Here is a 123,392-nt window from a genome sequence, read left to right as displayed (position 1 = left end):
TTGGCATATTCAGTGAACCTAGACAACATTTTTAATATTCATTGAACCTAGACAACATTTTTAATATTCATTGAATGAGGACATATTGCTTCTTTGCAGTAAACCCTTCCACCTCCTTTCCTATGTTTTCCTACATTAGAAAAATATTATAAATATTTAATTTGAAGTGCAAGAGATTAAATAAGGAGTGCTAATAATATTAGCTAATTTTAAGATTTGAAATATATATCATTAAGGAAGATGAACAAAGAACAAGAAGAAAAAGGGCCATCTACACTCCCTAATGAGGAGATAATTGTTTCTTTCTTTTCCCTCCCCGGCCTGCTCCCCATGCAATTTTTTGCTTGATGAAAAGGGAAAAATAGGGTAGTCATTTTATACCAGTAATGTTCTAGATACTAAAATAATTCTTAAAAAAATTATGATCCGGCAGTGTTTTATTTTCTTGATTATATTTCAACTTACTTCGGACTTTATTTTTTATTTTTTTATATTAGTAAGATTAGTCTCATTCCATTGAGATATACCTCATATACAATCCCATGTATTTTAATTAATTAACTACTTGAGATTTGAATTCAAAATTTACAATGACAAAAGAAAATTAAGTGTCATCTACAAAATTAAATAGTCGTTGACACTAATATATAGTTGACGGTATATATTTCTATTTAGTGTTGGATGCGGAAATCTCCAATTTCGAGCTCTAAATTCCAATCAAACAAAAATTGAGCTCTAAATGATTCTTTGCATCATCATGGGTGAAAAGAACCAATAAGAGAAAGAAAAATGAGGACACATGAGTAGAAAACGAGACAATTAGTATTGTGGGGTTAGAAATTAAAATGCAAAAAGATGACTAAGGGAAAGATTATCGGTTTGGCAAGTGGGCATCTGTTTGACTTCTATAATGATGGGCCATGCATGTTCAATATAAGACTCATTCCATCCTCATTTATTTGTTTAACCAGTGATAGTGACATATATATATCCTAGAAGTTGCTATTTTAAGCCACACTAGATCTGGTTGTTGGTCCCCAAAATGGACAATTTTTTTCTTTGTTTTTTTTTTTTTTTTTCTTAATCCTTCATTTACTAGGTAAGTAGTCTAATCACGTGTGAATTTCATTACAGGAAGGAAAAAAAAAAAGTGGAATTGTGCCGGCATATTCTGATATTCAGCTAAGAAAAATGGGAATATGCCGGCATATGCAAAGGCGCACTTCTCTTTAGTCTTTATTTATTTTTCTTTACTCTATATTCAAATTAGATATAAATTATAATCATGACACTCAAAGTGAGTTTGTTTTGGTTAAGCCCAGTAGAAGGAGACAGTCATGAATATGGCCCATGTTGGGGTGGGTCCAAAATTTCTTTGGGGAGTAGGCGTCTAATGTAAACATATCAAGGTGGAGAGATAAGAATCATAAGATTAAAATAGTAAGAATACAAACCTACAGCCTGACTCCATTGAATAATCATATTCAAGTACTATATAATCGACATACTTTTTTATTTATTTTTATATTTTGAAAATAATATATAATAGACATGCTGACATGCATATAGAGAATAATTCCTCTAAGGAGAGGATATCTTCATTTGAAGAAACGTAATGACAACATTGTGGCGCCTTTGTTGTAATTTAATCTATAATTTGAACCGTTCATTTTATGTTGAGAGCATTTTATATTGAAAATGTGAAGTTTTGCATAATTAATTATAAGGTTTTAAATTTTATACTTATTGTTAATTAATTTTTGGTTGAATGCTATAATTAATTTCATTATAATACGTATCAAAGCAAGTAATACACATGTTAGGCCCAAATACAATACATATCTCTAATCCACATATAAGGGACATTAATAATTGATTGTTTGATACTCTAATTTCTTCAATTTATCAACAAGAATCGTTTTTGTAAAAATTCAACAAAATCTAAGACTGTTTAGTCATGTTTATTGGTTAAATTTGTTTAATACTTTTGTGGTTGCAACCACGAAAACCTTCACAATTTAGAAATTACATTTTTATATTTTTTGCATGTCTTATACTATAGAGCTAAATGTTCAATTTTAAATAATAAAATAAATAGAAGTCTCTAAACCCGTGTGCTTGAAGCCAAGACCATCTAGTGAAAACTTATGTTTATAACTTAATTTTAGTCATTAGATTACATAAAGAGACAGTTGATATGCATGCATCTTGCCAATCCTACTCATTGTGCATCTCAACCATCCATATATGCATGATGCATGTTTTATATGCGAGGATGGTCAACTACATATTATTAAGTATTTGAATTAGCTACATATATACCATAAAATAAGAGAGGAAATATAGGCTTGGTACCTATAAGGCTATAAGCTTCAAGTGGGAATTAATTTGTTTTGGGCAATTCTACCCCCACTTCGATATATATAGGCATTTTGCACTTCTTTTGTGAGTGTTTTAAAAGTGATAATACATTGATTTTGGAGTAAAGTGAGAGTGAGACTAGTAGTGTTCAATATATGTTTTGGGTCCTTCATATTCTTCATTTGACTGATATTTTACTTTGTTTGAAGTAATTTTCTAGTGGATTAATGGCCAACGTACTTGCATTCCGATAAATCGATAATCAAAAGAACATTAATTAGTTTCCATTTCAAAATAATCTCCCAAATAATCATGGTCATATCCTCACTTTGAATGATTTGTGAGACTAGCGCATATATATCGAACACCAAGCCTTGTCTCCAGGAAAAAACGAAAAACAAAACAAAGAGCATATATCGGATTAGTTAATGAGCTTCTTAAATCTTAATGAAAGTTACAAAAATTAAAGGGTTGGCATATTCAGTGAACCTAGACAACATTTTTAATATTCATTGAATGCATGAGGACGTATTGCTTCTTTGCAGTAAACCCTTCCACCACCTTTCCTATGTTTTCGTTGTTTATATATTAGCATTTCATTAGAGAAATATTTAATTTGAAGTGCAAGAGATTAAATCAGGAGTGCTAATAATATTAGCTAATTTTAAAATTTGAAATATATATCATTAAGGAAGATGAACAAAGAACAAGAAGAAAAAGGGCCATACACTCCCTAATGAGGAGATGATTGTTTCTTTCTTTTCCCTCCCCCATGCAATTTTTTGCCTGATGAAAAGGGAAAAATAGGGTAGTCATTTTATACCAGTAATGTTCTAGATACTAAAATAATTCTTAAAAAAATTATGATCCGGCAGTGTTTGATTTTCTTGATTATATTTCAACTTACTTCGGACTTCAAATATTTTTTTTTTTTAATATTAGTAAGAATATGTCAATGTTATACGTCATTGACCAATTGTGCAATTGTGATTTGTGCTATGTGACCTATGGACCTGGATCCTCGGCTAAATTGTTTGGTACCAAACTTTTAATCTAGACCCTTCAATTTTCTTTTATGGATGAGATCTTGTCACGTCTACAAAATTTTCAACTTTCATGTAAATAATATTAAAAAATTAAGAAAAAAAGAAAAAGAAAACCCCATCAGCTCAGCCCACGCCACCCCCTCCCCTCCTTCCCTCCCGCCATGCCACTTCATCATCGCCGTCTAGCCATCGGCTGTACAGGCCTCCATCATCATCGCCTAGAAAATCATCCTCCAGCTAGGACTGTGGAGGAGAGAGAGAAGGGAAGAGAGAGAAAGAAAGGGGAGTAGGTGGCGAGGGTGATCAGAGTGAAGGAGGAGGCGTGGGTGGGGTGGACAATGGGTTTTTTTTTCTAATTGTTTTATTATTATTTAGAGGAAAAAAGAAAATTTTGTTAAGTGACAAATTCTCAGCTATGAAAGAAAATTAATGGTTTGGATTAAAACACCTACTACCAAAAGACTAGTAGAGGATCCAGGTCAATGACCTACTAATATATATATATATATATATACAGTCTCATTCCGTTGAGATATACTTTATTTATGATGAGGTATGGCTTGTGAGATTTACTCTGCATTGTAATTCAATGATCGAAGTCGTCTATTTTCTAAATCTTTATACAAGGATCGTCATTGCAAAAAAATTAGACAAATCGAAAATCATTTAACCATTTGATTAAAGAGCTGTCATTTTAAGTGTTTATGAATTCACTATGTTCGTCTATTTATTATATCACAATTAGATGTCTTAATGAATTCTGATTTACCTAATTTTTTGCAAAGATGATTTTTGTATAGAAACTTATAAATTAGACGGCTACTATCATCAAATTACAATGCGAATCAAGTTCCACAAGCCATACCCTGTCATGTTTAAGATAAGTCACATTCCATTGAGGTATACCTCATATACAATCTATTTGAGATTTGAATTCAAAATTTACAATGACAAAAGAAAATTCTACAAAATTAAATAGTTGTTGACAGTTTGACACTAATATATGGTTGACTGTATATATTTCTATTTAGTGTTGGATGCGGAAATCTCCAATTTCGAGCTCTAAATTCCAATCAAACAAAAATTGAGCTTCAAATGATTCTTTGCATGATCATCGGTGAAAATAACAAATAAGAGAAAGAAAAATGAGGACACATGGGTAGAAAACGAGACAATTAGTATTGTGGGGTTAGAAATTAAAATGCAAAAAGATGATTAAGGGAAAGATTATCGGTTTGGCAAGTGGGAATTTTTTTGACTTCTATAATGATGAGCCATGCCTGTTCAATCAATATAAGACTCATTCCATCCTCATTTATTTGTTCAACCAGTAACAGTGACTTATATATATATATAGATATATATATACAGTCTCTTTCTGTTGAGGTATACTTCAACTTATTTATGTTGAGGTATACCATGTTGGGGCCCACACGAGTCGTTTTGTGTCGATCTGAACCGTTCAATTTTTACATCTCCATAGATAGATCATCCTTGCAAAAAATTAGCCAAATTGAAAATCATTTGCCTATCTAACTTTGATCAAATAAATGGACGAACCAAATATTTTCGATGAAACTGTCCATTTGTTTTATCAAAGTTAGATAGGCAAATGATTTCCGATTTTGCTAATTTTTTGCAAGGATGATTTATCAATGAAGATGTAAAAATTGAACGGTTCGGATCAACACAAAACGACTCATGTGGACCCCAACAAGGTTATACCTCAGCATAAATAAGTTAATGTATACCTCAACAGAAGGAGTCTGTATATATATATATATCCTAGAAATTGCCATTTTAAGCCACACTAGATCTGGTTGTTGGTCCCCAAAATGGACAATTTTTTTCTTTGTTTTTTTTTTTTCTTAATCCTTCATTTACTAGGTAAGTAGTCTAATCACATGTGAATTTCATTACAGGAAGGAAAAACAAAAGTGGAATTGTGCCGGCATATTCTGATATTCAGCTAAGGAAAATGGGAATATGCCGGCATATGCAAAGGCGCACTACTCTTTATTTATTTTTTTTTTACTCTATATTCAAATTAGATATAAATTATAGGAGGATTATTCAGACCACCCAAAAGGACCGAGTTGACCACCCTCTCATTTCTTTGTCCATTTTTCCTATTTTGCCCCTGCATTAAAAAAAATAATTTTTCCAATTTGGCCGGCCACTCATCCCCACCGCCGGCGTGACCCCACCCCGATCTCCTTTCTCTCTGCCTCACTCCCTCTCTCTCTCTTCCCTCTCTTTGCCTTCCTCCCTTTCTTTGCCTCCCTCCTTTACCGGACCACCATGGGTGGCCGGCACAACCCCATAGACCTCCAGATTGGGGGTTGCGCCGGCCACCCATGGTGGTCCGATGAGGGAGGCAGAGAGAGGGAGGAAGGCAGAGAGATGGAAGAGAGAGAGAGAGAAGGGAGATTGGGGGTGGGGTCGCGCCGGCGATGGGGAGGGCTGGGGTCAACCGGCGGTGGGATGGGTGGCCAGCCAAATCTGGAAAAATGAGTTTTTTTTTTTTGTAATTCAGGGGCAAAATAAGAAAAAAGAGGCAAACAAATGAGAGGGTAGTCAACTCGGTTCTTTTGTTGGTCTGAATAGTCCCCCCTAAATTATAATCATGACACTAAAAGTGAGTTTGTTGGGGTTAAGCCCAGTAGAAGGAGACAGTCATGAATATGCCCATGTTGTGCCTTAAATAGTCTAGTGTTGCACTTTTGGCACAAGTTCATTTGGAACCCAAAATTTTGATATGTGCACTCAAGCATTAGTGCATTTTTTGGACCCAAAAAAAAAAAATTACTGATTTTTAAAAGATATTGTACCAAAAAAGAAAAAAGCATGAAGGGAAGTGTTTTTCCTTCATATTAATTTTACATGGTTAGATAGCCTTCAATTTCAAAAAGAGAAGAACTTACCTGCAACAGCAGGGATGCCACCTGCTATCCCCTCCCCCCTTCTCTTTCTATCTCTCTCATTCTCTTTCTCTCTTCCTCTCTCTCTAATTGTGATAACACCTGTCTATAACATAGACAGGTAAGTTATTCTCTTTCAAAAACGATAACATTCATGTACTTTCAGTGAGTGCTTGCTGACATGTCTAAACCTAGCAGATCAATCAGTTTTATTCTAGCCATGTGACCAAACATGTGAAAAGCTAGACAGTGTCACTTTCTGCGGCTACCCATCACTAGAGGTATCAAACCTTAGCTCTTTGGGATATACGGTCATATACCCTTTGAAAAGAGTCCACAAAAAAAACCTGAATATTCTAAAAAGTAATAGAAAAGTAGGTGAAACTGTGAAACTGTGAAACAAATTTAATTAAAATCATCAATGTAATACAGTTTCCAACCAATCCAAAATAATTACAGGAATTACAGAGTACAAATAACAGATTTGGAGTAGAATCATGCACCCCAACTTGCTAACTCTAACCAGCAGTCCATAGTAGTATAGTACAGTTGAATTTTTACATAATCATACAAACAATAAACTCACAAGCATACTGCATACATACACATAAAAGAATCTAAGTGGCAGATTACTCCATTACTTCTGCATTATTTTCTGCATCCACCATATCTTCATCGTCACTCTCATACTCACCTTCTAGAAGCCACCGTTCAAGCTCATCCATCTCATCATAGTCATGCATGTAGAAATCATCCGCACTATCCCATTGCTCAGCTCCCAGCTCCTCACCATGGCACGACAAGTGCAAGAACGGTCTACTCCGGGCTAGAGCATCTACCATGTCTCTATTTACACTACCCGTAACTCCCAGCCATCTCAACCTTGGAAAATATGGCTTCTTCAACCACCGGAATGAAAGCTGAGTAATGCCACCACAATTAAACAGATCCAACAGCCGCAAGCTGTTACCATGCCACCTCTCCTCATCAACCTGCATTGAGGCTAATGCCATTACTGAAGTGTCACCTATGAGTGGGCATTGTCGCATTCGTAGTTCAAATAGTGGAATCCTGTTTTTTGCCAGTAATAAAATTCCATTGTCGGAGAGATTAGGAAGATTTGATAGGTCCAGTTCTTGCAACTCCAATTTAGAAGAGCCATCAAACAGAGCAGAGATGCATTTATCCGTAAGTCTCTTGCACCCTCTAAGAGACAATGAAATCAGTGAACTTATAACCCTTGGTCTTAAATATGATAATCCCACATCGCTTATATCAGAGCCATCCAATAATAAAGTCTTCAATTTAGGAAGAGTGCTTATGGCTTGGATGGCTTCATCCCCGAGGTTTCTGCAATCTCTCAAATCAAGAACCTTTAGATCCTTGTTAGAAGCCAAACTAGTGACTGCATGGTTGGTTAAAAGAGTACACCGTCTCAAGCTAACGTGTGTCAAAGAAAGGGAAGTCGCAGAAATGTCATGAAAAACCAGATCGGTTAACTGACTCCCATGAGACACCCTAAGCTTGTATAACTTGGAGCAAGAATGCAAGATCGTTTTGAAACCTGTGTCAGTAACACGACAGAAGCCACCAAGAAATATGCTTTCCATGTTTTCGCACTTGTCAGCCAATAAGAGGAGCCCAAGATCATTTACTCTTTTAAAATAGGTGAAGAGAAACTCCTGGCTCCGGACTAATGAGAGATGCTTCAATTTCCCATGCTGATTAATCTGTTGAAGACCGGAATTTGTAAGGTCAAGCGTCGGTCTTGGTTCAGCTAGGGGTGCATCTCGAAGATCCAAATGGGTCAGGGACATAAGACCTTTAGAAATCGTTCCAACCATAGCATCAGTTATATAGTCGACCGAAAGGCACAACTTATGAATGTTTGGCAGTATGGAAGGTTGAATATGATTTGGTGACTGATGGAATCCAAAATTTGGGCTAAGAAGTTCAGTCACCATTTCTGATGAAATGTAGCCAATCTCGAGAGAAGTGAGTTTCTCTGAAGCCAAAGCCCAAACTCGAGCAAAGTCATGATGAATAGAAAATGAGACATCAAACATCAGGATCAGTGCCTACCAAAATAACACATCGAAAATTTATGATATCCCGCAAATATGGTACACAGGTACATAGTAATAAAGAAAACATATATTAAGCATATAATGTTAAGATGCACAAAAGATTGTTACCTCATTGGTTCTAGGGAAACTTAAGCATACCAACCATTCAGTTATTCATCTAGATGACTAAGGAGGAACCTAACCATATTAACAAACTCAAACACTTTGACAACCCCATTAGACTTATCCAAAAACTGAATCTTGAAGATAAACTTACCCTCTTAGCTATTTTTATAATAGAAAGATTTAAACTTCACCTTTCATTTAATGGGTTACCAAAACAACCAACCAATGCCAAGTTATTTGAATTAAATCTGTGTTATTAAACATTTTCTTTATCATCATTCATTCAATTGAGCCTTACTTCTAAGTGAGTGCAACCACTGAGCAACTCCTCCAAATCAGAAATATGAAATGCCCGCCCTCTTTTTTCGGCCACTGACCCCAAGCAGAGAGACCTGAAGGCAATTATATAACCCAGAAGAAGCCAACAACAACAGAATTTTTCACCTTTTTTCACAACCATAAATATTACAGCAGCAGCAGAAGAAGCAAAACCAACCTTAGATCCTTGCACCGGCCTCCGATCTCCGAGAGCAGTCTGCCGCTAAAATCGGCGCAATTGAGCATGCAGAGCTCGCGCAGCGAAGGCTGAAGGAGTATTTGGATGGCCGAATCATCGAGCCGGCCGCAGTTCACCTTCATGCTCCTCAGCCACGGGTTCGGCGGCAACAGAGGCCTCAGCAACTCCATGGAAGGCGCAATTTCCTGAAGCCAAAAAGCAAACATTTTTCAGAAACAGAAAAAAAAAAAAAAAAAAAAAAAAAACCAATTTTTAAATTCTTGTTTTTGAAAAGCAAAATTGAAAATTGAAATATAAATTACGTACGAGGAGGTGGAAGGAGGGGATGAAAGAGAGCATGTGAGAAGCGCAAGCCTTGAAGGCGGTGCAGGTGGAGGCGACGGAGCAGATGGAGGCCACGTCGAGCTTCGTCAGGATCGAGCCCAGTAGAGCCGCGGGCAGCTGATCCAGGCTCTCCTCCGTTACGCTACTGCTGCTTTCGCTCGTCGTCCCCGCCATTTTTCTCGGTCGTCGTCTCCTTCTTCTTCGTGAATGTTTATGGACTAAAGGATCTGGTTATCAACAACGCTGCAACTGCAAGTTTGCATCTGACGTCGTTCCAACGAACGATGTTAGATTAGATCAACAATCCGCACGAGGCAATAATGCTGGGTTTGACTTTCGGGTGTTTGCTAGCCCACAAGCCCAGAACGGCTCCAAAAGCCCACAGTCCAAACCCTCTATCTTGGGAAACGACGCCATTTTTAGTGTCGTAGGATTAACATTTTTCATTAAGCTACTTAACTCATTACTAACTTCACATTCCGAGAAGTAAATGTTAGAGGAACTAAATTTTCCCACCAAAATAAGTGTGATAAATTGATAATTAATGTGTTTTGTTACAACAATTATTAGAGTAATTCTACAATATAATATTTAGAGTTAATTACACTTACACCCCCTGAGGTTTATCGTCTTTTCACATATACCTCCTGAGGTTTCAATAATTACATATACACCCCTTGAGGTTTCAAAACTGTTGCATATAACCCCCTATAGTGAGATGAAAAATGATGATAAATTATGCAAAAAAACATGGTAAGGGGATTAAATAACCTGATAAGATTACTGAAAGTGTAAGGTCCAACCTCAATACAAATATTTTTTATTTATTTTTTTATTTTTTTTCTCTTGTAGGGGGTTATATGCAATAGTTTTAAAACCTCAGGAGGTGTATGTGTAATTATTAAAACCCTAGGGGGAGTATGTGAAAAGACGATAAACCTCAGCGGGTGTAAGTGTAATTAACTCATAATATTTATTAATTATATATCTAATCTCTCACAAAAGTGAGACCCACACCACAACTGCTAATATAAAATCTTAAACTAATAAAATTCCTAAAATATACTTAAACTCACTATAAAAAATCTTAATCAACTCTACAAATATTAAGGTTGAAGTAGAAAATAAAAGAAAAAAAAAATTGATCGGAAACTATAACTACACGTGTAGCTATAGTTGTTGACTAATCAATACCTACACCAAGCTCTCGACAATCTAAAATCCGCTAAAGTATGCGCCAGACACGTGCATAAATTGTTTTTATTATTACACAATTTATTAGTAGTTCCTATCCTTGTAGCCTTGTAGGTAATAAATTAAAATTTGCATCATTTTGAGTGCTCTTAAATCCTTAAAAGTAATAAATTATTTAATTTTCACAACCGTTTAACCTCATATTCTTCTCTTTAACACACCAAACCTAGCATCTTCTCTGCTGTACAGAGTGTCTTAATTTTTTGGGCATGTGCTGTTAATAATGTCTAGTCTTCTTCGTTTCAAGATGGCGGTGGTTGTATCCTTGGCTGGTTTGCTTTGAAGATGGTAAACTTCTATGTTATGAATTAAATGCAATGAGAATAATAATCTTTAAAAGCAAAGCTAAGAGAGATAGAGATAAATTAGATGATTAATCTTGAGATAAATTTGATGATTAATCTAAAGATAAATTAGATGATCAATGACAGAAGCTAGAGAGCTAAGGTTATTATACCCAATAAATTTTCGAGAGCTAGAGATGAATTACATTGGATGATTAATGTTGTTGCAAACATTCTACTATATATATGCTGCATTTGAAACTTCTATATTATCATCTAATACCATACATATATTTAATGGAACCTCATCAATGTCGGACCCAAGTTTGTCACCCTCTCTTTACCGGCCAATTTCCTCTTTAATTTCCACCAATTTCTCAATTTCATGTACAATTCTTACATATTTATTATTGTTGAAGTTTGCTTTCCACTGGGGTGGATGAAAACTGAAACCAAAAAATAAATTTAAATACAATAAAAAAAGGGAAAAGTTTTTAAAAAAGATTTAAACTTTGACCATTGTGTCAATTCAAGATGCGTACTATGAGTTGTATTAATATGCTCAATGAACTTTAATTTTGAAGCAAATTTGCCTCTTCCGTTAGTCCAATTACATTTTTTGTCCAAAAAATGCCACATACGTGAAGTGGTTTGATTTCTATGTTCTTGTATTACAAGTAGAATGATAAATTTATCCTTAAAAAGTGATCACGTGTGTGACATATAATCACTTTTGGACGAAATCTACAAACCAAGTTGACGAAAGTGGCATATTGGCATCGAAAGTAAAGTTGAAGGGTTTGTATTGGTACAACTCATAGTTCATATCCTGAAATGATACAGAAGTCAAGTTTAAGTCTTTTTTGAAAAATTTTCCCTAAAAAAAATGACTAGATGCAAAATCTTAAATTTTGATCAAATCAAATGGTGAATTCTAAGAAGATATAAAGAAAATGAAAATGCCAAAAGTATGCATGCCATCTTCATTGAAAAAACATGTCATTCAGGTACATATATGCTTATCGAATGATCATCAAATTAGTGAAACTCATGCATGACTTAATGAAGATGGCATGCATAATTTTATAGTGTGTTTAATTATGTTGTAAGGGTTTTATTGGTTTAAGGTTTAAATTATATAATGGGATCTACAGGCAGATTGTGAGATGCAGGTTGTGAGGGAAGTCTTATGTTTCATACAGAGAAGTCGTACGTGATAGTTCACACAACAGATGGATCACATGATTTACATGTCAGTCTTAATAAGAGATGTAATGAACAATACTATTTACAAATTAATAGTTTCATTACTAGTATAGTTGTATATGATCATAAAATGCAGTCACTACTAACCTTGCTAGAATGCTATTTGGAAAGGAATGCTAATGCAAGATTGATACACAATATAAAAGAGCTTATACAAGTAGACACAAAGCACAAAACCATATCAAGGTAATGATATATATATATATATATATATATATATATCATTAACTTGAATCACTATTCAGTAACAGTAAAACCTCTATCAACAGCATAATCCACAAAGCTATAAAGTGGAACCACACTCTCACCATACTTCTCAAACCCATCTAATTCCTGCTTAGCTTGGGCTCTAAGCTGCTCTGCTACCTCCATAGCCTTTTCAACCCCATACACTCTCACATAGCTCTTCCCCTTCTCCTTCCTCTCACTCTCATTCTCATCCCCACCATTCATTTTCTCTTCCAAAATGTCATCAACCACTTGATACAGAACCCCAACAGCTCTCCCATACCTCCTCAGTCTATCAATCTCATCATCTTCAGCACCAGCCAGCAGTCCTCCACAGACGGCAGAGCACTCACCCATTTCCCCGAACTTCTTTTCCTGCACAAATTCGACCGCGTTGGGCCCGCCCTCGAGGTCCAGGAACTGCCCGGCAGCCATGCCGGTGGACCCAACAGTCCGGGCAATCTCTGTGATCACACGTAAAAGGTGAGGCTCAGGGACGAGGTTGGAAGGCGTGTTTGACACAAGGTGCTGGAATCCCAAGGGGAAAAGAGCGTCCCCAGCGAGAATTGCCATGTCGTCGCCGTAGATTGTGTGGTTTGAGGGCTGGCCTCGTCGTTTAGGGTCGTCATCCATGCAGGGAAGGTCATCGTGTATGAGTGAAGCTGCATGTACCTGTCAAAGTGTCAATGTCATTCAAAGAAAAAGAAAGCACCATCCTTTATCAAGATTCCCAGGACAAATTTAGCAAAAAAGCAGCTAATAAGCAAAGGACAATGCTTCCCTCAGTTCAGGGTTTGAAGCAGCTAATAAGCAGCTAAACCCAAACAGGGTTTGAAGCAAGATTCCAAGTTAAACCAAGCAAAAATGCAGCTAATAAACAGAACCCACACGTTTTAAGCAAGATTCCAAGTAAAATTAAGCAACAATGCAGCTAATAAGCAGAACCCAAACAGGGTTTTGAGCAGAGATTTCACATGGACATTCTTCAAAAAGCTTAAAATTAAAATATTCTAGGAACCCAAACAGGGTTCTAAGCAAGAATCCAACTGATGCAAGAATATTCATTCAAATTCAGTATAAATAATTTCTGTAAAAGAAAAAATGACTCCGAAGCTGAATAAAGCGAAAAGAGCAAGAACGAACCATTTCTAGGGCACAGGCGGTGGGGAAGGCGGCGAGGCGGTTGCCGCCGAAGAGCTCACAGGCGGCGACGCACATGACCGGCGAGGCCCGCTTGGCGCCTTCGGCGAGCACCGAGTATCGCATGGCTTCGTAGATCTGCTCCGGGTACCGAACCGGGATCGCTTCGTTCAGCTTCTGATTGATGTCCACGATCAGTGTCGTCCAGTAGGTTTTCAAATCGAACTGGGTCGACTGTGATCGGGTAGAAATGGAAGGTACTGATGAGGCCGAGGAACATCGGATTGGGAAAGTGAGCTTTTTGGGGAGGTAGAGATGGGCTGGAGATGATAACATTGAGAAAGCCATTTCGTTGTCTCAAGCTGAGAAGCTCTCAGTTGGGCTTTGATGGTGGAGACTGGTAGTGGAAGAGGGGATGAGATTTTGGAGAAAATGGGATTTGGTGGGTGAGGAACTAGTGTTATATGGTGGTCCAACAACTTTGCCTCGTTATGATTGGCTCTTACTAATACGTTGTGTCCAAAATACCCAAAAAATTTATAAAACTTGTCAAAAGATGAACTTTGAGAGAGAAATTTAATCCTTTTTGAGTAGTTCTCCAACCCTTCTTGAGACATGTTCGTATCCTGTCAAGTAATGCTTAAGAAGAATTTGAGGGATATTTGAGAGGAGCTCGAGAATTGTTTTAGGGCATCCCTAGTTGCTAGTTGGGCTGGTTTGATGTCTTTATACGAATTAAAAGTTTTTGATCCCCTTGACTTTGTTCTTGATCCAATGTGGAGATAAAATATGTTTGTGATACCCTTATGACTCATTTAGTAATAACTAATTTATGGGGCGGTTGCAGCATCACAGGCAAGACTATAACAAATTTGCGTATTTGGAGTTACAGAAGTGTGGCTAGGGTACATATTGTGTTGTTTGGACGCAGTAGTATCTAGAATATTTAAGTTTAATTAAAAAATAATAAAAAATTAAAAAATTTTAATTGATGCGGCAGCTCCACCTCACATAGTCACATGCCACGTTAGATGGTACCCTTAATATTACTTTTTCTAAAATTTTAAAAGAACATGCTAAATATTTTTGTTTGAAATAAAATAAAGCTGCTATATGCATACTATTTTTCCTCTCGTTACATACCCCTTCAACTAATTGGTGAAATTACAAATGTCACATAATATGAAATGATCAAGAAGGAAAAACAAAAAAAAACAAAAACAAAACAAAATACATAAGAAAAACTAGAAACCAAGCCTGTACCACCTGCCACCAACCTTGTTGACGGCGGTCGGATCCCACACCGCCACCGACTAGTCCTTCTCCTCCTCCCTCTCTCTCACATTCTTTCTTTATCTCTTTTTCTCTTTTTCTCTCTTTCCTTACTCCTCTTTCACTCTCTTTGCACTCCTTCTATTGGCTTCCCTTTCCGTCTGAATAGGGGTGATGCAAAGAGAGTGAGGGAGGAGGAAGGGAAGAGAGAAAAGAACGAGAAAGAGAATAAGGAAAAATAGAGTTGCATGAGATGTGTTAGTTGGTGAGTTTGACCGTCGATGATGAGGACGGTGGCGGGGTGGATGGAGGCCAACCTTTGCTGAGATTCGATATTGGTTTCAGCTCATTTTTTTCTTCTTTTTTCTTTGTTTGTTTTTTCACTTTAAAATTATATCTTTTTTTATAAGTGGGGACATCTTAAAAGATGTGAAGGCATGTAGAGAGAAATTATTTTAAAATTAAAATAACATGAGTGTGTGCATATAGCAGCCGTCAAATAAAGTGCCATAGTTTTCAAAATTCCCCAAATACCCTCAGTCAAATCATCTATTTACCATAATTACCCATTTAAACGACTCCGACCTCCCCCATTTCCTCTCTCTACTCTCTCCCTCCGATCTCTGTTTCCTCCAAACCAATGGCGTCCGTACGCTTCCGTACACTCCTCCTGGTCTCGGCGATCCTGAGGGTGGTTCTGATCGTCTACGGAGAGTGGCAGGATACCCACATGGAGGTTCGGTACACAGACATCGATTACATGGTCTTCTCCGACGCAGCTTCTCTAATGGCGTCTGGTAAGTCCCCATTTCAACGATCCACTTACAGGTACTCTCCTCTGCTCGCGTTTCTGCTCATACCAAATTCCATTCTTCATCGCTCCTGGGGCAAATTCATCTTCTCAGCTGCAGGTACATCAGTTTTTGCTTCATTTCAGTGTCAAGCTCGTTTCTTTTTTTGTGCCTAAATTCCAGTAACAATGTAACATATGCTTTTGTATGATTCCAATTTTGTAGATTTGCTTGTGGGTTTGTTTATACGTACCATATTGAAGCTTCGTGGGGTGCCTGAGAATTTATCTACTCTTTCTGTGATCGTTTGGCTGTTCAATCCATTTACCTTTACCATTGGGACTCGTGGGAACTGTGAGCCAATTGTTTGTGCTTTGGTTCTTTGGGTCTTCATTTGCCTCATGAACGGTGTAAGTTTCTTTCTTGTATTATGTTTTTGTTGGGTATTAAACGCATCCCAAAAAATCACTACTGCTACTACTACATTGGACACACACAAGCCTCATTTACACTACTTAAGCTATTTGCTTTCAGTCATTAAATGAATCATATCTTCGGATTGTCCTAATATGGATACATTTTATTGCTTTTTACGAAACTGCAATTTGTGTAGAGTTATAAAGATTGTTTAAGGTTCTTTTTATCTAGTGAGAGTTATCTGTTGTGTTATGTAACAAACTAACATTACACTTCTTACTTTTGCATTTTCTGTAATGATGGACGACATCTGATCCTCTCTGAGTTTGTTCTATTTTGAGTTCACCATGCTAGACATCCACAACCATGGCATTGTCTTTGAATTTTTATCTTTTAAATAATGAATTATAATTTCTATATTCGCCATGTTCTTCCTATTAACAAAACAAATTCCTTTTACATTTAGTGAGTATTATCCTTCTGTGGAAATCCAAGTGGGTATAGCATTCCACTCTAAGTAGTGGCACTCAAATTATGTCTTAGCAACGGTTGTTATGCCTTCCACCCATATGTGTGATGTGTCTAACACTATATGATTTCTCTTCATAACAGGACATGTGTTACAAGCTGCATTTTGGTATGGGCTCGTTGTCCACTTTAGAATCTACCCCATCATCTATGCACTCCCTATTCTTCTGATTCTTGATCCACATGTGTTTCGAACTGGTCGGAAGCCTAGGCTGCAATATTGGGATCGTCAACAAGAACCACCTCAAAGCAATTCTGTTACAGGACTTGCTCGTCTTTGTCCATGGCTTATTTTGAAAAGTGCATTAACACGAGAGAGGATACTTTTTTCCTTGATATCTGGGGCAGTATTCTTCCTTTTTACTGGTTTATTCTATCATCTATATGAGTGGGATTTCCTGTACGAGGCACTGCTGTATCATCTTACCCGTACTGATCCAAGGCACAATTTTTCTATTTATTTCTATCACATCTACCTTCAGTACCATCGTCAACTCTCGGTATTGGAGAAGCTCATCTCATTTTTGCCTCAGCTGATAGTTCAGCTTGTCCTTATTTTGAGTTTTGCACAAGACCTTCCATTCTGCTGCTTAGTGCAGACGGTGGCATTTGTGGCATTCAACAAGGTATTTCTCTTCATTACTTATTTGTCTTCTATAAATTTCCGGCTTAAGTAAATGAAATGTTAAGTATCAACATTTTACTTGGGCCTTGTGCTCCATGGAATTTTCAATGTTGGGTTCTTTGTGATTATACTCAATGAAAAGCTCTGCTTCAATTTAGTACTGTTAAGTGGCTTCTGACAAAATATTACATTAGTGAGGGAACTTAATATCGTCTTTCCCATTGTCGACAGGTAATGACTGCACAGTACTTTGTGTGGTTCTTTTGTCTCCTGCCTCTGGCACTCGCTTGGAGCAATATGAAGCTTAAATGGAAGGGCCTATCTTGCATAACATTGTGGGTAGGTGGTCAACTTCATTGGTTGCTGTGGGGTTATATGCTCGAGTTCAAGGGAAAGAATGTCTTTCTTCAACTGTGGATGGCAAGCATTTTATTCTTAGCTGCAAACACATATGTTTTGGTCTCACTCATCCACCATCACAGGTTTTCTCCGGTTTTCACACGGTTGGAGAAAACTCTATAGGATGTGAAGAAAGTTCAGTGATAGAATTTAAGTAGATTGATGGGGGAGGTCCTGTATAAGTTGAATTTTGGAGGTCCTGTTTTTTCCTACTGTTTTTGGCAATTAGATATGCACATATTGGCTGTTTGTGTATGACGTGCTTCTCTCTCTCTTTTATTTTTTTATTTATTTTTTTCAGTTTTTGTTGCCTCTGGTAATTTCAAAACATCTAATTAAAACAAGTTTAGGCCATTAAACAGGGCGTAACTTGATTATCAGTGGTTTTTTTTCTAATAATGAATAACATATATTAGTGAGTTTTACGAAGCTGGTATTTTGACTTTAAACAGTAATCATCCATCTTAAAATATAGAGATAAGTGTCACGCTCTTTCAATTTGTTGTGTAGACTATTAATTTGAAAAATTAAGGTACTTAATTTTTTCAAATTTAAAAAAATTATGTCAATTAAGATCCAATGCACTTAAACTTTGGATAATAAACAAGCAAATTTACAAAATGACCTCAATTAACAAAATTAAAAAAAATCCCTTATAAAGAGCAAAATAACATTTACCCCTAAAATATATTACGTACATAAAATTGTTGGAGAAATAAATCAAAAGTACTAAAATTTAGACTTAAAGTTGTAGGGCTTGACCCCGAAGGGAGCCCTTCCAGAAATTCTCGAGGGCCGTAGGCTGAACCCAGGCCCAAGAGGGGGTTTGGAAATAGTTTTCAACCAGCAATAGACGCGCCTCGGTTAGAACCTCATTAGCTGCGTCATTGCCCCAAGCGCAAAGATGCTTTGTATTGTGGGTTTTAGCTCCTTTTTATACTACTAGAGCCACTCACCCTTTCCCACTCAAAACCGATGTGGGACTCTGACTTCTTTCTTCCACAATTGTCAGTTAGCCATCCAAAGCAAAAACCATAACAATTACAAAGACCAGCGGGTAACACAAATTCAAGACTAAGAATTTACATATCCTTAACTTTTGGTTTGGTCTATATATTAAGGAAAAGTCTGAATAACAAATTGGCAGTGTCAAGAACATAAATATCCCCATTCCTTCTTCCAAGGTCCTTTTCTTTGCCTGTGTTAGTACTGTTGCGGCCATCATCACTATCATGTCTAGCAGCATCAATCTCACATCTCTAACTTCTCTTCGCTTTCATCATCTTCTTCTTCATCTATAACAGCTTCTATGATTATCACCACCAAACATTAGGATGATGATTAGGATGCAATGTTAGGGGATTGTATTTAATAACAAACATTAGTAGGTCATATAATGTGACAGACTGACGGTTGATCATAATAATTAATATCATAAGTATACTTTAACTAATGTGATCAGGAAATATGCTCCCTACAATATTTCTCATAATTAGGATGTAAAGTTCCTTGAGTAAGAAGCTAGCAATCTCAAGTAGCTAGGGAGGAGGCACTATGGGCCCAAGGGGAACATGTGCTCTCGCACATATTTTTAACAATTATTAAAAATGTATTCAATCCGCCTTGACTGTCTTGTTCCTTCTCTCATTTTTTTTCCCTCTCCTTCTCTCTTCAACTCCAACTCTTCTTTATGAACTATTTTGTATCATTTTTATTAATTTTTGTAGGGAGCTATAATATGGTTGTAGATAGTTCGGCCAACTTGGGCTTTGCTAGTTGGGTCAATCCGCTACCATTACTTTTGCATTATGGTTTCTTGTTCCTTTTGGCGTAGTGATAAAAAAATGTTGCCTCTCTAAAATTACTCATTTATCTCATGGAATTATTCGATCAATTCAGCCTTTCCCACTAAAATCCGATGTGGGACTTACAACTTCTCTTACAATCGCATTCCTCATCACTTAGCCAAACAAAGACTAGAAAGCAAGTAATTAAGACCATAACAATCACAAACACCTGCTGGTAACTTGACTACAATACAATAATAAGACACAAATTTAAGACTTCAAATCCCACATGATCCTTAACTTTGTTTTGTAAATTTAAGGAAAAGCTTGAATAACAGATTGGACAGCATGAATGGGTGTGACAGTGTGTCGGCTAAAGCCAGCCTCCCCAAGAACATGTTCCCATTCCTTCAAGGTCCTCTCTTTGCCTGTGTTAGTGTGGGCCATCATCACCATGTCCAGCATCAATCTCACATCTGTTAGTTTGTCTTCTTTCTCATCTTCATCTTCTTTTTCATCAATGACAGCTTCTATGATTATCACCTTCCCTTTGTCCTCAGGAATGGCTTCCCTGCACTTCTTCAGAATTTGGATGCACTCATCATCTCCCCAATCATGAAGAACCCACTGCAATTCACCAAACACAAAATCAGATTGAGTACCCTTTATGATCATAACCTGTCCTGTTGACCAGCACATATAACTTAGTAGAAAGATATAAGAGAACCATAAATGAAAAATATTGCACACTTGTTGCTATTCTAGCTAGTTTTGTTAGCCTGATGTACATTAATTGTTAGCCCATTGCTTAATAACTTAAGTTTTTCATGACCATATCAATTTATCAGAGTTTTGGTTGTAGGAGGTTCTAGGTTTGAAATGTCTCATTTCAATTCCCAACTTTTTCGTTGGTTTGCAAGGTGCAGAGTAGGTGGGGTGAATCTATATGTTTATATTTGTTACATCTATCTGCCTCTACACATGCATGATAAGATAGTACGTGATCTATAAAAGATATATTTTGGTTAGCTACCTTGATATACATTGTTGGCCTATTCTCTAACAGTCTTTGAATTCAATGAATGTCTAACAAGTTTAAGCCTTCTTGATTACCTTTTATATATAATCAACTTTGTGCATAGTGACCATTTAATTTCCAAGCCAAACTATATACTAACCATGAGAATTGCAGCATCAGCCTTTGGAACACAATCAAACATGTCACCTCCAACATTCTCAACTTTGTCACACTCCCCAGCAACACGCACAACATGAGGAAGATCAAAGTTGATGCCTCGAATCCAAGGACAAGCCTCAACCAACAACCGCAAAGTAGTCCCATCCCCCCCACCCACATCTACAATACTCCCAACCCCATCAAACAGATCCGGACAACTCTCAATGACTGCAGGCACTGCCACCTTTGCATCACAAGCCATTGCCTCATTGATGAGCTGGCTGTGAGCAGGATTGGCCGCCGCGTAGCTCCACACATCCTCCCCATGTACCGCCTCAAATGCCGGATTGCTAGTACCCCGAATCCGGGCACTTAGGCCGTGCCATGGTGCCAGCATTACCGGACTACTCTCCAGCAAAATTAAGGCAGCCATGCTGTTTTGTCCGGTTTTCATTAGCCTGCGGGACAACGGTGTTTGTGCATAGGCTTTGGGGCCTAATGGGGTTGTGGGTTGCTCTTTGAATATTTGGTGGTGGACTAGGAACCTCAGGATGCGGTAGAGAGGAGAAGGAGCACACCTTAGAGTGGAGGACAGCTCTGAGAGTGTCATGGGGCTTCCATGGCTTTCAATGGCATCGGCTATTCCAAGCTCAATGGCACATTTTACCACTGCCATTTTGGTAAACCCAAACACATATTTCCACACATCCACTTTGGCTTGTTCATCTTCTTCAACTTCTCTTGTGTTTAACTCTCTTTGTGTACTATCTTCCATCTCTCTCTCTCTCTCTCTCTCTCTCTCTCTCTCTCTCTCTCTCTCTCTCTCTCTCTCTGTTGTGTATGTGTGTCTCCCTTAGTGTCTTAGCTAGCAACTATATAATTGACAGAATTATGTTTCTGGTCCTACAATTTGGACTCGATTTCAGCTTGATACACGTGGTTTTTTTTTTGGCCATGATACACGTGGTTTAATTTTTGCAAATCACATTCTTTGTATAATTTATTAGCAATTACAATTGAATTAAAAAGTCATGCTTCTGTCGAATTAGTTGACAAAAAAAAATACACTAATCACGTGAATGGTTACTAAAGTTATTAAAATTCTCCAAATTTCTAATAAAATGACTATGATAACATTTGATGTGATGCACATATATGCGACAATTTCGCAAATTAATTTGAGAAAAATGTTATTTTGAACTCAATATATTACAATCATTAATAAACTATAAAATGCGATTGCTAAATTTAAAATTACATGGCCGAATGTGATTTAGCCAATGTAATTTGTGAAAGAGATGGAAGCTGAAGCTTTGGTTACATGAAGGAAATGTGTAAGTGCCTTTTAGGTAATCTAACATTTTCATTGGGATTTCGAATAGATTCAACTACTCAATTTTTAATATTTATTTCCTTGGTATACCCCAAGACAATCCTTGGTGCTATTAGTTGGAAGGACTTTGTCTTATATACGTTCTGTCTTCAATAAAGCATTTGATATAGCAGTGGACAAATGTGGAAAGTAGTTAGATACAGCATTAAACTGATCAATAAGATAATTGTTTGCTTTGTTGAGGGAGATGCTGTTTTTGGAAGTAGTAGGATGGTAAGAAGAAGGAAGACTGCGTCTATTGTACGTGTAAGGTACATATAAATCAAAGCTTAATTAAGATGCATAAGATACATATAAATGAATAAGGCTTAATTATGCTTGACTTTCAAATTATGTCTCGTGCCTTACTTTGAATTTTGATACTTATTTTGACTCACTTTATTCTTAAATTATTCTATGTATTTTAAATGATGTCATTCCATAAACTCTATTATATTTTCCGTTAGCCAAATTAACATGGTGCATACATGACAAAAAATTTTATCAACACCACATCAATTTGGTTAACATAATGAAACAATTTAAAACACAAAGCCTCATTAGAGAGTAAAATGAGTCAAAATAAAGGGGCATAGTTCAATTCAAAGGGATACGTACATTACCACATCAATCCAAATTGAGGATTCCAGACTTTATTTGATTAATATAAACCAATAATAAATTTGCAGTTCAAGAAGTCGGTCAAATGTTACTAAGCATGGTAAAAATGAAAACCATTTGGACTAATATTTGTAGGGCTATACCCCAAAGGAAGCCCTTCCAGAAATTCTCAGAGGCCAAGGCAGAACCCGGGCCTAAGAGGGGGTTTGGAAATAGTTTTCAACCAGCAATAGACGCGCCTCGGTTAGAACCTCACTAGCTGCGTCATTGCCCCAAGCGCAAAGATAGATTCTCCCAACGGTTAGCTTTTCTTATATATGTAACCAAATGTCTGAGCCTCATTCACAAAACCGATATGGGACTAATTAATCTTGTTCTGCTATCTTGGTCAAATTCAGATCTCACAAAAATTTGTTGTGACTTGTGAGGATAGCTTTTACCGACAACAACCAGCTATGAAACATTAATGTATGTTTGGCATTGCTAGCAATCCAATATTTTAATATTGTTACTTATCAGTAGCTCTATTATACAACCATATATATACAAGGACTGCTATGGTGCACATGTAATGCTGGCAACAATAATACAAAGAAAATACTACAATAACACTACACTTGCAACCAAGATGTGCATAGAAATTACAAGAACAATAATACTACACATATATGAGCTCATTGTCCATCCAAGATCTACATATATAGAGACAAATAACTCCAATGTTAATTGTTGGAAGCAGAATCGGCTATTTGATTCATATGAGTATATGAGGGATTAAGTTATGTATGCTTGGTTTGGGTTCAAGGTTAACCTGAACTGATATGGATGTCAAAGCTTCCATCCATGCATTAACTCTGCCTATGAGTGTATGATTGCCTGTAAAAGATATCCATTTAGGCTTCTCCAACCCTACCTTAAACAATCAATACGTATGCAAACTATGCCTTAACTCTGATGAAAATTACCATTATGTTTTTTAGTTTTGGCGTAATTAACAAGGAAAACCCCACTTTCATTCCTCCATATACAAGGTTCAAGTTTTGTAAATTCGAGTGTTTCTACGGTCTATGAGGGTGAATCAAGGATGGTCATCCCTCCACATAAAAGGTTCAAGTTTAAATCTGAATCTTGTAAAATTCAAGTGCGAATGGTAAAATCCAAGTCTCAGACGATCATCCCTATTAATCTCTCAAAGATCAAAGGCTAGATTTAGGCTTAAGATAAAACCCGAATCTTATAAATTCAAGTATTTTTATGCCTATGTAGGAGAATCAAGAACAACTTTTCATTAGTGATAAAAACAGTGATTAGTGATAATTAAATTGCCATCATGTTTCTAAAATTTGGACTTGGAATTGTAGAGCTTAACCCCAAAGGGAGCCCTTCCAGAAATTCTCGAAGGCCATAGGCTGAACCCAGGCCTTGGAGGGGGTTTGGAAATAGTTTTCAACCAGCAATAGACGCGCCTCGGTTAGAACCTCATTAGCTGCGTCATTGCCCCAAGCGCAAAGATGCTTTCTATTCCTCTTCGGCTCTTCTTTTATAGTCAATTGCTACAACTTAGTCTTGTCTTTCTTCCGATGTGGGATACTCCTACACTTTCTTTCTCTCATAGAGGAAAAACAAGGATATTGCAATCTATTCCATCAAAAGTCAAAACTCATACTCTTTGATTTCCTTATCTTTTTAGTTTATTCAGTGATATAACTATAGCTAAAACAGGCAGCAATTTTCAAAACATGAAGCAAATCAAATAGAATCATAACCTCTCCAAAGAATTAGCATATGTCATTTTGAAAGGAAAACACTATCCTTTAGTTCAAAAGAGACTTAAAATTTATTGAGAAGAAGAATGAGAGTTGAATTCTTATAATAGATTGAAGTAATTACAATGTTGAAGTAATTATTTTGCTATTGAAGATATTGGTAATGATGTCAAACGCCATTCTTTAACAAAATGGAAAGGAGGAATAGAAATATCACCACACAATCTAATATTTGTCTTTACGAGTACTGTAATATTCAACATGAATCTTGTCAAACAAACATAAAAAAAAAAAAAAAAAATAGAAGGCTTTGGTGGAGAGCTTGTAACTCCAATGACAGTGAGCATTAACTTTCATTGGCCTCTTTTGTAACAAGAAAAACTTTCATGGGATGGTACTATATGTTCAATATGAGAGAAATAGACACAAAAACTATATAAAATCATCCCATAAAAGTTTTTACCTTTTAAAACTCCAGTGATAGTTATTAAAAGATCGAGCTACTAGTGTTCTGATTGGGCTTCGATCTTCTGATTGCTTTAATTACTCACAACTCACTAGAGAGTGGGCAAAGAGAAATCAAATCACCATCTCTCGACATGGGACTTTGTTGGGTTTAAATTGAATCAAACTACAAGGAGCGTTCAACTCCTCTGCAATCAACTTCAATTGGTGTGCAGTCTCAATTTAATGTAAAAAAGTAATTCTGTTGAATTTTTATTATGTACACAAGTTACAAAAGTTAGATCAGTCGTTCACATGTTACGAAAATTGTTCAGCTATGCAAACTCTCTCTCTCTCTCTCTCTCTCTCTCTCATATTCACACGTGTATGCATGCACACACATGCTCACAACAGATTGTTCTTAAAGGACGACTTTAGCTTCTCCACAGCAGCTAACAGTGAAGAATTTCTTTCACAAGCTTCAGTTAGTAACTCAAGCCTCTTCTCAATGGCATTTCCCATTGGAGCTCCATCCTTTTGCTTGGTTATTTGTGATGTAGATGGCTTGTTGTACTGAATAAGATTCAACATCATTGCCTGCAATTACATACCACATTTGCATTAGATTCTCTCTCAAATGTTGCTATATGGATATCAGTAATGCTACACTTACCACATTTTTATACCACAATTTCATACTATCTTACATGGCATTCATACATTGGACACTACAAATTAAAAAATAAAACCTAAAAAAGAAAAAGAAAATACCCTTCCAATAAAGTAATGACACATCAGGTGGGATACAAATGTGAGAAAAAAAATGTGGGACAACTAGCATTATTGATATGGATATAAGAGGAAAATGTAAGAAAAGGCAGTTGTGATATTAATAGTTGTAAGGTAAATGAGTATTTCCACAGTATGAACAAATCTAACTTCAACAAACAAATTGATCATAGTACTTGATCAGCAATATACTGTATTTTCCCTTTCTCTATGACTGTATTCATTGTATATTACGGTTCCTAACTTCTACAATTTCAACATAGGAGTTGTCTACATGTACAGGTGCTTCAGTTTGCAGAAATCCAAGCAATACAATGACGTCATTAGGAGGCATATCTCGTATGAAATACATTTATCGTTTCACCCACTCACTAGATATGATATACATGAAGAATTTAACAACCTTAAAATTTTTTACATACCTCATGCTGTTGCTTCAGGGAGAAGTCTCGCAAAAGAGACCTAGAAAGCTTATTCCGGAGCGATAGCTTATCACCAGTGTACGAATTAAAAATGAAAGCTGAAAGGTGATGAAGAGCCATTGTATATGCAAGTGATCCTCGAGTTGCAGCCTTATCAAGGGCACCAGAAGTCCACGATTTCACGTAAGCCTCCAAAATACCAGAATTATCCTGCACAGACACCATATTTGATGTATTTTTATAACCTTTGCAGTAAAAAGACCATTTATATTAAACAGCACAAGCAAGTCAATGACTAGTCAGCAGTACCTCAACAGGTTCAAGGTACCCCTCTGCATCAGTAAAGCAATTCTCTAAAGGTGGCAGGAGTTCAAGAACACGAAAATTAGTTAGTGTATTCCAGGCAGCAAGTCGCACAGGAGCTTCAACACAACGGTGAAGATAAACTGCAACTTGGCGGCCATAAATCAAATCACCATAAGATACAGCAGAAAATTGCTCCACAAGAGTTTCAATAAATGTTGAGTAACTCTCATGAATATCTGATTGAAATGCCAGAACTTCCAGATTGTTTTCATTTCTACATTCTGACAATAAGTTACATGGCCTTGCCTGATAAAGAAGATTCCCATAGAGATCTTGCAAAGCTTCATAAATAGCCCTACTTTTCTCCTCCTCCATCATGCCCATTCCAACAAGTAAGATCACAGATAGAGAATGCAATTTCCAAACTAACGATACACTCTTAACTGGGGAGGGGATGTCAGCAGGTAGGAAACTGGACAGTGCTTCAATACCCAAAAGGAAGAAAAGTCCAGCTTTGGCAACTAAAAGAAAATCACCAGTGTCCTGCATGAGATCTTGTAAATTGGAAGACTTTTTAAGACCAGCATATTTGCTATCACAAAGGGTTGACATTGGACTCAGAAACCAGGAAATGGGTAGTGGCAGTCTCTGGTGAGCCCACTCTACTACCAAGGAAGTGCAATGTTGAGTGTTCACATGTGATGGGTCCACGTCCTCATATATGGTGTCGAGGGAACCTTTACCCTTCTTAAGTGATCTACTGTCGGAGAAATTCATGCCCTCACTATCTTTGAGCTTTTCCTTTACAGATAACCATCTGTTACTGAAATGAGAAGTTAATATCTTACTGAAGAGCAGGTAATCCTCTTCTTTAAATTCCCAATCAAACAGCCTAATTCCCCTATTACAGCAAAGAAAACGCCGAATACAGAAATCAAGATACTTCAACACTGAGATATCAAGCAAAATATCTATTGCCTTTTTCACATAAGTCTCATCTGTTGGCCCAGCAGTTACACATACTCCTAGAGATGAATTGATTGTCAGCATAGTAAACATCATTTCTTCTTCTGTGAGTATATCAAAATTGGACACAATCTGCCAAGTTCCAAGCAGGTCAATGAAAAATCTTGCATCTGCTTGTGCCAGCAAAACAGTAGCAGACCAATATCCTCTGCCAGAGGCACCCCAGCCGACTCCCACCCCAGGAGCAGGGCCTCCCCGGCCAAACGTCTCAATGGACTGCACAAGGCTCCACTCTGAAGCAACTAACTTCATAAAAAATTTTTGCACACTTCTCAATTCAACCAAAGACCCCTTAAGTATACCATCCTTAAGTATTTTCTCTTCTCTTGAATAAGTGTAATTTTGGGAAGGAGTTTGGACGCCTGTCCTGGCTAACCTTATCAACTTATCACTGCTAACGATGATCCCCACTAACCCTTGTAAGCAACATACAGAAGCTAACGATGTTTCACATTCACCTTGCTGTCTCAAATGACACAGCTTCTCAATGAAAGAGCTACCTCCAATAGGATCTTTTCCATATTTTGCATCATTAGTATCCAAACTGCCCAAAAACCCATTTTTAAGAATTTCAAGTCCAACTTTTGGAACAAACTCTGGAAGCCATGGCACAACACTACCACTTTCATGCAAGTGGACAGTATCATCTGGGATCACTCTTTCAAGCACTCTGGAGAGCATGCGCATGACAGATGAATACATCCACAACAAGGAAGTCACTGATGAATCTTGGGAAACAAGATCACCACCAATTCCTTTGTCCCTCTCAAATAAATTACATAAGCTAGGATCAGTCTTCAACACTATCCACTTCACAGCTATATCAACCATTGGACCAACATGGCTCCAAGACCAAAACTCAGTGTCATCACCAGAATGCTCCAAGGTTTGATTTTTCAGATGCTTCTGGGAGAACAAACTCGGAAGTCTTCTAGCCAAAGCCTCCAAAACAAGGTAGGCCTCCTTAGAGATGGAAGCAAACTCACTAAGAACATTGCTCTCTATAAGTTTGTCAAATGTAGGTGGGTTTAGCCACATGCACAAGTTAGGGAAAACATCTGAGAAGTATGATACACAATACCCATACTGAATGCAAACCTTCCAAAAACGCAGTTGTTCAACCATCAAGGCTGAGGAAAGTTTACAGTTTTCTCCTCCAGAGTTTACCCAGTTGTCAAGGAAGGAAGTAGATTGATACAAATGCCATGTCATAGTTTGGAAACTCCCATTCTTTATGAAATCAAGGCAATTCTTCCGATCAGATTGAGCCAACACCTTTTATATATTCAAAATGAATGATTATAGTATTAGTTTTATCTGGAATTAAAAGCAGGTATGGTTCCCATCTAATAGTTTAGTGGGAACAAAACATATAAAACAACTGAACATAAAAACTGTACAGAAACTGCTTACTTTTAGAAGTCTAACAGACTTTATCTTAGACGGCTGGATTTCTGTACTGTCTTTTGCAATAAATCTGCTGACAACTGTTTGGAGAAGTCTTTGGCATTTCATTATTGCATCTGCACATTTTGGGGAATGCCTTGCCATGGAAATAAGTATAGAAATTATGTATTCTTCCAAAGGAGCTGTAGGGTCAGACTGAAACAACGCAAAACAATACACTTCAGGAAACTACAGACCATATTTCCTTGAGCTTTTAAAAAGTCCTTCAATCTAAAACTTTCTAGCAGGATCTTGGTTTATCTATAACACTATTAATTGGTGATTCTGGGTTTTGACATAGAAACATAACCCCACATTCACATCTGAATTTTAGACTAGTGCTTGGTTCTTCTATAAATCTCAGGAAACTTGAGTACTTATTAACTCCCTACATAGTTCTTATAGCCTCCTGAATATAAAGAAAATAAAGGACTAACCTCCAAAAGATACCGAAGCCTTGGAAGAATTCCCATCCGCACCAAACCTGCAGCAAAATCTTGTCCAGCAACCACAATATCATCCTGAATTGTACGTTTCCCTTCAGTCTCATCATCAATGATATCCTCATCAAGAGCAAGAATATTAGAAGGCTTAGCATTGTACTTCCAGAATCCACCACGAAGGAAACCAACATCAATCTCTGGTTTGCTTCGAAATACAGGGGCAGTATATGTATCCTTATACAGAATTGCTGATTTCTGGAAGCAGAATATATAAGGATGAAGTAATCAAATATCGATAAATTAAACAACAACAAAGAAATACATAACTAAAATAGTGGGAAGAAAAGGAAAAAAAAACACTCCAACTCTACCTCCGAGATATCAAAGAAGTTCTCATTCAGATCACAGCTCAATATGCCATGAACAACTTTGGCAGAAGCCAGAACTACAGAATTATGGTTATCATCAAGACACATCCTACAATTCAATAAATCATAGGTTAAATTGCAAATTCATTAAAATATCAAAGACTCTAAAAGATGGTGAAGAAATTTTTATGGCACTAAAATTTGGAAGAACACTTTTTCAAGTAAATAATCTTTCTACTCAGGTTAACTGTTACATTCTATCAAATACTATCACCGGTTGCAAATAAATCACAGCCATCAAATTGTGGCATATAGCTCTAGCTTGGATATATAAGCAGCAAACAGAGAGAACACAGTTATATTTCTTTGGGAATATGAAGATTTAACTATAACATGTAAGGACGAAATAACTAGACTTACTTGCCTTTCATGATCCAATAGGTGAACAGAAAATTGAAGGCAATTCAGGGTGAATTGAATGCATGTAATGAATTTTATGAAAGCCTTAATCTGGGGAATATCTAGGTCATGAGAAAAAAATGATACATACTATAAATAATCATGCATTATTCTAACAGTACAAGTGTACGTGTGTGCATATATCAAACTAGAACTGATTCCTACGGATCTATGAAGTATTAAAACTAAAACTTGCCAGTCTATATTATAATCGTAAATTTTTTTTTTTTTTTTTATCAATGTTTTCTGCACCTTATCTAGGTACACTGAGTGCTTTATACATGGCAAATATGCCTAGGACATTAAAATATAAACAGTAGACTGTGATACCTGAATCTACTCATTAGATATGATACTGATGTACATTGTTTAAGAAACATCATAACTCAGTATTACAACTGGTGAGTGAAACAAAGATGCTTAACTCATGTTTGAAACCATCAATTAATATGCAATAACAATGCAAAACAAACTCACCAACGGAATGGTAAATTTACAAATACAAGGCAGATAATTCAGGCATGGCCAGTTTTAACTAAAATTTGGAATAGAAGCATTCAGATGTAATTCACCTGAGGGACAAAACAAGCTCAGGTTCTGGGCCAAGTGCATAAGCCCAAACAGCCTCCCAGTCAATAGATCTGTCAACTTTATTAGCATCTCTTCTGGTAAACTGCACTTGAATTTGATGAATATTTTGTAATGCCTTATCAAGCACAGTTGAAAGAAGATGGAATGCCAGGGCCCGTTGTCCTGGAATCTGGAACCACCAAAAAGCAGATGGTAAAACAAGATAAGTGAGATCAGGAAGCAAATTTATTAAGAGCTATAAGATTTCATAGGTAATACACTAGAGATCCATGAGCATACTGCATCATCCAACCTACAGAAATTCAAAAAAGACAGTATCCAAACGGTTATTGTACAATTACACTAAAATATGATATAAACTTACCACACTCCTAGTGAGTGCCACTGCTTCTTTGATTGTATAACCAGCAGCACCAGGATCCCCCTCAGTACGCAGGAAGTCACGGTCAGTAACATTACCTGAAACATGGGGGAAAGAATTCATTGATACCATATTGAGGCATATGTTATCTTTTAAAAAAGTAATATCATTTAGTGCAGTTTCACTGTCCAGACAGCAAAAAATACTGATAAATCATAGTAAGAGAACATCTTAACTACAAATTAAGTCCCGCAAAATAACTTTAAAGAACGTAAACCAGTAGGAGGACAGAAAAGAAAACAAGAGGGACTGAGGGATACATAATCTCTGCTAAAATAGAATGAAAAATATTGGCTTATGCCCAAAAATCATATAAAATAGAAAACCTTAAAGCTAAAACTTTTTACTGAGAAATTCTCACTCAGTGCAGGGTTCTAGTGTCAAAATCAAGATGCAACTGCGTGTCACCCCTAGTCCTCTTGCCAACATGATCTTGCAAATCCCCCACGAGGCTTTTAATATAATATTAAAAAAAATTGCTTATTCAAGTGGCCTATGATAGTATGATAATAAAAGTAAAATCCTTCGGCGTCGGGACACTACAAGGAATCATTACCAGATTAAGTTGATAGGACTCAAAAGTGGTAAGCAAGCATCAGAAGAAGCACATTTGAGTCCGTAAATACTTAATTATAATCGACACAATAAGCAAAATTAGAAGATAAATGACTATTTCTAGCATATCTGATAGTGCACACGGTCAGAAGATAAAATGCATTGCCAGATAAACAAGAAACATTTTGTGAAATAAACCGCCAAATAACAAGGACAAGTAATATAGCTTACTACTCTGAGGTATCTGGAGAAAACTATTTTGAATAACAGTCCCATCAAAGGAAAATCTTAATTCCCTAACAGCCTGGACTCTCTCACTCCAAGCATTCCACAAATTGCCACTGGCTTGGCCTGAATTCTGCTCCAACCCGTGCTCTAGCTTAGTCTGTGTACGGTTGAAGGTCATTGCTGCGGCCATATGAGAAATACCACTGTGAGAGCTAGGGGAAACTTTTGGGCCATTGTTATCAGAGCTGGGGGTTCTTTGCTTCCTCAATTTCTCTTCACCCCTCCTTTTGAGTACTTCCAGTAATGCAGGATCCATTCTGCCCATTATCTCAGCCTGTGCTTCTGCAATCTCATCCGCTGACATTCCTTGCAATTGTGCACGGTTCTCAGCATCAATCTCAGTCTCAAGCGACACGGGCCCTCCTTCATTTCGAATATCATCATGAGGGGACTTGGGGTCCACTCGAATTTGCATGTCATTGTTACCCAATACAGATTCTTGTTCAGTCTGCAAGTTACCCAACACGGATTCTTGTTCAGTCTTCAAGTTACCCACCACGGACTTCAGCTTGGGATGCATTTGATTTGAGTCATTCTTCCTAATACTACTAGTTTCCATTGTCTCCCTAACCATACTTGTCCTATTCACATCAAGCTCCTTCTCTGCCCACTTGCTAAAGTCCATGTCTTTTTTCTTCTTCCTCTCTACTGGGTTGGCATAAGACTTGATGGGTTCAAAGTCCATTACATCTTCATCATCATCAACCTCCTCAACACCACCCATTTTACTATTTACCGGACCCCAATGCTGTAACATCAAAATCCAAACAAAACCAGTCACTATTTTCCAGAGCATATTGCATAACATCATATACATGAAATTATCTACTCATTAGGGCTTACCGGGCCGGAGGAGCGGTGGCGAGCAACGGGGAAAGGAAGAATAGTGGGCCGAGGCGGTGGAGTTGGGCCCAAGAGTGGCCCATCAGAAATACCTTTCTCGACTATACCACCAATTAAGAACGAAGCATCACTGCCACCGCCATCGCTTACTGGAAGCGCGTTGGTCCCAAATATCGTCTTCAACTTCTTCTTCTTCTCCGGGCCTGTAGTGCTTGCTTCGGTGCTTTGCTTCTTCTCCATGACCATGAAAGCTTCACTCTGGACTCTAAAAGTAGGGCTTAGAATTTGGGCGGGCTAGTTTATATACCGGAGTCCAGACTAACCAAGAATGACTCAAAACGGTGCCGTATGCTTCTTTTTAAATTGGGGAAAATGACCAATTCTTTCATGTAGTTGAGTGTTTTCCCAATTAGGTGTCGGTAGTTTCAATTTTTTCATGTAATTCTAGTTTAATTATTTTACAATTAAAAATAAATTGAAAATTCCTTAATTTGTTAAATGAAAGTATCGATTATCTATGGTTTAAATCTATTTGTGTTCATCAATAGAATTGGCATAAAAAACTTGACATTTTTATTTGCAAATTGATAAATTTTTTAATTATAATTGTTGGTAATCCGAATTAAACTACGAACGGCAAATAATCAATGTGGTTCTTGTTTCATTTAGTATTTGTACTTTCAATTAAGTTTATGTAGTTTTATATTTTATTATAATCAAATGTCAAAATTTAAAATTTATTTCGAATTTTATAATCATTTAGCCCCTAAGCTTATAAAAGCTAACATTGCATGTGATTTTCACAAAGAAATTTCAGCTAAAATTTGTGTGGAATTTAAATTTTAGAATTAACTGTAATAAAATATAAAAATTACAAAAACTTGATTGAAACAATCAAAATTACGAAAATTCAAATGAAATAAAAATCAAACTAAAAAATATAATTGATCATTTACACAACTACAAATATCTAATTAAAAAAAAGTTTATTCGCATCAATACCCCTTTGAAGATAAATTTTTTTCTCACTTTGTTACTCAAACTTTACAACGTTATTGCAAAAATCTTTATTCTGTCAACTCATCCAGTAATTCGTTAAAAGAGTTGACATAGCGCCTACGTAGAAGGGTATTTTAGTATTTCCTGGTCTTTGGGCATGACTCATACTGACACTTGTCCAATTGGCTGTCACGTTAACTTTTTTGTAAAAAACAAGTGGAAGCCAATTGGACGAGTGTCAGTCCAAGTCATGCCCAAAAACAAAGAAAAGACTATAATACTCCTCCATGTAAGTGTCACGTCAATTCTTTTAATGAATTATTAGACAGAGTTAACGAAATAGGGGTTTTTGCAATATATTATGAAATTCGGATGAAAAAGTGATAATTTAAGTTTTAGGTGATAAAGTGAACAAATTGATGTGGCATTGGTGCGAATAAGTTTTTTAAAAATTAAAATTATAAGGATGTAAGTGGAAAAACATGAAATTGATGATTTTCCATTAAATTAACAAGCACGATGACCTTGGCCAAAAGAAAAAAAAAATAAGCACGATGACGACAAATTATTATGTATAACCGCTATATTGACATATGGTATAACCAGTTCATTTGTTATAATATGAGTGAATGTTATTAATATTATACCCTACTAATATAAACACATCGTCTTGTAATACTCTTATACATTGGATTGGTTATACCACATGACGGTATATCGGTTATACCACATGACGGTATATCGGTTATACCCTATAATTTTTCTACGATTATGGGCAAAGACTTTTTTTCTTTTTTTTTTGGTAACGTTTTGGGTTAATTTTTGCTTATCAAACTAATTTATTGGACCGTCAAATAGGCAATCCAGACGGGTCAAGAGATTGACACGAGATTTTACCTACCTTCCAAGTTCCAACAATGTGGTCACCGCTTTTGCATTCCCCGTAGCTACTTCTCTCATTTTTCTCGCCAAACTTTCCCGGGAAACTGAAGCGAAATCCATGGCGGACTGGTCTCTACTCCCGAAAGAACTCCTCGAAGAAATCGCGAAACGCCTCGAGAGCTCTTTCTATCTGCTCCGTTTCCGATCGGTTTGCTCCTCATGGCGATCCGCAGTCCCTTCTAAACCTCGCCGCTTACCGGGCCGATTCCCCTTCCTCACAAACCTCGGCATCTCCGACGCCACCTTGGGCTTCCACCTCTCGCAACGCACCGTTTTCCTCATGGGGTTTCCCAGTTCATGCTCCCAGAAAAACCCAGATCGCTGGCTGGTCAAGATCGAAGAGGACGTGCCTGGTCGAATGCATTTGCTGAACCCACTCTCGCGGTTTCTACTAAAGCCTCTGCCCGAAGCTTTTCCAAAGGTATTAGATTTATCCAAGTTTTGGGTTTCTGATCTGGGTGAAGAGTATGTGCTTCATTATGTGCATTTTAGGCCTTTTGGTAATAACAACTTTTTGGGTGATGCTGGCAATTTGTATATGGAAAAGGTTGTCTTTATGTGTTTTGGTGCCGAAAGCAATGATTTTGTACTGCTTACCATTCATGTGTCTGGGAAATTAGCTTTGTTTAAGTCTGAGGATAAGAAGTGGACTATAATTCACGAAATGCCGACGCCTTATGATGATGTTATACTGTTTAAGGGTGAATTTTATGCGGTTGATAGCACCGGACGGACTGTGGTTGTCGGGTTGGACTCGATTCTGAGTTTGGCGGCAAACCCTGTGTTTGGTGGTGACAAGAAGTTTTTGGTTGAGTCGAATGGTGAGTTGTGGGTGGTTGATATGTATTTAAGCATGGTTCCCGAGGGGAATTGGGAGGAGGAAGAATTCGAACCGCACATCGAAGTGTATATAACGGAGAGAACGGTTAGGTTCAAGGTTTTTAAGCTGGATAGAGAGGGGAAGAGGTTGGTCGAGATGAAAAGCCTTGGGGATAGGGTGCTGTTTTTGGGCGATGATTGCACGTTTTCTGCCCCATCTTTGGAGTTATCGGGTTGTAAAGGGAACTGTATATTTTTCACTGACAATTTCTTCTACACGAGTGGTGAAGAAGAAGGTGTGTTCAAGGGCCGTGATATAGGTGTGTATGACTTGGATAATGGTAGTATTGCCCCTTTATCTGATTACCCTGAGTATTCGAAGCTGTTTTGGCCACCCCCTGATTGGGTTGCATCGACAACGTCACAAGTAAGTTTAGTTTTTCTGCATTTGGAATTTTGCTTTGTGTTTCATTATCATTTGATGTGGCTTTTTGCCCTGCTTAATGCTTTCAATCTTGTCAAGTTGTGCCAGGTAAATTTGATGTTGTTACAAAGTCATATCTGGCCTTGCTAGGTGTAGTTCCCATTAAAATCTAGTAGTTAACTAGCAATGCCACCTTAATAGTCATTTTCCAATGCCAAAACAGTCATACTTATTCTCTGTATGGGGCTTTGAGCAGTATATTCTCTGATAAATTCCCAATTGTCCATATTTTAGTTATGTTTTTTGAAATCTCTGGGCCCTGGCTCAAAGGTTTTGACAACACAATGCAGTAGCTAATATTGGTTTGAATCCATGGTTTGAAACAATGATCTTGCAGCTGACTGATATTGAATACTTGAACCTCGGGCCCGTAAAAACACTGAAACATCAACCATTTAAATCCGTTTTCTCTTTCTAATGAGCCATGTACATCCACATAAGTAAATACAATTTTTCCAAAAAACATTTAAACAAAACCATTGTGTAAAAACAGTTAATAAAATCTTTGGTGGGTCCCACTGCCTCCTCAGCATGCTTAACCTGCAAAACCTAGAGAGAATATGGTGGTCAACAACTATAACTATTAGTTACAGAGGTTTAAGTCTTTGGGCTAAGCTTTATTGGCTTTGCAACCAGTCTTTGGGCTGAGCTTTATTAGCTTTCATAATTTCATGGCATAGAAAGTGAGCAGTGAAGAAAATGGTGTATCTAAGGGTCATGAAGAACATGGTGTGTTTAATATTTATATAACATTGTTGTGCCTTATATTGTAGCAACCAATAAAAAAAAATTGGGTCGAAAGCAACTAAATAATTAGTAGGCCCATAATTGAGTATGTTTGATTGGATTGTCTTTACATATCAGTAAGTGCTACTGTAACTGGTATTCCTGCCATTTGCATTCTGGTTATCATCATAAGTATTCCAACCCGTTTTTCATTTACAGTCAAGGCATGCAAATGCTGATTTAGTGGATGCAACAGGTGCAAACTGAGTTTGACGAACTGGCTTTGTAAAATGGAGATGGAGCTGTGGTTGTCCATTGCAAAGCAGTGCACAAACCTTGTATTACGCCATGAATACCTTTAAAGTTCTACATCTTTTGTATAGTCAAGTCAAGTGCAAGGTGAAACCGGCGCTCACCATGTGGCTTTAAAGGACAAAGTTTGCCTATTCCTCAGGAACTTCTACATCATCTTTGGCATCAACAAGTTCAGGTGACATAGCCAGCCATTGCATCCAAATCAAGTGAATCCAAGTTGTCATAGACATGAGGCGCTTTATGAGCCAATGATATTATGTCTTTCTGCAAGGGACACAAATTCCTATTTCGCTTAAAACTAATGAAAGAAAATGTCTCTCTTTTTCTTTTCTTTTTTTAATTATGAATCTTTTGTATGTATTTTATTTTGCTTGTAAATAATTGAATCAGCATTTTTTTTTGTAGACTTCTATCTTGTTCTGTAATGGTTGGCATTCCAGATAAAGAGCTTTTTATTACTGATACTTGAAATGGAACCAACCAGAGACTCTCGAATCATTGTAATTACCAAGCTTTGGTACACTATCTATGGATGATGGATTACTTAAAGCCAACTTGCCATGGAGTGTCCTTTATGAACATATAAGTTATATACATTCGTGATAAGAAATTTTTTCTCGTGGAAATGGAATGGACCTCCAAAAATCTTAACATGTCCACCTGATCCAAACTTCCAAAGGCTCTCTTCTGCCCAATTGGTCGACAATCATCTCCGATCTCGTCACCTAACCAGCATCCTTTCAATACGGTCACTACTTTGCTGTGATGCATAACCTACACGGATGCACCATCTTTCTCATTGAGTTGCCTGAGTCCTGACCAAACCCTCAAAATCAATGGTTTGCCAAGATTCAAACCTAAAATTCACGCACTAAACCCAAAAATCAAATGTAAAATTCAAAGTCGAACCTCTATCCTACCCAAGGCACTTGATTTAAGAACATTGGAGTGCTCGGGTTGGGTCAGAAATATGTCATTCACTAATTCAGTATACCGTATACCTTGAAGAACAGAACGTAAGTATTTTTTTTTTCTCTTACAATTGATGAATAATGATAAATTGGCTATGCTTAAATCTGGAGATGAGCAATGGACCATATATCAAGACCATTATTTCAAATTGTGTTTAGTTCAAAGTGGTATTCATGTTACCATTTTTATGAGTTGAAAGCATGCTTGTTTACAGTTTTAGGTGTTGCCTTCAGTTGTCTTGTTTTATATCCTTCAAGGCCTTACTTGCTAACTGGTTTCATGTTACCATTATGATTTATTTCCTTCCATCCATCTAAGAACTAGAAATGTATACAATCTATATATCCCAGTACCAAGAACATCAGATTATCTTAAGAATTTATACATGAGCAGTAGTTGTTTCTTTGCAATCATAAACTCCTTGGTTAAGTTTCCTAAGCAGTCACGCCCTTAAGGAATGATTCTGGCATCATTGGCATGTGGGTATTTTAGAACCAGCATTAAGAACAAAATCAAAAGATGATCTTCTTTCTTCATCTACTACCTGATCAAAACTATAGACCAACCTATTTCTATTGCTAATAAACAATATACATTACTAGACCCGGCTCTTTGTAAATTCAGAACTACTGCAACTTAAGCCTAACATTATCTTACTCAATCCCGCTCAGGTGCATCCCCGGTGGTTCTTCTAGAACTGAGGTTCCCAGCATATGACCACACCCTCTCAAAATCAGCTGCAATTAATTTTTCTGACTTCTGGTCTAGTGTCTCTTTTGGGATGTTCCGTTTTACACAAATAGGTGTCCTTCCTGGACTCCCGACAACCGGAGTAGAGGAACAGAAAGTTGGAGTTGCTAGTGGAGAGGCATAAGGAGTCTGTTGAATGGAGAAGGGGCTGGGCGACATCCTCTTCTGGATTGGAAGGCCACCCAAACCTCCCCTGCTGAAGAGAGACACTGATTCTGCTGCAGCACATCGCTTGGTAGCATCATCAACATAGAGGACATCATCGATCCTAGCCATTATGTTAAAAGCCAAGCTCTCCATTACCCTTGAGTAGCTTTCGAGAATTGACTGCCCCACATCCTGCACAAAATAAAATAATATAAAAAATCCATCAGCAACTTCATCCTTGGAAGATTTGTTATTCTAAAGTGTCCTATTCCAGAAATTATTGCACTAGCCAAGGTTGGACCTGTCTTTGGACAGTCTCAGACAGAAAAATAATTATAACAAAGAACTTAGAATGTAAATTAGTGTGTCTATTCTAAAATACAAACATAAATCTAGATTTTCTATATCAAGGAATTGCCTATGGTCGTACTCCCAATTCTTTACCTCATCACATTTGATGGACCACAATGTGCTTAAAATAATAACAAGGTGTAATTATATGCTGTTAAGATGTCTAAAAATTGATCACTGACATATTTCCCGACATATATATATATATTGTGTGCTTTGATTCAAATGAACGAAGGAAAAAATACCTTATTGTATTGTATTTTGTTCATATCCAGTGCAGTTTGTGGGAGGGCAGGGAAACGATGCCTTAGGCTGTATAAGAGGGTCTCTGCTCGTTGGGCCAGAAAATGGTTCTTTTCAGTGTCAGCAACAAGGCCCTTGACCTTGCCACCCCAAGATGACCGCTTAGCTTTCATATGATTATTGTGTTTCTTCTGGTCTTTCTGCTTCCAAACGTGCACGGCTGCCTCAATCCTATTGGCTATCTCCACAGTTTGATGTTCTGATGACAAGTCCAGGCAATCAAGAAGACATTCAGGTGAGAACTGATCAGCAGTTATGTAGCGATAAATGATATCACCCAGACAAGCCTTCCCACTCTGTCATAAATTGGACAACAAATGGTGTCAAAAGGATAATGAAACCAACTAAATGTAAGTTGTATGAAACCATAAGGATAATGAACAGTAATTTCTAAATAATGTAAAATACAACAGAATGAGTGAGGGAAGGCCCCCACGGCTAAATGGAAAAGAAATAAACAGAGCTCCAAGGTTCAATTTACTGGTCTCATGGTTTGAAAATTTGAAATGTCACTGAAATATAAACTCTACAAACATGTGACATGTCAAAAAAGATTAAGCCCCCATATAATGAACAGATGCATACAAATATATGAAGAAAATTAATAACACAACATTTCTAGTCACTAATTCAGTTCCCATATGTGTCAAAACATGACAATTAAAGTAGAAACCTAACCTTGGGCAATGACTCGATGAACGCACTCGGGATTTCCATCTCAGAGAGCACACTACTATTAATCGCCATGGCTGCCTTCAATATCTGGTTGCAGCAGTCCCTACACTGCTGCAACTTCTTCCTTGCTTCAACCGACAGCCCATTTGGTGGAACCTTTGGATAGGGCAGCCACCATTTCTCTTCCTGCCTAATCGAAGGCCTTCCACCCATAAATCCCTCACCATCATTGGAATCACCCACAATTATACCCCGGTCAACATACCAAAACTCCGTATCACAAAACCCATCAAGCATACTAAGCAGCATTGCGTCAAGCTTCTTTATGGCAGGGAGATTCACGTACAAATCAGAGCGTGGCCGCATTGCCATGACTTCGTATGTACCTCCACCGGGGAACTGTTGTATCGATGGCACCAGCTCAACAATTGAATCACTCACACATAAGAGCCACTCCATTTCTCTGCGCCACATTGCCTTCTTCTGTTGTGCCAGTGGCTCTAACCTCCATAGCTCACCAAACACAGTTGCTGTCATTCAAACCCAAAAATTGAATTCAGAAAACAGAAATTGCACATATAAAAATGAAAATACTTCGGAAAAAAATTTAATATAGAGGGTGTGACTAACCAGAGAGATTGGTAATGGCGTTGGAGATAGCAAGGGCAGTGCAGACTCCTTTTCCTCCACCAGACATGTCTTCTCCAAGCAGAAGCTTAGCGAACCTCTCTTTCATCATTTCAACCTCTGCAACAATAAATTAAAAACAAATTAAATATAAAACGAAGTGAAATTTCTTAAAATAGAACATAGTCAGATCTCTACATATTGAAATAAAATAGGGATTAATTTGGCTTGCAAAGAAACTTAAGAGTACATTTTCATTCAATTATAAGGCTTGGAGATTACTGTGTTTTTTCTTTTTGGCCAATGTTTTTTGGACAAGCACTTTTTAAGAACTACATTTTCTTATCAATCTATAAATTCACTATCCCCATATTTTCTCGGGAGCCAAACACTTAAAAAAATTTATAAAATGAAACAAAGAAAATTAAAAAATACCAGATAAACCAGCATTTCGTTTCTCAGGCTTCTCATCCCAAGCCACCACATCCTTCCCTCCGATGACCGGCAGCATCACCGGCACCTGAAAGCGGAAATTCCCGGCGATCGGTTTGGGAGATGACGTCATGGAGCTGGAGGCTCCTTCCGCATCGAATCTCCGGCACGAGAAGCTACTGTCACTCTCAGACTCGCTGACATCAGCACTGAGACTGTAGCTCCCGCACCGCTCGCTCTGCTGGTCCGACCCGTCGTCGTCGGACGACACACTCCCCATTGCTCAAGATCCGGCGTGTCGTATCGTAGATCTCAGGCGCACATTCTTCACCGTGAGGCCTACCGTAGAGGATAACAGAATGACAAAAAGACTCGCGTGGTCTGAAACTCTTTTTTGCAGAGAAGTAGTGGGAATGGTGGCGATGGATAAAAGCAATTTATGTGTTCACTCGCTCACTCTCTCTCTCTCACTGGGACAGTGGGGCTGATGATGAGGCCAAAAAAGCAAAATAAAGAAGACGCCGTTTGTAGCAGAGGAGCATAGGCATAGCACCCGACACGGTCCTTTATCGGCGGGCCCCACCCAGTGCGCTTATTGCAAGAGATTTTTATTGCAAGCTGGTTTTTTCACTTCCTGCTCCTGCTGACGTGGCGATGTCTGCCGACGTGTACGGAGTTGTTTTGTGGGACCGGGATTGAGGAGATGGAGGGAATTCGGAAATTTTTGCGTGGGAAGATACCAAACGGCGGGTAGAGGTTAGAATTCTTTTTTGTTTTGCCCCGAGAGAAAGGTTGGGAAGCGCGCGTCCTCAGTTTAAAAACTGTGGGCTCGCATCCCCAAGCGTCGGATTAAAATTGTATAGTCGCCCTTTGACGTCATCGCTTTCAGTGTAAAACGCTTCGAATACATTCATCAGCGATTTATTTCAGTGCAATTAATTGTCATTGAATGCAATTAAAGATCCAATAATTTTTCTAATAATGATTGGATAGAAATTCTTTTGAATAAAACTATTCATACAAAAATGTATGAAGTATGTCCAATTTTTTTGAATTTAGCTTCAAACCCCAAACTAAACCAATTGGAGTAAAAACTAATCGGCAAACAAATGTGCAGGAGTGATTCTCCATTTCTCTGATTTTTTATAATTTCCAAATCGTTATTGATAGATATGGCACAGTTCAATTTTTTGAAACGTTTGATTTTTTTATTAATCAAACCAAACTGCACGATTGGTTTGGTTCTGTTAGTTTGGGCAATTTTTTGAAAAAATTATTGGGTGTATCTGATACACTGTTACGTGTTTGAACAAGTTTAACGTGTAATAATATTATTTAACAATATATTATAGTAGTAGGGTATAGTATTAATAACATACACTCATATTATAATATGTTTAATTGATTACACCATATGGTGATATATCGGTTACACATAATAATTTCTCAATTTTTGCACACCCCTTGGCACTAAACTAACCAAACGACCAAGTGAGCAAACTAATCTATATTTAGGGGGATTTGGTTTGATTTTACATACCAAAAGGTTTATCAATTCATAAACAAACCAAATTGCTATTTGTAGTTAACGATTTGGATTATTTATAAATTACTTAAGAAAAATTAGAGTTTAGTCATTCTAACATTTCTATTTAGAAAAACCTTTATGACTTTTTTTTCTCAAATAAAGTCTTTATTTTTTTAAAAAATAAAGCTCTTTGACCATTGTCTTGTCAAAAAAATATGTCATTATTTTTTTTATTTTTGTAGGGTATAGGGTATGGGTTCATCTCATACCTTCCTAAGGTATAGAATGAAGTTTGTGGAGGCTGCATAGAGTTAAAACCTAATATTAAGCCGACAAACCATACTTGAGAAGAAATAAAAATGCCCTGCTGAACACTCGAAAATGACCGTCAAGAGCTCGACATCTGGTATGTGTGAAAAATTGAAACTATATAATGGAACAATATTATGTAATATGGAATGGTTACAATATTATTGGACGTTAGTTAGAATTTTAAAAATTATAAGATTTTAATCAGTAAATTGTTAAATTAAATGACTTAAATAGAAGTTTCCCGACTACTTAATTGAACCGATCCTAATGTGATTTTTTTAATATTATCATACTAATCATCGCATGTTCATTTTTCTCATTCCTCTAATGATCTCATCATTTTTCCTCTCTTAATAATAACGTTCTTCTAATCAATATATAATCTTATTTGTTTTATGACAACTTCTCTCCATATTTTTCTTTAATATATTTATATTTTCCTTTTTATTCATCTTCTTATTTTTTAATTTGTTTATTCCTCATATCTGAAATTGCAAACCACTCAAACCAACCAATCTATACAGACTTTTGATTCAGTAATTGGTTTTCGCTTAGGATAAACCGATAAACTCAACCCAATTAGATTGATTTGGTTCAGGATTTTGGACAAAAATTGAACGAATTCAGATCGTGTCCACCTCAAATAATTTCTGAAATAATCCACGCTTTGAATGCACTATCAAATACAATCTGGACCGTTGAATAGTGTTGATGTGGGACTAACTGGCAGGCTAGGTGTGGATCCCACAGGACCTCCACCACACTGGAAAGAATCTCCACGAGCGGCGGACAGGTCTGACATTATGTGAAGAACAAGTATTCGGTCGGGGGTTTTACGTATACAAATAACACAATTGATACTACGTTATACAGGAGCCCAAAAGGACATCTCCGGACACGCGTCGTCTTCTCATTGGGTTGATCTCCACGAAACGGATTTGCGTCACATAAAATATCGAATCGGATCGTGGCCGCTAAAAGAAGTCCATTTGGTTAGACTTTTTGACCGACGGTCATTCACTCAATCACTCCTGCTCTATAATTCTCGCATTATCAAATCGCAGCCAATGATCCGCCTAGTGGGACCCACGTGCATGGCGTTAACTAGAAAGACTGGGTCAAAATACGATCCTATAGGCAAGGGACCACCGTAGAGTTTCCATGCACGTGACCGACATCTAGGCCGCAAACATTAGGTCGGCGGTCGGGTACAAATTATGTGGCTGTGTCGATCAGCTTAGGAGAAAAGAATACTATGCGTGACGAACTATTTGTTTCATGTGGTTAATCGTGACCGTTGATCTGATCTGCGGGACCCATGTTTGATTTCAGAGGTATATGCATGGTTCGGGAACCCGTGACGCATATTGGGATTTATTTTACTGAATAATTAATTTTTGGTTTTTGATTTCTTTTTTAGTTGTTGGTCAGGAATATTAATTAATTAATTAAGTTGTGATTTAGAAATTGGGAGTAATGATGGTACTGCTTATATATAATATATTATCAAAAATATATATTATCAAAAAATATATATATATTATCAATCCCAATGGCACTTGCATATATAATACCAGTTGTTGATTCACATGCATAATGCAATTAAACGTTCAAAGTTCAGTTAAATGAATGCTTAAACTTTTGTGATTAGTGACTAGCTATATGCTTGGCTTTATATGTCACACTACAAAGCTAGCAATTTTCTTTGAATCTGAATAAAAACAATCTATACTCTAAATTAAACAATAAACAGGAAAGTTAAGGACTTTGGTGTAATTTGAAAAACCCAATTATATAATTTGTTAACATAAAATTGTCAAATGAATTTGTTAGAATTAGGTGACTCAATACAAATTATGGGTGTAGGTGAATATAATCTATAATATATAAAGAAACGGTTACTAACATGAAATGAGAGTGAAAAAATAGGAGTAACATACTCTCATTCTATTCAATCCGATTGATTTTATCTCCAATTTCATATTACTAAACGTGCCATAAGTTGAGTGTGTGATCCACTACTAATTGTGTTAAGGCTTTTGAAAAAAAAGCCCCACACTTAAATGGATTAATTGGGTTTATCCTAAACTTGTGCCAAGCATAATTAAGTGGTTAAGTTGAATACAATATCGGTACACCATAGGGAGTCAAAAGACGTGGGCCCTCAACTAGTGATATTAGAGTTACAGTTCGACTAAAATGCACGTCATTCAAGGTAGAGCATACACATACACGGTAAAATAGGTGACTCGAGTAATTCATGACCCGATAGGTGGAGTGCTTAATGAAAAATCCTCGAGGTGGTTAAAAATTTATACCTAAGTGGAGCAGGATTGAATAAAAGATCTTACAACATAATGACAATTTATTTATGCTAATTGTCACATTCTCTTACCTAGTGATGAATCCAGAATCCCTAACCCGGGGGGTTATGGTGTAAAAGTAAAAAATAAAAATAAAAAATTTGGACTACAATAACAATGAAAAATTGAACGATTGTTATTTCATAAAGCATATAACCATATATGTGTCTTAAGTGTGCAACGATAGCTGGTCTTTGATTCCATTTACAACAGGTACAAAGCATGTCAAGAAAATATATGGACACAACTAGTTTAGGATTCATATATCTTCTTTGTTTGTTTTTAGTTAAGTGAAAAGCATATGTATGTTTTATGCTAATGGAGCAAATCAACAATTGCCCGAGGTCTCAAGCTTAGCTAATGAAATGAATGCTATGTTTTACACTTGAGAAATAGTGATCTAAGGCCCAACCTATAATAATTTTCAGTGAGCTATATTTTCTGCCAATGGTTAGGAAAATAATTTTGCTCACAATTGGCATAACACTAATTTGCTGAAAATTAATATTAATTTGGTCTTTCTATTTTCAATTTGAATCCTTTGTATTAAAATTTATATAAGTTATTCTTTGAATTTTTAATCTTTCAGTTCATGTTCCATCTAATTATGTTGGAACACCTTCAACTAAAGTAACATATCAATTTAACATCTTAGGATGTAGGCCTTATGGTTGGTTAGGTTGCAAGCAAGATTGTTCATTTAGCCTGAAAGCTGGAAACAATTGTATCAAGGGATTAATGCCAATTTGGTCCCTAGATTATTATACTCGTATCAGTTTGGTCCCCATACTTCTAATTTGAAAAATTTAGTCCCCAGACTTTTTTCAATTTTTCCAATTGAGGTTGTTTAGTCAATTTAGATTGAAATCAAATGAACATGTATGGGGCTAAAACACGCGTGAAGTTATAATATAGTTTAGAGTGACCATTTTGCCCTAAAAAAAAAAGGCATGTGATTGACACATGGTTCTATACAAACGGAACTTTGGACGAAAAGTGTGTAAATTGACTGTACAACTTTAATTGACAAAATTAAAAAAGTATGGGGACTAAATTTTCCAAATTAGATGTATGGGGACCAAAATAATACAAGTATAATAGTTTAGGAACCAAATTGGCATTAATTCCTTGTATCAATTCTAAAACTTAGTAAGAGGAATCAGTAAAAAGAAGAAGATTGCTGGATACTCTCTCTATTCCCATTTCCCACTTAGGCTTTTCATCAAGCACTTGGTGGGCGAATGGGCAATGAGAGGTCACCGACCAAAGCATGGGGGTCATCGTCCAGAGTTTTAGGGGTCCACTGGCGGCTGCAAAAGGTGGATTTAAGCTTTGTGCTCCGGCGTTGGGGGGTCACCGAATCCCTGCCTCACAACATGGATCTGTCTATGCTCTTACCATTCCTAAGGGATCCATTGGCCATACTATCATCTGGTGTCGAACCTAGGTGCAATGTTGGGGAGGAAGAAATACGTAAACCCCCGATAAGTGGTATCAGAGTTGACAGTTCGGAATGGCTTTGAGCCGTGCATGCACGCATACTCTACCCGGACGGTGCCAATGGACTGGGCTTGCCTTTCAACATCACTACATCCAAGGAACCCCGCTGGCCCAAATTAAGGCCCAGGTACACCTTCTCCCCAATATGGGCCTCGTAAGGCCCTCTTAAAAGTCCAGGAATATTCCTTATGTTGGACCCGCGAACCCAACTCCCTCCACCCATTCCCCCGAAAACCGTAACCGCCTTTTGTTTTTGATTGTCGGAGAACCAACGCAACGCAGTCCTAGTAGAGCACAGAGAAGATATCATCGTCGTCGTCGCAGAGGATCGAAACCCTTTAAAAAAAAAGATGCCGCCGAAAAAGATGGGTGTGAACAGCAAGGCGGAGGCCGCCAGGGCTCGGAAGAGCGCCACCGAAGCCGAGCGCAAGGAGCAAGAAGCGCGCCAGAAGGAGGAGCAGTACTGGGGCGAAGCCGAGGGCAGCAAGTCGCGCGCCGCCAAGAAGCGCGAGGAGGAAGCGGAGAAGCGAGCCGAGGCCGCGGCTCGCAAGGCCGAGGCGCGCCGGCTGGCGGAGCTGGAGGAGAAGGAGCTCGAGAAGATGGGGAAGAAGCCGGACAAGAAGGTCAGCCGCGTCGCGATCCCGGTCCCGAAGGTGACCGAGGCCGAGCTGAGGAAGCAGAGGGAGGTGGAGCAAACGGCGCTGGCGAAGAAGTCCGAGGAGGCGAAGAAGAAGCAGAGTCGTACGGCCGAGGAGGAGGAGTACGAGAGAATGGTGCTGGTTTCGAACACGAATCGCGACGATTTGACCATCGAGGCGAGGTCAGTGGAGGACGCGATTGCGAAGATGACGGTGGCGGAGAGCTTGCCGGTGGATCGGCACCCGGAAAGGAGGCTCAAGGCGTCGTTTAAGGTGCGGTTAGGGTATAATTTGGGGGAATTTAGGGTTTATGTGGTTCTGTGAATTGGATTGGATTGATTTTTATTGGTTTTGTATAGTTTCGATAGAGGTCAATTTACATGGAATTGTTGCTAGTGTTGAAAAATTGAATGAGCCCTGAAGCTTTAGGTATCATTAGAGTTACTGGATTGAACACCGAAATTGAACCCGGAAATTAGGATGGAATCCCATGAAAACTTTATGACTAACAGTTTGGTGTGGAATTTGCAATGTTATGATGAGCTCACATAGTCATGGCAAGCTGATTGAAAGGAAGAAATCGGTGTCTGGGTGTGTGCGAGTCTACGCAGTTGCTTGCTTGCTATACATCTTTGCAATGTGAATTGTCATTGATTTCAAACATAACTTATGGTTATAAACTGATCTTGAACCTCCATAGTCATTGTTTTGTTCCCAACTGTTTCATTTTTGGCTATCTGGATTTCATATTACACAGTTATATTACTATAAAAGAAAAAACCACATAGTTCATGTTCTTGTGGTGCTGTGCATACAATATTGGTAACATGCATATTTTCTTTGTGTACAGTATAGTAGGGATTGCATCCCTCAAAATGATTGTAGGCTGAAGTTTGTGGCTTTTGTGCGAAATGTTCATATATTTCATGTTTGATGCCTCCCATGGGACTGCAAATTAAAATGCTGTTTTTGTTTTTGTTCTTGCTGCTGCCGCCACACTTCTATAACTCAGTAGCTATTGTCATAATTGCTTCATTTTTTTTTTTGTTTTTTAAAATTGTCATTGTTGGTGTCGAGTTACACTTTTAGTGGCTATTGTTAGAAGCTTTCTTTCTTTCTTCCTGCACTTGTGATTATTGGCAAGTCATATTCTTAGGCGTTGTGATTTGTTAACTAGCCAGATTAACTTTTTCAATGATGTCTTTTTACACTTAGTTGATAAATCAACCCTTGTTAATAGACAGGCTTATCTCATGTTGCTAGCTGCTTTGGCCCTATGGCAATTTTGATTAATGTGTCAATGTGATGAATTCTTGTAATAATTGTAGGCTTTTGAAGAAGCTGAGCTCCCCAGGCTGAAGGAAGAGAAACCAGGTCTTACACACACTCAGTACAAGGACATGATATGGAAGCTATGGAAGAAATCTCCAGATAATCCTCTAAATCAGGTATGTCTCAGATTAATATTCACAAACATGGGTTTTGAGATAACTAATCTTAGGATTTATTTTTGTTGCTTTCTTTGATGAAATTAGTGGGTGTCTTTCCCGCCCATGAATCTTTGCTACTTTAGGCACTGTTTCATGATTTAGTGCGTCAATTGTCTAGGCTGTTGGGTTTATCTGTTACATACATTTTAGGATATGGAGAACTGTATTAACTAGTTAGGAAATCATTTGTTAGGGTATATAACCATGAAGCCAGCCTAATTTCTGCTTTCACATATGCAGATTGCTGAGTGATCACAGAGCATCTTCACCATGCAATGACGGTTAGCAGGGGCAGAACATAGAAGAGACTAAGAGAGGTCACCTGCAAACTTCTGAAAAAAAAATAAAATTACGTTATATATAAATGATTAAATGTGTTGAGCATATGTGTCTATGTGTCACTTGTAAAACATTTAGTCTACTGTTCTAACTTCTATTCTTCTCTAAATTGGAATTCTCCGTAAATTCAAACCAAATACCACTTAACTCAAACCTCACAACAATCATTTGGGTACTTATTCTCAAATGATTAAGATTGCTTTTGCTTTTTGTAAAGAGCTCGTTTATTTGATCTAAGTATTTTGTATATTGATTCTTGACCCAACTTTTTCTCTTCACACGTTTACTCTTGCAAAAATTTGCAACCAAACAATCATTCTTCTCTCTATCCACCAGGATATGGATCCTTGTGTTTTTGGATTCATCTGTTTGGTTGCAATTATTACAAGGGTATATGCTGGAAAATAAATTACATAAAAAAGTTGGGCGAAGAATCAAGATATAAAATAATTGGATAAAATAATCACACTCTTCTGTTAATCTAATTTCTGTTACATAATGCATGAATATGTTATTGTGCTGAATTCAAACTTCAAAGTAATGTCAAATATTTCTTATCACAAAAAATAATCCCCAAGTGAATTGTATGTCCACATAGATAAGAAAGTAATACGAAGCTTAACTGAATTATTTAAAAATCTATTATACAAACTAAAGTGTTATAACCACAAATGCATACATTTGAAGATGTTATTCAAACTTAACTTACATAAATTTAGGTCATGCGAAATTTTTTCTTCTAACCTAATAAACAACATTGCAGACTTGCAGTAGATGAATAGTCTAGTTGGAAAAGTTGTAGAATTTGTCCCTCTGCATCCAAGTTCAATTTTCCCTTCCCTTGAAAGAATAATATAAATAAGAGAAATTCTATTGATGTTCTCCATTTGCTCACTATATATCTCTTATTCAAAAGTATTCACCATTATTGGGTGGGCCATGGGCCGGGGTGGGCTTAAGTTTTAAAATAATTGGGCCACTCCAAGCACGGCACGAAGCACGAATGTGCCGACTTTAAATAGGCTAGGCCGGGCCGGGCTAGTCCGTTGTACACCTCTAGCTAATAGTAAATTAAAAAATAAAAAATAAAAAATACTAGTATAAACGGGCCGGCCCAAACCCATAACGGCCGGCCCAACGGGATAAAAAATATTGGCCCAGCCCGACCCACTTATTAACGGGCCGGCCCAAACCCATAATGGTCGGCTCAACGGGATAGAAAACATTGGCCCAACCCGGCCCATACGTTGAGCCCAACCCACTTATTAACGGGCCATATCAGACCGAGCCCACTTTAAATGGGCCGAGCCCGTGCCAGATTCGGGCCGGCCCAGCCCATTGTACACCTCTAATTCACCTTACCCTTACATTAAATAAAATAAAATAAAAGAACCAAAAAAGAAGAAACTTCATCCCCATCGAACCCAGCAACCACCAACTCCTACTCACTCTCTCATTTATAAAGGTATGGGTAGTCTCTAGTGCTAATATTCTGTACTAGTAAATTGGCCATTTTTGGGGCATTCATTTATGCAACACCAAATAAGCACAGCCATTGAATCTGATAATGACTGACCAAATAGATTTTGTTCCAACAACTAAGCCTGATCAAAAGGGATGTCTAATTATTCCAATTTCTTCTCTCTTAACTCTTTGGTGAGAAGAACTAGAATTAAATATTGTTAGTGTTTGGTTTAGAGTGCTCATTGATTATGAGAGGATGCAAACTCTTACACTTCCAAATCTTGGCCATAATTTGAGATACAAGTAGAGGAAACAGTGGGATCTAGTTAGAATAAACAAATAACCCAATTGATTATCAAACCCCTTTATCCGCTTGGCCAAGAAAAAGCTAATTAATACTTGAGATAGTTGCTGCACTCTTTGGAAATAGTTATAGTTTGCAATTAATACCTACCAACTAGTTGTGAATGCTTAAACCTATCAACTACTGTAATTCATGAAAATAGAAGAACAATATGTCAGAACACATAACATCCAGCAAATAAGTTTAAGCCTTTTCCAATATCAGGGAAGAAGAAGAAGACGATGGAATACCAGAACCAGAAAACAACAATGGTCTTCAGTTTTGCAATGAACTGGTGCCAGAGCACCAAGTACCAGTTTGTATAAAGATGGTTAGAAGTCAGAGTATTGATCCCCAAATGCTATCATTCAGGTGCAAGACAGCGAAGAAGAAGACGATTATTGTTGGCCTAAGAGCAGATAACTCCAGCAGAGAGATTCTACTCAGATTACTCACTGTTGTTGTGAAACCAAATGACAATGTAATAGCTATTCATGTTCAAGAAACAGATAATGCATTTGATCCAAACACTTTCCACATCCATGAAGATCTCTGCAAGTCCAAGCAGGTAGGATTCTTTTTTACTTCTCAATAATGGGAAAGACATTGAAGAAACTTGGGGCTTATGGCTTTTTTCTTATGCAGGTAGATTTCCAAGTAAAGGTCTGCATAGCAGATTCTTACATTTCTGAACTAACCTATCAAGTAAGACTCAGCTATGCAACAATCCTAGCACTTGGTTGCAGGCGTTCAGGGTAATGAAACTAATAACCCCATCTCTCTGTCTATCTCTATCTCTGTCTCTCTCTGTCTCATGTATTCATGTATGGTAATTGCTTACACAGGCCCAGTTTTTCAGCTATCACTGCTTGCCTGAAAGAGTTACCTCCCTCATGCACTCTAGTGGTAATGAATAGTGTTGGAAGAATCCTAATCCAGAGTAAGGGAACTTCCCAACAAGGCTCTGCAAGGGCAGCCCTGCAAGCTTCTCAGTCATTTTCTACAAACTACATTAGCTGCAATCAATCAAACCCCACCCGGCAGTTCCAAAAGTCATTAACCTTACCACCTTCCTTTACGGCGCCATCGATAAAACAAACTAATAGAAGAGCACTCTCTACTGTAAATAAAATGGAGGTTTCTGACTCTGTGGCACAGAAACTGTTTCATAGATTGGCACTACTAGAAGCAGAAGGATCCAGCAGGCATTTCTCATCGCAAGAGCTTCGTTATGCAACCAACAATTTCAGCTGTTCCATGGTGATTGGAGAGGGTGGACATAGTAAGGTGTACCGAGCCAGCCTTGAAAATGGTCAGGCTGCAGCTGTGAAAGTTCTCAAAACCACACACCATTCCGGGGATGATCTTTTTCGAGAAGTAGAAATGTTATCTAGTATAAAACATGAGAACATTGTTCAGATAATTGGGTTCTGTGATAATGGGGAGATGCTTGCAATTGTATATATTCTTTTAAAGGGAAGCTTGAGGCGGAATTTGAGACGACTAAGATGGATTGAGAGGATGAGAGTTGCAATTGGTGTGGCAAAGGCACTGGACTACCTTCACCATTCTCATAACCCTCCCATCATTCATAGGGATGTGAAGTCATCTAACATTCTCCTCTCCCACAACTGTGAACCAATAGTAAGTTCAATATTGATATCTTACATTTGTGTAAAGTTCACAACCTTGACTTAAAAGAGTACCACTTGACTGTGTTAGAGATATTTAGCTTCAATTGCTAAAACCTTCCAACATAAACTAGTTTTATTTCAGGGTAACCAGAGCTTAACCAAACCCAAATTTTGATTTTGCTTTTAATATGATGACATTAATGTTCTACCTGTAAACTAATTTGGCTTTCAATTCTCAGCTGTCTGATTTTGGATCAGCAATGTTACTTCATAAATCTCAGCAAGCTTCAGGTATCACAGTGGGGCCGTTTGATGTTGTTGGGACATTTGGATACTTAGCCCCAGAGTACATGATGTATGGCAAGGTTGATGAAAAGATAGATGTGTACTCATATGGAGTGGTGCTCCTAGAACTTATCACTGGCAAAGAGGCTATTCAAACTGACCAGGAGACTCGTGAAAGCCTAGTACTATGGGTAATGGAATTAGAAACCACTAAGCTTCAAAAATGATTCTGAAAAATAGTCTCTTCTTCTGAATTTTCTAGTCTTTGCTCATTGACTTGCAGGCAAGGTCCTTCCTGAGCAGTGGCAGGTGTGAACGGCTAATTGATCCGTACTTGAGTGGAGACTATAACAAGGAAGAGATGGAAATAATGCTGATTGCAGCACGCCTTTGCCTTATGCATTCATCTTCAAGAAGGCCAACCATGAAAACAGTAATCTTTGTTTTCTCATTTCTCATACTGAAGAGAATTTAGTTTACAATACTACTCATGCTATATCAACATGGTGACAAACCGAAAAATACTTACTTTGCAGGCCACTTTGAGATTGTATAAAAATATATTCTTTCAGTAATTTTTCAGTAAAAGTGTGCAAATGTGTTTCCTGAAACTTTCTGTCAAATTGTTCTAATTGACATGGTTCTTATTATTTTTTTCCTTTTGAGCAGATACTGAGGTTATTCGAGGAGCCAGAGCACTGGTTGAGGATGCAGAGGGAAAGGGATGAGTTCCTGAATGAAACAGCCCTGCCTTGACAATTGATCATGTTGACTTCACCGTGCAGTCACCAGCCTGAGGTGATTTACAATGTCCTGCAATTAAAAACCCGCGTATATATATATAATTCATGAAAATTTATTATTAAAAATGCAAGATGACCACTTGGCCAAAAAAAAAAAAAATTCAAGATGACCAACAAGAAAAGTGGTTCCAAATGAATTTTCTCTTGGTGGCCTAATATTTGAAACAATAATTAGATGTTTTCCCAAGAATTTTCACAAGATTCTACAAAAAAAACATTTTAGATTTATATCATTATCTCATCTTTGTAAATAAATCAAGCCTAGGTCAATGACACTACATGTTGAAATGTTTACTTTCACATCTTGTATACTACATTGTATTTTTATTGCCTAGATCTTTTGTATCTCATAATTAATGTATCAAGACCCTTTTCCATGTTTACATAGAATCCAAGATCATAATGGATTCTAAATTCTGAAAACCATATCCAAAAGGCATAGTTACACTACAAGGAGAAGCTGAAAAGTGCATGCCTCTGGAATTGAGTTTTTTTTTTCTGTTATTCATAATAATCAAGATCTGTTTTCATACATTGTCTATTCAGTTCCAAGTATCTTTTTTTCTAGTACAAGCATTCTTTAAAAAAAAAAAAAAAAAAAAAAAAAGGAATAGTAGAGAAAATGGTTTGCTTCTGGGGATACAATTGATCATGTGGAAATGGATATTTTTTTCCTATTAAGCCTCGGCCAACTGAGCGAAATTAATTGGGGTTACAAATCTTGGTCCACCATTGTAGAGGGTCACAGCTGCCAACTTCGAAGCAGCTTGTGTTGGATGAAATAGATCCCAGAACAAGTATTGATCGCGATTCAAACAAAGATTAGCTTTTGGATGACAGAAGGATTCACCATTGAGCTTCCCAGCTCCACAACATGCAGCATTAACTTCTGTAAAATCTGCAAAATCAAAAGGAAATTCGAGGGTAAATAAAACTGTGCCTTTTATTTCACCAATTTTTTGCTCATGTTTTAAGTAAAACACACGTACCACATCCATTCTAGCTGTAGAGAGTTGTGTTTGTTAAATATGACAAGAAAACTTGTATCCAACTACATTAGTACATTATTTACAGGAGTACTCTAACTTAAGAAATGTACCAAATTAACTGTGAGTTCGTTAAGCACATGCATTCTTCCTGTGAATTGCGCATTATGGCTTGTAATATTGAGAGGATAAAATGCTTACTGAATGGAAGAGGGTTCTGTATAACATTTATTGTCATCTCATATGAATTTCCAAGTGAGTACTTCATGCCCTCAAATTCTGAGCTGAGCTTGCACAAGAGGGCATCCAACCTTGATTGGAAAGCTATTGCAAGATTATTCAACTCCTCCAAACACCCCCCAGTAGCATTGTAAATCCTTTGAGATGGGCAGCATCCAATCGGGGCAACGCTAATAATCCCAAACTTCCTTGCCCCAAGATTGAGAAGACCCTGCCATGTTAACACAGGGCTCAGCAAACTATGAAACTTTATAGTACATAGGATTTAGACTGGTTCTTTTTACTGAAATCTGTATCTGTATGATACAAGACGGTGTGCTAAACATGGAGAAGAATATCACCTTCAAGTGGTTCTCGTAAGCGAGTTCCAAAGAGGATAAGAACTCTTCACTGGAAATGGAACTCTTGGAGTGGTAAAATCCAAAAATGTCGTTGCTACCGATGCTGATGAAGAACAAAGACTTCTGAAGAAACTTCTCAGTTGCTACTGTACCCATTACAGAAGTAAGATGGTTCTTGATAGAGGAAAATTGCTCTATCTGCTCTGCTAATGGGATAACATTTTTCTTCTTGTCGTATGGGGAAGCAAATGGAATTTTCTCTTTTCCAAACTTCATCAATGTCAGCTGGAAAAAAAAGAGAGAGTAAAATCAGAATAACAGATCATACTTTGAAAATTTCCCTTTTTCTCTCATCTCATGCTTACCATAACAACTCTCTCAAGATCATTACTTACCATTGTTTGTCCAGTTATGTCAAGAAGACCAGACCCTCCGGAAGCGAAGTTAACACCTCTAAACCTCTTCTTGTGAAGAGAAGTAGTAGTGTTGAGAGAAAGAAAGGGACTTGGACTTCTATTGTAACCGAGTTGCTGGGCTATCACCACAAGAAGCAAAATGTTAAGCTTCATGATTTGCAGCATTATAATATGGCAGAAATGCATTTCATAAAGTTTGGTTAAACTTGAAGTGAGCTTTTCCAAATTTTCTTATGAATGAGAGACTCAGAGAGTAGTAGTAGTATATATATATATACTAACCAAGAAAATCAGCACTGTTAAGGCCATTGCTGAACCTTCCAGTGGCTCTTGAGTTAGGAAAGTCAATGCCATTATGGGGAAAGTCAGCCCTTGCCATGCTACCTGGCAAGAAGTTATTGGTCCCAACGTCTGCAGTTGAGTCACCTAGTATGAAGATTGTTGGCACAGCTGCTTCTGCTAAGCAAAGAACAGCTATAACCGAGGTTAGGACTAGAGGAAGAACCCATGTGTTTGCCATTTGAGAGATGTGGTTTAAAGGAATAAGTGAATTCAATAAAGCTGAACTTCACTTTCTCATTGATTAAGATCTGGTGGGGGTTCATATATATGCATGGATGGTTTACAATTGTAGTCCTTGTAAGGCAGTCACATCCTAGCAAGAATACTCACTTACAAACATAAGAGGTTCAGTGTTCGGCGGATTGGCCTAGTGATTGTCTATGGCCGGTTTGACCATTGACCAAATTCTTCAATTACCATTGTTTTCAGTTAGCATTGTTACTTAATGGAGCTTAACATTAAGCATATGATAAGAACTAGGATGTGCTCTTACTGATTCAACAGCGTTTGATTAGAGTTTAGGTCATGTACACATTGACGTACACATTACATCATTGATCACATCTCTCATAGAAGTGAGACTCACATAGAACGAATTCAAATTGTTTGATAAAATCCCCAACAGCCTACTCACTCATTGAGTACAAAGCATTGACGAGTTAAAGTTGTTTCCGTCCCTTGTAACACATTAAAGGAGTTAAAGGAATCAAAATTGCTCTATTGTTAGACAGATTGACAACTTAAAATCCTTATGAAATCTGAACCATTAATTAGGTTGATTTTTGACTGAATGTGGTCAAAGTATATTGTCTTATATTGCCAAGTCATGTGACAAGAGAACAAATGAATTTGGTTGGTTATGGGTGATCACTTTGTACATACGAATAACAACTTAACAAATTCACATATCCTCTGACAGAAACAAGAAGCCCAATGGCCGGTTTCTTTTTTCTCATGGTGCTATTCCTCTTGGCATTTCTGGTTAGCCCCCATATTAGTTTCTTATAAAATACCCATTTTGAAATTAAATTTCTTTATTTTATTTATTCAATGACAAAAAATTCTACAATATGTCTCTTCCCCTTGGCTTCTAAGTCCTCAAGGACCAACTAATTGCATGCCACACAAGTACTGAATAATGCTGCAATTTATTGCCAAGTTAAACGTTTCTACAATGATGGAAAATCTTTTGTAGCAAAAGAATGAGAGAGATTCATGTTGGGGTCATAAATAATTTGCAATGGTTAATAAATAATAACTAACTTAATATTGTGTATGATCATCTTCTTCAACAGCAGCTTGTCTATGGTCTAGTGGGTCTGCCAGCAGCTCTGCCACAAAGAAGAGCATTCCTTGGAATAGGGTACTCATCCCTAGGTGACTCCACAGGTGAGTAGACTCGTAGATAAAATTGCTGTCCAAGGTATTGCCGAGCCCAAAACTCACTCCTCACATTCCACATACCCACATTGTCCAGTGCTATGTAAATTGCAGTCCATGACTTGGGATACACCTGTGCCACATCAACCAAAACTTTAGTTACATTTGTACTACAAAAAATTATTGTATGTGGCTATTATATATATCTTTCTCTTAGAATATGTATATGGATCTTGTTGTTGTTGTTGTTGTTGTTGTGTGACGGGTCTTGTGTATAATAGGTGGTTATTCATAACTAGTGCATACAGAATTTCCTGAAGCTTAATGTAACTAGGAAGAGCTAGAGAGCTAACCTGTGTGGTGCATCTTGAAACTGCATCTCTAAGATTGTATTGGTCCCGACTAGCTGGTGTCCACTTTCCTCCATCCATTCTGAAATTCAAGTAAACATGTGAGAACTAGCCTATAGACAGCTGAAATGCTACAAATGCAACCATAACTGACCAACATTACCATTATAAATGCCACTAAACTATTTTGAACTTAAAAGATTAATATGGAGTCGACATGTGGATCAAGATGTGGGTCGAGATCTCATAATTTTTTTTCAATCCATATATCGGACTCGGTCTTAACTACACTATTTTGTTTAAAATAATTAATTTTTTAGATTTTTTAAAAAAGGGTGTAGTTTTTAAACATTTTAAATGAGTCGGTGCTTAAGAAACCCATTTAATAATGGAATGTGAATTATATTATTGAAGTACTTACCCAACTACCCAGAAGGCATATCCATCCAAGTGCCAGCTCTGGACAATATTCTCATGGTTCTCAAACACAATCTCAACAAAGGCTCTGAAATCAGCACCCAGGACTGAAGTGTCAAGGTGCATCTTTTGGCCAGTGGGAGGACTATCTGGGATGTTTCCAACTTTAAAAACTCCTCCAATCTTGAAGTAGTCTGCAAGCTTTAGGGGTGTGTCAGCAGGGACAAAGGACACACTGTTCACTGCATATCTCTGCTTCTTATCAACTTGAGCTGCTGAGCTCTCTAGCTTGATGGTCCTGCTCACGTTTACAAGCCCATAATGGTAGGAGCCTTGTGGGTTTGGTCTAGGCCCACTTGCTGTTAAGTTGGTCCTGAAATGCACAACATAATGGTCACATTGGTACACAAGTGTGTTATACATGAACCAACATTTTTGTATCACATGTGAAATCCACTTGTATAGATGAGTTTCGCTTGTATAAAATGTTACTCGAATCAAAATTAAGTGGCCTTAGATGAAGCATTTAATTGCAAGGGCAAAAGGGTAAAATTAAATATAATGGACAAGTCACTTACCTAATGGACCGGGCCTGGCTAAGAGACCAATCAGTTTGGGTTGTGGGCCCACCGGGAATTGGGCCAGAAACCTGACGGCCGGAGTTGCTATAGTGAAGGACGGCAGTGGTGGTGAGGACCTTGGAGGTAAAACGGGTTGAGGCCACAATGTAGTAGTCCTGAGGGGCCTGATCTGCTGTGATCAGCACAGAATAGGACTGGCCCACGTGGACATCAAGCGATTCGTAAGTTGTCTGGATAGTGTGGGTCCCTTCAACCTCAACCAACTTCATTGTGTGGCCCTGGATCCGGAAGTTGAGTGAGTTCTGGAGCCCCACATTTGATATCCTAAACCTGTAAGTTTTACCTGCAGGAATAGCCACAAATAAGCTTAAAAATGCAAAGCCAACATTGAAGGGTTTGGAATGTTCCAAAACAATAAAACTATTTGGACTGTGTTTTCGTACCACATCACTAATAAAGTCGAAACTTATCTATACAGATAAACTGTCGTACTTTATTAGTGATGAAATACAAAAAATGTGGTTTATGTAGCATTACTCGTCTTGTCGTCTTAAAAAATTACCTTGTTCAACTGTGAAAGATGCACCACTAAGGAAAGATGAACCACTAGGACCACGGCCATTGATAAGAACAGCTTCTGGGAAAGGAAGCCTATGACCACGATCAAGAATGGTCTTTAATATCTGCAATATAAGTTTTTTTTTTTTTTAATTGAACATAAAACTTGTTAATATTGTACTAAATTAGAAGGCTAAGTTTGGGGTTGATGGGTGTTGTACTAAATTAGCCCTTAGAAAATGCATAGAGATGTTGTTTCTATTACCTTGTGATTATATTTGTACCAGTCTCCGATTAGGATACTGTAATCACCAGCTGGTTCAGGAAATGGGACTGGGATTCTGGGCCTGCTGAGGATTTTAATGGCTCCAAAGCCACCAGCTGCCTTGTGAAAGCCAAGAGATGGGAAGTAGAAGAAACTGCCAATCTGATCTTTCATTTGTAGTGTGTAGGTGAAGTTCTTGCCTGGTGGGATAGGGCATGTGGTGCCATACACTCCATCTTGGAATGAATTTCTCCTCTGCTGAACTCCATTCCTGTTTTGTTTAATTTCCCCAATTTCAATTTAGTTTCATATCAAAATTAAAGCACCAAGAATGTACATCAAATTCATGTTGGACCCTTGATAGTGTCAAAAACACAAAAGCAGCAAAAAGATTACTCCTTATAAGTTATGTGTCATAAGGTGGGCACTCACTCCATAACCAAAAAGATTAGTAATTAGATGATTCTATATATCTTCTTACTCATACATATAGAGGACGAGGGTAGACAAATGAGGCATCTGTTATAAAATTTTAAGTGTTGAAGATTCTTAAATCCTTATATACTTATATATTATGTTATACAAAGAGTCAAAAACCCCCATTTATATAGTTCACCTCGATCCCCCGATATCCATCTTTGGGCCGGCATTAGTCCACGTAAATTTGAGATCTAACTTATTGCATGATATGAGATTCTTGCATGTGACATAATGGGTTGACCAATAAATTTAATAAATAAATGTAAGATAAGGCAACATTAATTACAAGTGCAAATGGGCCCATTCTAGGCCCACATGACTGAACCACCATCTCACCCCCTACTAAAGGGCCTATTCACTCCTCATGGAGAGTTGACCTTAGCCCACTAAGAAGGAAAGTGGAAATTGTTGGAACCCAAATGCACTTGTTCCAATTACTATAATGAATTGTCAATAATCAATAAAAACTTGCAAGAGAATTAATTGGTCGGTTTGAAACAAAATTAATGCGTGTGGCAATTGGTGTCTATTGCCACCCAACAATTCGGCAGCAAACAAAAATATAGTGCGATCATTATATGTGCATGACAATCATAATATGTGCATGACAACTTGTCACACTTTGTCAACCCAACCCACATGTAACATTACGTAACCGTGTCTATATTATATATTATTTGCATTCTTGCATTTACGTGAATGCTAGCTATGAGCTGTCTGCATACTAAATGTGTGATGCAACTGTTCCAAATAGTAAAAGCTGCCATATAAAATTCAATATACTAAATTTAAAGCTAAGATTCTAAGAAGAAAGATTAAATCAATTAAATATAGTTACATACTTACATCCTCAGTAGTGCGATTTTTCCACATATTTATAATCCTTATAGGATATAAGGAAATAGAAAATAAAATTGACTTGTCATTCTCATGTGATGATTCATTTTTATATCATATGTAAATATTTATGTCGTTAAACTATAAATCTGAGTAATGTATTAGATTAAATTATAATTCAATATATGACACAAATTTACAGTAGACGGTTTGATGAAATAACATTACACAATGACAATGGCTACTACGTAATACTAGATTGTCCCACACAAGATATGTGTGCAAATTTGATTGTATAAGTATGTGTGAATTTACCACATGGCCCTTTATTTTTTGAAATTTATAATTACAATTAGTAAAGTAACAAGGGCTAATTTGAAATTTTTTATGATAGTTGATCACAAAATATTTTTCTTAATAATACTACAAATATGTGTGTATGATGTTTATATGTTATGTGATATCTCATTATCTTATCGTAATATACTAAAATAAACTAAAAACGTGGTGATTGAAAGACAGATCCTTAAATTTCGTCTTATATGATGAGATATTATACTTGAAAGGAAAAGGAAACTACCTAATAAATACTTTTTGGGAAATAAAAGCATGCAGCTATATACTTGGTGCTTTTCCTTGTAAGGATAGTCAATATTTGGACATACCTTTCTGTCCACACCAAATAATTATAGTATAGCATCTCTAAGATTTGTCAAAATGGCTACTTTATTGGAAATGAAGAATTAATGACCATGAAAGTGTTCAAAAATCCATAATTTTTTATTTTTTTATAAATATTATTTGTTCGTAATTATACGATAGAGCATAGAGGAATAGTTCATTGTATCAAACTAATTAACATAGCAAACCAGCTTAAGAAAACTTGAACCTAACTCATGAAGAATAATGGTATTAGAGAGGTGGCCGGTTAGATAGCTGGTTCGATTCAAATAACATGACTCAACTAAAACAAAAGAATATTAAGAATTAAAGTAACATTGAAAATGGTAATTAACAAAGAAAAAAGAAAAAGAGAAAGTAGTAGTAGGAGAGGAAGAAAATCCAACCATGAAATGAGGAAAGGCTCCGGCAAGCTGTTATGAACATTGATAATGAGGTTGTCATTGGTCACAGAGTAGATATCAGGCCCTGGAAACTGACCATTTATAAGAATTCCCTGCAACAACAAATTTGAAGTTCAATTATATACCAAGTAATTACCAACGTACTCATGCAAATCAAAATACATTTCATTAATTCAGTCCAAAAATGATGAAGAAGAGGATCAAAATTTGAAGTTTAATTAGATATATATACAAACCTGTTGCTTTACACCCAATGGGTATATGTCACCATAGGTCACATTCCAGTCAAAAAACCTGTAAGGGTCTTCAGCAGTGGCAAGACCCAGAAGAGCCAGAGCCAAAAGCTGGATCAGCATTTTGTGCATGAGAAAATGAAGAAGAAGTAGAAGAAGATGATGATGAAGATGAATACTACTCTCCTCCTCGAATTTCAGAGAAGGTTTCAGAAAGAGACACTTTTAAGAGCGCTGGAGGTAACTGACTGAGTCTCTCTACGACTTGTATTTAAAGAGCCAAGACCCAAAAACGAGTTGCCGTATGATGTCTTAGTGTGCTTAGTGGGCAGTAATAGACTGGTAGCGGTGGAAGGGCCCGCGTGGCACAAACCCACAAAACTTTTCAGTTCCTCTACGGTCTTCTACACGATAGTGGAAAGTGCGGACCACTAATGTCATGACACGTATGAGAAACACACAAGTTTGTATTTATTAAATGACCAAAATGCCCTCGTCACCCAAGGTGGGGCTCCTAACTCCTAACCGCGTAAGTAAACTTTGCTACACCACATGCATTGCTGGACGAGTGGGGAAGCCCGTGATATCTGCGCGACACACGGCATCTACATGTGGCATAATTTTCTCACTAACCAAACAACACGCCACCTTTGTGTTTTATTTATTTATTTTTTAAATTTTAAGATTTTTCGGTGTTGTATGAATTCATACAAATAGGGCTTGTCTTAATGTCTTGTCTTGGTGGGCGCACAGACTGAGACACAAATGGTATGAATGTAAATTAAGGGATTGATTGATTTTACGCGCAAACAACTAATAATTGCTTTTGCTTTTGGGACATTCTTTTGCTCTTCTTTTGGCTCTTTGCCTTATGAGACAATTCAGCAAACAACCACTGGGCACACCACGAAACTTCCAAATCCATTTTTAATTTTAGGTTTAAGTCTTTTTGAGGTCTACAGTGTTTGATTATGGAGAATTGGAGATAGTGTTTGGATGCTGCTTAGATGACAGATTTGAAATTTAATTGCTGGAATCTAATAATCATTTTTTATGTTTTTTGGGGTTGATATTGCATTAATGCATTCACATTCCTCATGAAAATAATGGGTTTTGTTTTCTTTTTTGTATTTGTAAATAATTTTGTGATCAGTGCATTGATGAGTTGACTGGGAAGTATTGAATACTTTTTGTTTTTTGGTGAACTGGCAATTAAGTATTTATTTATTAAAAGTCTACGTCCATAAATTAAGCATGGAAGATCATGTCCTTATAAATTAATGCATGGAAATAATTATTGACAGAAACTTTTTGTTCCACCTTGAAATCTCTCACATGCATGTAAGTTTGATATACGGCAGATATTTTATTTTATTTTTTGCATTTATGGAGGGAAAATTTTACAATATAATCACCTCATGGATCTCATGCTATTATGCTGTGATCATTAGATGTATTTGATGTGGATGTATCCTATTAGTGGCTGTATTGTAGATGAGATGTTCTCTTATCAAAAAGCATAAATCATGATTAATTTAGATACAATTATATTGAAATCTAACCATGTAATCGCTTGCAAAATTAATGGCATTCCTAATATAGGGGTCATACTGGCAAGGCTGCAATTTGGGATCCATATGCAAAATTGTAAAATTTGCAAGGAATAAAACATCATATAACCCAATCATATAAAAGGGCTCTAACTTTATTGCCTGGTTTATTGCTAAAGAAAAAGATTAAATTTTAATGAGTATTTTGGAAATATATTAGGTGTATTGAGCAAGACTAAATATGGAAGCCCGCAATCAAAGAAATAAAAAAAAAGAACAGAAGCCCTCTTACACATATCACCTGAGCGAAATCAAATTGGGCTAAGCCTCCACAAATGGGCTTATCTTACCTGGATCAAAACGTTTAAAACTCTCTATTTCTAGATGGAGCCTTGTTACGTAGGCCCAGTTCAACAATTGGATTGAAGTTTGTACAAATTTAGGTGGGAGGGAAACAACTAGGTCAAGTTGTCCAAGAAAGTCCACCGAAATCTTTCCGAACAAATTGGAGAAAACATGTAAAATAAATAGAAAAGAAAAAGAAAACATGGATTGTTGATGTGGCACGATTTTGGCCGTCCATCCATATTGATCAGAAGTGAAAGTTACTAAAACTCACACACCAAACTCCTTTTAGTCCTTAAAAGTACACCAAAATTATACTATTCTAAAGCTTGAAGCCAAACTCATACAGCTAAAACTTATCCATCGCTTATTGTATACAACATATTACACACACACACGGTCAAAAGATAGGTAAATTTCTCTCAACTCATATATAGTTTGTGTGGGTCATAAAACAGTGTGTGTTACTTGAATACCAAAACCCTCAGTTGCATCTCTTTTTTTTTTTTTTTTTGGTACAGCAGCGGGCCTAAGCGGCTAAGCCCGAGAACATACTCAGTTACATCTCTAAAAAGTGAAAAGTTGATACATGGTACATAGGCTTGAATTTCAAATCAACAGTCCTGATATTTTTGATAAATGTCAATGTGCCTACCCCTCTACCTAACTATATTATAGAATCTCATGTGAAGCATTCTCATCTTTCATCACTATAGTCTTTCCATTATCATTTTCTTCTCCCTCTTCTCATAGATGGTTTTCATCACTTCCTCTCGAACCTCTTTTTGTCTTTCTTTTATGGTAGTCCCTTATCAAGTTTTTGTTTTGAGACTTTAAAGATGTTTTTAGTAGCTTAAAAAATTAATTTTGAGGTATTGAATTCAAAGAAAATTGAAGTTTAAAGAAATTTTAAAAATCTGAAAATTTTTCTTAAAACATGAAGCAATTTCGAGTAGTTTACTTTGTGATAATTTATCTCGAGTTTTATAGTTCCGTTTTAAATGTTTTCTTATATAGTTATAAAAAAGAGATTTATACCTTCAAAACTAGTATAAGATTGTTGAATTTGATTGAAATTTGATAGGTTAAAAGTTGGACAAAAATTGAGATAAAAAACTGGAAAATAAGGGACAGAGTAGACCATTTTATCCCTCTATTTAACATCTGTTTATGATATTTTGACGGAATTGACTAAAATGACAAACATAAAAAAGTTCATGGATCATAATGGCAAAAAAAAAAAAAAAAATTTGTAGAGAGATAAAATGAACAATAATTTCCTCCTCAAAGTAAAGCTCGAACAACATTGCTATAATTCTTTCTTATTTTTAAACAAAATCATTGAATTTTTATGAGAGTGTTTTTGACTTTTTTCTCAATATCGGCTTCAATCTCATACAGTAATATAAGTGTTTAGAATTAGTATACTCAAAATTTTCATATAGAATTGATCAAAGAGATCAGGACCGTTGATATAAAATTCAAAACTATTGGATTAAACTGTCCCACTTTCGCCAAAAACAACCATGAATATGGATTGGATGGGATTTCTTATCCTCAACCCATTTATCTCTCTCTCTCTCTCCCTCCCTCCTATGCTCTTCACTCTCCCAGAACTCATGAGAGTGAAAGCTCAGTCCCTTCTCTAACCAACTACCAAACTCCATGGACGCTCTCTTTGTCAACCAGTCCATCTCCTCCCTCAAACTCTCCCCAAAGCTCATCACCACCTCCTTCCCTACACAATCTCTTCGTCTCAAACCCACCTCCAAACCCAACCTCACAACCGCTTCGGTAATCCAAAACCAGGAAACGCAATTCCTCGAAACACAGAAAACGACGTCGCTTCCGGTTTCAGACGACAATGAAGACGAGTCGTCCTACGGCGAAGTCGATAAAATCATCGGCAGCAGAGCGCTCGAGGGTGGGACCGGGATGGAGTACTTGATTCAGTGGAAAGACGGTCATGCCCCTTCGTGGGTCCCATCCGATTCCATAGCTAAAGATGTGGTGGCGGAGTACGAAAGTCCATGGTGGACCGCCGCCAAAAAAGCCGACGAGTCGGCTCTGAAGCAGCTCTTAGCCGCCGAAGAAGACGAGCGTGACGTGGACGCTGTGGACCCCGACGGCCGTACGGCTCTTCTCTTCGTATCGGGTCTCGGGTCGGAGCCGTGCGTTCGGGTCTTGGCCGAAGCTGGAGCGAATCTCAATCACCGCGATAACGGCGGCGGCTTGACGGCTTTACACATGGCGGCTGGGTACGTGAGGCCAGGTGTCGTGAAACTATTGGTGGAGCTGGGTGCGGATCCCGAGGTGGAAGATGACAGAGGACGCAAGCCGTTGGATTTGGCGCGAGAGATACTCAAAACGACGCCGAAGGGGAACCCCATGCATTTTGCGAGGAGGTTGGGGCTGGAGAGTGTTGTTAGGGAGTTGGAGGGTGCGGTGTTCGAGTACGCGGAGGTGCAGGAGTTGCTGGAGAAGAGAGGGAAAGGCAATGCCGTTGAATATTTGGTCAAATGGAAGGACGGTGGAGATTGCGAGTGGGTCAACGCGAGGTATATTGGGGAGGACTTGGTGGGGGATTATGAGGCTGGGCTGGAGTACGCTGTGGCGGAGGGTGTGGTGGGGAAGAGAGTTGGGGATGGTGGGAAGGTGGAGGTGTTGGTGAAATGGACGGATATAGATGAGGCCACGTGGGAGCCGGAGGAGAATGTGGATCCAGATTTGATCAAGGAGTTTGAGGAGGCCCAGAAGGGTGGGAAGAGTGGAGTGGGGAATGTAGAGGAGGCCCAATAAGGAAAGTAGGATGGGCCTTAAGCCCGTTTACAAATGAGTCATGAAATGTGTCAAAGAAATGCAGATTGCATCAGGGATTAAATTCAAATGCTATATGGATGCAAAACTGAATTATTTGTTAATATTTTTGTTATATATTTGACAAGCATATAGATGAACATTGTTGGGCACATAACCCTGCAACGCCTAATACATGCGCATTCTAAATGAAATGACCATTTGGTCTAGTGACTCAGTTTCCCTCATAAAATGTAGTTCTAATTAAGTTTAAATCTTATGTATTTTGATCAATACAAATAAATAGTACGTACATTCCAAATATTATAATCCATCAAAAGTACTCAATAAGAATATGACCTCAGTGGTTCGAATTGATATTCCTCCTAATTCCCTAATCCTATGGCATCGAGTTCATTCTCCCAATTCTTGTTCATGGTCAAAGTCAGATTAGGTTACAATCTGCTTGTAAGTACGAGATGATTGGGCTAGGCTATAGCCAATATCCCACCCCAAAAGATGAACCCATCCCACTTTTTGTTTTAAAGAACCTATTTTATACCGACATTTCTTTTAAGGGGCTGATTGCCTGAAGAGTTTTGTACTTGCACAAGTTAGAATTAAGGTCAATGCAAGTGGACCTAAAGGTAAAGTAGCCTGATTACTCTGATTCAGTATCCTATTTTCAAACAGTCTAATCATATAAAATGTATATATTATGAGACTGCAAATCTGAACCATATATTCAAAATTTATCGATATAAATATTTTACATTACCAAACTGTTTAGTAAAGAAACATTTTGAATAGGTCATTGCACTTATGTTATTTTTTTTTTTTTTTTTGAAAAAAAAAAATAATAACATTGAATTAAAACAGCTAAAAAGGCAGAGAGAATACAAGGTTATGACAATAAGTCTTACAATAATAGAACAAAAAAGTTAAACACTTACAACGGAATAAGAGCATGATTTTGTAACGTCGACATCGAGCATATACTACAGCCGCCAAACAGAGCTAGCGAAGCACCGTAGAAATTAGCAAACTACTCGCGTTTGAATTCACAATCCAACCAACATCTCTAAATCAAGTCTGACAGTAGCCTAAAGTGGCAGATCGGGCAGTAGTAACAGACAGGACCGGTACAGGCAAGCATAGTGTCCTCCCTACATTGTTTTGACGAGAACCAGAACCAAACTAGAAGAAAAAGCTCCAAAGAGCAACTAAGCGTCGCTAAAGCAGGATCCGACGCTGCCCAATGCGCAGATAGCACATAATGCCACAGATAGACCAAACTAGAGTGATTGGAAAAGCTCTCATTTATTGAGATGAAAAAACTCTCACAAAGGGGGATGAGAGTATCCCATCAGCGAAGAAGAAAAGGAGAAGGAAGAGGCGATAGGGGTAGGAGCGGTGGGCCTGTGAGAAACATATGAGCCATCACCCCCACCCTTGAAAATACTTGGCTGAAAGAAATAGGAGTGATGAGAGAGAAGAGAGCGTTTGAGGGTAACGACTAGGGTTTTTCTATAACATATTATTGCACTTATGTTATTAGATGTATGAATCATTCTAATATTTTCAAATTGTTGAAATGGATGGAAACTCCATTGAAATACGCAGATAGTTACCATTAAGCACGTGGCTTTGGTTTTTAGATGGATAAATCCGAACAAACTTAGAAGAAAGAAAGTGCAACGAATCTGGCCAACCTAGTGACAGCTTGCACCTGATAAATAGTTTCCATTTGAGTGAAACAAAGCTTAAATGGAAGATTGGAAATGACATGCAATTGAATTATAGAGATCACGGACCCATAATTTAGCAACCCAAAAGAAGAACGCTGATTGGGAAAGGAAAGAATAGGTCCAATGAGTCAATGACTCTATACAATGGGCCCAACTCAAAATCATCATCTGACCAAAAAAAGAAAAAAAACTCAAAATCATCATTTTTTTTTTAATGGCCAACTCGAAATCGTCTATTTGGGTAAAAAAGTCTACCTATACCATAATTTTTCTCATCCTACAATTTATTATCCATATCCTCACATTTTTCTTTCTTATTTTCAATTATTAGCAATAACTATTTTATATAAATAATATGAACTAATTAAATTATGTAATTAAGAGATATTTAAGATGATGCTTTTTTTTTATGATACTTAATGAAACTTGTAATAAAAGTAAAACTTTGATTTATAATAGTAAATCTTCTCTTTTCCCATGAGGGAAAGGCCCGTTTCAGATGGAGTAGTGCATTTCTATCTTGAAAGCCCGTATTGTGGCTATTGAAAATAAAAAAACAACTCTTGATTGTGACTTTTGGATACATGTAAGACTAATTAAGCTAAACAACTACTAATGGGGAATAAAATCAAAATCAAAAGAAAACCTAAACATCTATTTTTACTTTATTTTTTGGTAATGACCTCTTGTACGTAGTTGCCCATTGTATTAGCGTAAAAGACAGTGTACCTATCATTTTCACTTTTCACACACCCGCTCAAATTCGGAAATTCCGCAGCCTTTTAATGAAAATAGTGGAAAATAGATCACTTTAGATAATACAAATAGTTGGTCTAATTTTAGGATTTGGGACATTCTTACTTACAATATGAGACATCAAAGTTTTTTACCCTTAGATGATTTTTAAGGGTACGGGGGTATAGTTGTCCTAATTAAATAATAAATATAAAATATTAGTTGTCAAAACATTAATTATTTATATTATATTGTGGAAGATTCGTTAATAGGGCAGTTGTGCTATGTATATTGTGCGACTTTCAATATTATATTGGCATGTATAGTTATTTCAAGTAAAATTTATAATTTTTTAAAATAAATAGAACACATGATACCATAGTACTAAGTGATCATACAGTATTAACCTCAAGGGGTTGGTGTGACAGAAACTTTGATGTGTTGCGATAATAGCCACCCAAGTTCGATGTATACCACCCCCAGTGCATTAGAGAAGGTTGACACGATGATCATGAAATGAGCTATAAATCCCAAACTTTAACCAATCGACTTCTCACTATTTTGCGAGTCTTGTTTTCTTATAGAAAAAAATTTACATATAACAGTGATAGAGGTTGATTTGTCATCACATGAGGTTGATTTATCTTGAAATTAGAGAAAGTTTTATGTGATAAAGTATAAGACTATATGTGTCATCATGTTATTAGATTGAGATACCAAATTAACCATATTTTTAAAAAAAACTTACCTATAATAGAAATAGAGACTGACTTAACATCTTATGAGATAAAATTTATCTTAAAATTAAGAAAAATTTTGTGTAATAAAATATAATATCATATATGTCATTATTATATTATTGAATTGATAAACCAAATAAGCTATATTTCTCATTTTCATTAATCTCATATGCCTCTCCTAATATTTGATCAATTCACGAAAACTGCGGATGATATCAAGGCAGACATTTCAAAATTCTGTCACCCCACCAAACCACATCCTACTGCACCCAGCATTTATACCTCCAAGCACCCTCAAATAACGTGCATCACACTATCCATCACAAGCGTCTGATCAAATTTCAACAATGGAAATTGGCGCGTGAATTCAAACATGCGTGTACAACACGCACACTGCTCCTCATCATACTCCCTCTGTCCTAAAAATGAGAAAACACACAAACAAACAACGAAACCGCACCTTCTCGCCCTCCAAAAACTTCCAGTCTTTCACACTCAGCTTCTTCATCTCCGTCTTCTTAAAAGTCCTTTCATTTCAGTCCCCAAACTTGTCTAAAATTACAAACACAACCCCTGACAATGCACCACGCGAAGTCGGACTCGGAGGTGACGAGCGTGGAGCAATCAACCCCTCCGCGGTCTCCTCGCCGGCCCATTTACTACGTCCAGAGCCCATCGAACCACGACGTGGAGAAGATGTCGTACGGGTCGAGCCCACTGGGCTCGCCGGGCCACGTCCACTACTACCACTGCTCGCCCATCCACCACTCCCGAGAGTCCTCCACCTCGCGATACTCCGCCTCACTCAAGAACCCCAGGAGCCTCTCCACCTGGAAGAAGATTCAGCGCGGCGGCACCGCCGACGAGGAGGACGACGACTCCGACGACGACGACCAAAACGACGCCGCGTTTGGAATAGGAGGCCCCGGACGCAATGTCAGGTTGTACTTCTGCTTCGCGCTCCTGTTCGTCGTGCTCTTCACCGTCTTCTCGTTGATTCTGTGGGGAGCAAGCAAGTCGTATAAGCCTCAGGTCGCCGTCAAGGTAAGGCTTCGAGTTCGGAGACTCTGCTATTTCTCTGACTCGGTGCTGTTTGGACTCAGTTCACGGGCTTTACAGTGGGTCCCGGAAAAAAAGGAAATTAACGAGGATTTAACGCCGAAACTTCCGTAATTCCTTTTTAAATTTAATTTGATTTTTGCTTTTTTTTTTTTTGGTTTGGGCAGAGCATAAAGTTCGAGAGCTTTAACATACAGGCGGGGAACGACGGAACGGGGGTGCCAACGGACATGTTGTCGTTGAATTCGACGGTCAGGATCGTCTACAGAAATCCAGGGACGTTCTTCGGCGTCCACGTCACGTCAACCCCTCTTGAGCTTCACTATTACCAGCTCAAGGTTGCCTCCGGACAGGTTCGTAATGTTAGATTAGGCGACAATGTCCATTTTAGATTATGCAATATGCATGTTTTGTCCATGGGCAATATGGTCATTTTAGGGGTGGGGTCATCGAACCCCGAGAGATGTTGGGAGTTGGGATGGAGTTTGAAATCTTGATGGGCACTCTTTATTGGAGTGCCTGCAAAAGCTGTGCCAAGCCCTGAACCAAAACCATAATACAAACATCTTTGTTGGGATGCGTGGGCTCAACTTTATATACAAACTTTTAACACTATCTGCACCAATTCATGTAAGGCTTATTCATACCATTGCCTCATGTAAGATACACTTTTTTTCACTTTGCCCCCTGAAACTTAAATCTTCTCAGTTTACCACCTGAACTTCGCAAAGTTGTTGCAAAAGACTCTATGCCGTTAACTCTGTCAATTTTTCCGTTAAAAAAGCTGACATGGCACCTATATGGCATGAGTGAGACCCTTTTTTAGTTATGTAAGATCCATGTAGACAAGCAAAATTATAAAAAATTGACATAGATCTTATTATTTTTAGTTTAAAAATTATTTTTTTTGTCCACATAGATTTTACATAACTAAAAAAGGGTCTCACTCATGCCATATAGGTGTCACGTCAGCTATTTTAACGGAAAAATTGACAGAGTTAACGGCATATGGTCTTTTGCAATAACTTTGTGAAGTTCAGGTGGCAAACTGAGAGGATTTAAGTTTCAGGGGGCAAAGTGAAAAAAAGTGTATCTTACAGGGGGCAATGGTGTAAATAAGCCTTCATGTAAAACACAAGTGTATAGTTAGGTTATAACTTACCTATTTCTCATTATATACAGTGTCTGAAACACATACATAATTGACTAATTATGTTTGTGTTGCATATATTGTATACAATATGAGTATACAACAAGGGATAAGTAAGTTTATCTCGTATAGTTATTAAATTTTAGGCCGATATTTTCGATTTCGATACTTTCATAAAATTTCTACTTTGGTCCTGTTATTTTAATTTTGACAATTTTAGTCTTGTATTTTCAATGCGATAGCAACTAAGTTTGCATCGTTAACCTCGTTTAAATTATGATGAAAAATCTGACGTACTTTGCATGTGAGTGACATTTCGAACATCTAACTCCATCTGGATGTTTATGTAAGTCCATACTCGCCAGTGAACACAATCAATTTAGAAAATCATAAAGTTTTAACGTCGAACTGAATATGTTAAATGGCGAGTATGGGCTTAAATAGGCATCTAGGTGGACTAAAATGTTTGAAATGCCACTTATGCACGAAGCACGTGCTTTCACATTAGATTTTTCGTCAATAATTTAAACGATGTGAATTATTTAGACTTAATTTCTATTGTATAAAAAGTACAAGACCAAAATCGCCAAAAATAAAAGTACAGAATCAAAGTGGAAACTTCGTGAAAGTACAGGAATCAAAAATGTCATTTGGCCTAAATTTTAAAACTTGATGGATTCTAATAGAGAGAATCCTAATCCACTTTTTGGCAATGTGTCTCTCTTTAATGGGTGAAAAAGACCATCAAAAGATAGGTGATTGAGTGTACCAGTGGATTCCAACTTGACAAACCAATAATCCTTGAAGAGTTAACAAGAAGTATCCTTGGAACTGATAGCATGAACACTGCCTAACTTTAAGCAATTTTTGGGTCAGTTTATATAGGATTTACTAATCCTTATTAGCTTTTTTGATGACTTTATCTGATTATTTTGTTATGATGAAAGAAAACAGATTAAAAAGTTTTACCAAGCAAGGAAGACTCATCGGACAATAGTGACAGTGGTGCTAGGGTACCAAGTATCTCTTTATGGTGGAGTTTCAGTTATTGAAGATGCTAGAGAGGCCCATGAGAAAGTGGCAGTGCCACTGAATCTGACATTCGTTGTGAGGTCAAGAGCCCACATTTTGGGAAAACTTGTGAAGTCCAAGTTTTATGAGAGAATCAGATGCTCTGTCACTCTGAGAAGCAGCAAACTAGGCAAGCACTCTAATTTGACAGATTCTTGTGTCTATCATTGAATGATACACTTTGTTTATTTTCAGTCCTATTTTTTGGGAATCTCATTGTGGATTAATTGTACCATTTTAACTTCTTAATTTATCTTTGTGTTCATCAGCCTGCAAATTTTATATACACAAATTTTGAACCTGGCTTCAGCCACTAGATTTTCCATTCATTTACATTGTAAAATTTCGATAGTTGTAGGAACAAAAAAAAGATTATGGAAGAAAACAAGTATTTGTTGGCTTCCATTTATTTCTGTAGCTTTGTTGTGTATAAAGCATCATCATTGGTTAAATTTTTTTGTTGAACATATGAAATTTATTGATGAATCTAGGATATATTTGTTCAGTTTGGTAGATGGAAATGTGGACCTCATATGTTCTCATCACCTGTTGAATACACATTTGAGCTAAGGTGCATGCAGCTATTTCATAGGTAGTACCATAAGTTGATGCGTGAAACTATTGGAAAGGAGGGAAAGCCTCTCTCTTTATATAAATTTCGTTTATAATCCTTGATTTTGTTTGACCTCAGCCAAGTAAGGTTTTGTTAATTACTTGGTTAAGGGCATTAAGTCAAAGTAAGTGAAATTTGTGCCACAAAAAATGGCATTTCTACCACATTAAGGATAGTGAGAACTTGGAAGGTAAAAAAGGGAAGAGAAAACTTGCAGGCAGGAATTTAACTACATGCTTACAAGCACGTAATACAGATGACTACAAACAAAACACACTAGAAAGCAAACACTTTTACTAGTACAGAGGACCATAAACAATACACACTACAAAGCAAACACTTCTACAAGTACAGAGGACTGTCGCTAAACAAAACACATTACAAGCAAACTGTCACAGCCACTAACATCTAAGCCTTTTATTGGTTGCATCATGCATATTAATTCTCCTTTGGCTTCTCCCCTTCGTTCGTGTGACCCCCAGGGAGCTTCTCCTTAATCTGCTCCATGATTCCTTTCTTCTCCTTTGGCTCACCATCATGGGAATGCCCATCTAGAGCATAATACTGTCCAGAAGCACCATTATTAGCCTCTTTGTGCTGTCCAGGAAGCTTTTCTTTGATTTTCTCCATGAAACCCTTCTCCTCTGCATGTGCATGTGCTCCTCCTTTTTCGATATCATTGTGCTGTCCAGGAAGCTTTTCTTTGATCTTCTCTACAAATCCCTTCTCCTCTGCACCTCCTTTCTCGACTGGAATGGATGTGTGGTAAGTATCTTCCCCTTCCTTTTTGCTTGTTATCTTCTCCTTGATCTTACCCTTCAATCCCTTCTTCTTCTTCTCCCCACCTTCTTCGTCACTGCTAGACTGGCAAAAGTTTCAAGCAGCACAGGATTTAACAGTAACGAAAAAGGAAAATGAACCAAGCATGCATTGTATGTGAAGTTAAAAATAGTTTGAAATATATGATGCATCAAACACTTGTTGATTCACTTGATATGGTGCTGAGAAAGTTCCTCTATAGGATGAAGAGTAGTATTACTATTAGTGACGCTAAAACATGGCATGCTGTGATAATTGAATCAACGATAGCTTACCGAGCTAGAGTCACCATCATGGGAATGGAGCTTTTCTGCTAGAGTGTGCTTGTGTTGCTTGTCATTTTCCTTCTTCTTCAAGAAATCAAACATCCCACAACCGGTAGCCTCTTCTCCTTCCTTTGTGGCTGTGTGACTCTCTTTGGTCTCCTTTGGGTACTGATGTGCCATAATGCTAATGCTAGTAAACTCAGAAACAAAGCTTTGAATAAACAGTATGTGATTTGATTTCAGCAATGGTGATACTTCACTGATGGTTTGTTTAGGGTCGGATGGTGTTGGTATTTCTAGAGAAGTTGAGCATGGATAGCTGACAAGGCATTTGTGGGTACATGCATGGGCTCATGTATCGACCAATGGGAAGTTAAAAAACTAAGGGTCGGTGTGGACGGTTTGCAGAGTGTGCACTTATCAAGAGGTTCAGTCCTGTTAACTATGTGCAAGACTTCGAGATTAGGAGCTTGCCAAGGGATTAATGGTACGGCTCACGTGGATTATGGGTTAATATTCATTATAAAATTTGTTAGCTTAAACCTTAATCTCACTGATCAAGACATAATCTTTAATTATTCGAAGCATATTACAGAACTACTGTTGTTTTCAAGCTGAATATGAGTCAATCCTTGTTCTTAATCTTAAACTTTGTCTGAAATCCAAGGCCAGCCAACAAAGTAAGATCAAGGGATTAATCCTAGTATTGTAATCCCAAATGAACCATCAACCATGAGGACATAGAGTAAGATAAAAGCTAGTTTTGTGAAGTAGAACTAAATGTTGGAACAAATACAGGAACTTTATCAAGGCTACATATCTACCAATTTATTACCATACTAGGAATTTATGTTTTAAATTTGAAAAATATAAATTTAGCTGTTTCTCAACCTATAATAAAAGTGTTATGAATTTACCTGTCGATCTTTTTGCTCCTATACACATCACAAGAAATTAAAATTGCAGTACACTAGGAGTCTAGGACGAACCTAATTTTGAGATATTTTACGATGTGAAAACAAGAGGAATTGCTCTCACCTTGGTTCCATAAGCCCACTGCCCACCCAATATCCACTTATGGCAAGAGGAAACAAACACATTGGCTATGAGTACATTGCATATGATATAGTCACTCCACTCCACATTCCCTTATGAATTGGGTATTTTGGATTTGATGGCAATGTGCCCTGTATCTCAATTCTCAGGGATAACATTGTGATCCCCACCACTACTAATTTCAAGTAATAGTGACACCACCTGGTCTAGAAGACCCACATTTGCAGTACATTTTCCTGCCTTTAAAAAAAAAAAAAAACTTTATTTACTATATTGACATTAATTTTATTTACTAGATAAGAACTCCCAAAAAAAATTCTAGAGTTCTATTTGAAGGGCTTTGAGTATCACCTTCTTTTTCTCGGCAGGGTTTACACCCCCCCTACTGTTACTTTAGAAAGTATATGCAATGATACTTATACTAGAAGAAGAGATCCAAGTACGCTAGTAATTGAAAAAAATTTGAGTTGCATGGCGATCGAACTGTCCCCTTACCTAATTTAAGGGTGCTCAAATTCAGTTTGAGAACTCAAAAGGAGAATTTAAAGGACAATCTGTAACTATGAGTGCTTGTTTGGTTTTAGGAGGGAATGGAACTCTAAGGCTATTCTATTCTAACCCATTATCTCATCCACTTTTGTTATTTGGGCTAACTCCAAGAATGAAATTATGAATTTATTTTAACCCTAACTCATTACCTCATCCACTTTCGCCACTTTTAGGGTTCTCACCAGCCACCAGCGGAGGAGGATTGGGTTTTGTACTTGAATATGAATGAAAAACTATGTCGTCTAAACATTAGAGAATTCTGCGAAAGGAGCTCTCCCAAGCCTTAGTTTGAAGTTGTGCATGATTTTTATTTGCAAAAATCAAGTAATATTCCTTTCCATAATTGTGGGTTCCAAATTGTATATGGTGGGGGGTGAAAGAGACTATTCTCTTCTCAAGACTTGACGCTTTTTCAACTTTGATGTATTTTCTTTTGATCCCATCGACCAGAGAGTATATGGAGTCGGAATATTATTCATACATTTTCGACTCTCGCCAAGAGAAATGGTTACACTGTTGAAGATCATTACAGATTTGATAAAGATATTTTGGGTACGTTCTTTTCATGACTGCACTACTTTTTTAACTTGGCTAGCTGTAAAGCTTGATTCTTATGATGAGAGACTTTGAAGATTAGGAAATTTCATCAATAAAATCTACTATTTGTTTGTCTTTTTTTCCTATATGCTGCAAATATAGAAAGTATGATAATAGTATTATGATGAAAGTATGAAATACAATGAAGTTTGTTGCACAAATGGTTGTACAAAAAAAATTGTCAACATATTTTTACTTAGTTTGGTCATATCTAATTTGAAGAACTAGATCACTAGCTACTTCCAATCTTTTAATTTAAAAGCAACAAATTAAGTTCTTTACATTTGAAAAAAAAAAAAATTCAAAATTTCCCAATTTATGAATCTAACAAAAGCTTAACAATAGCCATTAAGGCTTGAAGAAGTTAGCATTTAGGCCTTTGTTAGCTAAATTCCATGCTGCTGCAACCACCAAAACACCACTCAGAACCAAGCCTAGGCATCCGAGTCCCATGTTAACACACCACATGCCACCTTTTGGCTTTGGTTTCTTGATTGCGATCCACATCAAACATGGATAAGCATATGTGAGAGGTAATGTCAACCCTCCAATTAGAGGTGCCAAGCTTCCCAAGAATGGCAAAGCCACTGCTACAAAGAATGTCACTCCTCCAAAGAAAATGCGAAAACCTGTGCGAACCCACCTTGCACATGGCCTATTCTTCCTGCTAGTGTAGCTCAACTCAAATTTGTCAAAAATTACCATGCCGTATATTTGGAATGTGCTCAAGCAGTGTATGATTACTAGTATGTAAATTAGTGCCAGCACAACTTTTGGGATGTCATGTCCGTGGAATTTGGAGATTGCGATCAAGAGTCCTCCGTTCAAGGAGGGTACCTGCATAAATTAAAAGACACCGATAAGTTAGCTCAAGTAATGAGAGATAGTGAAAAATAAGTTAGGATTAGAATATATCAATGAATTGGTCTTACCTTGTTTCCATAAGCCCAATATCCACCTATGGAGAGAGGAAGCAAACACATGGCTATGAGTAGATATGATATGGTGACTCCTCTCCACATTGGCTTGTGGGTTGGGTGTTTTGGACTCAATGGCAATGTCCCCTGCATATCAGTTGAAAACTTTAGCTTACATGCATACAACTACAGCTTTCTAGTAATAGTGACACCATAGCTTTCCTGACCCTGGTCTAAAAGACCCACCCAAGAATCACGTACTGGGCCTTATGTTTAGTTGTTTACACCCAACAAGAATTTGATCTCCACACCCACCAAGACCTGCTCTTAGTAAGGTATGGTGGTATGGAGGTCAAATCTTAGAACCCATGATAAACTATTTAGTTGTCCACCCAAAAAGTTCAAAAAAGAAAAAGTCAAGAAAATTAGCAACCATTACTCACCTGTATTTCAAGAATAACATTGTGACCTCTGAATGCAAGAAAAACGATGCCAATAGCATTCACAGTATGCCACCAAAATCTATCCATATTTGACTCCATCATTGGTGGGCTGTATGATATGTCACTGGGCCTGCCCTTGCCGACTGAAAGAGCCCAAATCAGAGTACAATACACAATTGCAGTGCTGCCACCAATAAAGGAGACCCAAGCTATGGAGTTCAAGTTAGGGAATTGGGCCACAACAATGGCCATGCACATGAACACCAAGAAGCACTCTGCAGCAGTCAATGACTTGGGGTCACAGGTTGCCCCATCTTGACACACAGTTTTGATGAAAAGCTTTAGGGTGGAACCTCCTATGATAATTAGCTGCACACATGTACCCACTGAGAGATACATTACTGGGACTAGAGCTAGAAACTTCCCTAGTTTTGGACCTGAAAAAAGAAAACATAAATAGTGAAAAGGGAAAATTCTACCATACAGACACTGCATGTAATACATATACATTTTTAATTTTAGATGTTGATAAGGTTCACTTTCCCTCTACTACGTATACTAGTATATCATAAATAAGATACTTCTATGTACATTAATTAACATATCATCTCATCGATAAATTTGGTGAGTCAAACATTATTGCCATTTTATATGCACTGCATGTTGTAGGTTGATTTATAAGATTTGATAGAAGAAGAAGGAATAAGAAGAAGAGGAGGTTGTGGTACTAACCAAAGGCTGTCATTGCGAGGTCGATGTATCTACTACAACGAGTTCCAGAGTCAGATTCATGTAGTCGTACAAGGAGCCATATGGTGTAGAGTTGCCATGCAAATGCCAGTGACAAGCATATGATTCCCCATGCCCTGCAACCATTGGAAATTGTTATGGCTATTAAACCAACAGTATACAGTATGTGCCTATCTTTACTTCACAACATTACGTACTATGTAAACAAAAAAATTGAAAGAGTATTTTACACGGAAGTATTACTCATTTTATAAATATGTCTCTTAGGAAGTCATACATGAATGTATACTTTTCATGCAAGCGCACTCACATGGATGTGTCTCTGAAAGGTGTACCAATGTGTGCCTTACACCGCCAATGATGGCCATAGTTGCTGCCTTATTTTTATTTCAATTTTTTAATTTTTTAATTTTTTTTTTGGTTTAAAAAGTTGCCAAAGAACTAAGATAACTAGATAAGTTATAAAGGGTAAAATTGTACTTTCAATAACATTTTTTCTTAGCAACATCTAATTCAAATCTAGATGTAGAAATGAAGTGAAATCCTTGAGAATAACAATTTATAGAGATGTGTGAAATCATAAATGGGGACACAGAAATAAAAGCTAGATGTACTTTGGAAGTTTTTTTTTTGGATCACATACATAGAACTTGAGAATTGACAAAATAAGAAAGTTGACTTGGAAATCCTTTCTAGCTAAGGTCCCTACCCCCTCTTCCAAGATTTTGCCACTGAAGTCTAACTAGGGAATCTTAAGCGTACACTCCACCAACATCAAGAAAAGACCACAAACCATGATTAAGATAAAGAGTTAATATGGCTTACCATCCAAGAGTTGCAAATGCAACAGGAAGTAAAAGAGCTTGGATTCCAATTCCAGAGCAGAGAAGATGAAAGGTAGCATAATAGGTATTCCCATTCCTGGACTCTGTGAGAGGCAGCCAAGCATCCTGTGGATTATAATTGCTCAGCTCACCACCACCACCCACATTTGTATCAAATTGATGATCATTTGTGGTTGTAGGACTAGTACTGGTGATGGGAATGACTTGGGTAGAGTCTGACCTTCTAGTACTGCTGCTGTTAAAGGAATGGACCTGATCTGCCCTCCAATTTGCTTCACCATCCACTTCTACTCCCATGGCTGCCATTAATCAATTTCCTCTGCTACCTCTGTAAACTACAAGCTGCAGACTAAGCTAATAGCTTTATATGTGGGTGTTCTAGCCAAATATTATATGTATAATTGTAGTCTTGCACTACTTGAACTTGTTGACTGACCCTGCTGAATGCGATGGGCCAATTGTTTATGCCCATTACTGAGTACATCATCACTTGCTCAATAAACCCCTCCCTAGTTGCGTATTGGCTAATGATTCCTTTTTTTTTTTTGGCTGATGTATTGGCTGATGATTCTAATGCATCAATTATTATGCTCAGTGCTGAGTGTTAAAATATAGCTTTGTAATTGGTTTGTTAGAGCATGTATATTGCTAAAGGCAAAAGCAATGCTAAATGCAAGATTTAACTATTGTTTTTGGTCAAATGCACAAATTTGTATATTGCTCAAGGCTAAAAGCAAAAGATAAGATATTTAATTTATTAAGTATATTCATTTATAATTTTACAAATTAAAATAGTTTAATAATTATATCATTGTCCCACACAAGAAGACAATATTTTCTTTTCTTTCTAATCACGTGCCGACATATACAATTTTGATTGAGTCAGTGGTCAACATTAGTCATGATGTGAAAAACATGTTGAGATTTTCACCATTGATCATGAAAATCCATGGCCAAGAATCTTAGATCAAAATTCATTGGTTGACTTCATATCTCAATAAATTAGTATTCTACTTTTATAATTGATAGTGCTAGAGTTATCGAATTTGTTTGATGTATTAGTATGCATATAATAATTTCATATGATTGAAAATTTATAATGAAAAACATAATCACAATTAATTATTATAATCCGCATACCATGTCATTAACGTGTATGACCATAAGGCTATGTCAGCGTCACTTGGTTTGCAGTTTGCACACATATTGTGAGACCATCATAGTGATCTAATTAATCTAATAGTTTTGATGTTATATAATAAAAATATTAATAAGGACTTTGCAATTAATTCCAAATTTCCAACACAGGTATAGACTTGTAGTCTTTAGTCTTGGGTTAACTATTTTATAGCAAACCAACTATTAAAAAACTCCATTCTTTCATTGCCGACCTTAATTTGTGCATGCATTGCAATCATTTCAATTTTTTAAAGCTACCAATTTTTAGTAAGTCGGTCAAAGTTACAAGCTTTGTGTTATCAAATGCAATTTAATAAACAAATAATAATAATAATAAAAGTTGTTGTTTGGGGCCGGTTGGCATCTTCCTCCATACCCTTTATATTAAGTCTTGGCATCTTCCCCCATATTCTTTATATTTCCTCTTATAAAGGGTAAGTTTTTGACAAAATGTTTAAATGGCATTTTCAGAAAAAGAGAGATTGGGTGGCATTTGCCAGATACCTCCTATACCTTAAGCAGACGAAGTAACTCAATTTCAATAATTTGAAAGCAACAAAACTCTTTACCCTTAAAAAAAAAAGGTTACAAGTGGAAATCCTGTTAATTAATTACATAGTTCACTTTTTTTTTTTTGGTTTGGTCGAAACATAGTTCACTTATAAGTTGATTTCAATATGTTTATCCAATTCCTTAAAAAGTAATACTCATTAGGGCTTAAAGAAATTGGCATTTAGACCTTTGTCAGCCAAATTCCAAGCTGCTGCAACAACTAGAACAACACTCAAACCCAAGCCCAAGCATCCTAGTCCCATGTTAACACACCACATTGCACCTTTTTGCTGTGGTTTCTTGATTGCAATCCACATGAAACATGGATAAGCATATGCCAAAGGCAATGTCAACCCTCCAATTAGAGGTGCCAAGCTTGGCAAGCATGGGAAGGCCACTGCTACAAAGAATACCACTCCTCCGAAGAAGAGCCGAAAAGCTACACGAACCCACCTTGCACATGGCTTCTTCTTCCTCATAGAGTACCTTAACTCCAAATTGTCAAACACTACCATGCTGTAGATTTGGAATGTGCTCAAGCAGTTTATTATTACAAGTATGCAAATAAGTCCCAGTACAAATTTTGAGGTGCCATGTCCATGGAATTGAGAAACTCTGCTCAATATTGCCCCATATGAAGTGGGTATCTGCATAAATGAAAAGACATTGTGATTATTTATATGCTTGGTTTGACATGTCTTTCATACTTTGGTTAAACTAGAGGAATTGGGATCTCAGTATCCAACCTTGTTTCCATAATCCCAAAATCCAACTATGGCAAGAGGAAGCAAACACATGGCTATAAGTGCATAAGATATAGTCACTCCTCTCCACATTGGGTTATGGGATGGGTATTTCTGACTAGATGGCAATGTCCCCTGCATCAGAAAGACAACTTTACTTAATTACAGGCATTACAAAACAATGGAATCACATTTTATTCAGGAATAACAGTGTACTCAAAAAGCCATTTTAGACATCCACTAAAAAAGATATAAAGCAAATAAAAGATGAAAATTAGGACGAACATTACTCACCTGTATCTCAAGGATAACATTGTGACCTCTGAAAGCAAGAAAAATGATGCCAAGTGCATTCAGTATACCACCAAATCTCTCCATATTGGACTCCAGCACAGGTGGGTCATATGATATGTCACTGGACCTGCCCTTGCCGATTGAAAGAGCCCAAATCAGAGTACAATATACAATTGCTGTGATGGTACCAATGATGGAGACACAAGTTAAGGAGTTCAAGTTGGGAAACTGAGCCACAACAATGGCCATGCACATGAACAGCAAGAAGCACTCTGTACCAGTCAATGGCTTGGCATCACAAACAGCTTTGAAGAAAAGCTCAATGGTTCCACCTCCTAAGATAATCAGCTGTGCACATGTACCCCCTGATAGATACATCACTGGGAATATAACTAGCAACTTCCCTAACTTTTGACCTGAAAAAAAAAAAAAAAAAAACAGAACATATATGTATAGTTAATAGACTAATATTAGATATTAATGCGATAATAACAAGTAAAGGATCCGGATCCATTTTTTTTAGAAGAGCTTATTGTACGGACCAAAGGCCGTTACTGCAAGATGGAGGTATCTGCTATAGCGAGTTCCAGAGTCAGATTCGTGCAGGCGTACAAGAAGCCATATGGTGTAGAGCTGCCATGAAAATACTAGAGACAAGCATATGAGTCCCCGTGCCCTGCAACCATTGAAATTGTTGTGGGAATTAAACCAAGGGATCGAATTGTTTTTGAGTGCTAAACATATATATATGCTTATTGATTCATTGTATAGTTGTATGCATACATAGGTTGGGATTATTAATTGTACAAACTCAACTGTGCAGATTTTATTTGTTTATGTAATTTTGTGTAAGTATGTACACATGTGGCCTGTCAAAATTGGTTGGCACTTGGTATACTATAATTGCTCACAATTAGTGCAAAGGAAATTGTTTGTGAGAATATGTTGACCTTGTGGAAATATTCAGATCCTATTTTCTGATCATCAGCCTGAACTTGGTCCAAGATTTTAGGGCAGGCAGGGTTGGCAATTTGGCATGGAGCAATAGCTACCTCAATTCTTTTTTTTTTTTTGGTCAAAAAATAGCTACCTCAATTCAAGTTGAAATTCATAGACAGACCAGAGATGTGTCATGTGCAATTAGTACTCAATAGTCTTGCAACTTATTGGTGCTCAGAAAAACAATTCATATATAGAGTTATGTGAAATCATAAACTAATGGGTACAGGAATAAAGTAATTAGCTTTTCTAAGATATATAATATATATATATATGTACTTTGTAGGTTCCAAGTCTCATAAGTCATAAGGAACTTGGAATTGAATTAGCAAAAAAAAGTTGACTGACTAGAAATCCTAGGTCATCCTTCCAGGAGTCAGCCCCTTGCAAAATTTCTACTGTACAAACCCAAACAAATACATTTTTAACCCTTAAATGTTGACGGGTTTACTTTAATTTCATACCACTGTCGTTAAAAGTGTTTATATGTCATACGGAGTGTCGGTACCATAAACGGGCTTAATCTTTGGTACATAAACTTCAGCAACATCAACATCACCAACTACTGCAATTTTAATGGTTTTAAACAATCAAAGCATGAGTTTTCAAGATTATAAATAGAGTAAATATTACATACCATCCAAGAGTGGCAAATGCAACATCAACAACACCAACTACTGCAATTTTAATGGTTTTAAACAATCAAAGCATGAGTTTTCAAGATTATAAATAGAGTAAATATTACATACCATCCAAGAGTGGCAAATGCAACAGGAAGTAAAAGGGCTTGGATTCCAATTCCTGAGCAGAGTAAATGAAAGGTAGCAGAATAGGTACTCCCATTCCTGGACTCTGTGATGGGTAGCCAAGCATCCTGTGGATTGAGCTCACCACCCGTACCCCAATCTGTAGGGTTAATAGTACTGTTTTCATTTGTGGGACTAGTTGTGATGGGAATGACTTGGGTAGAGTCTGATGAGCTTCTAATGAAGCTTCTAAAAGAATGTCCCATAACCAAACCTGCTGGCCTGCAATTTGTGATTTCAACCACCACCACCTCTTCCATGTCTGCCATTTCCTCAGTTGCTGAAAACTCAAGCCAAAATAGGTGTGGTGTAGGTTGGGTGTGGCAATTATAGGGTTGTGCTGATGAGGAGATTTATATAAGACTCTGTGGTGAATGTTGAGAGATTATCATATTACAGTACAAGTTACACAAGGCACACGTAGAAAAGCGCCTAAAATAGTATGGTGGAACCGTGGAAGAGCATTAAAATATTTAGTAAATTAAGAAATCCCGGCCCTTTAAATTCATATTCCCTACAATTAGAGAAATTAATTAAACCCAGGTCATTATTAATAATAAAAAAACAAGACCCAAGTCATTATTCTCTCTCGCTGTATTATTGTATTAAGTATATTAACCCTTTTGACCTCTTGTCCACTCATTTGAAATTTTTCATTTCGGCTTTTATTTTTGTTTTCAATTCTAAGTTTGTAAATTTCTCATTTGCCCTCAATGCTATTTTAAATTTTTTTTTCCTAGTCGATTTTTTTGTTTTTGGACACATCTGTAATTAAGATATCACACCATAAATTATGTGTTTTAAATTTTTAATGGGTTCCTTAAATAATAGCATACTGTAGGTGTAAATAAACTGATCTAATATAGGTTATAACTTATAAGTATCCTATATTGCTTAAAATTTTGAATTTAAATCTTATATAGAGTTAGACTCTTTGAAAAAAAATTTAAGGTCTTTTAATTAGAAGTTTAAAATGAAAAAGAAAATTAAGTCAAATTCTAACTGGTTGAAAACTTAAGTAAATTCTCAAACTGTCCATCAAGTGTTTAGTGAAGCATTTGCCAAATGTTCTGGCTTTCTGCATTTGCAAGTAAAAAAAATACATCTGTAAGCAAAAAAGTACATCCAAACACCAAGCTCTCGGTAATATAAGTTTTCATCTCTTGGTCCGTGTATACAGACAAATTTGACTGAAACTTAATTTTTTATTTGACTAAATTTCTAGTTAAAAGAATTTTAAAAATTGATTTATGAGTAATTTATTAAAAAATCTATATCAAGGGCTAATATTCCATTGACCCTAAAATATTCTACACATTTGTTTAAAAGACGTTTATTTTAGTGCCGAGTACCAAAAATCAAAGGCTTTGTAATTAGTACGTGTAAGATGAAATATGAATTTCTAGAAGTATAACTGTATAACCCACTGTTATAATTGAAGGAAAAGCCAAAAGAAGAAAAGAAGAATTTTCATAATGTAATCGTGAATGCATGTAGAACCTACAACGGGGTTTATGTTTATGTATGCCGGAAGTGGTTGGAGGATCGATGGTTGATAAAGTCTTTGTCATCGTGATTCGTGACTTGGTTTGCACACACAGTGTATGATATCATCATAGTGATGTATTAGATATGACGCATGCACGTGATATCTTTATGGACAAGGTTACATCCACTGATCCACTGCAGCCATTTCAATTTCTTTTTCTTCTTCTTCTTTTTATATTTTATTTCAAAATGACGTGAACTTAGTCTACTACTAGTCTACTACTACTTTGGTTTTGGAGTTTTACCATTTTAAAGTCTATAAATTGGTGGGACTGATGGTGAGTCTATGACCACTGTTTTCACACGGATTTCATGGACTTGTGATGGTAACATAAAGAAGAAAAAAGATAAATTAACCCCAAAAAAAAAGAGCTTGGGATCCAATTAAAAGACCATAAAGAAACTTATTCTATGCTCATTGTCTGAAAAATCATTAGGGCATGTACCTAACCCTAAACCCTAGAAGTATGAACTAGAACAACCCTAGTCAAATAGAGTGCCCCCTTTATACCCCAAAATTATAAAAATGGGTATTAGTGGAGGTCAATTTTTGCATTAATTAATTAACCATAGGGAACTATATATAGATTGGTGCCTCCCCTGACGCGTCTTGCACTCCAAAGAAGATTTGGGTTTAAACTCCTACATTGGAATTAATGCAGAAGGATCAATGACCAAAACGTACCATTAGTAGTTTTCTATCATATATAGGTTGATAACAAACGAATAAATAGACCATTATAAAATTAATTTGAAAAAAATGTATATATATAATATATACTTTATTTAAAACTCTGGAATAGGTGGTAGCTGGCTGTTATGTTAAGTAGGAATTAATTTTAATTTATATGCCTGAGGTGGTCACATCTCACATGCATGAGATCATATATTATATTATTCTGTCGATTTTATTCACACTAACAAATTAGTCTATTTGGCTCTCTGTCATAATAGAGATAGTTTGCATATATTCGTGGTTCACACTTGTAATTTCTCCAGACTGACTTGAATTTAAGGCCCAACGAGATCAACTGTAAGTGGTACTAGAAAACACATGAAAGAAACCATTATGCATTGTCGATCAATTATATATGCCAATTCATTCATCAACTATATATGCACCTACTGAAAAGTTGATACTGAATTACTGATCTCCATTCATTTCTTTAGAGGTCATGAAAAGGAATGCACTTCTGAGTGCGAGTCATCCACTAAAGTGCGTTTTCATTTGTGGATATCGTAGTGTGGGCTGAGAAAATAACATCACTCATTTAATTTTAGTTTCTAGTTTCTACACACACCAAAGAAACAAAGGGGAAAATAAAAAAAACAGAGCCCTACCATCATAAGAAAATAATTGATTGATATAGCACCAAGCTTTGTTAGAGAGTTTGGTATAAATATAATGCATTTATGTGACTATTGGCAGTCAGTGTTTTTAGCATGTCGGTCATGGTGGGTATGGAGAAAACTTGAAGGAGCCGGTGAGCTGGGCTTCTAGAATACCTTTCCTTCTTTCAAAAGGAGTAATGATTTAGTAATCGAAACTCAACAAACTTTATCATAAGGGATTAATGTCAATTTGGTCCATGGACTATTATATTTATATTCGTTTGGTCCCCAGACTTTTTTTAATTTTGCTAATTGAGGTTGTTCAGTCAATTTAGATTGAAATCAAATGAACATGTCTAGGGTTGAAACATGCGTGAATGATATAGTTTAGAGAGATCATTCTGCCCTAAAAAAGGAGGGCACGTGATTGGCATATAGTTCTATGCAAATAGAGCTTTGGACGAAAAGTGTGTAAATTGACTGAACAATCTCAATTGACAAAATTGAAAAAGTCTAGGGACTAAATTTTTCAAATTAGAAATCTGAGGACCAAACTGATACAAGTATAATAGTCTGATGACTAAATTGGCATTAATCCCTTATCATAATGGTAAAATTGCCACATGTTATAAAATGTGGCCAATTTGGTCCACAGGCCACAACATGATGATCGATCCTAAATCATCATTTATATAAATTACAATTTTGATCCCTATAAATTGAGCTAAGTTTCATTTTCATTCATGTATTTTCAATGTCAATTTTAGTCCTATTATTACAATCAGAGCCATTCTTCATATATGTTCATACTCAAAGATCAACCCTGGAAAAAATCGGCTCAATCGGAGTTCATCTACCCGTTCGATTATTATTATAAGAATCAAGATCATTCATACATCCTAAATGCTAAACCTAACTTCTACATCTCCAATTGAGTTAATTTTTTGCATGGATGATCTTTGAGTGAGGCACTAAGGAATGATCGGTTCGGATCGTTAAAAACACAATACAAAAGTGATCTTCTACATACAAATACACTTGAAGAGTATAATTATATTAACTTTTGGGTAGAAATTTTGGTGATTCAACAATTTGTGAAGACTACAATATGATTTCAACGATTGGAACCGTTCATTCTATTCATTTATACTGGAAGATCATCCATGCAAAAAATCGGCTAAATCGGAATTCATCTCATACTTCGATTCGTATTACAAAATTTACAATCGTTCATAAGTTCAACCACCGTTACCTAACTTCTACATCTCCGATTGAGCTAATTTTTTGCATGGATGATCCTTAAGTGAGGCACTAAGGAATGATCGGTTCGGATCGTTAAAAACACAATACAAAAGTGATCTTCTACATACAAATACACTTGAAGAGTATAATTATATTAACTTTTGGGTAGAAATTTTGGTTATTCAACAATTTGTGAAGACTACAATGTGATTTTAACGATCGGAACCGTTCATTCTATTCGTTTATACTGGAAGATCATCCCTGCAAAAAATCGGCTAAATCGGAATTCATCTCATACTTCGATTCGTATTACAAAATTTACAATCGTTCATAAGTTCAACCACCGTTACCTAACTTCTACATCTCCGATTGAGCTAATTTTTTGCATGGATGATCCTTAAGTGGGGAATTAAAAAATGAATGGTTATGATCTTTGGAAATACAATCGTATAGTATGTTATTACATATATAAAATTGTAAACAAAAAAGTATTCTTACTTTGGGCGAGGAACTACAAATTTCGTCGCCCAAAGTTATCTTGGGCGAGGAACCTCACAATTTGTCGCCCAAACCATTATTACAAAACAGGATGACCCTTTGGGCGACGAACATAATTTCGTCACCCAAAGTGTCTTTGGGCGAGGAATATGTATATTCCTCGCCCAAAATGAGTTTGGGCGACGAAATATTTTGTCACCCAAAGTAAGTTTGGGCGACAAATTTTCGTTTTCCTCGCCCAAAGGCATTTTGGGCGACGAACATGTATATTCCTCGCCCAATGTATTTCTCAATTAATTATTTGTTGTTAATGTTTAGGCGACGAACACATGTTCGTCGCCCAAAGTAACTTTGGGCGAGGAACGTGTAATTCGTCGCCCAAACCTTTATGACATTGAGCGACAAATTTTCTTGTTCGTCGCCCTAAATTGCTTTGGGCGACGAATATATGTTCGTCGCCCAAAGTTTGGTCGCCCAATTATGTTTTTCTTGTAGTGTATGTTTTACAACCCGTTGCAATTCATGAACATGTTAGCATTTTTGCTCATTAAGTTATTAAATATGTTTTTGAATCGTTAACAATTTGTAAAGTATAAGATCACCAAAGCCACAACAAATTTGACGAAAATGTTAACATATCTTTGAATATATTGCAACAATTTGTAAAGTGCGTGACCAAAATCTGCATAATTAAAAATAAAATGAAGAAAATAAAACTTGACCCAAACTACAAGAATCAAAAATAAAATTGAACCTTTAAAAATGTATGATTAAACCCATCATAAATTGATCATAATTTAGCAAGCCTATGACAATTTAAAGCCAAATATGATATCACTAATTGCGTTTACCATCTTAGTGTTCTTATACGAATAAAATGCCTTGATATGAATAATAATTAAAGTCAGACGTGACGGTATCATATATGCTCAGCAGATGAAATGACCCAATTTCACTTTTTTATATATAATTAAGAAACCAAGGGAATTCCCTTGGTTTCTTTCTAAGGCTTGAAGAAGTTAGCATTTAGACCTTTGTCAGCTAAATTCCATGCTGCTGCAACAACAAAAAGAGCACTCAGAACCATGCCCAAGCATCCAAGTCCTATGTTAACACACCACATGCCACCTTTTGGCTTTGGTTTCTTGATTGCAATCCACATGAAACATGGATAAGCATAGGCCAAGGGCAATATTGTCAATCCCCCAATTAGAGGTGCCAAGCTTGGCAAGAATGGGAAAGTCACTGCTAAAAAGAATGCCATTCCCCCAAAGAAAATTCGAAATGCTACCCGAACCCACCTTACACATGCTTTGTTCTTCCTCATGGTGTATTTTGACTCCAAATTGTCAAAGACTACCATGCCATAGATTTGGAATGTGCTTAAGCAGTTTATCACTACAAGTATGCAAATTACACCCAACAGAAGTTTTGAGGTGGTGTTGTTGTGTCCATGGAATTGAGAAACTGTGCTTACCATTATTTCTTCATATGAGGAGGAGGAGGGTATACGTATCTTGCATAAATCAAAATACATTAATATGTTAACGATCAATTTATACAAAGATTAATTAGTTTGGCTCATGTTTTGTAGTTTAGTAATTAAAATTAATGGTCAAAGGAATTGCTGTTAATTACCTTGTTTCCATAAGCCCAAAATCCACCTATGGCCAAAGGAAGCATACACATGGCTATGAGTACATATGATATTGTCACTCCTCTCCACATTCGCTTTTGAGTTGGGGATTTTGGATGTGATGGCAATGTCCCCTGCATTAGTAGAGAACTTTTCTTTTAATTTAATAGTGTTAATATATAATATGTTGGCTTTCTCAACTCTGGTTTGAAAAAGATTGAGAAATTCTTCCCTACAACAACGTACGTACGTACACAATCATCCATCTCTCATAATAAGTGACAGTACGTGATTAACACGTAACAATGTGAGTGTTTAGTTAGATGTACGTGAGACACCGATTATATGTAATTAAGCTGTGCACATGAATGAAAGATGAGCCCAAATTATAATCTTAAAATTGGGTCATCACGAATTAATTAAGATCTTAAAATTGGGCCATCACGAATGAAAGGTGAGCCCAAATTAACTAATCAAGCTAGGCTCACATTTCAGTTTTATAATTAAGCTTAATGCAGAATAATTAAAAGAACTTAAATTAGCAATTAAGAAAGACTCACCTGTATCTCAAGGATAACATTGTGACCTCTGAATGCAAGAAAAATGATGCCAAGAGCGTTGAGTATCCCACCAAATCTATCCATATTGGACTCCATCACTGGTGGGTCGTATGATATGTCATTGGGCCTGCCCTTGCCGATTGGAAGAGCCCAAATCATAGTACAATATACAATAGCTGTAATGGTACCAATGAAGGAGACCCAAGTTAAGGAGTTCAAGTTGGGAAACTGAGCCACAACAATGGCCATGCAGATGAACAGCAAGAAGCACTCTGTACCAGTCAATGGCTTGGCATCACAAACAGTTTTGAAGAAAAGCTCAATGGTTCCACCTCCTAAGATAATCAGCTGTGTACATGTACCCCCTGATAGATACATCACTGGGAATATAGCTAGCAACTTCCCTAACCTTTGACCTGTAAAAGAATATATAGTTAAAACGTACACATATATATATACATATATATATATATACAGGCTCTTTCTATTGAGGTATATCTTATTGGGGTCCACACAAGTCGTTTTGTGTCGATCCAAACCGTTCATTTTTTACATCTTCATTAATAGATCATCCTTGCAAAAAATTAGCCAAATCGGAAATCATTTGCCTATTTAACTTTGATCAAATAAATGGATGAACCAAATATTTTCGATAAAACCATTCATCTGTTTTATCAAAGTTAGATAAGATGGTTACATTAAAATCTGTATGACAATGCTTTTAGCTAGAATGTCTAAAAGCATTTTTAAATAGCCAAAAACGTTGTTGATGGCGTTTGTAAGAAATAGCTAAAAGTACTTTTTGGGTTGTAAAAGCAATTTTTAAATAATCACATGGTATGAGGTCCATGAGGAAGAACATCAAAGTGCATGTATAGGAAATATTTTAATTTTTAATAAAAGATTTATATACTTCTAATTAATAAAAGCGATTTTGAGCTAAAACGTTTGGAATAGAAGAATGTTAAGAATAGAGAGAGTTTAATTATGGTATTAACCGAAGGCTGTTGTTGCGAGTTGGAGGTATCTACTATAACGGGTTCCAACATGATCATGATCAGATTGGTGTAGTTGTACGAGGAGCCAAATGGTGTAGAGCTGCCATGCAAATACCAGTGACAAGCATATAATTCCCCATGCCCTGCAACCATTCATGAAAATTACCACGATATCACAAAGATAGACTCTATATATATAAGAGCCAGCTTCATCTTTATGGCTAATATGATAAAGACCATAATTAAGTGCGAATATGGTTGGACAATTCAATACCTAAAGTATAAACTTTCATAGCTAGAATGAATAAACAATGTACATATCTCAAACTAACCAACGTAGATATATTGCATGTGAATATATATTGTTGAGTTAGAAATTAATTATGAGTTTTTGATTATGATAGAGTATACGTACGTACTCACCATCCAAGAGTGGCAAATGTAACAGGAAGTAAAAGAGCTTGGATTCCAATTCCTGAGCAGAGTAAATGCAAGGTAGCAGAATAGGTACTCCCATTCCTGGACTCTGTGAGAGGCAGCCAAGCATCCTGTGGATTATAATTGATGATCAGCTCACCACCACCACCTCCACCAGAATTTGTATCTAAATGATGATCACTTGTTTTGATGGAAATGGCTTGAGCCATTTAATTAATTTCTTGCTGTAAATTGTAAAACACATGCAAGCTATATATATATATATATATATCACCTATCTATTGACCTCGGTGCATACATCATACATGCATGCAGTGGTGGAGCCCCATGAGGACCAGGCCAGGGGAACAAGGGCCCTCTCTGAAATTTTTGGAAAACAATTTTATGTACTGATTGGGTACTCTTTTATAGTTATAATATCATGATATTCCTGCATAATTCTTGTTAATTAGGATGCATGCCTGGTTAGATTGCAAATATAGATTGCGTGTTGTCAACAGGCTAGGTACAATAATATGGGTCATATTTGTTTACACGTATTAAGATGTTTGAACATCTGGAATCTCTCCAAAATTAATGGTTATAGAAGAAATCTTTTAACAACTTGACTTGATGCTAAAAAAAAATCTTTTACTATTTTAAGTTTCCTGTTGTAGGGGTTGAATGTTCATTAGTAGATAACTCAAAGGTATTGCTCAAATGTTGTTTAAAATGTTATGTATTTTACTTAATTTACCTCTAGGAAAATCACTACTTTCACTAAGACTTACAATGAGAGATTAATGAATCAACACGTGCTTCTTCGTTGCATTTATTCGTAAGACAAGTTATTATGCAATGGTTTCAAAATATGAAAACTTATATAGAAAATTATAATTGTATGTAATGAACAGAAAATTATTGATAATCAATATCAGGGTATAATTTTATGGCTCTGCCTTCAAAGTAAGCCAAAATGGTAGGAGTAGACAGATTGAGCACTGCAAAGGTTTTTATAAATGCTGAATATTGTGATGCGGGGACTAGCTAGCTAGATCAAAAGCTAGGGCACCTACTCATTAATTTAGACTGGCCTTTAAATTAATAAAATAGAAAACAATTTAGAGCAAACTGAGGGAGAATTTCTTACCTGGAGCCGTTGGTGTTGACCGAGTATAAATATACATCCGTTATATATATATATATATATATATTCTAAAATTTGGATTAACTGGAGTGTAAAAATTTAGTTGTTTGGTGGAGGAGTCGAATTTGGTTACTATATATCATGATTCATGCATTCACCTATTTATTCTATTAATTAGAGTCAAATGTGTGTAGATGATCAGCACTGAAGGCTTAGGTACGTTGAACCTTGTGTCGGCGGTTATTAATTTGACGTAAATGTTTTGGAGTTTAATTAGGCATTAAATTCCACCTTAGTGTGCGATTCTTTGGGTTTATTTATATATGCCTTGTTTTAAGTGACGGAGGAAATGTAAATTTAAACCATCTTTTAATAATTAAATAAGCAATATGATTTGGATCATCTCAATTGATTATTTAATAAAATATTTTTTTAATACAGGTGAAGCCCACTTATATTAGTCCCACATATAATGGATCATCTCAATTGAGATGTTATATATGTAAGATGCTCATGGACATTAGGCCTTGTTCTACTAGGATTCAACTAATTGTTTTACTTAAGCAGCAAGTAATAAGGAGATTAACCAAACCATTACATAACCAGTCCACATAAGGATGGAATCCTAAACCAATATGGACTAGGATTACTTGGATACCAATGCTATATGTTGTATACTAAGCATAACTAAATAAGCCTTTATATAGGAGTCTAATTAGGATTGAGAGAGAGATACCTTAATGGGAGGACACTCGGGATCTCAAGACACTATATAAAGCATAGGTCCCCTGCCACACATTTACTAGAGCTATTCATTCACTGCCCCATCTCGTGTGAAGTTCTGAAGCATTGTGCTGGCTGGAAGACTTGTGCATTGTGACTTATCATCGAGCAACTGGTGTGCATCTGGACTACCAGTCAAATACCTGCAAAACAGACATGGCATCATCAGGTATGTGTTGCTGCGTGATTACCTGTTATGACAGCATGATTATCTCATAGAATGCAGAACATATACATATATATATTTGATTTGTGCTTATGAGTTGTGTATACTAAAAGATGTATAAAGAAACTTACATGTGGTATCAGAGCCAATTATACACAGATACAAATCTTTCTAGTTATTGTTTCAGTTTAAGAAAATCGAGTTGTAATTATATCTGAAGTTGTTTACAAACCTTCATATACCAACTACCTAATTCATAATGAATATTTGTTTATCGTTTTGATCCTGGAAAAGCACATGAATTCTGCACTTGATTTACAATTTGAGTTTTCACCTTATTCTATCATTACTTGTTGGTAACTTGCTTGTTCACCAAAATTAGTTTATGCACCAATTGTAATTCAGTATATGTATTAAGGTTAGACTAGGGTAAGGTGTTCAGTATAAATTTAATCCGCTGCATGATTGAAGTTGAAACTTCATTAATATATTTGGTATTAAGTTCAGTTTTTATTATGCAGAAATAACAAATCCTTCTGCATAATAATCACTGAAACCAAAATAGACAGATTTCGACATCATAAAGAATGAAGTCTAATATTTTAGGTTTTTTGTTGGCTCTCTTTACAGAGATCAGGCCCTCTGAACACTTAAGATATAGAATTCATATACAGGTTGCAAGTCCACTTATAAAAATCAGTCCTTCTTGTAATTGCTAATTCTGCTAAACAAACTGCAGAAGGAGTTTTAGAACAAGAAATATTATGAGGGAATGCAACATCATATTATTTTTCATTGTGTAAAACAGCACAAATTTGTTTTTATGCAGTGAAAAATATCTGAAGTTTTGGGGTATATTACTAATATATCTATTAAGTTTCAACATTATTCTTATTGTTTATTCATCAGCATCCATGAGTTTCGCAAGCATTGAACCTCTGAATGGTCACAATTTCAAAAAGTGGAAGCAAGACATTGAAATTGTGCTGGGCTTGAATGATCTGGATTTAGCATTAAGAGAAGACAAACCAACTGCAATAACAGCTGCAAGTACTAGGGATGAAAAGGCTAAGGTCGAGAAATGGGAAAAGGCCAACAGAATGGCACTTCTGATTATGAAAAGAAACATGGCAGACATTGTAAAGGGAGGAATTGAGGACAATGACTCTGCTAAAGCCTATCTTGAGTCCATCAGTGAGAAATACAAAGAGTCCGAAAAGGCTGAAACCAGTAACCTCATGGCTGCATTGACTAACAAGAAATATGATGGCAAGGGAAGTGTGAGAGAGTATGTGATGTCCTTGATTGATATTGCAGCCAAGCTGAAGGCATTAAAGATACCAATAGCTGATGAGTTTCTGGTCCATCAGGTTTTGATGTCACTGCCACAGCAGTATGAATACCTCAGTGACATCTACAGTGCTTTACAGGAAAAATGGACACTTAATGAGCTTATTGGTATGTGTGTCAAAGCTGAGGAAAAATACAAGAAGGGTAAGGCAGTAGCTGAAGTGAATTTCGTGCATAAGGAAAATAATGGGAAGAAAGGATTTAAGAACAAGAAGCAATTTTCGAAACCAAGAGGAACAATTGATGGTGCTGGCAGCTCCAAACCAATTTCAGATAGCCTAAAGGCAGTGAAAACCACTAAGTTTAAGTGTTTTCACTGCCACAAACCTGGCCATTTTAAGAAAGATTGCATGAAGTGGAAAGCATGGATGATAAAGAAAGGTAATTTCCATTGCTTTTATCTCGAAGTTAACTTAGTTGATTCTTCCCTTAATTCTTGGTGGATTGATACAGGATCACCCATCCATATTGCAAATTCTTTGCAGGGTATCACAAGAAGGAGGACACCAAGGAGGGATGAAGTTAACATTCGAGTAGGAAATGGGATGCAAGTTGCAGTCAAGGCCATAGGAGCTGTCAGCATTAGTTTAGGAACAGGCTTTGTCTTAGTTTTAGATGAAGTTTTTGTAATCCCATCATTAAGTAGGAATTTGGTTTCAGTTGTTCAACTTGTTAGGAAGAATTATGATTTTATTATCAATAAAAGTGGCTTGCAATTGTTTTTAAATTCTTCTTTGGTTGGTAATGCTGCTCTTATCAATGATCACTGGAAATTGGTATGTTCTGAAACTAACATACACAATGAAATGCATGAAGTAAATGTATTGACAATGAATAAAAGGTCCAGAACAAATGAAAACTCATCAGTCTTATGGCATAAGAGGCTCGGTCATATTTCTAAAGTAAGAATGCAGGTTATGATTAAAGAAAACATCATTCCCAACCTTGATTTCTCAGATTTTGCAGAATGCATAGAATGCATAAAAGGGAAAACAACAATGACCAGAAGGATAGGAGCAAATAGAAGCAGTGAGTTGTTAGAAATTGTTCACACTGATATCTGTGGACCCTTTTCGATTCAGACCATATGCAAGAATTCCTATTTTATTCTTTTTATAGATGACTTTTCCAGGTTTTTGCAGTGTGTATCTCATCTCTGAGAAATCACAGTCACTTGAAGCTTTTAAAATATTTAGAACAGAGGCTGAGAAACAACTTGGAAAGCAAATAAAGATTGTGAGGTCTGACAGGGGAGGAGAGTTTTATGGGAAATACACTGAGGCTGGACAACACATGGGGCCATTTGCCTTGTACCTGCAACAACATGGCATAAAAGCCCAATACACCACACCAGGAACTCCACAGCAAAATGGAGTGGCTGAAAGAAGAAATAGAACCCTTATGGAAATGGTTAGGTCGATGATGTGCAACACTGGATTACCTAGTTTCCTATGGGGGGAAGCCTTAAAGACAGCTAACTACATATCTAATAGGGCACCGAGTAAAGTGTTAGACAAGACCCCTTTTGAGCTTTGGACAGGGAGAAAACCAGGGCTACTACACCTTCGGGTTTGGGGCTGCAAGGCAGAAGCAAAGTTATACAACCCAAATGAAAAGAAATTGGACCCCAAAACCACAAGCTGCTATTTCATTGGTTATCCAGACAAATCAAAGGGTTACAGATTTTATTGTCCATCCAAAAGCACTAGAATTGTTGAAACTAGCATTGCCAAATTCATAGATGAAAATGCCACATCTAATGTTGCTGCAATAGAAGAGTTTGATATGGATAAATTTTATGGTGACAGCAATTTAGAGAAAAACCATGCAGACTTGATTTATTCATTTTCGGATAAAGTGAATACAGCACCAGAAGACCAAATAAATGACAACCTGCCAGCAGAGCCTATAGTTGAGGAAATTTACAATGAAGTTCATGACCATATCGACATGCAACATAATGACAATCAAGCTGAGACACAAAATGAGGAAGTGCCTAGAAGACAATCCACAAGACAAAGAAGACCAGCAATATCAAGTGATGAGTATGTGCTCTATTTGCAGGAGGTTGAGTTTGACATAGGAGAAGACACCGATCCAAGAAATTTTTCACAAGCCATGAACAACAAAAATTCTGAAAAATGGCAGATAGCAATGAATGCAGAGATAGAGTCTATGTATGCAAATGGCGTGTGGGAACTCACTGAAGTACCTCAAGGTTTCAGAATGATAGGTTGTAAATGGATTTATAAGACCAAGAAGAATCCAGATGGAAGTATAGAGAGATATAAGGCTAGGCTAGTTGCAAAGGGTTTCACTCAAAAGGAAGGAATTGACTACAATGAGACATTCTCTCCAGTCTCTAGTAAAGATGCTTTTAGGACAATTATGGCTCTTGTTGCACATTTTGACATGGAATTACATCAAATGGATGTCAAGACTGCTTTTCTTAATGGGGAATTGGAAGAAGAGATATACATGGCTCAACCAGAAGGATTTATAAAGGAAGGTGATGAACATTTAGCTTGCAGGTTAAGGAAGTCCATTTATGGACTGAAACAGGCCTCAAGGCAATGGTATGTCAAATTTGATTCAGAAATTACTAAAAATGGTTTTATAGAAAATCCATCCGATGAATGTATTTATCTAAAAACCAGTGGGAGCAACCTTATTTTTCTAATTCTTTATGTTGATGACATTCTCCTAGCTAGTAGTAATCAAAAACTACTAATTGAGACTAAGGCTTTTCTTTCAGACAGATTTGAAATGAAAGATCTTGGAGAAGCATCTTATGTCTTAGGAATTGAAATTAAAAGGGATAGAAAGAACTTCCTACTGGGATTGTCACAGCAAGCCTACATTCTAAGGATTCTAAAACGTTTTGACATGTTGAATTGCAAGGCTGGAGATTCACCTATGTCAAAAGGTGACAAGTTCAGTAAAGAACAATGTCCTACATCTGAGCAAGAAAAGGAATTTATGAAAGACAAGCCTTATGCTTCTCTAGTAGGGTCTGTGATGTATGCTCAAATGTGTACTAGACCTGACCTTGCTTTTGCTGTGGGAATGTTGGGAAGATACCAAATCAATCCAGGTCAAGCTCACTGGGTTGCTGGTAAGAAGGTGCTTAGGTATCTACAAAAGACAAAAGATTACATGCTAGTGTTTAGAAGAATGGATGAGCTGGAGTTAATAGGGTATTCTGATTCTGACTTCGCAGGGTGTGTAGATAGCCTTAAGTCTACAACAGGTTATGTTTTCATGTTTGGAGGGGCTGCTGTATCATGGAAAAGTGTCAAGCAGACGTTGACAGCAACCTCTACTATGCAAGCTGAATATGTGGCAGTGTATGAAGCATCTACACATGCTATTTGGTTGAAAAATTTTATGCTAGAAACTAAAATGGTTAAGTCAATAACCAGTCCCATAAAGATTTATTGTGATAATAGTGGGGCTGTGAGTTTCTCTAAGAACAACAAAAGAACATCTAAGTCCAAGCACATCGGAACCAAGTATCTAATGGTTAGAGAAAGTGTTAAGGCAGGTGAGTTGCAGATTGAGCATATTAGCACTCAACATCAATTGGCAGACCCTTTTACTAAGGCTCTTCCAGTGGGAGTTTTTAAGCAACATGTGAGAAACATGGGAGTAATTGAAAGTATGGCTGCAGCTGTTGAGTGGGAGCCTTGAGAAGTTTTTTTTTAGAAAGGAGGAGATAAAACATCTCTGACTGATTCTATTAAGTATTTTTATTTTGTTGCAGTTTTTCCAAACAAACTAAAGATTCAGTATGTTAATGCTTTTCAGTTAAGCTTTGCATTATTTTTGTTGAAGATTGAGCTATACCTATCATGATTGCAGTTTTAATAGCTCAATTTAACACCTATAGTGTATTCACTTTCAGTTCAATCTTAAGTAGTGATACATGTACAGATATATATATATATTTCAGATATAAGCATGCATATTATAATTGATTATGTATATATAATTGTCTTGCAAATGACCTTACAGGAATTGTATACAGAATGACAATTCATACAGTAGGACCGAATTATTATTATTAGTTTTATGAAAGAATCGACAAATTCTGAAAAACTAATTTCAGTATTTATGACTGAGGTGAGACATAGTTACATCATCAATGACTATGAGTTGTTTAGGTACGAAATAGCCTAAGAACTTCTCACAGTCTGGTGTTTGTGATTATATCTTGACTAAGTTGATCCAAGTTTGGGTTTTAGTTAATATCTTCAGCGCAACTACAGGTTACTTGCTAAAACTATCAGTAAGTGGTTGATCATGAACAATGCCAGTCCAAGTGGGAGAATGTAAGATGCTCATGGACATTAGGCCTTGTTCTACTAGGATTCAACTAATTGTTTTACTTAAGCAGCAAGTAATAAGGAGATTAACCAAACCATTACATAACCAGTCCACATAAGGATGGAATCCTAAACCAATATGGACTAGGATTACTTGGATACCAATGCTATATGTTGTATACTAAGCATAACTAAATAAGCCTTTATATAGGAGTCTAATTAGGATTGAGAGAGAGGTACCTTAATGGGAGGACACTCGGGATCTCAAGACACTATATAAAGCATAGGTCCCCTGCCACACATTTACTAGAGCTATTCATTCACTGCCCCATCTCGTGTGAAGTTCTGAAGCATTGTGCTGGCTGGAAGACTTGTGCATTGTGACTTATCATCGAGCAACTGGTGTGCATCTGGACTACCAGTCAAATACCTGCAAAACAGACATGGCATCATCAGGTATGTGTTGCTGCGTGATTACCTGTTATGACAGCATGATTATCTCATAGAATGCAGAACATATACATATATATATATTTGATTTGTGCTTATGAGTTGTGTATACTAAAAGATGTATAAAGAAACTTACAATATATTCTCCCAGAAGAATGAACTATATATCCAATTCACTAGTCAAAATATTTATAGTGATTAAGTTTGGTGGTTGGCTGGGAAAGGCAAAGGCAAAGTCAAATGAAAATAGTAGCTGATCGATGGTGATGTCACCAATCAGAACAGTGAGGTATTTAATCCAGGCCCTGCTAGTTCTGATCCTCTGTGGATGGGTCTACATTTCCTGAAGATTCAACAAAGCATGTGAAAGTTGAACCTGGTCTTCAATCCCTCTCTGTAATGTCACCTGGTGGCGCATCATCTTGACACCCAATTTTGATGAAAATTAAGCTTTAGGGTGGAACCTCCTATGATAATTAGCTGCACACATGTACCCACTGAGAGATACATTACTTGGACTAGAGTTAGAAACTTCCCTAGTTTTTTATTTGAAAAAAGAACATAAATAAATAAAGAAAAATTCTATCATGCAGACACTACATGTGATACATATGCATTTTTAACTTTAGATATTGATAAAGTTCATTTTTCCGCTACTAATTGTACTAGTATATCATAAATAAGAGATTACTATGTATACTAATTATCATATTATCTAACCGATAAATTTGGTGAGTCAAACATATATAATTATTAACCGTTATTGTCGTTTTATATGCACTGCATGTTGTATAAATAATAGAAGAAGAGGAGGTTATGGTACTAACTAAAGGCCGGCCATCATTGCGAGGTCGATGTATCTACTATAACGAGTTTCAAAGTCAGATTCATTGTCTTACAAGGAGCCATATGGTATAGAGTTGCCATGCAAATGCCAGCCCTGCAACCATTGGAAATTGTTATGGGAATTAAACCACAGTATATAGTATGTGCCTATCTCTAACATCGTACATACTATGTAAAAAAAGATGACCCAACATAGTCTATATGTCCTCAAGACTCTAGAGGATATGTGTTTGATAATGATACCATGTGATATGAATTGCTAAAATTGATTAATGTTCTACAAACTTGACAGAAAATCATGACGTGGGTCAAATAAAAAACACAAATCCTCTAAGAAAAAGAGAAAGTTAGTTGATTCAAATAAAAAGAGAAGGCAAGAGAGCAACAGAAAAACTAACACTTTCTCCATTGATTGCGTAATGCTTATTGAGTAAGGCATATATTGTTCGATAGTGTTTAAATTGGTTTTTGATCCCGTGATCCCTTAAGGCCCAATTTGGTATTTGTTGATGCTAAAAAATGGTAGAGCAGTCAACGTCGAGTCGAACCACGTAGACCCTTTGACCCACCACTGAGTGGATGACACGTCGAAGTGGGGCAGGAACGGGTAGCTGGGTCCGACTGGTGAGTAATGAGAGAGAATGATATCCAAAGCACCCTGCACAGGTACACAAAAGTGAGCGGGAAGGGCACCGGTGTGGTGCCGGCCAAAGCTCCTCCGACGCTCAAGTCAGTGTTCAGAGAGATCTGAGAGCAGAGTGAGTGAATAGTCTAATAATGATTTCAGTTGTCCTTTTGTGACAAGAAGGTACCTCTTTTATAGTACCTTTGGAAGAGTGTCAACCAATCCGGTGACGACACGTGTCCTTTGTGGTGACTTGCACTGTAGGAGCGCCACGTGGCACCGGTCTCGAGGATCCGAGTTAGTTGACACGGGCCGGGGGCCCGGGAGGCTTGAGCTTGGGAGGCCGGAGCCTAAGAGGCCGGGGCCCAGGGGGCCGGAGCCCATGAGGCCGGAGCCTAGTGGATCATGGGCTAGGAGCCCAGGAAGGGCTTAGTCTTTTGGGTCTAGGCCCAAACAGCATGGTGTTGGGCCTTGTGTGACTTGTCGTTATGCCGAGATGATTAGTCATACGAACAGAAGTCCCCCAAGTTTCCGAGCAAAAGATACTTCTTGGTTGGGAACTTTGTACACAAAAGAGTCCGAGCAGAACGACAAGTAACCACACACTTGTTCACACTTGTTCCTGCTTAAGCTACTGTTTAGAAGTCCCCCAAGTTCCTTAGCAAGAAAAGCTGTACTGCAGGAAAGCTTGGGGGTTACATATGAAAGATTTCCTTTTTTTTTTTTTTTTTTTTTTTTTTTGAATTTCTGATCACCCTGTATTCCGAGCAGTAGACACTTCGCGAGAAACCCAGTGAACCCCGTTCACTGTACTGGTGGGATGTTGCCCTCTGTAAATAAGAATCTGGGATTTAAGCAGTGTAGCTCAGGTATAAAAGACCCACCCCATATCTCACATTTGTTACTGTAGATGTTTTTTGGAGAGAGAAAGAGGTGCTGTGAGATAAGAATTGTATTCACGTGAGTGGCAAGGACTTAGGGCACTATTCACGTGACTGCAAGGGGCGGCTGGGTTTTTGAAATAGAGCAAAAAAAAAAAGGCGGCTCGGGTAGGATCTTGTGAGGGGAGGGCTCGGGCCGGAAAAAGCAGGGGGTGGCTGGGGCCTGCTCGGGTCGTGAAGGAGGAGGGCTCGGGTCGGAAGGAAGAGGCGAGCTCGGGTCGGGTTCTGCGCGGGCGGAAGAGAAGAGGCAGCTCGGGCAGCTCGGGCGAGTGTGGGACTCGGGTGGGCTGGAGCGTTGCTCGGGTCGGAAGTATTTCTGCTCGGGTCGGAAGAGAAGGGGCGAGGTGGTCTGCTCGTCGGGTCGGCGCCGTGGTGTGCGCGAGGTGGTCTTCTCGTCGGGCTCGGGTCGGACAAAGGCGAGCACGGATCGAGCTCGGGTCGGCGCCGTGGTGTGCGCCTGGGTTCCTGCTCGGGGCGGAGGAGGATAGAGCTCGGGTCGGCCTTGTGAGGTGCTCGGCTCGGATCTGCAGTGCTCGGGTCAGCTTCCTCGTCGCGGCGGCTCTGCTCGGGTTGGAGTGTTTCACGCCGAGCTCGGGTTTGCAGTGGAGGCGTGGGTCGGGCTGTCTCGTCGAGGAGTTGTGCAGGGGAGGCTCGGGCCGGAGTTTTTGGGCGCTGTGGGTGGACGAGCAGGGGGCTCGGACTCGGGCTCTTGCGCGGCTCGGGTGAGTGGCTGGAAGGCGGAGTGCCTTGGCGAGTGCTTGGCTCGGGCCGGAGTGTGGGGGCTGCGTGGCTCGGATTCTCAATTGGGCGCGGGCTATCTTGCTGCGTGGCGGTGCACGGGCTGCATTGATTCTCACATTTTGAGGTATGTAATTCAAATAAAAATGTTCCTACCCACTTTGATATATTGATTGTGTCTTTGAAAATTGAGAACTTTGAGAAGTTGTGTCGTCCAGCCTGAGGCGGACCTTGGAATTCTGTTTGTAAATTGTGTGGAGAATGTGAGTAGGGGCAGGTGGAGGTGCAAGTGGGTCGGAGCCTTGCCGAGCACTGGGTAGGCGACATGCCTTCATTTTTTGACTGTAATTTATTGGGTGTTGTGTTGTTGTCCAGGTACAGAGGAAACAAGATAAGTGGGTCGGAACCCGTCTGAGCCGGTGGAGCCGCGCAATACAGGTAAAGATTTGTGTTTTTATTGCTTGTCTGCTTTGAATTGATGTTGTGAATACTGGCTTTGATAAATGATTGGTGGCTGAGCATGTGAAAAGGTGATAGGGTGAATGGTCCCAAATTGGGGGTAGAAGAGCACATATGGGGGGGGGGGTGGGAAACCAGTATTGATCTGATATGTCCATGGTGTTGTCTTGGATGAGCAGGTGTGCTGAGGTCGGACATTTTCATGGCTTCCTCAGATGAGAACAGTTCTACAGATGAGGGAGAGTCTGATCGGGCGTCCACAAGTGATGGGACGCCGATGAGGCCCAATATGCCCCGACCCCGGATGGGGTGTGGAAATATGGGGGTGGGCAAAGTGCTCAAGACCGTCCAGGAGAGCTTGTCCATGGTGATGGGAAGTGAGGGAAAAGGGTCTGGTAGTGAGGACAGCGACAATGGAGAGACGCCTACCAGTTGTGGTGATGTGGGTAGGCGCATTGTGCCTAGGACATACTGGTCCGTGGATGAGTTGTGTGAGAACAGGATGACGGAGGAGGACCTTGAAAAATTGAGGGTGGAGTTCCACATTCCCGATTATATCCATCTTAGCCTCCCGGGAGAGGATGATGTCTTGAGTGACCCGCCGGAGGGGCATATTTTGTGTTTTGCCAAGAGTTTCCACCATGGGTTTAGGCTTCCTCTCCACCCCTATTTCCAGTATATGTTGAGGAAGTTAGGGATTGCACCAGCCCAGCTGACGCCCAATAGTTGGAGAACATTAATTGGGCTGTATGTATTGTTCCGAGATGAGGGGTATGATCCCCCGAATATGGCTCAATTCTCAAACTTGTTTGAGATTAAGTCGAGCCCCAAATTGCGAGGGTGGATGTACTGCTCGCAGTTGGCAAACGGGCAGTTCACTGATGGTACGACCCGCCAAATACAGGTGGGACACCCGGACGCTCACAAGGAATGGAAGAAAAAATGGTTTTTCGCGAGTGGAGCCTGGGAATTCGGCCGGAGTGATAGGGTGACCACGTATAGAGTGCCGACGAATTTCCACATAATAGGTTGCCTGGCTGAGCCGATGCACTGGTCTATGTACACTTGGATTATTTAGCTGATGTTTATGCTGATACTAATAGTAGTCTCTTGTTGTTTGATTTTGCAGGGGGTGAGTGGGAGAGACTGCCATTGTCGGAAGGTAGCGCGGAAGAGGTGCGAAGAGTGCTTAGCCGACCTGCTCGAAAGTTGAGCGCTACCTACCTCTTGGCTCCTGAAAAGTTGGCCAAGTACGGCTTCGGAGTTCCAGGTGAGCTTCTGTACTTCCCCTCTTGGAGTAGTAGTCGATGAGATAATAATTTGTGCTCATTGAATTTTATTTTGGTCTTGCAGTGAAGATGGCCAACACGAAGAAAACAAGTAGACCGGTTGGTCATGCCCCGCCTGCCCAGAGGAGGATGATGATGGGGGCACTGTTGGCTGGGGGTGGCTCGTCCCAGGGGAATACAAGTAGAGCCGCAACGGTGCCCGGGGGTATGAGGCATGGTGGGTCTACCAACACCCAGGTTCCGAGGGCGGCTTCTCCCGGGAGGAAAAGGAAGACGGTGTTAGATGCGGCCGAGCCCGAGAGGGAGGGCAAGAGGGCAGCCACAGCCACTGCGTCTGATCCAGTCCCAGAGGAGGATCGTCTGGCACAGCAGGCAGTGACAGACTTTGGAGGATCCCTGAAGAAGGGGAGGGATGACCGGGTGATTGGCGAGGAGGTTGAGCCACTATCCGTCCTGCAGCGGGCCTTTACTGAGCAGTCCCAGGTAAGGGGAAGTGGTATAGTATGATGAGATGTCCAAAGTTTAAACTTTATAGCTTGTGATAACATTTTCGTGGCATCCGACCTGGCAGGCACTGTTCTTCACTTATCAGGCACATGTTAGGGTCCTGGCCACGGTGGAGAAGATGAAGGACGAGATGTCGAGCTTCGTGGTGTGGAAAGACAGAGCGCTCTCAGCTGAGGAGAGGGTCGGTACCCTGGTTGCCCAGAACCAGGCGTTGCAGGCCGAGCTGCTGCAGGCCAGGAAGGAGGCAGACCAGGCTAGGCAGGAGTTGGAGCAGAGCGGGCAGGAGCTGAGCCAAGCCAAGCAAGAGGCGGACCAGGCTAGGCAGGAGTTGGACAATGAGTACAACAGCGGCTATGCCATGGGCTTTGGCGATTGCAAGTTGGAGCTCGAGGAGATGTGCCCTGACTTCGACTGGGACCGCGTGCGTGGTCTGCTAGGGGCTGGCAACGAAGTTCCTGGCAACGTCCCGGAGGAAGGTGCCCAGGAGGTAGAGCATGAGGACATAGCATCCCCAGTTGGAGAGCGTGATATGGGAGAGGATCCCAAATAGGCATCTGTTGCACTTATGGCCCGGGGGCAGGAGTGGGCGGACCATTACCCTATTTTGATTTGAGTTGTATGGTCGGGTCGGATGTGGCCCGTGCCAACTTGCAAACTCTTTTGATTATTAAGTTTTGTACTTATTGTTATTTGGATGATTTGGAGGGTGTCCGACCCGTTATGGGGTAGGATGCCCTTCTTTTGAATACATGGTATTGCAGAATTTTATCAAATGCATGGTACTTAGTTTCCCTTGGATGCATGAAATTGATTGTTCTCTGAATGCATGGTACTTAGTTTCCCTTGAATGCATGAGATTGATTTTCCCTTGAATGCATGGTACTTAAGTTCCCTTGAATGCATGTGCCATAGCCGCGCCCTGAATGCATGGTACTTGGCTTCCCTTGAATGCATGGGGCGGATATGGGTAGGGTCGGATGTCTGATGGCCCGGGGGTCCATACAGCCGATTAACACTTTGAATAAAAATGAAGAAAAATGTGTCCGTGGTAGGACGTCCGTGAATGCATGGTACTTGGTTTCCCTTGAATGCATTCGTCATAGCCGCGCCCTGAATGCATGGTACTTAGCTTCCCGTGAATGCATGGGGCGGATATGGGTAGGGTCGGATGTCTGATGGCCCGGGGGTCCATACAGCCAATTAACACTTTGAATAAAAATGAAGAAAAAGTGTGTCCGTGGTAGGACTTGTATTTATTGAAAGCGATAACATAGATAAAATTGAAAAAAGTCCCCGGGGGGTACAACATTTGTCTACTTGTAAAAGTAGCGGAGGTGCTCGGCGTGCCAAGGGTGGCCGAGTTCCTTGCCGGTTGTGGCGCGGAGCCTATATGTGCCTGGGCGGATGACTTCAATAATTTCATACGGTCCTTCCCAATTAGGTTTCAGAGCACCTGTTTTGGCCAAGGTAGTGCTGCGCAGGACCCAGTCCCCCACTCGGAAGTGGCGAGGCTTAACTTTAGAATTGTAGTATCGAGTGGCCCGTTGCTGGTAGGCATACTTGTGTAGCTCAGCCTGGGCCCGATGTTCTTCAGCTAGGTCGAGACTGAGGGCTAGCTGGTCAGCATTGTGCTCAGGCTGAAACGTGTCGAGGCGGTAAGAGGCAAGCCCGACCTCAACTGGGATGACGGCTTCAGAAGCAAAGGCCAAAGAAAAGGGGGTTTCCCCGGTCGAGGATCGACAAGTCGTCCGGTAGGACCATAGGACTTCGGGTAGGAGGTCAGGCCACTTGCCCTTCTTTGCATCAAGCTTGGTCTTCAGGGTATGTTTAATGGTCTTGTTGACTGCCTCTACCTGCCCGTTGGCCTGAGGATGACCAGGAGAGGCAAAGAAAACCTTGATGTTGAAGGCGGAGCAAAATGACTTGAACTCTTTGTTGTCGAACTGCTTGCCATTGTCAGTGATAATGGCGTAAGGGAGACCAAAGCGGCAAATTATGTTCTTCCATACAAAGCTCTTGATGGTCTGGGTGGTTGCCTTTGCCAAGGGCTCGGCCTCTGCCCACTTAGTGAAGTAGTCCACCGCGACTACTGCCATTTTGACCTTGCCCTTCCCTTCGGTCATTGGTCCGATTAAGTCAATGCCCCATTGGGCAAAGGGCCAAGGACTGTTCATGGTAGTTAAGGGCTCGGGTGGTTGGTGCGGAAAAGTGGCAAATTTTTGGCACTTGATGCATTTCTGGGTGAGCTTCCTTGCATCAGCGCGGAGGGTTGGCCAATAATAGCCTTGGCGGATGGCCTTGTGGGCTAAAGAGTGGGCCCCTGCATGATTGCCACAGACCCCTTCATGGATCTCCCGGAGGATATAGTCGCCTTGTTCGGGGGTGAGGCAGCGCAAGTATGGCAGGGAGAAGCCCCGCTTGTATAACTTGTCGTTAATAATGGTGTACCGGGAAGCTCTATGGCGAAGGCGCCGAGCCTCAGCCTTGTCTGCGGGTGGGTTCCCATGCTTAAGAAATGCAAGAAGAGGGTCCATCCAACTAGCTTGTTGCGCAGATTGGCAGACTTCCATAACATCAATGCTGCGCTGAGGTAAGAACTCAATGGGGACGGACCTCCCAGGTTCATGGTCGACTGCCGAGGCAAGGCGAGCTAGGGCATCCGCCCTTTCATTGTCCGCCCTAGGGATTTGTATGAGCTGGTATGCTGAGAATTGATTGAGTAAGCTTTGAACTTTGGTGAAGTAGGCGGCCATGCGCTCACCCTTGGTCTGGTATTCCTGCGTGACCTGGTTCACCACAAGTTGAGAATCGCTGTAGATTCGGAGTTGCTCAACGTCCATATGTAGTGCCAAAGATAAGCCGGCAATGAGGGCCTCATATTCAGCCTCATTGTTGGATGCCTGGAAGCCGAATTGAAGAGCATACTCAATGGTGGTCTGGTCGGGGGCGATCAAAACAAGTCCGGCGCCACTGCCCTGTTGATTAGAAGACCCATCAACATATAAAGACCAGATTGGGCGATCCGGCCTGATTGCCGGAGTAGAAGAAGTTGGTGGATCGGTTGTCGACACAATGGCGGAGGAGGGCTCAGCCTCGGGTAGGAATGTAGATTCTGAAATGAAGTCTGCAATGGCTTGTCCCTTGATTGCGGGCCGTGGGCGGTAGGAAATGTCAAATTCGCTCAGTTCAATGGACCATTTGATAAGTCGGCCAGAGACCTCAGGCCGCTGCAATACTTGCCTAAGTGGTTGATTGGTGAGAACCACGATAGGATGAGCCTGGAAGTATGGGCGGAGGCGTCGGGCTGATGTGACCAAGGCAAGGGCCAATTTTTCTATCTCTGGATATCTGGTCTCAGCATCTTGCAGGGCCTTGCTAGTATAGTACACCGGGTGTTCAACCCTATCCTCAAGTCGAATGAGGACTGAGCTGGTGGCTGTCAGGGAAACGGACAAGTAGAGGAGTAGCTCTTCCCCTGGCTCGGGTTTAGAAAGTAGAGGTGATTTGCCCATGTACTCTTTTAGATCTTGGAAGGCCTTCTCACACTCCGGAGTCCAGTCAATGTATTTTGTCCGAGCCTTAAGGGTTTTGAAGAATGGGGCGCAACGGTCGGTGGCCTTGGATATGAATCGTGTCAAGGCGGCGACCCTGCCCGTTAGGCTCTGCACTTCCTTCTGAGTTCTGGGAGATTGCATATCGATCAAGGCTTTGATTTTTTCAGGGTTGGCCTCTATCCCCCTTTGGCTCACCATGAAGCCAAGGAATTTTCCCGAAAACACGCCGAACGTGCACTTGGCAGGGTTCAGGCGCATTTGGTACTTCTTGAGAACGGAAAACATCTCAGAAAGTTTGTGGACGTGGTCCTCTGCCCGGACACTCTTGACAAGCATGTCGTCCACATAGACCTCCATGGACTTACCAATGTATTCTGAAAAAATGGAGTTGACCAAACGCTGGTAGGTGGCCCCGGCATTTTTGAGTCCGAAAGGCATGACTTTGTAACAATATAGGCCCCTGTCAGTAATGAAGGCCGTGTTGTCCTGGTCGGAGCTGTGCATAAGGATTTGGTTATAGCCGGAGTAGGCGTCCATGAAACTAAGGAGTGCATGGCCTGCTGTGGCATCAACCAGTTGGTCAATTCGAGGAAGAGGAAAGCTATCCTTGGGGCAGGCCTTGTTGAGGTCAGTGAAGTCGACGCACATCCGCCACTTGCCATTTGATTTTTTGACCATCACAACATTGGCCAGCCAATCCGGGTAAGAAACCTCGCGGATGAAACCTATTTTCTGTAACTTGTCGACTTCTTCCTTCATAGCAGCATAGATTTCGGGCTTGTACTGCCTGCGTTTTTGGCGGACGGGGCGGTGTCGCGGATTAAGACTTAGGCGATGGGAGATCACCTCCGGAGAGATCCCAGGCATGTCATCATAGGACCAGGCAAAGACTTCAGCATTGGCACGAAGGAAGTTGATGAGTTCATCCCGGAGAGCAGTACTGAGCTGGGTTCCGACCCGTACCTTGCGGTCCGGGTAGGCAGGTGAGATGAGAACTTCTTCCACATGATTGTCATCTGGTTGGGCGATAGCTCTGAAAGATGCATCACGAGGATCCTCGGGAGGGTCCGGGGTAGGGCAGGTAGGGGAGACAGAAACAGCCATAGAGGGCATGGCCTCTTTCTTCTTCTTGACGGAAGTCGTATAGCAGGACCTGGCTGACACTTGGTTGCCTTTGACTACCCCCGTGCCACATGGGGTCGGGAACTTGATCAGAAGCAAGTGAGTGGAAATCATAACTTTCAGTTGGTTAAGGGCTGGTCGTCCCAAGATGACGTTGTACGCTGTGGGGCAGTCGACCACCAAAAACTGAGTGGTTGTGGTAGCGGACGAAGGATACCTCCCAAGGGTGAGTGGAAGGTAGATCCCGCCAAGAGGGGTGACCATATCGCCCGAAAAGCTAAGTAAAGGAGCGACCGACCGGTCAAGCCTCTCTTGGTCAATCCCAAGAGCTGTGAAGGCGGAGGCGAAGAGGATGTTGACGGAGCTACCACAATCGACAAGGATCCGAGCCACATCAAAATTAGCTATGGTGGCTTCAATGACCAGGGGGTCATCGTGTGGGAAGATCAAATCACGTTCTTCTTCCTCAGCAAAGGAAATGGGCGACCACCCGAGCTTAGGAGTTTTTTTTCCACGGTGGAGGTCTACAGCCATAACGCCGGAGCATTGCTGAGCACTTCGGGCGTATTCCTTCCTAGCCCTGTTGGAGTTGCCAGCGAGGGTCGGGCCCCCACAGATGGTATTGACCCGCCCCCGTCGTTGTCCTTCGGCCTTGGCCTTCTCGGTGGCCTCCTTGTCTATAAAGCCATCCAATTTTCCTTCCTGTACCAAAGTTTCTATTGCCTCTTTAAAGGCTCTGCATGCCTCGGTGTCATGGCCATGGTCATTATGATAAAGGCAAAAGAAGTTCTTGTTGGCCCGGTACCGTGTTTGTGGTGGGCGGGGTGGGAGCTTGGGAAGGATTTCCTTGATCTGAGGATACAATTCTGTATAAGTAACATTGAGAATTGTATAGACTTTGAACCTGGAGGCGTAGGATGTCTGATAGGTTTCCTCCCTTCGTTGTCCTCCACCTCTACCATCACCAAATTGCTTCTTGGTGAATTTACTGAACTTTTTCCCGGACCCCCCATGCTGGCTACCTGAGTAGGGCTTGGGCTGGGGTGGCACTATGATGGCCTGGTCGGTACTTGGGCGATCCATGGTGGGCGGCTTCTTCCCATATGTTTTGAATTCCGCAGTAGCATAGGCAATGGCCTCTTGCATAAGTTCTTTGTAGGTGCGCGGATTGCGGCGGTTGAGTTCAAACAAGAAGTCCCCCTCTAGGAGACCACCCTTGAAAGCAGCGAAGGCTACCTTCTCATCACAGTCGCGACACCGGGATCGTTCTAGCTGAAATCGAGTGATGTACTCCCGGAGGGATTCCCTGCTGCCCTGTCGGACTCGAGTCAGGTCATCCGTGGTGTAGATTCTATCGGTCTGGATGATATACTGGCCTAGGAAGAGCTCTCGGAGCTCGTTGAAACAATCAACCGAGCCCGGAGGAAGTTGGTAGAACCAGTCCCTTGCACTGCCAGTGAGGGTGGAAGGGAAGATTCGACACTTCGTAATATCATCAGCACCTTTAGATTCCAGAGCGGATCTGAAACTCATGAGGTGGTCATATGGGTCTTCCTTCCCTGTGTATGGAGTGATCTTGGGAGGTCGGACGTCGCCAACCGGAGGAGTGGACAGGATGCGAGCTGTGAAAGGTCCAGGCAGCTCCCTTGTTTCTAAAGATGGGTGCCCACCCCGACTTCCTCCTTCCACTCTTTTCAGGCGCTCACTGATGTCCATGAGAAGTTGCTGGAGCTGGTCTGGTGGAAGAGAGCCGCTGTTACCGGAGTCAGCGACTTGTTCACTTATGAAAGTGCCACTTTCTGCGCGGCGCCCTGCCGAGAGGACCTGCTCTTCTCCCCGTCGTCGCTTGGGACGGGGAGCCTGCTCCTCTTCCAAGTCTCGGGGACGCGGGTTGGACCGCCCCTGCTCCTCCTCTAAGTCTCGGGGACGTGGGTTGGATTCGCCCCGGTTCGTCCGCTGCTCTTCTCGCCGAGAGCGGTTGTCGTCGAGCAGATGACGACAGTCCCGATAAATGTGGAACTCTTCAGAGCGGGTGGGATGCTCGCCAGATCGAGCCCGGGCGACCGGGTGGATAAGTCTCTTTTGGAAACCTGGGGGCGGATGGCTACCTTGCCCTACATCCAATTGGCGGGGAACATTTTGGTCCCTTCGGGGGGGATCCCTCATCTCACCACTCCGGAGAGTGGTGTGTTCGTCCCTGTCATGGGGGTTCCTCCTCTCACCACTCCGGGGGGTGGTATGTCCTTCCCTGTCACGGAGGAGTCGCTCATAAAGCTGTGTTGCACCTTTCTGGAGGTCGAGCTGTTCCTGGGTTCGTTGGAGTTGAGCCTCCAATCGTTGGATGTACTCCTCCTGATCAGACTCAGCAGTCTTCTTACCTCGCTTGTCAACCAGCGGGGTGTTGTCGACTTGGTCGAGGATAGGACCTCCGTCAGACATTGTGAGGGTCGGTAGCTCGGAAGCTAGGGAGCTCGGAAGCTAGGGAGCTCGGAAGCTCGGAAAAGTTGCACCTCAACTGAGGGTAGAGAATTCAATGGGGAAAAGTTGTAACTTTCCCACAGACGGCGCCAAACTGTTGATGCTAAAAAATGGTAGAGCAGTCAACGTCGAGTCGAACCACGTAGACCCTTTGACCCACCACTGAGTGGATGACACGTCGAAGTGGGGCAGGAACGGGTAGCTGGGTCCGACTGGTGAGTAATGAGAGAGAATGATATCCAAAGCACCCTGCACAGGTACACAAAAGTGAGCGGGAAGGGCACCGGTGTGGTGCCGGCCAAAGCTCCTCCGACGCTCAAGTCAGTGTTCAGAGAGATCTGAGAGCAGAGTGAGTGAATAGTCTAATAATGATTTCAGTTGTCCTTTTGTGACAAGAAGGTACCTCTTTTATAGTACCTTTGGAAGAGTGTCAACCAATCCGGTGACGACACGTGTCCTTTGTGGTGACTTGCACTGTAGGAGCGCCACGTGGCACCGGTCTCGAGGATCCGAGTTAGTTGACACGGGCCGGGGGCCCGGGAGGCTTGAGCTTGGGAGGCCGGAGCCTAAGAGGCCGGGGCCCAGGGGGCCGGAGCCCATGAGGCCGGAGCCTAGTGGATCATGGGCTAGGAGCCCAGGAAGGGCTTAGTCTTTTGGGTCTAGGCCCAAACAGCATGGTGTTGGGCCTTGTGTGACTTGTCGTTATGCCGAGATGATTAGTCATACGAACAGTATTGATGTGTGGCCAAAATAAACAACTTATTTTCAAAAAGTTTTCATCCAAAATGTCTTTGGTAAAAAGAGTAGAAATTGTTTATTTCCAAAAAAAGGAATCAAAATAAGTTATTTTGGAGGTTCAAAATTAAGTGGAGGGTTGCTTTACCCCCCAGGCCCCACAACAGTTTTTTCTCATAATTATTTTATCTCACAACAATACTAAACTGAACATAAGTCTATTGTAGCATACATAAGCTCCCTAACGTGAACAACTGGGTTCGTCCCCCGGCATGGAAATGATTTTTACTTTTTACTATTTTTCTCACCTATAGTCTTTTTTTGGTTGATTAGCCAATAAGTCGTATCATATGTTTTTTTTTATCAATAGGTCGAATCATATATATATATTTTTATCAGTGAGTCATATCATATGTTTAACCTATTGAATTGGAGGCACACGTTGTTCTCAAAGGGGCATTTAATCGACTGAATTGACAAGCTGACCGGTTTGATTTGGGTTTTACACCAAAAAAAAAAAAAAAAGTTTATTGGTCCACAAATAGAATTAAACCTCTAATTGCGGTTCAATAAGGGGTTTAAACCATTTGAAAGTCGTATAATTGATTAGAATTTTTAAATATTATCATAATGATCATTGCATTCATTTCCTCCCTTCCTCTAATCCTCAATCTCCCTCTAATCAGTGTCTTCGTCTTCTTTAATGTTATCCTTCTCTTTGTTCTCTCTCATCTCTCTCTCTCCAAACCGCTCAAACTGACGAAACCAAACCAACTTCCAAGATAGTGGCCCACAAAGATATGTTAAGCCCATATTTGAGTAACCCAAGATACTGGCCCATAAATCCAATGGCAGGCCAAAAGCCTAACACTAACAGTAACAGTAGTCAGTCGGTCACAAAGAGAATTACTGAGCTTTGAGGTATGATTTGATTTGGTTTTTTTGAAGAAAACCCATTTAGCGTCGATTGTGAATTCCTTACTTGTAGTTTAGTGATATTATAAGCTCCTTTACTATGATTTTTCTTCATTTTTCTGGGTCCTAGATTGCCTTCTGAGATTGAACCTCAAAATTACTAAATTTCACCATTTGACATCAAACGTCTTTTGCACCTACTGCATTTTTGTTTAAAACTTCTATTAATGAAATCTCCCTATTAGATTCTACTTTTTCGTATTGTTCAAAACACCCTAATCATTCATCATTCTAGGCTGTTTCACAGGCCCAAATTAGCTCTTCATCATAAACTTGTGTTGGAACCATTGCTCTATACATGACTACTTTATTCCTGCAAGCATCTCTGAAAAGTTGGTACACAGTTTCAAATCAATGGTCCTGATTTCTTTGATATATAGCTTGAAGGAAAATATCAATGTGCAATAGCTAATTGTTTACCCCTCTCTCTAGCTCACTATATAATGGAATCTCATGTGAAGCATTCTCATCTTCTTCACTAGTCTTCCCATTCTCATTTCTTCTCTCTCTCTCTCTAATATCTCTCCTTCTCATAGATATTTTTCATCTCTTTCTCTCAGTCTTCTTTCTTTCTTTTCTTCTCAACTCCTCAATGCTGCAATCCCCTCTCTGTTAGCCTCTTCCTTTGGACCATGGCACCCTTGCCAGGTATTCGTATTTCTAATTTTTTTTTTTTTCAATTTCATAATTCATTTTAGAGTTTAACTTTTGATATACTTCTTTATCTATGATCATCAGGTGTTGGGATCTGTCTGGAATCAAAAGCACGGAATGGGTGGGATAGGAAAGAGCATTGCAATGTAATTAATTATGATGGCTGGGTTTTATAACAGATATGGTGTATGCCCACACAGTGAATTTGGCTGGACTGAATTTTGGTGGTCATGCTGTTTCTGTGCCTAGATAACATAAAGAAAGCTTCTCTGTTCTCATATGATCCCCGTAGGCTAACATAGCTTTGTGTCTCTTGACATGACTCAATCATGGGCATGTTTATGTTTTTGCAGACTTGTAAATAGTGCATCTAATGACTAGTTGCATAAATAGTTGAGAATGATCCATAGCATTTTCGGTTATGTAGTTCAATATTCTGTTCATTCTAACCTCAAAAAAGCTCAATGCCTAATAATGACATTTGAGAATTCATCAAGTATTATAGCTGAACTTCCTTTATGATCGTTTAAGTCTTTGTTTTTGAAATGTCACTGGGATAGTTATTAAATATATATATGCTGGTAGGAAAGACCAATCCAAGTACCATGAAATGCGATTTGACAAGAAAAATGTGCAAATTAAAAATTCTTCAAACATTTCAATATTGACTAATTCTGACACTGTTAAAGTTAAAACACATTCTTTATGAGATCAATAGGAGGGGTGAAGCAGATTTAGTATTAGAGATAAAGTAGTTAAAGTATACAGCAAGGGTCCTTTGTGCATTAGAGATAAAGTAGGAATAAAACTTACCTATCCCTGCTGTGTGGTATCACCAGGGAGAGAGAAAGAGAGAAACAGACTGTTTACCAACGTTACAGTCCTACAGAGCACTAACTGAAATAGGACATGATCAGATGAGGAGGAGAGAAACGGTGTAGTTTTGTTGGATTGGGAAAATTGGAAGTGATTTATTAGAGTTTGGTGAAACCAAACAATCCAATTTTGAGGAGGAGGCCCAATTAAGGAAGTATGATGGACCATGAGCCCATGAGAAGATTGATTTGAATCTTTGCTTTTGGGTCTTGTTTTGTTTCTCTTGAATATTAACTTGAAATGCTAGATGGCATAATTTGCTGATTAATTCAACTGTTTTATCTATAGTAGGAATTCGTATATCATACGAAAATAATTCCCAAATCTAAATTCTATAGTTAGAAAAGTAAAATACATCTATGTAAGAGTTAAAAAAAGTTGTTTATATGGCGTCATAGATCAGTTGCTACTATATAGTTTTCCTTGTTGAACTTTTCAAAAGTGCATTTTCTTTGACGATGGAAACATTTCACTATAATATCAATTCCTCTCTTTAAACACATCAAAACCAAAAGTACATGCATGCTAGTTAGCTACTTGGGCTTTTGGCTTAAGTACTACAAACAATACAGTTTTGGACACAACATGAACTTCACCCCCCTTGACATTGCTTTTCAATCACGTAGGCTTGAAGAAGCTCACCTTAATACCAGTCTGAATCACAACATACACACCAGCAGCAATCAACATTACACTTAGAATCATTCCCACAACCCCAAGTACCCAATTGACCCACCAGCTTGGGCTGTACTTCTTGGGTTTCTTCATCTTGATCCACATGAAACATGGATAGGCCAAAGTCACTGGCAGTGCAATCCCTCCTATCAGACCAGCAATGCTTCCCAGGAAGGGGATGGCCACAGCTATGAAGTAGCAGCCATAAGTGAACATAGCTCTCATAATGGCCCTGAGCCACCATGGAGCTGCCTTCTTAAACCTCCTGGTGTAATGGGACTCCATCTCATCGAACATGGGCATGCCATAGATTTGGAAGGAGGCCAAGGCATTGACTATCACAAACAAACACCCTAGTCCTAGGACGAATTGGGAGGTGTCACGCGAGTGGAAGGTAAACAATGCTGCAAACATTCCCCCTTGTTCTGGTATCTGTCAACCAAAAATGTATTAGCTAGTATCATCCTAACTACTCTTCTCTTCTCTTGTCAAATATCTAGTATGTTATATATGTTCTCGTGTACGTATTAATTTAAACCATACACGCAAATAAAATTGTATATATAATTCAATGGTCTAATTTGATAAGGTTTATTACTTTAATTATGTCTATATATGCCCCTTGAAATGTGTGTTTTACTTTTTCTCTTGAACTCATTTTGACTCACTTTACCTCTTAAATTACGTCATGTTTTAAATTTATCCAATTCGATCAAGTTTATCATCTTTTTTGTTAGTCAAAATTTTGACCTCCAAAATTATGTCATGTTTTAAATTTACCCAATTTAGTCAAATTTATTATCTTTTTTGTTAGTCAAAATTTTGATGGGTGCATCAATTTGACTAGTTACAAATCATAGACCTGACAAAATGGAACATTTTAAACCACGAGCCTCAATTTAGGGTCAAAATGAGTTTTAAAGGTAAAGTGTTGCATAGGTATAGTTTGGCGATATAAAGCCAATTGATAATTTGAAAATATAATGAGCACCCAAAAAAAGATAATTTGAGAATATAATATATTTATATATTCTTGCAAGTTGCAACAGAAAATTTTCGTATTCCAAACAGTTCATTTTCAAATGAAGTTGATATATGAAATATGGTTACCTTGGAACCGTATGCCCAATAGCCTCCTATTGCAAGGGGGAAAATGCACATTGCTATGAGTGTGTATGAAAATTTGACACCTCTCCACATTGGCACGCGTGATGGATGCTTTTCACTGGACGGCATTGTAGCCTGTAATCAAACAAAATTACATTAACCCCAATTAGAGGATAACTTAAAAGTCAGAAGTCTTCCATTAAAGTTGCAACTTCAACATCATATAATTGGCTCAAGGGTCAACATAACACATATGATCATTAGTAGATAGTCAACTCTTTTTTTTTTCTTAATTTTTTTTTGGTGTACGGTGTACCCTCTTCCTTTTGCTTAATTAAAAATTAAACATATGTTGAGGTTTCATCTGTCTTGCAAACAAAGACTTGGTCGGCACCACATAAGAAGGATATATAACTTATAAGGAAGATAATGACCACTTAAATAATTATTCACATGGATGCGTACACTATTATTTGGAAGAAAGAAATTAAAAAGACCCACTAGTTTGACATGCAAGGTTCTAATTTATTAAAGTGAAGGAAGATGCTATGAACCCAATTCATAGGTAATTATTAAACTCCAAACGACACCGTTTTAGATATAAACACCAAATCACTACTTCATATATAAGAGGCTTGAAAAAGAGTTGGGTTCTAAATGATTTTCCTTATTGAAAGAAAATTAAAGGTTAATTATTTGGGTAATATTAATTAATCAACAAGATTTATATATATACTTTGTAATTGTGAGATTAATTAACATACCTGTATCTCAAGTATAAGGTTGTGGCCTCTGAAGGCGAAAGCTATCATTCCAAGTGCATTTAGAACATCGAAAAAGTGAATAAATGGCTTGCTGGCTTTCAAGGGGTCGTAGGACACACCAGGAAGTCTACCCTTATCAACAGACAGAACCCATATGAGTGTGCAGTAGCCAACGGCCGTGATAGCACCAACCAGAGACACCCCAGCAATGGAGTTCAAGTTGGGCAGCTGAGACAGAATCACGGCCGCACATGTAAACACCAAGTACCACTCCGCCGGCGTCAATGTCTTGGCAGTGCACGTAGTACTGCTGCACACAATCTGGAAGAACATCTTTGATGTCGCCCCTCCGAGGACTATCAGAGCCACGCATGTGCCTCCCGATAGGTACAAGATTGGGAACAAGGCTAAGAACTTCGATAGCCTCTCACCTAATCAGAGAAAAAACAAGTAGATGATTCAGATTCATAAAATTAGGGAAAAAGTTACTTGAGGAAAAAGTTACTTCCAAATTGCCTTCTATTTTGTCACATTTCGTAACTTTAAGGTCTGTTTGGAAGTATTTTTGAAAGTGCCAAAAGCGTTTTTTGCCATTTTCTCATAAGTTGCTTCTTTAGGAAGTACTTACTTCGAGTGGATCAATATGAAAGAACTGCTTAGGTTTTTAAGAAAATTTTGTAGGTATGTGCTTATATAAAAGCGTTATTGAGTAAAAACTCTTTGTATATATAGAAGCACTCCCAAACTGGCTCTCTATTTGGCTCAAACATGTCAAATGAGCTTACCAAAACTTGCATTGCAAAGTTGAATGTATCTGCAATAGCGTAGGCCTGTTTCTTCAGATTCATGAAGCTGGACCAGCAAGTATAAAGTGTAAAGTTGCCATATGAATGCCAAAGTCATGCATATAATGCCCCATGTCCTGCAGTAACCAAAACATAATTAGTACCATTAATTAATTAAATTATATATAGAACCATGCATATATGCACATGATGATCGATCAACAAGAAGATATGAATGAGTGACTTACCACCCAAGAATGGTGAAAGCAACAGGAAGCACAAGGGCTTGAATTCCAATCCCAGAACAAAGAGTGTGGAAGGCAGCATAGTAAGCGTTGCCATTTCTGGACTCGGTGATGGGAAGCCAAGCATCTTCAGGGTCAAGCCTTGTGAGGTGAAGAGCCCTCCTAATGGGGCTCCCTATCGGAGTAATGAAGCGCGGAGTACGAGACCTTGGGGTTAAGGATTTTGGGGTTTTGGCCTTTATTTCTATCTGGTCAACACCGCCGCGGGGTGGGATCAGCAGCGGTGCCCGAGTCATGGATGCAGAATGAAACTGCGCGGGAGGAGCAGCTGTGGGAGGCGGCCGCGGTGTTATTGGGGCAGCGGTTATTTCATCAGCTTCAGCCATTGTTTGTTATTTCTGTCTAGCTAGCTCTCTTCTAGCTCTCCCTTATTCAAAAGCACCAGCTAGCCACTTACATTAATTAACTGTCTATGCATGATATCACTCTATATATATAGACCATCTATGCAATAAAATCATTGGATAAATTAATTTTGGTACTATATATCTTCAAAGGGGTTGAATAGAATTCAGTACAAGTTTTCTGACCCAATTGAATTTATAGTTGGGTACTAATCATTGTTGATGCATTGAAAAAGATGGAAAAATATTTATATATATAGTACCCATCTTGTTATTCAAACTAATTAATGGCAGCCGTAGTTTATTTATTAGTAGGTATATTTCATTATTTCACTGTTTGATCATTACGATCGAGCTGTCTTAAACTATGTTTGGATCAACATGATATGAACATAAGGGTAGCTAGACTTGTTCATCAGAATTAAGTTTGGCCTTATCCCTTTTTATTCTTGACCTTGGACTAGGTCCATTTTTCATTTGTTTGGGTAATGATTTATTGGAATTAGTTGACTTGGAACAAGGCACTAAAGCTAGCCCTGGCCCTTGGTAAGAGTAAGCTAGCCATAAGGATCCAAATTATTGGTATAGATGAATAATATACATATATATAAGGGCCTTCATATATGGACAAATGGCCATATAGAATTAAGAGAATCTAAGGAATCCAACGTACCAAACTTTATTAAGCAAAAAAAAGACAAACTTTATAGTTTATTAATCTGGCCTAATGTCGTATTATCTACTCGATCTGTGTCCTGATGATAAGGTATAGTTGTGATCTCTAGCTAGCTGTTATGTTTTCAAATTGAAGACACTAATTATACAAAGACAGTTAAATATATAGTCTTGTCTAAAGAATGACTTTAGTACACAAGACGACATGCATTAATGTATTAGTTCTATACAATTCCACTCATAAAAACATTAAGGACATATAGCATATATGGGAGGATGATGATAATTAAGGAGACCAAGGCATGCATTTGAGATCACCCAATCCATGAATTAGGCGAGAGCTAGTGGTAGTTGTTTTGGTGTCACTCTAATATTATAAGATCAAAAAATATGATCAATAGGAAATAAAGTGGGATCGAGAGGGGTGCATAGTATTGAGAGGCATTTCGCCCTAAAAAAATTCTTAGGTATAATGGGTGTCTCAAGGTGGATAAGAAATAAGTTTTTTTTTTTTTTTTTTTTGAAGGTTTGCTAAATCAATTTGATATATCCTCGTACGTTGGAGAGTTCGGATAGAAACTTCAATTCATTTCTCTCTCACAACATCTCAATTCTTAGTGGTGATGTGTATGATCACTTATTATGAGAGTAATCAATAACATTGTATAAACTCGTTATATCTAGATATTTTTCTTTATAAAAGTGATGTATCAATTGGTTTATTCGTATATGCATAAAAATGATATTCAAATATAGGAAGACCCAAAAAAATTAGCTAGTAATTAATCAGAGCATACACACGCACAGGCCAGTTAAGTTTTTGTCTCTTGTGTATTGCTTAGTTATTTTCTTGTGTGTCATTTTCTGCATGTAGGTGTAGGAAAAGATAACTAAGAAAAATGGTCGAATCCACATCACATATATTAGTTAGGTTTGCTAACGTGAATAAGACCAACGTACAGTACATGATGTAGCTCCTAGCTCCTCAACTAAGTTCCAAATTAAACAGTCTGCTCAACGTCCTATACCGGTCCCAGAGAGTTGATGGAATTATAATTAACCACCTCGATCGATCTCTAGCTAATTCATGTGCTACCTATTCAAATGAATTAATACTTAATTTATGTCTTAATTTCTTTCCCTTTCTTGCAATTGTCAATGCAAGTTAAAACTCATTATATATGGTAACGTACATCCATATCCATAAATATATATATATATATATTGAATAGAAGTGAGATGATCAACATGCCACCTATTAATTCAAGGACAGTAATGGGGTGACCTTGGGGTCACCCTACCCCTCTAAATTTTGATTTCGGCAATGTCAGTGTATGATGAGAACCATTCACTTTTTAGATAGCCTATTAAAGATTATTTATACAAAAAATCAAATCAATCAGAAATCATTTGGTTATATAAA

At 38.4% G+C, this 123,392-nt stretch overlaps 19 protein-coding genes and 3 non-coding genes across 24 annotated transcripts; 6 read left to right on the top strand and 16 right to left on the bottom strand.

Annotated features, from left to right (window-relative positions):
- Positions 1–6,713: 6,713 nt before the first annotated feature.
- On the bottom strand, positions 6,714–9,623 carry LOC147276348 (F-box/RNI-like superfamily protein). Its single transcript, XM_086254219.1, has 4 exons — positions 9,344–9,623; positions 9,017–9,222; positions 8,819–8,912; positions 6,714–8,406 (listed from the first exon to the last, which is right to left on the bottom strand). The coding sequence occupies exons 1-4, from the start codon at positions 9,533–9,535 to the stop codon at positions 6,958–6,960; spliced, it is 1,941 nt and encodes a 646-aa protein (XP_086110345.1). The 5' UTR covers positions 9,536–9,623; the 3' UTR covers positions 6,714–6,957.
- A 2,551-nt stretch (positions 9,624–12,174) lies between these two features.
- On the bottom strand, positions 12,175–13,974 carry GGR (geranylgeranyl reductase). Its single transcript, XM_086254053.1, has 2 exons — positions 13,537–13,974; positions 12,175–13,065 (listed from the first exon to the last, which is right to left on the bottom strand). Exons 1-2 carry the CDS (start codon positions 13,879–13,881, stop codon positions 12,403–12,405), a joined length of 1,008 nt encoding a protein of 335 aa, XP_086110179.1. The 5' UTR covers positions 13,882–13,974; the 3' UTR covers positions 12,175–12,402.
- Positions 13,975–15,407: 1,433 nt separating this feature from the next.
- PNT1 (mannosyltransferase family protein) lies at positions 15,408–17,814 on the top strand. The gene is made up of 4 exons (XM_086254482.1): positions 15,408–15,716; positions 15,822–16,004; positions 16,626–17,167; positions 17,398–17,814. The coding sequence occupies exons 1-4, from the start codon at positions 15,446–15,448 to the stop codon at positions 17,686–17,688; spliced, it is 1,287 nt and encodes a 428-aa protein (XP_086110608.1). The 5' UTR covers positions 15,408–15,445; the 3' UTR covers positions 17,689–17,814.
- Positions 17,815–18,319: 505 nt separating this feature from the next.
- Positions 18,320–18,471, bottom strand: LOC147276345 (U4 spliceosomal RNA). Its single transcript, XR_015124125.1, has one exon. It is a non-coding gene; the product is annotated as a U4 spliceosomal RNA (small nuclear RNA).
- A 1,196-nt stretch (positions 18,472–19,667) lies between these two features.
- LOC147276344 (O-methyltransferase family protein) lies at positions 19,668–21,386 on the bottom strand. Of its 2 annotated transcripts, none has more exons than XM_086254760.1 (3): positions 21,364–21,386; positions 20,531–21,308; positions 19,668–19,979 (listed from the first exon to the last, which is right to left on the bottom strand). In XM_086254760.1, the coding sequence occupies exons 2-3, from the start codon at positions 21,302–21,304 to the stop codon at positions 19,668–19,670; spliced, it is 1,086 nt and encodes a 361-aa protein (XP_086110886.1). In that variant the 5' UTR covers positions 21,305–21,308; positions 21,364–21,386. The 2 variants fall into 2 exon arrangements, with proteins under 2 accessions (XP_086110886.1, XP_086110885.1); XM_086254759.1 differs by lacking the exon at positions 21,364–21,386 and having other exon boundaries at positions 20,531–20,859; positions 20,971–21,304.
- A 1,271-nt stretch (positions 21,387–22,657) lies between these two features.
- LOC147276343 (U4 spliceosomal RNA) lies at positions 22,658–22,808 on the bottom strand. The gene has a single exon (XR_015124123.1). It is a non-coding gene; the product is annotated as a U4 spliceosomal RNA (small nuclear RNA).
- Positions 22,809–23,883: 1,075 nt separating this feature from the next.
- LOC147276342 (U4 spliceosomal RNA) lies at positions 23,884–24,035 on the bottom strand. Its single transcript, XR_015124124.1, has one exon. It is a non-coding gene; the product is annotated as a U4 spliceosomal RNA (small nuclear RNA).
- A 939-nt stretch (positions 24,036–24,974) lies between these two features.
- IYO (RPAP1-like, carboxy-terminal protein) lies at positions 24,975–32,936 on the bottom strand. Its single transcript, XM_086254481.1, has 10 exons — positions 32,690–32,936; positions 31,790–32,594; positions 30,947–31,041; positions 30,564–30,751; positions 29,536–29,641; positions 29,159–29,419; positions 28,689–28,877; positions 26,253–28,550; positions 25,944–26,153; positions 24,975–25,329 (listed from the first exon to the last, which is right to left on the bottom strand). Exons 1-10 carry the CDS (start codon positions 32,933–32,935, stop codon positions 25,138–25,140), a joined length of 4,590 nt encoding a protein of 1,529 aa, XP_086110607.1. The 5' UTR covers position 32,936; the 3' UTR covers positions 24,975–25,137.
- A 1,644-nt stretch (positions 32,937–34,580) lies between these two features.
- Positions 34,581–37,478, top strand: LOC147276340 (F-box SKIP23-like protein (DUF295)). 2 transcript variants are annotated; one of them, XM_086254339.1, is made up of 2 exons: positions 34,581–35,876; positions 36,916–37,478. In XM_086254339.1, exons 1-2 carry the CDS (start codon positions 34,689–34,691, stop codon positions 36,946–36,948), a joined length of 1,221 nt encoding a protein of 406 aa, XP_086110465.1. In that variant the 5' UTR covers positions 34,581–34,688; the 3' UTR covers positions 36,949–37,478. The 2 variants fall into 2 exon arrangements, with proteins under 2 accessions (XP_086110465.1, XP_086110464.1); XM_086254338.1 differs by having other exon boundaries at positions 36,879–37,478.
- Positions 37,479–38,270: 792 nt separating this feature from the next.
- ROPGEF1 (rho guanyl-nucleotide exchange factor 1) lies at positions 38,271–41,731 on the bottom strand. The gene is made up of 5 exons (XM_086254474.1): positions 41,235–41,731; positions 40,803–40,919; positions 40,176–40,702; positions 39,440–39,793; positions 38,271–39,035 (listed from the first exon to the last, which is right to left on the bottom strand). Exons 1-5 carry the CDS (start codon positions 41,509–41,511, stop codon positions 38,604–38,606), a joined length of 1,707 nt encoding a protein of 568 aa, XP_086110600.1. The 5' UTR covers positions 41,512–41,731; the 3' UTR covers positions 38,271–38,603.
- Positions 41,732–47,158: 5,427 nt separating this feature from the next.
- On the top strand, positions 47,159–49,569 carry LOC147276338 (coiled-coil protein). The gene is made up of 3 exons (XM_086254713.1): positions 47,159–47,845; positions 48,901–49,020; positions 49,303–49,569. The coding sequence occupies exons 1-3, from the start codon at positions 47,285–47,287 to the stop codon at positions 49,312–49,314; spliced, it is 693 nt and encodes a 230-aa protein (XP_086110839.1). The 5' UTR covers positions 47,159–47,284; the 3' UTR covers positions 49,315–49,569.
- A 1,988-nt stretch (positions 49,570–51,557) lies between these two features.
- Positions 51,558–54,005, top strand: LOC147276337 (protein kinase STUNTED-like). Its single transcript, XM_086255356.1, has 6 exons — positions 51,558–51,776; positions 51,854–51,963; positions 52,054–52,852; positions 53,082–53,318; positions 53,411–53,560; positions 53,797–54,005. The coding sequence occupies exons 1-6, from the start codon at positions 51,567–51,569 to the stop codon at positions 53,881–53,883; spliced, it is 1,593 nt and encodes a 530-aa protein (XP_086111482.1). The 5' UTR covers positions 51,558–51,566; the 3' UTR covers positions 53,884–54,005.
- Positions 54,006–54,607: 602 nt separating this feature from the next.
- LOC147276336 (GDSL esterase/lipase At5g55050-like) lies at positions 54,608–56,433 on the bottom strand. The gene is made up of 5 exons (XM_086255513.1): positions 56,196–56,433; positions 55,893–56,032; positions 55,498–55,782; positions 55,118–55,367; positions 54,608–54,828 (listed from the first exon to the last, which is right to left on the bottom strand). The coding sequence occupies exons 1-5, from the start codon at positions 56,431–56,433 to the stop codon at positions 54,608–54,610; spliced, it is 1,134 nt and encodes a 377-aa protein (XP_086111639.1).
- Positions 56,434–57,387: 954 nt separating this feature from the next.
- Positions 57,388–62,638, bottom strand: LOC147276335 (L-ascorbate oxidase homolog). Its single transcript, XM_086253280.1, has 8 exons — positions 62,445–62,638; positions 62,191–62,300; positions 59,807–60,077; positions 59,546–59,666; positions 58,981–59,326; positions 58,407–58,775; positions 57,989–58,067; positions 57,388–57,768 (listed from the first exon to the last, which is right to left on the bottom strand). Exons 1-8 carry the CDS (start codon positions 62,571–62,573, stop codon positions 57,559–57,561), a joined length of 1,635 nt encoding a protein of 544 aa, XP_086109406.1. The 5' UTR covers positions 62,574–62,638; the 3' UTR covers positions 57,388–57,558.
- Positions 62,639–65,880: 3,242 nt separating this feature from the next.
- Positions 65,881–67,400, top strand: CAO (chloroplast signal recognition particle component (CAO)). The gene has a single exon (XM_086254476.1). It carries the CDS (start codon positions 66,002–66,004, stop codon positions 67,133–67,135), a length of 1,134 nt encoding a protein of 377 aa, XP_086110602.1. The 5' UTR covers positions 65,881–66,001; the 3' UTR covers positions 67,136–67,400.
- Positions 67,401–70,825: 3,425 nt separating this feature from the next.
- LOC147276333 (late embryogenesis abundant protein) lies at positions 70,826–73,880 on the top strand. Its single transcript, XM_086255066.1, has 3 exons — positions 70,826–71,399; positions 71,582–71,767; positions 73,519–73,880. Exons 1-3 carry the CDS (start codon positions 70,935–70,937, stop codon positions 73,804–73,806), a joined length of 939 nt encoding a protein of 312 aa, XP_086111192.1. The 5' UTR covers positions 70,826–70,934; the 3' UTR covers positions 73,807–73,880.
- An 806-nt stretch (positions 73,881–74,686) lies between these two features.
- On the bottom strand, positions 74,687–75,513 carry LOC147276332 (Dehydrin family protein). Its single transcript, XM_086254527.1, has 2 exons — positions 75,343–75,513; positions 74,687–75,112 (listed from the first exon to the last, which is right to left on the bottom strand). Exons 1-2 carry the CDS (start codon positions 75,511–75,513, stop codon positions 74,687–74,689), a joined length of 597 nt encoding a protein of 198 aa, XP_086110653.1.
- A 2,145-nt stretch (positions 75,514–77,658) lies between these two features.
- On the bottom strand, positions 77,659–80,864 carry LOC147276331 (lysine histidine transporter-like 8). Its single transcript, XM_086253958.1, has 5 exons — positions 80,471–80,864; positions 79,628–79,761; positions 78,896–79,332; positions 78,468–78,599; positions 77,659–78,372 (listed from the first exon to the last, which is right to left on the bottom strand). Exons 1-5 carry the CDS (start codon positions 80,794–80,796, stop codon positions 77,884–77,886), a joined length of 1,518 nt encoding a protein of 505 aa, XP_086110084.1. The 5' UTR covers positions 80,797–80,864; the 3' UTR covers positions 77,659–77,883.
- A 1,503-nt stretch (positions 80,865–82,367) lies between these two features.
- On the bottom strand, positions 82,368–85,395 carry LOC147276330 (lysine histidine transporter-like 8). The gene is made up of 5 exons (XM_086254816.1): positions 85,007–85,395; positions 83,801–83,934; positions 83,259–83,674; positions 82,968–83,099; positions 82,368–82,868 (listed from the first exon to the last, which is right to left on the bottom strand). Exons 1-5 carry the CDS (start codon positions 85,330–85,332, stop codon positions 82,380–82,382), a joined length of 1,497 nt encoding a protein of 498 aa, XP_086110942.1. The 5' UTR covers positions 85,333–85,395; the 3' UTR covers positions 82,368–82,379.
- A 5,291-nt stretch (positions 85,396–90,686) lies between these two features.
- LOC147276329 (lysine histidine transporter-like 8) lies at positions 90,687–93,524 on the bottom strand. The gene is made up of 5 exons (XM_086254153.1): positions 93,301–93,524; positions 92,878–93,020; positions 91,880–92,295; positions 91,322–91,453; positions 90,687–91,199 (listed from the first exon to the last, which is right to left on the bottom strand). Exons 1-5 carry the CDS (start codon positions 93,522–93,524, stop codon positions 90,687–90,689), a joined length of 1,428 nt encoding a protein of 475 aa, XP_086110279.1.
- Positions 93,525–108,233: 14,709 nt separating this feature from the next.
- On the bottom strand, positions 108,234–114,035 carry LOC147276328 (uncharacterized). Its single transcript, XM_086254150.1, has one exon. The coding sequence runs from the start codon at positions 114,033–114,035 to the stop codon at positions 108,234–108,236; it is 5,802 nt and encodes a 1,933-aa protein (XP_086110276.1).
- Positions 114,036–117,753: 3,718 nt separating this feature from the next.
- LOC147276327 (lysine histidine transporter-like 8) lies at positions 117,754–121,323 on the bottom strand. The gene is made up of 5 exons (XM_086254078.1): positions 120,894–121,323; positions 120,646–120,782; positions 119,861–120,291; positions 119,100–119,231; positions 117,754–118,421 (listed from the first exon to the last, which is right to left on the bottom strand). Exons 1-5 carry the CDS (start codon positions 121,274–121,276, stop codon positions 117,933–117,935), a joined length of 1,572 nt encoding a protein of 523 aa, XP_086110204.1. The 5' UTR covers positions 121,277–121,323; the 3' UTR covers positions 117,754–117,932.
- Between the last annotated feature and the right edge of the window lie 2,069 nt (positions 121,324–123,392).

This window comes from Dryas octopetala, chromosome 8 (assembly GCF_963921425.1).
Source record: "Dryas octopetala chromosome 8, drDryOcto1.1, whole genome shotgun sequence".
NCBI lineage: Eukaryota > Viridiplantae > Streptophyta > Magnoliopsida > Rosales > Rosaceae > Dryas > Dryas octopetala.
The sequence above is the reverse complement of the archived record's forward strand: the minus strand, read 5'-3'. Positions and strand labels throughout refer to the sequence as shown.

Bases quoted from the DNA above. Each gene is read 5' to 3' on its own strand.
- LOC147276348 (XM_086254219.1), bottom strand. From the start codon at position 9,535: ATGGCGGGGACGACGAGCGAAAGCAGCAGTAGCGTAACGGAGGAGAGC. The intron at 9,223-9,343 runs GTACGTAATTTA...TTTTGGCTTCAG, and splicing joins TCCCCTCCTTCCACCTCCTC to GAAATTGCGCCTTCCATGGA. The intron at 8,913-9,016 runs GTTGGTTTTGCT...AATTGCCTTCAG, and splicing joins GGCCGGTGCAAGGATCTAAG to GTCTCTCTGCTTGGGGTCAG.
- GGR (XM_086254053.1), bottom strand. From the start codon at position 13,881: ATGGCTTTCTCAATGTTATCATCTCCAGCCCATCTCTACCTCCCCAAA. The intron at 13,066-13,536 runs GTTCGTTCTTGC...ACACTTTGACAG, and splicing joins CCGCCTGTGCCCTAGAAATG to GTACATGCAGCTTCACTCAT.
- PNT1 (XM_086254482.1), top strand. From the start codon at position 15,446: ATGGCGTCCGTACGCTTCCGTACACTCCTCCTGGTCTCGGCGATCCTG. The intron at 16,005-16,625 runs GTGTAAGTTTCT...TCTTCATAACAG, and splicing joins CTTCATTTGCCTCATGAACG to GACATGTGTTACAAGCTGCA. The intron at 17,168-17,397 runs GTATTTCTCTTC...CATTGTCGACAG, and splicing joins CATTTGTGGCATTCAACAAG to GTAATGACTGCACAGTACTT.
- LOC147276344 (XM_086254760.1), bottom strand. From the start codon at position 21,304: ATGGAAGATAGTACACAAAGAGAGTTAAACACAAGAGAAGTTGAAGAA. The intron at 19,980-20,530 runs GTTAGTATATAG...GGTGAATTGCAG, and splicing joins CTGATGCTGCAATTCTCATG to TGGGTTCTTCATGATTGGGG.
- IYO (XM_086254481.1), bottom strand. From the start codon at position 32,935: ATGGTCATGGAGAAGAAGCAAAGCACCGAAGCAAGCACTACAGGCCCG. The intron at 29,420-29,535 runs GTAGAGTTGGAG...TTCTGCTTCCAG, and splicing joins ACTTCTTTGATATCTCGGAG to AAATCAGCAATTCTGTATAA. The intron at 25,330-25,943 runs GTATGTAAAAAA...ATGTAATTGCAG, and splicing joins CCCTGAAGCAACAGCATGAG to GCAATGATGTTGAATCTTAT.
- LOC147276340 (XM_086254338.1), top strand. From the start codon at position 34,689: ATGGCGGACTGGTCTCTACTCCCGAAAGAACTCCTCGAAGAAATCGCG. The intron at 35,877-36,878 runs GTAAGTTTAGTT...TTTCATTTACAG, and splicing joins TTGCATCGACAACGTCACAA to TCAAGGCATGCAAATGCTGA.
- ROPGEF1 (XM_086254474.1), bottom strand. From the start codon at position 41,511: ATGGGGAGTGTGTCGTCCGACGACGACGGGTCGGACCAGCAGAGCGAG. The intron at 40,703-40,802 runs GTTAGTCACACC...TTTGAATGACAG, and splicing joins CGCCATTACCAATCTCTCTG to CAACTGTGTTTGGTGAGCTA. The intron at 39,036-39,439 runs GTATTTTTTCCT...TATTTTGTGCAG, and splicing joins ACAAAATACAATACAATAAG to GATGTGGGGCAGTCAATTCT.
- LOC147276338 (XM_086254713.1), top strand. From the start codon at position 47,285: ATGCCGCCGAAAAAGATGGGTGTGAACAGCAAGGCGGAGGCCGCCAGG. The intron at 47,846-48,900 runs GTGCGGTTAGGG...TAATAATTGTAG, and splicing joins GGCTCAAGGCGTCGTTTAAG to GCTTTTGAAGAAGCTGAGCT.
- LOC147276337 (XM_086255356.1), top strand. From the start codon at position 51,567: ATGCTATCATTCAGGTGCAAGACAGCGAAGAAGAAGACGATTATTGTT. The intron at 51,777-51,853 runs GTAGGATTCTTT...TTTCTTATGCAG, and splicing joins ATCTCTGCAAGTCCAAGCAG to GTAGATTTCCAAGTAAAGGT. The intron at 53,561-53,796 runs GTAATCTTTGTT...CCTTTTGAGCAG, and splicing joins GAAGGCCAACCATGAAAACA to ATACTGAGGTTATTCGAGGA.
- LOC147276336 (XM_086255513.1), bottom strand. From the start codon at position 56,433: ATGGCAAACACATGGGTTCTTCCTCTAGTCCTAACCTCGGTTATAGCT. The intron at 55,368-55,497 runs GTGATATTCTTC...TTAACATGGCAG, and splicing joins CTTACGAGAACCACTTGAAG to GGTCTTCTCAATCTTGGGGC. The intron at 54,829-55,117 runs GTAAGCATTTTA...TTGATTTTGCAG, and splicing joins ACAGAACCCTCTTCCATTCA to ATTTTACAGAAGTTAATGCT.
- LOC147276335 (XM_086253280.1), bottom strand. From the start codon at position 62,573: ATGCACAAAATGCTGATCCAGCTTTTGGCTCTGGCTCTTCTGGGTCTT. The intron at 59,327-59,545 runs GTAATTTTTTAA...CTATTCCTGCAG, and splicing joins ATCTTTCACAGTTGAACAAG to GTAAAACTTACAGGTTTAGG. The intron at 58,776-58,980 runs GTAAGTGACTTG...TGTGCATTTCAG, and splicing joins AGCCAGGCCCGGTCCATTAG to GACCAACTTAACAGCAAGTG.
- CAO (XM_086254476.1), top strand. From the start codon at position 66,002: ATGGACGCTCTCTTTGTCAACCAGTCCATCTCCTCCCTCAAACTCTCC.
- LOC147276333 (XM_086255066.1), top strand. From the start codon at position 70,935: ATGCACCACGCGAAGTCGGACTCGGAGGTGACGAGCGTGGAGCAATCA. The intron at 71,400-71,581 runs GTAAGGCTTCGA...TGGTTTGGGCAG, and splicing joins AGCCTCAGGTCGCCGTCAAG to AGCATAAAGTTCGAGAGCTT. The intron at 71,768-73,518 runs GTTCGTAATGTT...GAAAGAAAACAG, and splicing joins TCAAGGTTGCCTCCGGACAG to ATTAAAAAGTTTTACCAAGC.
- LOC147276332 (XM_086254527.1), bottom strand. From the start codon at position 75,513: ATGGCACATCAGTACCCAAAGGAGACCAAAGAGAGTCACACAGCCACA. The intron at 75,113-75,342 runs GTAAGCTATCGT...AACTTTTGCCAG, and splicing joins ATGATGGTGACTCTAGCTCG to TCTAGCAGTGACGAAGAAGG.
- LOC147276331 (XM_086253958.1), bottom strand. From the start codon at position 80,796: ATGGCAGCCATGGGAGTAGAAGTGGATGGTGAAGCAAATTGGAGGGCA. The intron at 78,600-78,895 runs GTGAGTAATGGT...ACTGATATGCAG, and splicing joins ATGTTATTCTTGAAATACAG to GGGACATTGCCATTGAGTCC. The intron at 78,373-78,467 runs GTAAGACCAATT...TAATTTATGCAG, and splicing joins ATTGGGCTTATGGAAACAAG to GTACCCTCCTTGAACGGAGG.
- LOC147276330 (XM_086254816.1), bottom strand. From the start codon at position 85,332: ATGGCAGACATGGAAGAGGTGGTGGTGGTTGAAATCACAAATTGCAGG. The intron at 83,935-85,006 runs GTATGTAATATT...CAATGGTTGCAG, and splicing joins GCATTTGCCACTCTTGGATG to GGCACGGGGACTCATATGCT. The intron at 83,100-83,258 runs GTGAGTAATGTT...TTTCTGATGCAG, and splicing joins ATGTTATCCTTGAGATACAG to GGGACATTGCCATCTAGTCA.
- LOC147276329 (XM_086254153.1), bottom strand. From the start codon at position 93,524: ATGGCTCAAGCCATTTCCATCAAAACAAGTGATCATCATTTAGATACA. The intron at 93,021-93,300 runs GTGAGTACGTAC...GAATGGTTGCAG, and splicing joins ACATTTGCCACTCTTGGATG to GGCATGGGGAATTATATGCT. The intron at 91,200-91,321 runs GTAATTAACAGC...GATTTATGCAAG, and splicing joins TTTGGGCTTATGGAAACAAG to ATACGTATACCCTCCTCCTC.
- LOC147276328 (XM_086254150.1), bottom strand. From the start codon at position 114,035: ATGTCTGACGGAGGTCCTATCCTCGACCAAGTCGACAACACCCCGCTG.
- LOC147276327 (XM_086254078.1), bottom strand. From the start codon at position 121,276: ATGGCTGAAGCTGATGAAATAACCGCTGCCCCAATAACACCGCGGCCG. The intron at 120,783-120,893 runs GTAAGTCACTCA...TGGTTACTGCAG, and splicing joins GCTTTCACCATTCTTGGGTG to GACATGGGGCATTATATGCA. The intron at 118,422-119,099 runs GTAACCATATTT...TTTGGTTGACAG, and splicing joins ATTGGGCATACGGTTCCAAG to ATACCAGAACAAGGGGGAAT.